Source organism: Hermetia illucens, chromosome 5, assembly GCF_905115235.1.
Source record: "Hermetia illucens chromosome 5, iHerIll2.2.curated.20191125, whole genome shotgun sequence".
NCBI lineage: Eukaryota > Metazoa > Arthropoda > Insecta > Diptera > Stratiomyidae > Hermetia > Hermetia illucens.
In genome coordinates this window covers 10,952,579-11,096,757 of record NC_051853.1, presented here as the reverse complement: position 1 = coordinate 11,096,757, position 144,179 = coordinate 10,952,579, and the positions used below count along the sequence as shown (strand labels likewise).

The 144,179-nt window shown below is 46.4% G+C and overlaps 5 protein-coding genes across 6 annotated transcripts; 4 read left to right on the top strand and 1 right to left on the bottom strand.

Moving 5' to 3' along the window:
* The first annotated feature begins 23,072 nt into the window (after positions 1-23,072).
* Positions 23,073-27,667, top strand: LOC119657597 (calphotin-like). 2 transcript variants are annotated; one of them, XM_038064581.1, is made up of 3 exons: positions 23,073-23,196; positions 24,139-25,528; positions 25,604-27,667. In XM_038064581.1, the coding sequence occupies exons 1-3, from the start codon at positions 23,152-23,154 to the stop codon at positions 27,535-27,537; spliced, it is 3,369 nt and encodes a 1,122-aa protein (XP_037920509.1). In that variant the 5' UTR covers positions 23,073-23,151; the 3' UTR covers positions 27,538-27,667. The 2 variants fall into 2 exon arrangements, with proteins under 2 accessions (XP_037920509.1, XP_037920508.1); XM_038064580.1 differs by having other exon boundaries at positions 24,139-27,667.
* Positions 27,668-27,780: 113 nt separating this feature from the next.
* Positions 27,781-28,445, bottom strand: LOC119656943 (calphotin-like). Its single transcript, XM_038063655.1, has one exon. It carries the CDS (start codon positions 28,312-28,314, stop codon positions 27,781-27,783), a length of 534 nt encoding a protein of 177 aa, XP_037919583.1. The 5' UTR covers positions 28,315-28,445.
* Positions 28,446-28,526: 81 nt separating this feature from the next.
* LOC119656940 (uncharacterized PE-PGRS family protein PE_PGRS54-like) lies at positions 28,527-29,922 on the top strand. The gene is made up of 3 exons (XM_038063651.1): positions 28,527-28,538; positions 28,589-29,108; positions 29,192-29,922. The coding sequence occupies exons 1-3, from the start codon at positions 28,527-28,529 to the stop codon at positions 29,920-29,922; spliced, it is 1,263 nt and encodes a 420-aa protein (XP_037919579.1).
* Positions 29,923-30,255: 333 nt separating this feature from the next.
* Positions 30,256-32,525, top strand: LOC119656939 (histone-lysine N-methyltransferase, H3 lysine-79 specific-like). The gene is made up of 3 exons (XM_038063650.1): positions 30,256-30,802; positions 30,882-31,893; positions 31,955-32,525. The coding sequence occupies exons 1-3, from the start codon at positions 30,256-30,258 to the stop codon at positions 32,523-32,525; spliced, it is 2,130 nt and encodes a 709-aa protein (XP_037919578.1).
* Positions 32,526-59,159: 26,634 nt separating this feature from the next.
* LOC119656936 (mucin-2-like) lies at positions 59,160-140,296 on the top strand. Its single transcript, XM_038063635.1, has 7 exons — positions 59,160-59,826; positions 72,476-74,038; positions 74,093-77,710; positions 97,313-102,055; positions 106,662-107,177; positions 121,104-121,597; positions 135,835-140,296. Exons 1-7 carry the CDS (start codon positions 59,232-59,234, stop codon positions 140,101-140,103), a joined length of 15,798 nt encoding a protein of 5,265 aa, XP_037919563.1. The 5' UTR covers positions 59,160-59,231; the 3' UTR covers positions 140,104-140,296.
* Positions 140,297-144,179: the final 3,883 nt, after the last annotated feature.

Below are 144,179 nucleotides of genomic sequence, written 5' to 3'. Positions count from 1 at the left end.
TTCATTTTTCTTTTCTAGGTAATTCGTGTTTGTTTTTACGAATGTCAATTAATAACAGCGCGGCAAAATCCACTCGCGCCTCCGCACTCCCTGTGGCCGCAGTGGAGGTATGAGGGCCACCCTTTTGGCGACGTTATCCGGAGGCCAGGTTCTGGCAATTGGGGGCGCACTTCGCACTCACGGCATCACTGTTGATGCCACAAAATTTAATCACGTACTCGTTGGCCTGGTCGAAGAGCCGATGGGCTCGTCGCCGACTTTCTAGAGGAGTGACCCTACTTGAAGTTAAAGGGCGCCCTCATCAAGTGAATGTCGGTAAGTGAGGTGCTCAGAGGTGGCGGGGATATCCCCTGAATTCACCTACTTCAGGTGAACTCCTGTTGTATGTGCGCTCAGCTCGGTTGTTTGCGGTTGGCCCCCTAGTGGGAGGTTCAGCGGGATTGTGGTTTCGTTCAAGCGAACAGAGACCTTCGGCCCAGCGTGGTGTTGCGTTTCAACACGGGTAGTGTAATCCTTAGTTTGGCATAGATTTTGGTAGGTCTTGCATCTACCAGTATGAATGCTGAGCCATGCACTCGGTATAGACTGGTACCGTCGTGGCTTGCTGTGACGTGGTCACAAAATCTACCCGCGTCTTAGGAAGACCGCGGGATTAAGTCCACGAGACAGGTACTCACGTTAAGCGCGGTGACGTAACTGTCGGTAAGTGAGTCGACAAAGCTTAATCACTTGTTGACGGAGCTCACCCTTAGGCCACCATTCCCCGAGCCAACTGCTATATGAGATGAAACAGTTGGGCAGGGATAAGGTTGGTGGCAAGATTCTGAAGCCGTTGTGGTTGCAGCGACTTCCGCAAAGCACTCAGGCCATCTTGGCCTATGCGGACTCCGGATCGTTGGAGCTGCTAGCAAACTCTACTGACAAAATCCATGAGGCGCACGCGTGCCTCGTGGTCAAGGAAGTGTGGCGGGAAGCCATGGCCTAAATTGTTGAACTGGAGCAGATGTTGGCAACCCTCGCCATCCTTTGAGTAAGCACTATTACTTGATCGACACAGGCGCAGACATCTCAGTTCTCCCGGTATTGCGGAATCACAAACTGATCCCGCTTCAACTCAAACTAGCGGCGTCAAATTCTTCAACCATATTTACTTATTGCTACAGGCAAGTGGACGTAAGTCTGGGACTTCGACGACCGTTCTCATAGCATTTCGTAGTAGCATCAGTAGCCCCATATTAGGCGCAGACTGCAGTCTCTTATAAATCCGTAACTTCGTTCAGGTCTTCAGGAAAACTTGCCACCTGCTCTACTAACGATCATTTTTCAAGAGGTAGCCCACTCTCGCATTCATGCGCTTCTTCAAAAATGCAGCAACATAACTACCGAAAGTAGTCCCTCGCAACCAACTAAGCATGACGTACAGCACCACATCCGCACTACTAGCTCTCATATTTTCCAGGTACGTCCATTACCACCCCAGAAACTCGCTGTTGCTAAGAAAGAATTTGATACACTTTTAAAGCAGGTTATTTGCAGCCCATCAAATAGCTGCTGCTCTTCTGCACTACACATAGTTCCAAAGTCCCATGGCGATTGGAGACCATGTGGCAACTACAGACGTCTGAATGCTCATACCATTCCAGACCGCTATCCAGTACCACTCATTCTCGACTTTGCACATAATCTCGCTAACTTCCATGTTTTCACGACCTCGGACTTAGCCAAGGCGTGCCATCAAAATCCTTGTAGCTCCAGAAGATATTCCGAAAACGACGATATGCACACCCTTCGGACTATTCGAGTTCACACGGATGCCTTTATTCTGTGTAACGCGGCGCAATTTTTCAGAGGTTGATCCACTCTGTCCTGAGAAACCTTAACTTTTGTTTCGTGTACTTGGATGATGTTTTGGTCGTCTCTTCTTGTGGCGCTGACCATTTGAAACATCTTGAATGCATTTTTCAATGTCTCCTAGAGGCCGGTCTAGTACTTAACATTGAAAAGTGCAAATTCCTTCAACTGAACGCGAAGTTTTTAGGCCACATGATTTCCCTTGAGGGAATTCAACGGGATCCACTCAAGATTCAGGCCATCATAGACTCCTCACAACGTAAGATGGTCAAGGATCTGTGAAGGTTTTTAGGCATGTTAAATTTCTATTGTCGTTTCTTGCCCAAAGCCGAACAACATCAAGCGATCCTCAAGCGTGATTGCGTGGTCTACAGAGGCCGTCCAGGTTTTCCAGCTGGCGGACGCTACACTCCTGTCATTTCCTGAAACAGATGTACCCTAGAAAAATAGTTATCGTTCCGATGCCCTAGCCTTATTCGACGATGGCTCAGACATCGTGGTATGTGCTGCCCGTTCGCCAAAAGGTGAACCAAATCTGGCAGCCGTTGAGCATCGTTTCCAAGAAATCAAATACAGCTCAACAGAACTATAGCACATATGATTGTGAGGTATTAGCCGCGTACATGGCAATAAAGTACTTCCGATACTCCCTGGAAGGTAGGCCGTTCATAGTGTTCACGAACACAAGCCTCTTACCTTCGCGTTTAAGCAGAAGCCCGACAGAGCGTCCCCTCGCCAATTCCGGGGCCTGAGTTTCATAAGCCAGTTTACTTTGGACATCCAACATATGTCCGCCAAAGATAATGCAGTCGCAGATGCTTTATCACGCGTTTCAGAGGCTAAAATCCCAGCTATGGTCGATTTTTCGTCCGCTGAGGCATAAACGGATGCTTCAGAGCCTCAGGGACAACTGCTGAAACCAATTTCGAGCGTTTCCCTTTTCGGCTCAACCTCCGAAATAGTCTGCAAGACCGCTGAAAAAGGACCTAGACCATATATTTCGGCCGTTTTTTGCAAGGAAGTATTCCAACGAATCAGCTTCTGCTCATCAATGAATAAGGATGTTAACTCCTGGGCCAGATAGTGCCAGAAGTGCACAGTCACCAAGTACGTACAGAAACAGGTAGGGTCATTTTCTCGGTCTACAAAGCATTTTCGCACGGTCTATATCGACATTATTGGACCCTTTGCGAGATTTGCATGGCTTCAAGTATTTCCTTACACTTATCGATAGGTTCCCGGTGACCTGAAGCAATACCCTCTGGCCGACATTTCTGCCAAATCGTGCGCCAAGGCACTTTATCGTGAATGGATGCTACGGTTTGGAATTCCGGTCGAAGTCATTACTGATCAGGAAATGCAATTCGAGTGTACCCTGTTCCCGGAGTTGGAGACTGGATGTCTGCACATACGTCTTGGTTCACGTGGATGTTTCCTGAAAGCCCTTGCAGCCACCATATCAAGGCCCATATGAAGTGCTGAACAGAGGGGAGCACTCATTTAAGCCCAAGAACGTATCCGTGTCCAGGTTAAAGCCTTTTGTCTCCGGAGCTGAGGTTTTGGGGAGAAGAGGTGCACAGCGCGTGAGATCTGATCTGCGCCCTTAAAGTTGGCGGACAAGGAGTCGGGTTTGCCGCTGAAGCACGGTATCAGCTGGGGTGGGGTAATGTGGATTAGTCCGGGCTCCGCATGGGAATAATGCAATTCACCACAAAGTGATACTCATCTGCCTGGGTGGCTCGCATACGGTAGCGGAATGAGAGTCACGAGACTAGCGGAACAACCGGGAATTAAAAAGTCAGTGAGAAGTGATGTAGAAAATAAAAAGAAAGCTCAGTCAGGTTTTTCTCTTGTGCACTAAGGTCAGTCAAAATGTGATAATTATGTTTTATGAATAATAAGTGATTTCAATTACTGGACAAAAGAAGCCAAAAATTATTTGTGCATTCCACACTGCAAACCCTCTTTTTTAGAACACGGACGATTACTTGGTAGCATGGGAAAATTTTTTGGTTCCAGGATAAACCTAAGGGGGTTCCCAGGAAATTTCAAAAAACTGTAGTTATTTTTTTTTGGGTAGTAGGGTAGGTGAACACGTTTACGCAAAGAGTGTTGGACTCCCGCAACAGTACGCTGTCGGACTACCAACTAAACACCTCCCTGTCATCAGAGAACTAGCCTGGAACCGTTTGACACATTACTTCGGGCTAGCACTCTCGCTTTCCCGGCTTTGGGAGCCTTCAAGCCAAGGAATCCCTTTCATCAACGGGAGGGGAGGGAAGGAAGGGAGTTGTTAGTTCAGAAAACCGCTTACCATCCGGTCCCTCAAGCCTTCGCGACAAGAAGAGCCTGAACATAATGCGCAACACGATTTCAGCTGCCAGCGCTCTCAGACAATGTTATATGGACAGAGCTCCCCTGTATTTGCATAACGCTGCTGACGAAAGCCGTCCCACCTTTCACAAGTAAAAAAGGTGTGTTCAGCTCCGTCCGCCATTCCATGGCATAACACACAATCAAGAGATCGCGCCTTCCCAATCCTGTGCAGGTAAGACTGAAAACCTCTATGCCGGCTTAGAAGTTGGGTAAGGAAGTGATCAATCTCATCGTGCGATCGGTTCAGCCATGGATCTAAATTGTCGATGAGCCACGCAGTCCATCTGCCCCTTGGCTCGTTTTGCCAAGAGAACTGCCACTCTGTAAGGGTGCGTTGACGTTCTTCATGGGCAACCACCTCTCACAAGTTTTTGCCCTTACGGCGGTAGACAGCTTTACGCTGGTAACGGGGGAGGGTAATGGAAATCACTCACGCGATCATCATCACGGTCAGTTCGGAGACATTGCGATAAGCAGACGCAACTCGCGAAGTCCTCGTCTCTGCCCTTGAACATGGGGCAGACGATGCACCTCCTTTTCAAGGGCATCGGCCCATACCTTCGCGCTATAGAACAGAACTGACCGGGTTTCTCTCATAAGAGGACGTCTCCTAGTAGATATAAGGTCACCAATATTAGCCATTAATCGACTCAAGGATGAAATTACACCTGCAGACCTGTCCGGTGTTGCTTTGATTTGCTCGAAGAAGCTCATCTTCGAATCGAGCATTAAACTAAGGTATATAGATGATAGTCAAAATGACTACTTCGGTTTTTTTCCAGCGCAAAGCTGAGACCATGACCATCCGTTTACCCGTCACATTAATATGTCAAGTCTGATTTGCGTCTGTTCAACAGTGCGTCCGGAAACAAATACCGCAAAGTCGAACTCTTCGGGCATATCGAGTCTCAGCAGGTTATCATTGGAAGCGTTCCAGAGGTCCAGCCCAAGGATGGATCCCTATGCTACTCCCGACGTGATTTCCATCCTACTCTAGCCCTCTAGCGTCCCATAGAGCAACGAGCGGTCTTTCCAATAATCCCTCAATATCAGAAAGAGATAGCTTGGCACGTGGAATGAGTTTTCTAATGTGCTTAGAATATTTGCCCATCTTACGGAATGAAAGGCATTTCTCACATTAAGCGCTATGAGGAGCACTGTGCGTCGAGATTGGCGGCTTTGTGCCTCGGCTCGATGAACCCCATCCACAACCTCTATAGCAGCATCCACTGTGAATCTCCCGGTTCTGAACCCGAATTGCCTTGGGGATAAGTCCCTGTTAGTGCGGATCGCTTCAGCTAGTCTACTCCTGATGAGCTTCTCGAGCATTTTCCCGGCCTGCTGCTTGACACATACACAGCGGTGTGTATGCAAACGGCAGCCCCGGATCAACTTTTCCCTTGGTGATCAGCGCGAGTCTGGCTACCTTCCAACGACAAGGAAATATGCCATCCTTCAAGCAAGCATTGAATGCTCCAAGCAACAAGTTTGCCCGTTGGCGGAACACCAGTTTGTAAACTTCGAAAAGGATACCATCAGGACCTGGAACCTCCTTGTTTTTCATGGTGAGAACCGCTTTTTCGAGTTCTCTCATTGTGAAAAGAGGGCGATCCTCGACGCTTTTGGTATCACGCCCTAAAGGATGTCTGAGGAATAATGCCCGTAGAATGCGGTCCATCTGGTTGGTACATAGTATACAGGGCTTCCGCAGAGCCCCGATTTTCCGGGTGACAAGATTATAATCAAGTCCCCACGGGTCGTCATTCACCTCGTTGAGCAGGTTCTTTGTCGCGCTGTGGGTCTTCTTTTTGCTGATCTGTTCTGTGTTTCTATGGCACATGCCTCCCCGTGGACGTGTAAACGTTGTGTCAAACAGCGGAGCTTATGGCACTCCCTCTGTAAGTCGACAATTTCTGCCGTCCACCAGTATATAGAAGGCTTTTCACGGCTAGGGTCCCTCCGGGGTATGGAAGCCTCACACGCTGTCGTTATAAGGTTAATCACTGAGTTTACGACGGTGTAAGCTGTAACGCTACCACCCCCGAAACGCCCTTCAGCGCGACTTTGCCTGTTCCAAGAGCGTCGATGAACTTCCCGATGTTCACCCTCGGGACATTCCACAGGCAAGGGAAGCGCCACGTTGGTGCTCGCCGGCAAGTAGCGTCAATCACTTCGAACATGATGTACTGGTCATCACTTGCCGAGAAGTTTTCCAAGACTCGCCACCCATCCACCGATGGTGCCAGAATTTTTGATGCAAAAGTTATGTCAGGGGTGATTCCTTCACAGCCTGGGCGCCGACACGTTGGCGTGGATCCGGTGTTTAAAACTACGAGCCCGGTTCTCGTCGCCATTTCCAGAATCCGATTCCCTTTGGAGTCTGGCTGAGCCATACCCTATTCAAGGGCCTTACCATTAAAATCTCCGCCTAGCAGGATTCACCCCTTCGTGCCCGAAATGACACGTTTCAGAGCATCAATCTGGCGTCGAAAGTCCGGTATTATCTCATTCGGCGTCAGGTAAACACTAAAAAACTTTGTCCCTAAACACTGAATTCAGACAAAGCCATTCCCTTCGCATTGGGTAAGAAGATGAAGTGGAACGTCATCCCGAAATCAGATGGCAGAGATACCCGATAAGTCGTGATGCCATGACGCCGGATCTCTGTTTCGGTATTGCACGCTGATTAGCACTAGATCAGCCTTTACCTCCGCAGGGAACTGCGCTAGCAACTGGTGAGCGGTTGAACTCCGGTGCATGTTCATTTGTAAGAGGCGGATCATGCCATTCGAGACCAAGCCCTTTCCAGTTCCGCCCTAAAGATTGGACACCGTCCCGAGCCCGCAGTGTGTGGGGTGCTCTCACCAAACGCGCCACGATCCCTGCGCAGAACGCAACCTTCGCTTTCATTGCAGATCTACCTGGCCACATCTCCGGCATGCTGTTTTCCTGTCCGGTCCCTCGCAAGTTGCTGGCGTGTGACCATAGTCCAGGTACCTGTAGCACTTGATGTCGACTATCCGCATTCGAACCCTGCATACTACCCATCTAATTTTGATTTTCTCGCTACTGAGGAGTTTCCTCGTATATTACTCGGGGGACTTCTACCACGGTGAGTTTTTGGCCTCGAGCATTTGTAGAGGTGATTCGGGCATTGGTTACATCTGGACATTCACGCTTGATGGCCTCCTCCACTTCGACCTTTCCTGTGATGCAGTCAAGATCTCGGATATCTAGAGAGCCCATGCGCTCTAGACTAGAAACAAGGGACTTCTCCCCCAATAACTCGTTGACCGCCTCGCAGAACGTACTCCTGCTAGTCGTTTTCGAGGCGAGTTCGACGAGGACTCCGCGACCTTTCATTTTCCGTATGGAAGACACCTCTGCTACGCTGTCTTCGGGTTTCATCCTGTAACGGATTTCACCAAGGACATCTGCAAATGTCTTGCCGACGTCGACGTAATGAGCAGAGCCGACGGCGTAGTCCTTCTTCGTTTCCTCGTCTTTTCTGTTGCTGGTTTTTGATTTGTAGCCTCTTTGTCTTTGGATAGACGGATCTCTGGCCGCGTAGTCAGTTATTTGCCTTTATCCTTCTTCGGCTTCTTTTTTGGGCCTGGAAACTACTTTTATAAAGTCTCCTTCAGGCACGTCGTCTTCTTTTTTGTCAATTCATTGTGCAGTGCAGTGGGCTATCTGCGGTTTGTTTGGGGCTAGCAGCGTTCTTAGCGGGGAGGGGGCTTTTTTTCGGAATAGAGGCACTGCAGGGTATTGGAGTTTTCGTCCCCGCACCGTCGCGCCACTTTGTAAGTCTCCCTCTTTATTTGGGTGTCCATGTATCACTTCGGGTATTTCAGCCCTCGCTGTCTCTTTCCCTAATCGCTACGGTGGAGGGTGCATTTTTCTGTTGCGACTAAACGCAGCCAGCTCTTCCTCCTTACCCGTCACGACTTTGTACAAGCTTCGTCAGTTGATGCTGCCACAAGGAAATTTAGAAGCTCGCCTCGCTAATCGATCACAGGCAGGCATCATATCGGCTAGATGGAGGGTCCAGCAAAATGGATCCCTATCCCAGCTGTGGGCGAGACCAGTGGGAGTTACCGGAGTTTCTGGTGGGGGCAGTTGATTTGCGAGGTTGCTAGAGTCGTGGAGAAGAGGGACATAGATTTAACGAATGCTGAGAATCGGTTATGTTACGGATGTGGAAAACTCCCAATAATGAGGCTCCAATGTGGGCATTGGCAACTAGGGACCTATAGGACTCGCCAGCCGTCACTCAGTCGACTGCTCTTTACCCGTCGTATTCAAAATTCATAATCTGACTCTCCTCTAAAGGATCTCAGTCAACACCTTTTAAATATCATTACTTCCTCATTGGTCTTCAGCCATCTTTCGGGCGGGGTCTCGGAAACCTAACTGCTACCTTTGTTACACGTCCAGCTTTTCATTCGTCTTTTCCAAAGACAATCTTAAAAGGCAATCGCTGCCCATTGGCAGCGTGGATTTTTTTTGTTAGTTCAGATTTATTTTCCGTGGACAATTCGCCAGCACATCGTGTGCAGGGGAGAGGGTCGCAATAGTTAGGAACGGATGTACCCTTGGGACACGGCCCCTACCCCAGTTGCTGAGGCCTGACCTACGATTAGTTGATCCCGGATTTCAAGCCGGATCGACGCTGCTCGCTCGGGGCAACGCGATCTACTAACACCGGTCCAATACACACTATCTAATCAGGGGCGGTTGGCTCCTGATACACGTTACAACTACCATCTTGGGAAAGCTAGGACAGAGAGCTGTCGACAGCTCCGGGGACTCCCAGTGTGTCCCGACGTGTACCGGTCATTCGCGGTTCGCTCTTCACCGTGAGGCTTTCTCGAGGCTCCTACCTAGGACGCAGGTGTACTGCCAGCTAAAGGGTTAGAGGTACTTACTCGGGTACCTTGGAGGCGTTACATCGTAAGCGGCCCGTTGAAAAGATCGCTGATGACCTGAGGGGTCGTGGTGATAGTGTGGTGTGGTTCTCTAACGAGTTCCTCGTCATCTTAATTCGGTTAACCCCTGAATGTCTAGTTGATGACACAGGAATTCTAGGTTAGTTTGGAGAAAGCAACCATTCTGGATGAATGACATTTTGTGATTTTATCTTGACTAGGGTCCTCCCCGTCTCCATAAGAGCGGATTAAAATTTCACCAATTTCAATGACCCGTTATTTTTCTGAAATATTCTGAAAAGTGATTGGATATTCTGTAATTAAAATTAAAAGCCGAAAATTTTGTCAGGCATTAATGGAAGCGTAATCAATGTGTGTGTGGCGTATTCTGCTATCTCTGGCAGAAGGAGGGCTTACATGGGTATTTGAAGTATCATAGATTAGCAAATTGTAACGTAGACGAAACATACCAGGAATTCCTTATCATATAACAACGAGTTTAGGCTAGTGTACGGTGCCATATTGTTTGCTTACCAGTTAGGAAGGGTTGCCTTTTTTGCGTCATTCAAGTCTTCCATTATGTAAAGTAGCCTCCTTGACATTGCAAAAAAAGTTTCCCTCTGGATGATTCATACATAGATTTCGTAGGAGTGAGTTTGTAGATACACAGGAGTGATATGTACAAATAGATAAATTCAAAAGATGTTTACCTTACCTACTTTTTGTACATGAAGATACATGCAGGTATCCCAGTAAACAGCCTGATAAATTGGAATTTTCTTAAAGGGGTCAATATTCTTTTAAGTATGAAATATCATTGATGGGCGTACGTGTGTGATGCTCATGCGGATCACATGCTATATTTTATATTATATCTAAGTATTTCTGCGAACGGCAATATATGGGAATTAAATTATTAGATTTTTTTATTACGCCAACGAAAATTGCTTTTATCAAACGTAGAATTTCAGGATTTTTTTCACATTCAAAATTCAACTTGTTTTGATATTTTTTTCAAATAATTTCAATCCAAGCAACAACAATTGTGTAATATATTTACATTTGGTTATTACAACGATTTAATTTGTTGACTCACATGTATGTAGGTCATGCTAACTATGTGGTGTGTTATCAGTGATGAGAAATCTAATGTTATCATACAAGAGATAATGCTAGCCGAGCAGCATTAAGATTTATATACATAGGTATATGTGTAATGAACTTCACCTTACCGGTCTCCTATATTAAATGATTGAACTCACCTTAAGTAACTAATCCAATATTTTATTTTACCACCCATATCTATATATACACATGCGATATACTGAAATTGAAGCTTAAGATACCGAGAAAACAAAAAGAAAACGCATGTAGTGTCGGCAGCCGTATTTTTTTTTTTTTGTGCGTACACGCCGCAGTTCCGCCGCCCGAACGGTGGAACTACAGCGGGAGCGTGTGGGATTCACACCCACTAAAAACCACTCCCGGTCTCTCCAGCCCCAGCCCCGCGGGACCACCATTGAGGTATTACTTCGCGGCGTAGGTTTGCTCTTAGGCTCTCATCCTTTTCCTATTTGCGGCTTTCCTCCTTCTTTGCTCCTTCAGCAACTCCTCCTGCATTTAGATGATTGCGGAGCCAACCGCAAGCCACTTCTCCTCGGACTCCAGCATCTCAGTAACCAAGCTCTCCGGGGTCCTGCTCCTGCTCAGCACCTGGTTTAAGCTCCTTCTCTCCATCGCAAATCGTGGGCAGTGAAACATCACATGCTCTGGATCCTCCGGTATGCCATGGCATCTGGAACAGTTCGGAAAATCATCCAACCCAAAGCGGTGCAGATACTGCCTGTAGCAACCACCGTGTCCCGTGAGGAACTGGGTAATGTGGTAGTTGGTATCCCCATGTTTTCGCTCAAGCCACACCCTAATGTTGGGAATAAGCCTGTGCGTCCACCGACCTTTCGCAGACTCGTCCCATCTGCGTTGCCAGAGATCAAGCGACTCTGACCTTGCCGCATTTCTACGCTGTGCATGCCCCTCCATATGTCTTGCATTGTACAGGACACTCATTTCTTTGGCCAGAATGTCAACCGGGATCATGCCTGCCACCACCAATACTGCCTCATCTGATGTGGTTCTAAAAGCACTGCAAACCCTCAAAGCCATCCGCCGGTAAACCGAGTTCACCTGCTTCCGTCTCTGAGAGTTCGCAAGCCCCTCTGCCCACACAGGCGACGAGTAGAGCAGGACGGAGCGTACCACTCCGGCTAGCACCAACCTCCGGCAATATTTCGGCCCACCAATATTTGGCAACATTTTTGCAAGTGTCGTGGTGGCACTGGCTGCCTTTTGGCATGCATACTCTAGGTGTTCCCTAAAACTCTTAAAACTGTTAATTATTACCCCCAGGTATTTGATAGCCGGCTTTGATACGACCGTATGTCCACCGACCTCCACTTTTACAGTGTTATTTTTCCTGCGTTTCGTTATTAAGACCGCTTCCGTTTTCGCGTCCGCCAAGGTCAGCCCGGCCTTTTCTAGCCAGGACTTTACCGCTCTCACTGTTTCCGTTGCGTAAACCTCCACATCTTCTGGGTGTTTTGCTGCAACAACCACAGCTAGGTCATCAGCAAAGCCGGCAATCGTAGTCCCCTCTGGGACGGGAAGAGCAAGCACCCCATTATACATGATATTCCACAACAGGGGACCAAGTACCGATCCCTGTGGTACCCCGGCTGTGACAATGTACTCTTTGGGGCCCTCATCCGTCCCGTACCAGAGAGTCCACTCTGAGAGGTAGTTTTCCACCAATATCCGGGGACACCTATGTCAGCCAACGCCCCTTTAATTCTATTCTAGTTGGCCGAGTTGAATGCGTTTTTGACATCCAACGCCACCACGGCACAACAGCCGCCAGAAATCAGTGCACCTTTTGCAAGGTTTACCACCATGCCAATTGCGTCCACCGTAGAGTGGGCGCGTCGGAAACCAAACTGGCGTTCCGACAAACCATTGCTGGCTTCGACGATGGGCAGAAGTCTGTTGTAGATGACTCTCTCCATCATCTTCCCCATTGTATCCAACAGGCAGATAGGACGATACGACGCTGGGTTTCCAGGTGGCTTGCCAGACTTCGGAAGCAACACCAACTTTTGCTTTTCCACTGGGCAGGGAATATTCCTTCTTTTAGGCACGCCTCGAAGGTGTTGGCGAAAAGGTCGGGCCTCGTCTTCACTGCCAGTTTCAAAGCTCGGTTGGGGATGCCATCCAAACCTGGGGCCTTGTTATCACTGAACCTACCACATATTTCCCGCAGCTCCTCCACAGTTACAGGCGGTATTATGCCGTCATTTAGCTGGACAAAAATTTGCCTTCCCTTATTTTCGTGGTGAGGGAACAGAGTGGTAAAAATTTGTTTCAGGAGGCGCGGACAGGTCACCTGGGGTGATTTCCGCAGCCTTTCCATCACCACTCTGTAAGCCTCGCCTCAAGGGTTTATGTCGGCATGGTCGCACAGCTGTTTGAAGCAGTTCTTTTTGCTCCTCCGAATGGCTTCCTTTAGGCGGCCACGCAATTGCTTGTGTGCCTCCTCTCGACCGTCGCCACCGGGTTTTCCCCTAAGCCTCTGACAAAGCCTCCTTGCCCGAAAACATGCGGCTCGCAAACTTGCGATTTCGTTGTTCCACCAGTAGCTGGGTTGCCTACTGGGGAGCAATCGCCTTCTGAGCATAGTAGCATCGCATGCTTCCGTCACCCATCGAGTGATCTGGGTGGCTTTCTCTCCAGCCGTACCATTCAGGGATATGTCGGATTTGAGCACCGCGAAAGCTTTCACTGTCCAGCCAAGCATACCACCCGGCACTCTGCGAAAACTCTTTTTCGAGCTCGATCCGCCCTTGATCTCTATGCAGATTGCCTGGTGGTCGCGGTGAGTATAGTCCTCACTGACATGCCAAGCGATTCTACTGGCTAAAGTGGCACTCATGTATGTCAGGTCCACTATAGACCCCAAGCCCCTTCCCCGGAAAGTATACGAAGACCCAATTCGCCAGTACCACGTCCAGCTCCGCGAATGCTTCGAGGAGAACACGTCCCCTGACATTAGTTATCTGGCTGCCCCATTCAAGAGCCCACGCATTGAAATCGCCTTCTATTATGATTGGCCAACGTCCTCTTGCATCCAAAACAAGAGCAGCAAGCATCCGCTCATACTCGACGAGTGTAGCGCTGGGTGGAGCATAGCAGCTGTAGATGTGGATGCCCTTCACCTTTGCTCTGATGAAGCCCTCCTCCGGGTGCTCCATTATTTCCTGGAAGGCTTGTTCTCCACAAGTCCACAGCGCTGCTTGGCCCGTTTGGTCTTTGACCCAAACGCTACCACCGCGGTGTCGGTATGGTTCACTTAGTACCGCCACATCGATGTTTTTCTCGCGGATGGTTTGCGCGAGTAGATCCTGCGCCGCCTCGCAGCCGTATGTGCAACATTCCGTTCGCCTTATTTGCTGACAATGTATATATATACATATATGGTTGCCATTTACCCCTTGGTGGAATACAGTGCATCAACTACAACTACGCGCCATTTTTCACACTTACCTGAAATGCGCTCCAGCTGTCCCCACGACTTCCCAAGACGCACGCCCTCCTCCTCTACTGTTCTGCACCAAGTGCACTAGGAGCGACCTACTCATCGGCCATCTTGGCAGAGTGAGTTCAACTGCATGGCGTAGCCCGCGATACAATTGTTGCCCCTCCTTTTAATTTAGTTTACTGGGGGGAGCCGCAGCTCCGAGCGTTCAGGCCATTCTGAGGCCCATTGTACTCTCCCCGTAAATTGCCTATTTAATGGCTTCCGGCATACGGTGTACGCAGGCTTTAGCGAATCTGAGAACATTCTCCAGAGGTAAAGAGTGTGCAGATTCTTCATTGAAGAAAACCTTGCCAAGGTGTCTTCGTCTGAAATCTGAGGATGCCGGGCAGCTGCATAAAAAGTGCAGGGCCGTCTCTTCCTCCTCCTCACATTGGCTGCACATAGCCGAAACCACTACCCCAATCTTTTCCATATGGTAGTTTAAGGAACAGTGTCCCGTCAAAAGCCTTACTAGGGTTTTCATTCTCCCCCTCGGACACCACCTTGTCATGGTGGGGGAGCCTGTAGTAGTTTACTACTACACTAAGGGTGTCCAAAACTATGAATATGGAAAGGATGGATTTAATCTCTCCAAGTGGTAAGAAGTCACAGACTTCGAATCCACCCGCGACCATGAGCAATCATGTCGCGGCCGAGGCGCGGATTTTGGAGGCCTAACCACATTCATGTTCGCCTACAGATCAATCTGTAGAAGGCATGCTTTCCGACTCAGTGGAAAGTTTGCACTTGGTGCCTACGGCGAAGTTAGCCAGAAAGGAAAGTACGGAAACTCTCAAATTGGGAGAAACTGTAAATCCGACTACGGCCGGCTCGTCCGCGGTACTACAGCCCAAATCTACCCGCAAGCGGAAGAGGAAGGCCCGGCGGAAGGGAACTTCGGCCACTAAGGAGGGGGGACTACAGGCTGAATCCTGCCTGTCAGAACCTTCTCCTTCATCCTTACCGGGAAGAGCGGAAGAACGGGAAGCTGGTGACGTGGACGCTACTGGTTTAACGCCGGTGTGTGGAAATGGATCCAAGCGGTCCGGACACCGTGAACCTGGAAAGGCCCTAAGCCGACGGCAGAAGAGAGCACTGCGAAGGAGGATGAAGCACCTTGGGAATGAGGACATGGACGTGGCTGTACCACTAGGCGCAGTAACGCCCAGAGAAATCGGACGCAAGGAAGCGGAATCTCCGGCGGAAGGTGGGCATAAACTGGAAACCCCGGTAAGATCCACACTGGACGCACCAGACTCTTCTGTCAGCGGTAATGCACGCAAGAAGCGTAAGACCAACACATCTGCTGTGGCCAACGCTTTATTGTGCTCCGCACCAGGGCTTATATCCACGCGTCTCGCGGGGATTAGGACCGGGGTGCCCCCCGTATGGGGGCTCGCACTGAGGAAGGGACTACAGAGTGACTCCTACCTGCTAGTAACTTCTCCTACACCTTCCAAGGAACAGGCGGAAGGAAAGGAAGCCACAGACGTGAACGGAACTGACTTGATGCCAGTTCGAGTGATCGAATCTATGCAACCCGGACACCGCAAACCAATTAAGGTGCTAAGTGGAAAACAGACGAATGCTCTGCGGGATGAGATGAGATCTTTCGTGGATGAGAACATGGGAATTGCGGTACTTCCAAGTACGGCTTTTCTCAGAGAAATCAATCACGAGGGGATCGAGTCTCCGGCGGTACGGTGTGGGGGAAACCCCGCCATACGCGGACTGCCGCATACGCTTCTAACTGTTTTCCATAAGACAATAGACTAAGTTTATGTCGAAAAACATAAAGATTGGTCAAATCAACCTGCAGGATGCCAAAGCTCCCTCCTACCTGTTGGCAGCGAGAGTGACAAAGCTACAGGATTTCCCCTATATCTTTCTGGTGCAAGAACCGTGGGTTCGATTTAACGGAATCTGTGGCATTGGATCAATAAAGGGGGCTAGGATCTTCTACGACGAAAGATCCATAAGACCGAGAGCTTGCGTCCTGATGTCAAGACGGTTAGAGGCAACTATGCTGAGACAATATTGCTCCCAGGACTTAGCTACGGTCATCATACAATACCAGATAAATGGCGAGAGGAAAAACATCATAGTTGCCTCCGCTTATTTACCCTATGATTCTTTGTATCCTCCACCGACGCAAGAACTTAGGGATCTGGTGGCGTATGCATAATCAAGTGGTCTCGAACTCTTAATAGATTGCGATGCGAATGCTCAACATATTTGTTGGGGCAGTAGCAAATGCAATCCAAGAGGAGAGAAGCTATTTGATTTCATCACTTCAGCTGGTCTTATGACTGCAAACGTAGGGTGCGCCCCTACGTTCGTGGGACCGAGAAGAAGCGAAGTAATTGACCTAACAATCTGTACCCCAAAATTGTTAGAGTTGATTACACACTGGCAAGTGCTAGACGAGGTCTCACTGTCAGATCACCGATATCTTGAATTCAATCTGACTATTGCGGGCGAACAGTCTGCAGTACAAAGACGGAACCCTAGGAAAACGGATTGGGCAAAGTTCAATGAACTTCTTGGCAATAAAGTACAGTTCCCTAGGCGACTAAGGACTTCTTTGGTGCTGGAAGATGAATTGAAAACTCTGAATTGCACACTTTTAGAGTGCTATGAAGAGGCTTGTCCTATTTCCCGAGGCCAAAGCGGTAAAACGGTTCCTTGGTGGAACCGAAAACTGCAAAAACTCAGGAAATCAACCACGCGACTTCAAAATCGTGCTTGCAAAAGTAACAAGACGAAGACTGGTTAAATTTCAGGAACTCACAACGTGAATATAAGAGACTCGTGAGGTGCTCGAAACGAGACTCCTTTAGAGCGTACTGTGAGGAACTGGAAGGCGATAGGGAGACTTCAAAGCTGTGCAGAGTCCTCAAAAGGGATGAGTCGGCCAAGTTGGATTCTCTTAGAAAACCCGACGGTACTTTCACGAGCTCCAGAGTCGACTCAGTACAGACCCTCCTGGAAGTACACCACCCGGGAGAACGGGTGAGAGAAGCGCTAGGAGGAAAGTTGACGGTTCTTGCAACCCCTTCAACACGCAAGTGTTGCAAGGGGAACTGGAACACTGCGAAAGCGGTTGTTACCCATGAAAAGGTGAGAGCTGCCATACTGTCCTTTGAACATTTCAAAGCACCTGGCATGGATGGCATCTATCCGGCAATGCTAAACGAGGGTATGGAGCATTTAGAGTGACCTCTAAGAAATATTTTTCAAGGATGTCTTGCTCTGGGCTACGTGCCTTCTTCTTGGCAACAGGTTAAGGTAGTTTTCATACCGAAACCTGGGAAAGATGACTATTCTAATCCAAAGAACTTCAGACAGATCAGCTTGACTTCATTCTTACTGAAAGGTTTGGAGAGACTGGTGGAGCGTCACATTCGTGGAAACGCACTTAGGTCACACCCACTTAGTGAAAACCAACATGCTTACCAACGTGGAAAGTCCTGTGAGTCTGCTCTTCATTCTTTGGTCACAAAGATAGAGGATGCAACTTTGAATGGTGAGTACGCGATGGGGGTGTTCGTGGACATTGAAGGGGCTTTTGACTGTGCGCCTTTTCAAAAACTTTGTGATGCCGCCAAAGCGCATGGTGTTGATGATGCTTTAATTAAGTGGATCCATGCTATGCTAACGCAAAGATTGCTGGGCGCTGAGGTAGGGGTCGATCGTTACCTGACTACGGAAGCAACGAAGGGCTGCCCCCAAGGAGGTGTGCTTTCGCCGCTTCTGTGGAGTATGCTGATCGACTCACTGCTATGCGAACTGCAAAATTTTCCAATACACGCTCAAGCTTATACTGATGACGTGGCTGTACTTGCTGTTGATCGGGATCTTGGAACGGTGTGTAGGAATATACAGCGTGCCGTTGATTTGATAGACAGCTGGTGCCTTAGACATGGTTTGTCAGTTAATCCAAATAAAACCACAATGGTTTTATTCACAAAAAGGAGAAAACTGGATGGACTTTGTCTCCCTGAGATGAGGGGTACTACCCTTAAACTCTCCGAAAAAGTGAAATATCTGGGGGTCACTCTAGATAAAAAACTTTTTTGGAACAAACATGTAGAGGTAAAGATGAAACGAGCTCTCACAGCTTATCGGCTGTGCAGACGGACCTTTGCCTCGACATGGGGACTCAGGCCTCATGTGGTAATGTGGATATACGCTGCCATCATTAGGCCGATGCTCGTATATGCATCCGTAGTGTGGTGGGTTAAGGTGAGACAAAAAGGGTTTCACCGTAAACTAGCCGCACTGCAAAGAACTGTTTGTCTGGGTATCACTGGTGCCATGAGCACGACATCCGGCGCAGCTCTGAATGCACTACTCAATTTGCAGCCCCTGGATATATTTATTCAAAGCACTGCAATGAGAGCAGCTCATAGGCTAATTCAATTAGATCTGTGGGAAAACAACGGATGTGGGGGGCACAGAGCATTGGAAGAGTTACTGGGAGGACTAAATCCAGTTCTTACAATGCCTTCCGATTCTCGTGTCCCCATACATCTGTTTGGTAGAAGACATGTAGTTACCCTGAAGCGTAGAGAGGACTGGGAAGACTCAGAGGAGTCTTCTACACCGATGGCTCAAAAACAGAAGAGGGTTCTGGAGCCGGAGTCTACCTCTCGAATAAAAACGGGAAGTGGCCTTTTCCTTTGGGACAATATGCAACGGTTTTTCAAGCCGAAATTTATGCGGTCCTAAGGGTGGCAAACTGGTTGAAGGGCAGGCGCATCGCAATCTGCAGTGACAGCCAAGCTGCACTGAGGGCATTAAGCAGTCCTTTGTTCACCTCGAAAATCGTTCAGGAACGCAGAAACCGTTTCAACTCTATGTCTGATTCAATACGGTGGAACTACTCTGGGTACCTGGGCACTGTGGCATTGAGGGAAATGAAATCTCGGACGCTTTAGCGAAAGAGGGGTCAATCTCCCCTATGCCGGGACCGCAGCCAGCAATTGGGGTATCAGTAGCATTGGCTAAATCTGTTTTCAAAAACTGGGAACAAGTTTCCCATAATGACAGGTGGCAGAGCTTAAATGCTGCTCGACACACCAAACTTTTCCTGCCAGAACCCAACATACGTACCGCAAAGTTTATCCTGTCGAAAAGCAGGAGGACTTGCAGGTGTATTGTGGGCATTCTGACAGGCCATAATTCACTAGCTGGTCATATGTTCAGAATAGGAATTACCGAAGATGATACGTGTCCCTCCTGTAATGAGGAAGCGGAATCCACGGAGCATTTCCTATGTGAGTGCCCCGCCTATGGACGCATCAGGTATCAGATCTTTGGTGCCGATGTTCCATTTTTGTCGCAGACATTCTTCTACTGCCAATGAAATGGCATATATCTCCGCCTGGAATATGGTCGTCATTTTTTCCGAGGGGTCGGGCCTCCTGCTGTTAGCAAAGTTCAGTCTTGGCCACCAGCCGATGCATGCATACATTAAAATGATGTCTAAGCAAGCGACCAGCCTTCAAAGTTGTGGACACAACCTCTCGGTGTGCGCCACCCCAGCGCGGTTTCTGTGCATGGAGCTTTGCGAAAGTGAACACCAGGAGGTTTGTCAAAACTCTTGGAACAGCTGGGGCCGCGCCGCAACGTACTCCTGGGGCGGGGGCGCTGCAGCCAACACTACCGTAAATTCAGTATGAACCTGATAACGGCGGCCTGCAGAGACTCCATGTCCAGGAGGGCATCAAGATGTGGCAAACCTTCCATGTATTGGTGGACGGTGGAAATGTCACAGACGGTGGAATGTCACAGGGTCCGCCGCTTAACACAACGTCTAAGTAACTGGAAGGAGGTATGTACCATAATGATGATCATCCAGAAGGGGATTACAGAGAGCAATAAACAAGAGCAAAGCTTGCTGCTGGCAGGATTTGGCCGATGAGATGAATGAGGACCCGTGAGACTCGGTTACAAACTGGTAACCCGAAAAATCGGGGCTCTGCGCAAACCGTGTTCACTTAAGACCACGCAGATGGACCGCATTGCTTGGGCGCTATTCCCTGGGATGATGACATCGGCGCGGAGAGCGCCAAGAACTGTTCACTTTTCTCTATAAAAGAGTTGGAACCGGCAGTTCTCACTATGAAAAGCAAGAAGGCGCCAAAACCCGATGGTATTCCAGCAGAGGTATACAAACCGGCCAGGCCTACTGCTCGACGCATTCAACGCTTGCCTGAAACAGGGCATTTACCCTGCTCGTTGGAAGGTGGCGAGGCTTTCACTGATCAGCACAGGAAAAGGCGACCCTGAGTTGTCGTCTTCCACTATGTATGCTTGACACTACTGGAAAAGTGCTCGAAAGGCTCATCAGAGGTAGACTTGCTAAAGCAATACGCGCTGCCGGAGATCAGTTGGGTTTTAGAGTAGAGAGATCCACAGTTGATGCTGTCATGCAAGTCGTGGTTGCGAAGGCACATAGCCGCCAAACTCGACGGGTGGTGCTGCTCGTAACGCTTGACGCCAGAAACGCCTTTGATTCGGTAAGATGGAAAGACATTCTAGGCACGCTAGACAAACATTTCAACTTGTCGAACTATTTGAGGAACCGTTTCTTGCTCTATGAAACGCTAGAGAGTCGGAGGAGGATGGAGGTCAGGGTAGCACCGGGATCCATCCTAGGGCCGGCTCTCAGGAACGCTACCTATGATAGTCTACTTAAACTCGACATGCCAGAAGAATGGCGCCTGGTCGGTTATGCAGATGATGCGCGGCGTTTGTTGCTGGACACGCTGTCGAACAGGCGCAAAGCAGACGCGACATATTGATGCGACGGAGAAGTGGATGGATGACTACTCATGGCTTCAAGCTTGCACTGGAAAAAACGCGTCCCATATGGTTCGGCGAGTCGATAATCGAGTCAAAACCAGCGTACCTCGGGCCTACTGGGGTGATTCAAAGATGAGCTTTCTTGACCAAATCAAAGCAGCAGCGAACAAGGCTGTAGCTGGAGTTTCGGCGTTAAGTAGGCTAATTGCAAATATTGGGGGTCCTACGTCTAGTAGGCGACGTCTCCTGATGAATTCAACGCAGTCTGTGCTGCTCTACGGTGCGATGGTGATCCCCGTTGATCTTCTTGCTAAGGAACGTTAAGCCATATACAAGTGCAAGAGAGACAAGCCAAGGGTGGTGGTTGCTCGTGAAGAATGGCAACGAGTAGCAACTCTCTTGGCAAAATGAAACTAGAGGCAGATGGACTGCGCGGCTCATCGGCAACTTAGGTGCGTGGCTGAATCGGAAGCATGGTGAGACTGACTATTTCCTTACCCAGTTCTTAAGTGGAACTGGAGGTTTTCAGTCTTACCTGCACAAGATTGGGAAGGCATGATTTCCGGACTGTGTGTTTCACAATGAAGTTGTGGACGATGCCCATCACACTTTTTTTCTCGTGAAAGGTGGGATTGGATTTGTCAGCAGCTCTATTTAAATACAGAGGATCTCTCTCCAGACAACATTGTCGAGGAGATGCCGACGAGTGCTGACAGGTGGAGACGCCCACTACGTTCGAGTCCTTCTTGTTGCTAAGAAGATAGAGCTCGACCAGTGGACGAGCCAGCCAGCAGGGGGTTCCTTGAACTGACAATTCCCTTTCTCCTCTCCCCTCTTGTTAGTGAAGGGAATTCCCTGATTTGAAGGCTCCGCGAGGCGGGAGAGTTTGAGGACCAGCCCGAAGTAATGTGACAAGTGGTTCCAGGCCAGCTCTCTGACGATGAGGAGATATTTAGTTGGTAGTCAGACGACGTATCGAACCGAGAGTGCAACAATCTTTGCGTAAATGCATTCACCTACCCTAAAAAACAAAAAATAGTAGTCCAACGGCATTTTCGTCTTTATTACTGCGAGTCGTCCTTCATGGTGTTTTATATTTGCCCAACACTCCGAACCATAAAGGGCGACAAGGCGGACGAGATTGCTGTAAATTTTAGATTTGAAACGTTCGTTAATACGTCGATCACAGAGAACACCAGTTGTGGCGTTCCACTTCATCTAAGTTGCACTAATGCGTGAAGCAGTTTCATAACGCCGTTCTCCATTGGCTGAAAGCATTGGCTCGAGATACTGAAATCGCTTAGTTCTGGGCAAGTCACTACCACTGACAGTGATGGTTGAAACAATGGTTGGCCTTCCCTTTCTTTCATAAATGAGATAATCAATTCATGTATATGCCCATGTTAGCGTGCCATTGAGTGCATTTTTGCTAAACGGGTCGTTGTAGGTAATACAAAATTTTTTGTATAAAGTTTGAAATTGTCTAATGTATGGCAAAATGGTTGTCCCAAATTGCCCCGTGGTTTGGCTTGACAAACTTTTGTTTCATTGTTGGAGACATTGATTAGAGGTTTTGATTTTTTGTGTCGGATGACGAGTAGTGGATTCCGCTGGAGTAACTATTTGGCAATTTGATTCTTCTTTCTGTATTTCAAACTAAAACTATAAACACCTAACTTGTCAGAGTATTTTTGCTTGCTTTAATCTATTCAGTGAGCAAATGTGTTTACGCATTGATAATGGGAATGCGGTTCTACATTCATTCATGAAAAACAGAAGACCTTCCAGACGAACTTCCTCTCTTCTTTTCTTGGCTGAATATCCAGCGGAAGTTTACTGAGCATATCAGAAAAGCCCTAGATGAATTTACGAGATGCTTCTGAAGCGCTTGACTTTGCTTCTTTTGACGTCATCAAAAAATATTTGCGCTTGCAAATTAATCAAAATATTTGTAGGTGAGGGAATCAGCGTTGACATGGCTTGAATGCCAAAAGTCAAGAAACAGCAAATGACGTACGTCACATGTCTCCAATGCAGCTTCTAAGGCCTTCTTTGCCGAATGAAGAAGGTGAAAGTGAAGGAGGAGCCTTAAGAGATTTGTATCTAAATTTCGCCTTGAATCCACATGCCATCTTGGAATGTCGCTTGTAGACGATAATTTCTTTTGCAGCAGGACGTGACGTCATTTTGTTTACTGCTCCCGGAAAATAACAAATTGTTTCAGATTCAAGATACACAAACGCCTGGATGATAGTTAGGTTGGTTAATTTTAGATTAGGAGGGGATACCGCTCCCGTGATTCTGAGTCATGAAGCTTTTAATATACTGCTCACCAGATGGGCTAACGTCTGTACCTTGTGCCGCAATAAGAGATCCGCATAGATCATAAATTGCGACGTGTTGAGTCTTTGATATCTTTTTTGCTTCATGTTATCTAAAAACGGTAACAATCTTCTTGTTGACCCAAGAGATCTAATGCGCTGATAAGGACCGCAGACGGGTTTGCTTTAAATGCGAATTCCAGCCCAACTTAGAAACAGTAACGAATAATTTTTCGAAATGGAAGTGTTCAGTAGAAGTGTAGTGCTTGTATTTTTACTAGTGGTAAATATATTTATTAACGCTCATATGTAGATATAATCCTGGCCTTACTATGGAGAAGAGCTCCCTCCGGTTGCCGAAAGGACTCGTGTAATTTGCGTGTGTTTGCGAACTGCGGGTTTGTCAATGCAGACAGGAGCTCGGATTTCGATTTGTGGTGACCAAGTGCTCGATTCCCGTGTCCTCCAGATCACCTGTTTATCAGGAGCTTCCCCCAATTGTCACTTTGGATTAAGAAGTTAATGTGTAGTGATAACTATATGTCAACCATATAAGGGATTGGACCCATCCTTTATATGATTGTCATTGGCTCCTACGTGGGGCATAGCGAGTCGAAAATAGGTGACTGACGATTTCGTCCAGCGCAGAGGCAACTCATCAGATGCTGCCTCACCTCTGCCCTGGGACGCTTGACCGAAAGCGGTGGCAGGTGGCAATCGCTCCATTTATATATAATCGCAAAGACGACATGAGTGCGAATTATATTGAAGTGAAATCCGTCGTAAGTTCAGACCTAAATCAGGCCGAAGTGAATTTTTTGTTGCGGATGCTGGGAATCCTGAGCCCGCACCCACTTGATGACGGACCAGACCACTTGGGAAGCAACTCACTTCCTCTCTTGTGGTCCATGGATCCCTCCTTTTTGGGTTAAACACCCAAGTTTTTTAAAAAAAAGGTGACTGACGGTTTCGTCCAAGGCAGAGGCAACTCATCAGATGCTGCCTCACCTCTGCCTTTAATTTAGGTTTTACCATTTGGTGTTAAATTTGACCCGTCGAACCACATGGTCGAGAACTAATCAGACCCTTATTTTTCACAAAATAAAGGAAAAAACCTTTTGCTAAAACCACCACCAATCGAAACCCTGAAGGATTATCAAACACACAATTTTAGTGCAAATACTCCCAGCTCTTACTGGCGCTTTTTGTCTGTTTATATTTTCAGTTATCAACACTGGTTAAAGGTCAGAATGTAATACTTGATTGTAATGGGAAGCACACAATCTGTGTGGGACCCTTGCATTATTTACCATGCGTGCAAAATAGTAATGGAAGAATGGAATCAGTTGACGGTCTTGCGCAGATTTGTCCCGTGGGTACAGAATGTTCCACTACGGGTCCAGAAAGCTGTGTTCCAACCAGCCAACAGCCAGTTTCCGAGACTGTTATAGTGACCTCAGTTCAAACAGCAGACACTTCATTGACAGATACGAATGCAATTCAAACGACAAGTACTATACAACCAGCAGACGCAGCTTCACCACCAGCTCCTGACAATAAAGAAGTCCAGACCCCAGAAGCTCCAGCGATTACCCCAGATGCACAACTCCAGGAAATTGTTCCGGAAGCAGTTGAGGTACCAGCAAGCATCGCTGCTCCAGTTGAAATTCAAACAGAAGTGCCATTGACCGTTGAACTATTGACCACTACGGAACTACCTATTGACGTTCCTGTTGCACCTACAGAGGTGCCGAGCATCATTGAAACAATGACCGATCCGCCAATTGATGCTGCTCCCGCTGCAATAGTAGCGGATGTTGCTGTAGAACCTAATATCATAGGTTTCAGTGAGCAAACTGTAGATGTTGGCGTAGAGATTCTTGATCCCCAACAGGTTACAACTGAAATCCCTATCGACAGTCCTATCGAAACAACTGATTTGGCTACAGACATACCCGCTGAAACTACTGCAGAAATTAAGATCGAATTAACTACGGTTCCTCCAGAGAAGATTTCAGGTCCAGAGACAACGGCTCAGGTACAAGTAGCACTTGAAGTCGGAATCGCTGACCAACAATTAATTGGCGATGCCACAGTCGCGGAAGTTATGACCGAAATACCTGCTCAAGCGGTGATATCCGATATTCCGGCATCTGAAGTAATTGTTGAAGCTCCTGTACAGGAAATAGTCGTGGGAAGTCCAACTCAAGATGTTGTTGCCGAAATTCCAGCTCAAGAACCAGCCATTATCGTTTCAGTTCCTGAAGCGATCGTTGACGCCCCCGCTGAAGCAGTTATCGTTCAGGAAATTATTACTGAAATTCCAACTGAAATCGCGGTTGCTGATGCCCCTGCTGTACCAGTAGTTGCCAGATTTTCACCACAAGATATTATAGCTGATATTGTTCAAACCGATGCAGTTGTAGTTGAGACTGCAACACCTGCCCAAGATGCACCAATTGAGGCTGTAACAGAAGCTGCAATCAGTGAGGTTCCAGTTCAAGAGCTGGTTATTCCGGCACAAGAGATCGGTGTGGAAGTTCCAGTACAAGAGTCGGTTGTTCCAGCACAAGAGATCGGTGTGGAAGTTCCAGCCCCAGAGACTTTGGTCGAAGCTCCTGCACAAGAGCCGGTTGTTCCGGCTCAAGAGATCGGTGTGGAAGTTCCAGCCCCAGAGACTTTGGTCGAAATTCCTGCACAAGAACCAGCTGTTGTTGTTTCAGCTCCAGAAGTGATTGTTGATACCCCGACCGAAGCAGTTATCGCTGAAGAAATCATTACTGAAGTTCCAACTCAATCCACAGTTGCGGAAGTCCCTGCAGAATCAGGGGTTGCTAGATTTTCTCTTCAAGATATTGTTGCTGAGGTAACCCCAAGTGAAGCAGTGGTGGTTGATGCTGCTGCTCCAGTCCAAAGTGTTACCGTTGAAGCGCCAGTCCAAGTGGTTATCAGTGAAGTTCCAACTCAAGAGGCGATTATTCCGGCAGAAGAGATTGTTGTGGAAGCTCCAGCCCAAGAGGCGATTGTTCCAGCAAAGGAGATCATAGTGGAAATTCCAGCTCAAGAAACTTTAACCGAAGTTCCAGCACAAGAAGCAGCGGTTGCTACTGGAGCTTCAGAAGCGATTGTTGATTCTCCCACCGAGGCAGTTATAGTCGAAGAAATCATTACTGAGGTTCCAACTCAATCCATAGTTGCCGAAGTTGCTGCTGAATCAGGAGTGGCTAAACTTTCTCCTCAGGATGTAACCCCAAGTGAAGCTGTTGTGGTTGATCTCGCTGCTCCGGTCCAAAGTGTTACCATTGAAGCTCCAGCGCAAGTGACAATCAGTGAAGTCCCAGCTCAAGAGGTGGTTGTTCCAGCACAAGAGATCGTAGTTGAAGTTTCAGCTCAAGAACCGATTGTTTCGGCGCAAGAAATCGTTGTGGAGGCTCAAGCTCCAGAAACTTTAACCGAAGTTCCAGCACAAGAACCGGCAGTTATTGTTTCAGCCCCAGAGGTTATCGTTGATATCCCCACTGAAACAGTTATTACCGGAGAAGTTCCCGCTGAATCAGGAGTTGCTAGATTTTCTCCTGAAATTGTCGCTGAAATAACTCCAAGTGAAACAGTTGTGGTTGAAGCTGCAGCTCCAGATCAAAGTGTTATCGTTGATGCGCCAACCCAAGTGGTCAGTGAAGTATCGGCACCTGAAGTGATTGTTCCGGCACAAGAGATCGTTGTGGAAATTCCAGCTCAAGAAACTTTAAGCGAAGTTCCTGCAAAAGAACCAGTGGTAGTTGCTGCAACCCCAGAAGCGATCGTTGATGCTGGCACTGAAGCAGTTATCGTCGAACAAATCATTACTGAAGTTCCAACTGAATCTGTAGTTGCAGAACTTCCTACTGAATCAGGGGTTGCTAAGCTTTCTCCTCAAGATATTGCTGCTGAGGTTACTCCAACTGAAACAGTTGTGGTAGAAGCTGCTGCTCCAGTCCAAAGTGTTGCTGTTGAAGTGCCCGTCCAAGTTGGTATCAGTGAAGTTCCAGCACCAGAGGAGATTGTTCCAGCTCAAGAGATTGTTGTGGAAATTCCTGCACAAGAACCAGTGGTTGTTGTTGGAGCCGCAGAAGCGATCGTTGATACTCCCACTGAAGCGGTTATAGTCAAAGAAATTATTACCGAGGTTCCAATTCAATCTACAGTTACCGAAGTAGCATCCCAATCAGAAGTCGCTATACTTGTTCCTCAAGATATTACCGCTGAGGTAACTCCAAGTGAAGCAGTTGTGGTTGATGCTGCTGCTCCAGTCCAAAGTGTTACCATTGAAGCTCCAGCGCAAGTGGTAATAAGTGAAGTACAAGCTCCAGAGGTAATCATTCCAGCACAAGAGATCACTGTTGAAGTTCCAGCTCAAGAATCGATTGTTCCGGCAGAAGAGGTCGTTGTGCAAGTTCCAGCTCAAGAAACTAAAATCGAAGTTCCTGCTTCAGAACCAGTGGTTGTGGTTGCAGCCCCAGGAGCGATCGCTGAAACAGTTAGCGTGAAAGAAATCACTACCGAAGTCCCAACTCAGTCAACGGTTGTTGCAGTTCCTGCGGCAGTCAGTGGTTGCAAGACTTTTCCCTCAAGATTTTATCGATAAAGTGACAACAACAGGAACAGTTGTGGTTGATGTTGCTACTCCAGCAGTTGAAGTTCAGCCGAAGGAAGTTAGTGCTGATGCGCCCGATCAAACTGTTCCGGATACAGGAGTGATTACTGATAGCTCTGTTAAAGTCATAATTCCGGAAACTCCTACCCAAGTAGTAATTGCTGAAACTCCCGTTCAAGAAGTTATTGTCAGCGCCCCTGCCGCCAGCGATGATGTAGTTCCAGAAGCCCCAATTCAAAGTTCATCTACAGCACCTATTCCAGAAACAACTTCCATTGGATCAGGAAGAGCATTAATAATTGGAGGGGAAATTGTAACTGAAGCCCCACCAGTACTTGTTGCAGAAACAGCGGCTGGAGAAATTGTTTCTCTAACAGAACCTTCAACTTCTGCAGGAAGAGTGTACACTTCTGGGGGCCCCCCAATTGAATCCGGTTTAGAAGCGACTTTAACCTTACCAGAATCGGCAATAGTAACAGCGCAAGAGGCAGCAGCGGGAGGCGCTGCACCTGCCCCAGGAATTGTCGATGGAGTCGATATTGCCGTTCTAGGTGAACCATACGTTGATACACCTGCTACGGGGGCAACCGGCACTGGTTTTGAAGCAGCACCTCCTACAGAGGTAACCATTCTTGACGCTCCAACAACTGGAACGAGCGCAGTCGCAAGTTTACCACCAATAGGATTTGGAGGTTTTTCAGATCCAGCTGGCGTTGCCCAACCAGAAGCAGGTTTTGGATATTCACCATCAGCAGGTGATCCTACCATATACGAAGGATCGACAATTTCAGGCACTTTCCCTGGACAATCAGGGTCTGTGGGTGTTTTTGATCCATCTATTGCTCTTCCACCTGGATCAATTATTACCGCCTCTGGTCCTGAAATTTCCGGAGCCCCTAGTGGTATCGATTTAGGTGCTGGTGTTGGACCAAGTGGCACTCCATCTGGTGGAGCAAGTGTACCTGGATCACCAGGTTCATATGGATTCGAAGGTGCGTCCCCATCAGGTGGACTACCTGCATCAGCGTCAGATATTCCTCAGATTGGTATCCCAGTAGATACTTCAATCGTCCAAGTACCTAGTATCAGTGGATCAGCTCCTGGAGCTAGTGGAACCGTCGGTGGTTACGATATAGGAGCTTTGGGTGACCCGGCACAAAGTGAAGTTGGTGCCGGACCCGCAGGTGGACCAGCTGCTGAATTTGGTGGACCAGGCGTGAGTGGAGTCAGTGGGGGAGCAGCAGGTGCAGTCAGTCCAGGTGTAGTTGGAGAACAAGGATTGTCAGGAATAGGGCCAGAAGCCAGTGGTTCATCTCAACTAGAAGGTGGAGTTGGAGTTTCTTCCCCAGGGTATGCTACACTAGAATACGGGCAGCCATCAGGAGGGGTTGGTATTTCTTCCCCCGGATTCGCACCTGTAGATGGAGCGCAACAGGCAGGAGGTATTCCATCAGTTGGTGAAGCAGCGGCTCCATCAACGGTTGACATAAGCGGTGTCACCAGTTTGGGTGGATTGGATGCAGCGGGAACTGTTGGTGGTGTTTCAACCGGAAGTGTTGCAGGTAATTATAACCACATTATTCAGCAATTGCGTTTTTTCTGTAAATTAAGGTAATGGACATTATTTGGGTTATTGTTCTGATAGGATCTGGCCCTGGAGTAACGATTGATGGATTAACTGGAGTTGTCGGGGTTGATCAAGCAGGTGGTGGAGGGTATTCCATTTCTGGAGGAGCTGCAGCCCCTGGAGTTGGCGTTGGTGACCTAAGTGGTGGAAGTATAGTCGGAGGTGTTGTTACAGCAGGAGGAGTAGATGCGGTTGGAGTTCCTAGCGGAGTTTCCACAAGTTCTGTTACCGGTCAAGATGCAGGAGCTGCAGTGACTTCGACTGGCGCAGGAATCACTATAACCGCTCAAGGAATCGAAGCTGCCTTGGCCCAGTCATCTGGTGGAACATTTGGTGGATATGGGCTAACTGGTGGACAAGTAAGCCCCAGTGCGGGTGGTGTTAGTGGAATCGAAGCAATTGAAGCTGGCATTCCTCCCATTGTTGGAGGTGATATTGGTGTTAGTGTAATTCCTGGTGATGCTGGAACAACTCTTACAGGCGGCGTTGCTGGGTCAGGGGACTTATATACAGGTATAACTCAAGGCGGCGCGAATGGTGCGGTGGGAGCTGTAGGTGCAGTGGGAATTGAAGCCGCAGGAGGAGTTGGAGGTGCAGCTGACCCAAGCACTGGATCTGTTCAAATAGGACTTGATTTGCCAGCTGGAGACGTTGGATTAATAAGCGGTTCTGTGGACAGTCACCTGATGGCGCTTATCGTGAGTGGTGCTGATCCTGGAACTGCTGATACTGCTACCTGGAATATCTGAAAGTACCTCCCCAGCCACTGGCGAGAAAGTATCTCCAGCAAATGACAATAATTCTGATGAAACTATATCAGAAGAATTGCAAGAATTTTACTATGATTACGATTATAGCGCCGATTCTCTCTCATCACCATTCTTCAGAACTCAAGCGAAACCTCTGCCTACACTTTTGACAAGGGCATACGACGATAGCAGATCATCTTCAGAAGAACATCCAACAGGTGGCGGAAATCTTATAATTTCCTTAACTGCTGAACGTGATTTAAATGTCGATCTCAATTCACCAGAAGCGGGAGTGCCAATAGTCCAAAGCGGGTCCTCCTCAAACACAAGGTGATGATAAAAATTCTGGAGAGGTTCAGAAGCCAGATTGCTGTTGCTCCCTCAGTTAATTCTGGTGAAGATAAAACTGGTTCAATAGAAGTTCCTGCCAAACCTGACGCTGCACTTGTTCCTGCTCCTGACGACTCAATTGAGGAAGCAGGATCAGCTATTCCAGCTCAACAGGCAGTCGTAGTCGACGTTTCAGGTGGGGATCCTACAGCTAAAATACCTGACCAGTCTATCGAGAAAACTGATGGAGGTTCGATTGAAGCTGTTAGCACTCAACAGGCAACCCAAATCGATGTGTCAAAAGAAGCCGGTACAATAACTATATCAGACAATTCCCCGGAGGTAGCTGGAGGAAGCTCATTGGAGGCGATTGGAACTCAACCTCAAAAACAATCTGATAGTTCAGCTGAGACTGTTACAGTAACGCTATCTGACGACTCTGGTGAAAAGACAGTGGAAACTAGCGGAACACCGCAAGTAGTAGGTTATAAAAGAGACATCGATAGAGCAGCAGGGCGGAAGTTCTTCAGAAACGACGGTAGTTCAGCAAGTAACGCAGACAGCAGATTGTGGAGGCACAGTGACGGTTGTTGTAGCAGGAGATTCTGCTGAAAAATCTGGAACGTCAGGTGAAAACGACGCTATACAAGGACCATCACAAAATTCAAAAGAAGACACAAATGACCACAGTCAGGAAAAAATAACAGTTATAGTGCAGACGGTAGATGAAGATTCTAAAGAAACTACATTAAGTCAAGCAGCTTCATCTGGAGTTTCTCAAGATTCAGTAGCGCCACGTGCCCCCAGCACCATAAATGCAGTGGTTGATGCACCTAAACCTGTAGCAGAGGAAAACAAAGCCGATGCCAGTCCTGTCGTAGATGTTACGCCATTATTAAAAAGTACTCTTCTACCCCTGAATGAGGACCTCGATACCGATATCGATCCGCAACTCATTCAAATTACTCAATCCCTTAAACCTGCTACTAAGCCCAGTAAAAAGGATCCTCCAAGTTCGCCTCCAGCTGCAGTGCCTGCAGCACCAGCGGAAGTCCAAGCTGCACCAACTACACCGGCTGCAGTGCCAGCTGCACCAACTGCAGAAAAACCAGCTGAGGTGGCCATATCTGGAGCACCAGTTCCAGAAAAACCAGCTGAAGTGATCGTATCTGGGGCACCAGAAGTTGCAGTAAGTGCTGCAGCTGAAGCTACCCCAGTAGCTGCCATTAGCCCAGCAGCTGGAATTAAGCCGACAATTGCCGATGTACCAGCAGGACCTCAAGATGATGCACGTTCACCTGAAAAGACTGACGAAGCAGCTCAAATTACCAGTGAAGGTGTTGATGAGCCGCAAGATCCAGTTGATAAAGATCGAGTTTCTCAAGATTCTGAAGAGGAAGATGCCGATAAGCAGGGGGCCGAATCAGAAGAAGAGAATGAGGAGGCTGAGGGAACCAAGGACGAAGAAAAGGGTAGTGAAGAAGAGCAAAAACCAGAAGAAGAGGAAGAAAAGGATGGATCGGAAGAAGAGCAAAAACCAGAAGAAGAAAAGGATGGATCAGAAGAGGAACAAGAAGAGGAAGACGCTCCAAAGGAAGATGATTCTGAAGAAGAAGACAAAGAGAAGGAAAGAAAGAAACGGTTAGAAGAAATGAAAAAACGCTTGGAGGAAGAGAGGAAGAAACGCTTAGAAGAGGAAAAGAAACGACGAGGAAAAAGAAGAAAAAGCAGAACAGAAGCGCAGAGAGAGGGTGCGGAAAGAAAGAGAAGAGCGAGAGAAAAGGCGACGCAAGGAGCGAGAAGAACAGCAGAAGCGTGAAGAAGAAGAACGTAAAATACGCGAGAAAGCGGAAAAGGCTGCTCGTAAGCTACATGAGAAACAAGAAAAGGCTGAGCGAAAGGCCAGGGCGAAAATCGAAAAAGAACGCATAGAGCTGGAGAGGAAACAGCAAGCCCAGGAAGCCGATATTGCCAGAGCTTACATCGAAAACCGTGAAAAATTAGTTAAGCTTGCTCGCAAAGTGTACAAAGCTTTCCGAATTCCAACCTCTGAAACTCCATTCGCTTGTTCGACACCAGGTCACGTAGCTGATCCCGAGAATTGCCGAAAATACTACATCTGCCCTCAAGTCTCGTCGAATCTTCAACGTGCTCATCTCAACTGTCCAGTAGGAGAACTCTACGATACGGTGACGAACACTTGCCGCCCTTATACGGAAGCAAAGTGTGCCGATGAAAAATTCTTCCACCTATTTCAACGACCTAATTTTTAATGTATGAGTTTTCGCACGAAAATGGAACTAACTTTGTTATATAACTATTTAATTATGTATATTAGTAGGTACTTGGCAGCAGCAGGAGTGTGTGTTTGTATAGTATAGTAAAATTAGCAACGCATTGGTAAATAAAACCGATTTAAAAAGCGATATGTAAAAAAAAACACCCAAAATTATCAAAATAAATGAATTGCTCGAACAGTGGATTGTTGACGCATCTTTAGTGTCGCAGGAAGGCTGCCACTAGTTGTCATGGCTAAGAAACACCCTGAAGACTTCAAGAATTACAACTTCATTTCACCAAACAGCCCCCTCAAATGATGTCTGTTCCTTGGGTGGGCGCCGAAAATTTAGACGCTTACGGAAAGTTACTTTATACTTTGGAAAGTCTAGTGGCAGAAGACGCGGATCCGGAACCGGGCTAGTGCTTTTTTTGGAGTAGGGGGGACTCCCGCAACAGTACGCTGCCGGAATACCAACTAAACACCTCCCTGTCATCAGAGAACTAGCCTTGAACCGTTTGACACATTACTTCGGGCTAGCCCTCCCGCTCTCCTGCCTTTGGCAGCCTTCAAGTCAGAGAGTCCCTTTCACCAACGGGAGGGAAGGGGAGAAAGGGAGTTGTTAGTTTAGGGAACCCGTTGCCATCCGGTCCTTTTGCCGGTCGAGTTCAACCTTCTTCGCAATAAGAAGAGCCCGAACATAATGCGCAACACGACTCCAACTGCCAGCTCTCTTCAGCATTTCTCTCACAATGTTGTTCGGGTGGAGAGCTGACGATGACCCGCGCAGTCCATCTACCCCTTGGCTCCCGCGATCACAATCACGGCCGGTTCTGAGACAGTGCGATAAGCAGACACCACTCGCACAGTTCCCTGTCTCTGCCCTTGAGCAAGGCACTTACTATGCACCTCTTTGTCATGGGCATCAGCCCATACCTACCAGACCCAGATGCGCCACGATCCTTGCAAAGAATGCAACTTTCGTTTTCAATGCAGGTCTTCGCTTGGTGACCTCCTAGCCGCATCTCCAGCATGCTGTTCCCCTGTTCGGTCCCTTGCAAGTTCAGACACCTATAGCACTTGGGGACTATCCGCATTCGTACCCTGCATACTAACTACCCAATTTTGATTTTCCCGCCGCTAAATAGTTGCTTCGCATATTGCTCAGGGACTTCCACCCCGGCAAGTTTTTGGCCTTGAGCTTTGACAGAGGTGATGCCTATCCGGGCATTTTTTACCTCTGGACATTCACGCTTTATGCCTTCCTGCACTTTGACTTTTTCTGTGAGGTAGTCAAAATCCCGGATTTCTAAGGAGTACTTAGGCTCTAGACTAGACACAAGAGCCTTTTCCCCCAATAACTCTTTGACTGCTTACGTTCTGCGGAACGTACTCTTGCTAGTCGCTTTCAGGTCCAGTTCGACGAGGACTCCACCACTTCTCGTTTTCCGTATGGAAGATACCTCTGCTCCGTTGTCTTCGGTTTTCATCCTGTAGCGTATTTCACTAAGGACTTCTGCAAATGTTTTGCTTTCCCTCGGCTTAATGAGCAAAGTCGACTGTCTAGTCCTTCTTCGTTTTCTCGTCTTTTCTGCTCTTGGCTTTTGGTTTGTAGCCTCATTGTCTTTGGACAGACGGGTCTCTGACGGCGTAGTCAGTTGTTTCCGTTTATGGTTTTTCGCCTTCTTTTTTTGGGCCCTGGAAACTAGTTTGATAAAGTCTACTTCAGACACGTCGTCCCCTTTCCGCTTTTTCCCCAATTCGCATTGAAGTGGGCTATCTGTGGTCCGGTTGGCGCAAGCAGCGTTCTCAACGGGGAGTGCGGCTCTTTCTGATTTTCAATTGTCTTCCGCTGCTCTCCACGTTCACCTGTAGAAGAATAGTTGTGGTAGTTGTATAGTTCCTTCAGTTCCATCAGCCCGTTTTTGATGCCTTTGCTAACGTTCCTCGGTTCACCACTGCTGCACTTTTCCTGATGAGCCTTTTCTCTTCGGCTCTAGCTAGGACGGTCGACTGCACTTCCACTCGGTTTTTGTCCGAATCCAGCTCCCCAGGACTAGCGATTTTGATTGGGCCTTTCTTCGGAACAGGGGCACTACATGGTATTGGAGTTGCCTTCCCCGTACCGTCAGTCGCGCCACTTGGTAAGGCTTTCCCTTTTTTACGGCGTGCCGGTGTCACATCGGGTATGTCAGCCCTCGCTGCCTCTTTCGCTGATCGCCTCGGTGAACGACGCATTTTTGTGCTGCGCCCAAACACATTCAGCTCTTCTTCCTCCTTCCTTGACATTTTGTCGGACCAGTGCTGACGACTAACACAGGGTGCGTTGTTTGACAGAATCTCGACTGCAGGATTACGGTCCATGGGATATCTGATATAGAAAAGAAAGATGCTTTCTCTAAGCGGTTGCGCGCAGTTTAGGGGAGGGATCCTAAAAATAATGCAATCGTGAAGAGTAATCTGCCAATACCTCGATCGGGCATTGGATTAGCAGACATGACTTTGCCAACCATATTAACCACGGAGAGAATGGTCAGATGCCTTCAACTTTCCTGGCTTCATTATCGGCGGCACACTGAACTATTATGTGATGGTTGCTTCCTTCGTTACGTTTCGCGGGAAAAGAAAGTTCCGGCCCAAATTCAATGCAGTCCGTCTTCAAGATCAGGCTGTTGCCAAACAGTGGAAACATTTTCTGGTTGCGCTAAAAACAAACGTTCTATACGACGGCAATAGGTATTCTCTACGCAGGAGTATATTCCGGAAAAATTGACAGATTTCATCAGAGCGACATGTGATGATGTAAAATATCTCGTGCTGCATCGAGATAAAATCTCAGAGAAATTCGAAATAGAAGGCGGATTACGCTAGAGTTGTATCTTGTCACTGATACATTCTTTATAGGAGACGTTCCCCATGCTGCTTTGCCCGGAGGATGTGGAGATGTTCATCGACTATGCCATCTTTTTTCGAACACCTAGGCTACGCTGATGACATCTGTTTATTCTTCAACCGAGTCATGGACCTTGGTCAATGGGCTTTGAACTTGAAAAAGAAGGTAGGTAGAGTTAGACTGTAGATAAACGCTAAAGCCAAAAGCTTTCAAGAATTCATATCTGCTTTTATGGCTTGAGACAATCACGAATGAAGAACTTGGTCGGACTAGAATTTGCGGTAAGCATACGAAGAATAGTGACCACTCTATTCCCATAGCAAAGCAAATGCACGGTTGGGGTCAAAACAGAGTATCCCGCAAAGGATATCCCAAATTTAACAAAGGATGAGCTTACCATTTCCTGCGAAAAGTTAGGGGCGAAAAAAGCAACCAGGCTAGATGGAATACCAAACGCGGCTTTGAAGGCGGCGATAAAAGCAAGACCGGAGTGGTTCATTTCCAGTTCTAATACCTGCTTGGAAAAGGATACCTTCCCAACTCAGTGGAAAAGGCAAATGCTAGTGTTGTGACCAAAGAGTGGAATGGAGAGCCATCGTTGTATCGTCCCATTTGTTTGTTGGACAGTATGGGAAAGTTTTTGACCCCGACCCCGGTGGTGATCGGGACAAAGGCTAAAGAAAAAGAATTAGAAAGCTCCTCTATGACACCGACGTAGGCCCAGTTGAATATATGATAACCAGCGGAGTACTTCAAGGATCAGTGCTGGGCCTACTGCTCTGGAACCTAATCTATGACCATGTGCTGCGCATCAAACTTCCGCGACAAACTACTACAAGACAATTGGTGCGGTGGGCAAACACCTGAAGGGTGCTACCTGGTCAAGTGAGACATCGGTTAGGCTGAAAGAAATTCTACCGTTTTGTTCGCGACAGCATGTGATTGAGTGTAAGCCTTTCATCAAGTACCTTGGCGTTATGCTGGATCATCGATTGGCCTTCAAGGAATATTTGAGCTACGCGTGCGAGAAAGGATCGAAAGTTGTAGCTGCGTTAACTGGCATATATTAGAAGACCCAAACCACTGAGGAGGCTGTTGCTAGGCAGAGTGTGTTCATCCATTTTACTGTACGCAGTACTCGTTTGGACAAAAGCCCTTAATTTTCAGGCGTGTTGGAAAAAATTATGTTCAGTATGTCGTCTGAGTGATGACTAGAAAATGGCACCATCTTATGAAAATATAGTTAGGAGAACTGATGCAGAACTGCAAAAAACAACTATGTTATAAAAACATTTGGTAGACTTACCTTTACAGTAACAGCATGGCAGCCTTAACTGGTGAAGGACAAAGTGGCAACAAGTTCTAATGCCACCAACCAATAGTTGCCAGTATCAGCTAAAAAGCGCGAAACACTATACCTTCACGTAGAAAAAAGGCTCAGTCCGCGGAGAATTTTAGGGTCTCACAAATTATATATGGTTGCCATTTACCCTAGGGGTTCTTGCACTGCTCTTTTACTGCTCTGTGCCAAGTGCTCTTGAGGTGACCTTGCTGCACCCTCGTTGGCTATCTTGCGAAAGTGGGTTCCATTGCATGGCCTAGCCAACAATACAATTGCTGTCCCTTCTTCATGTCCTACTGCCACTTCCCATAGAGTTTTTTATTTGAAATAGTCTCAGACCAGGGTACTCCGATGATGATGACGCGGACAGGAGTTCACAAAAGGTTGGAGCCTTCGAGTGACAGTGAGGACAACTCAAAAAGAATACTGGCACAGAACAGTTTCAACGCGTTCTCAGTAAATTTCGTTTATTGTTTGAGGTTGTTTTAAGTCCGCCACTCACTTGATAGCGGACTGGACTAGTTGTGAAGCAACTTACTTTCACGGTTGTGCCTCAAGTAGCCCTGAGTCTTGAGTAAGCACCCAAAATGCAAAAATTCGACTTACGGTTTCGTGCAGGGCAGAGGCAACTCATCAGACGCTGCCCCACATCTGCCCTAGGAGCAGCATGACCAAATTTTCCTAAACAAAATTTAGCTTAGCTTCGGCAGGCCTTACGTCTGAATTTTTATTTGACAGTTTTATTCTGAATATAATTCATACACACGTCGTGTTTTTGAATTTATGAGCAAATACTACCTTCTAGCCACTTCGGTCATGCTGTTCCTAGGTCAGTGGTGGGGCAGTGTCTGGTTAGTTGCCTCTGCCCTGGACGAAACCGCTAGTCAAATTTTTGCTCTCAGTTTTGACATCTGCATTTGCAGATTTTAGGCGCGGCGACAAAAGGGTATTTAGCGCTGTTATTGCGTTGACCGATATCCAGTTCCAAGATATATAAATTGACTTGCGATGCTGTACGGAGGATACGCTGAGACGTCCAGCAGAGAACCTTGGTTTTGTAGCTGTCTAACTTCGGTCCAACTCTACTTGGCTCTATTTTGAAATCCAGGACCCGATCCATGGACAGGGCAACATGAACTGCTTCACCGATAAAAAATGAAATAATATCGGTGACAACTTGCAACCTTGATGGCCAATCAGCAGTCGATTTAGGAGCTGTGATCTGGATGTGCATGACATGAGAGGCGCTGACATCGGCCTCGAAATGGATCCCCATCTGATAGTCCCTGACGTTCGCTTTCGTCTTGCACCCGTTACTTTCACAGGGCTTGAGAGCCTCGACCCCCAAGTTCAATAACAACTGCTTATATGATCAACTTGGATTTCGACAACGGGGGAACTGTCTTGCTGATCGGACGGCAGATACACTAAGTAATCCCTCTGAGAATAAGAGATGAGTATTGGAGCGCCATTAAAAGCGCTTTTTTTTTGTAGGACGCTAGGCAGTCGACCACATTCCGAATGGGAGGCATAAAATATGACTGCCTGCCGAATGGTGGAAGCAGATCGATTAACGTGTGTGATGATGAGCGAATCGCGCTTAAACTCCGTTACCGCGTAATGTGCGGCGTGACAAAAGAGAGTTTGTTATTGCGCCGGTTAGCGAAGCGGAAGATGCCAGAGAACGCAATAACTCCAGAAGTGCATACCGCATCACGAGAGAACTTTTATGTGGTCACAAATCTTTCGATGTTCCTGTGAAGGTTGTCAACAGTCGATTTCTCATCCATGATGAAGGAATACTTCACCACGGTTGTTAATCGTATCACATCCGGTGAAGTTTTGCTTCTTGAGGATAAAATTACTGGTCACCATTATATGCGGACATTAACTGTTTCTTCAAACAGAAGAGAAATCAGCCGCAGGTGTAAAGCCGATGGAATCGACGGTCTCCCGCAAAGTTATTTATCGTTGCACCGGTAGTTTCTGCTGACCTGCTACTTCCACTCGAACCTAAATCCTGGGATTCCACCTTTCTCAGATAGTGGAAGAAGGGGATGATTGTTAAAATTCCAAAGGAGGGCAGCCGTTTTGCGTGTGACACTTAGAGGAGTATCTGCGAGATCCGTGCCGTTGCAAAGATAATAGCTAACATATAATAATTTTGGAACGCATTAAAGAATATCATGAAAACTTGATCGACAGAGACCAGGCTAGTTTCCGCTCCGGATTCTCCTGCATTCCGGATAGCTTGGTGGTTAGAGCACAAGGCTGTCATACGGAAGGTCGTCATGACTTTGGATGCATGGATGGAAGTGATGCAAGTAGACGGCTTATGTAATAGCGACTTTACAACGACTAAACTGACCATAAAGATCAACAGGTAGATAAGGAGATTCTTTGGTACTCTTCATATTTCTCCTATGACGCAGACGAAGTTTCTGGGGGAATAATTATCAGAGCTACATACACAATATTCCAAAAATAAAGGTTGATGTTAACGCTCAGTATATACCTATGGTGGGGAAGTTTAACGCAGAAAGATAGAGACTATTGGAGTGTCTGATAGGAACCCAAATGCAAATTCTGAATTCGGGAATGGATCCGCTTTCTTCAACGTGGTCAGGCGGTGGAATCCCTTTAGATTGCGAGTCTTGTCGGAGAGTGGATAGTACGATTCTCCTTCAACCACTCCATTTCAGAATCCGCGGAAAATAGTTCGAGCACTGAACAAAATAGAGCTGATCGTCAGAGTTATGATCTCTGGGAGCATGCTGAAAACACCTTTGCCGAAGTTGAATGTGGCAAAACAGGGGAGAATGATATAGCTGATCCTCAACCTACAATGACATGCCCACCAGAAAGGAAAATCTAGGGAGACTGGACTTCTACAGATTGCGGCGCAAATTAAGAAGGCGGTGTCCGAAAGAGGGTACGCCCTGGGTGCATTTGTGGACGTCGAAGGTGCCTTTAATTATGGCTCCTTCGCGGCGATTTGTGATTCGGCAAGACAGAATGAAATGGATTTGCTGTTAATCGTCTGGATCCTTCACATGCTCAAGTGTAGAAAGTTCTACATACTTGACGGACAGAAGTCTACTGAGGCAGGATATCTTACGGGCTACACACAGGGAGCAGTTATCTCTCCCCTGTTATGGTTCCTGGTAATGGACACCTTGGTTCCTGTTGGACACAAAGGCCTTCGTATAAGCATTTGTGGACCATCTAGCCGTAATAATTACCGGCAAGTTTGCGGACGCAGTTGCTGCGAATAATTGGTCCATACCAAAGAGGCTTCACTCCAGGCAAATCAGCAAGAGATCAGATTTTCTCTGTGCGGCAAGCGAAGGAAAAACTGTTGGAATATAGACAACAGTTGCACCATCTATTCATCGACTTTAAAGCCGCCTATGACAGCGTAGCCAGGGTAAAACTCTACACGGCCATGAGAGAATTCGGTATCCCGACGAAATTAATAAGACTGACTAGGTTGACCCTGTCCAATGTGCGAGGCCAGATAAAAGCAGCAGGATCAACAACGGTCTACGACAAGGGGATGCCCTATCATGCGTCCTCTTTAACCTGGCCCTCGAGAAAGTGATCCGTGATGCTGAGGTAATTGCAAGAGGTACGATCCTCTTTAAGTCCACCCAACTATTGGCCTATGCTGATGATATCGACATCATGGGAAGAAACACCCGAGACGAACAAACTGCCTTCATCCAGATCGAGCACATCAATGAAGGCAAGACAAAATATATGGTGGCAACGTCAACACCGAAGACGAACCAACCAACAACATCAAACCGCACTGGTCAAACAGGATGAATAAGCATAGGAGAATACAACTTTGAGGCCGTTGATAATTTCTTCTATCTAGGGTCGAAAATCACAACCGATAACAGCTACGATAATGAAATCCGCGCACGGTTTGTTGTCACCCAACAGAGCCTATTTCAGTTTACAGAACCTGTTCCGCTCGAAATGTTTCACCATAGGGTCAAAGCTCTTACTGTACAAGACTATGATCATGATCTTGCCAGTCCTCATGCATTCCTCGGAAACGGACCTTGACCAGTGTGCGAGGCCTGATAAAAGCGGCAGGATCACTCTTAAGACCATTCGACATCAACAACGGTCTAAGACAAGGGAATGCCCTATCATGCGTCCTCTGCAGACGTAAATGCCACTACTGCCCTACGCTGACGATTTTGATATTATGGGAGGAACAATCAGATGTACAGTCTACCTTCATCCAGATCTCAAAGTCCTCACTGTACAATGCTATTATCTTGCCAGTCCTTATAAATTCCATGGAAATCTGGGTTCTTACCAAAAAAAAAAAACTCTTGGCCGCGTTCGAGAGAAGAATCCTCCGAAGAATTTTTGGCCCCCTACAGGAGGATGAACGATTCCGTAGCCTACAAAACAACGAAATCTATGAGGGATATCACGACCGTCTGGTTGTCCGGCTCAACACGTTGCTTCGCATGGATGAGGATGATCCAGTCCGGATAGTCTATAAGGGCAATGTCTATGGTAGAAAAAGAAAACGTGGTAGACTCTGCCTGAGATGGAGCAATAGCATAGGTCAGGACGCCAGACAGCTTTTAGGGATATCGAATTGGTAGACTTCGCCAGGGAGGAAAGCTAAGAAAGATACTTTCTACACTCCTGAAGAAAGTATGATCTAAATTAAAGTTACCACTGAGGAAGCTCTTGGCTGAACAGGTTCGGAACACGATAAAAATGTTTGGCCTAAAAGAGTTCATATTAAACCGCAACACACCTCTGTTATTATCAAATATGAGTATACATATCTACTGTTTTTGTAAACACGATACTTGATACATGGATCTGATTATTGTCCCAGATAAAGAAAAAAACATCTTTTCTTGTGTCAAAAAATCACAGCTCTTCTGTGCTATTCTTACTAAAGGTTAATCAATACATGCATCAGTTTGAAACTATTTTAATTTCCGATACTATTTTCAGGTTGAAACTTTAGTTTTCAGAAAGGGTTGACTTTATCTAGTTCAGATAATTGTTCTATGTGGAAGATAAAACATCGGAAAGTGCGCGGTTGGTGGTATGTATCTTGCTACAACATTTTTGTAGCGCTTGACAAATAATCGTATTTTTCAATGAGCAAAGTAACTTGGAATGTTTATGAACCTTTCATTTTTGAGGTTGATAATGGGTAATAAATGGTTCTAGGAATAATTATCTTATTCTACTGAAGAAGACGTAAGGATCTGGTACATTGTTTCCTAAGGCCCTCCCTTCAAAGTTTAATTTAGTTCCCTCGGTTTGTTCTTAGGTTTCCGATCTTCTTGTTTTTTTTGGTAGCCTTAAGACCTCTTAGACACTCAAAATCCGGACCTGAAAAACAATACCTTCCTGAGTACCCCTGGGAATTGATAGGTAGTTGCAACATTAAGTTTGCCTTCTTCTTGAGGTAATCTGTTTGGAGGCCCTTGACATTTTTAAGGTTCCAGAAATCCGGAAGAGAGAGAATTTTTAACTTCCTTAGAGAGAGGATAAATTGAGTGGTCAATATTGCCTTCGTAAGTAGTGCGTTGCCAACCGAAGTGATCTGGTGAGCATTACACAGAGGGAGAGTTCTGTATCTGACTGTTAGAGACTCATGTCAGATGAAGGAGCGTAGGCCGCAGGTGTTTGACGCAGAGGGGAGGGGTTCTGAGCGTATTGTCAGAAATGTGGTCGCACCTTGTTATATCTCGATGTTAAGACGCAGAAATAATATCTATAGACCATGGAAAACTTAGCGGATTCAAAAAATCAGGAAAGCAATGTGCAAGAGATGAACAGGATACTAAAAAGCAAAATCTATAAATAAGGCTGAAATGTGAAAAACAATGCATGTGAGCAAACTGAATTTGATTGAGCAATGCTATATAAAAGGGTGATGCAAGAAGGCCCCTTCCCGGTTTCGGTAACCAGGATAGTGTGCGGATAACTCAGTGGTCGTGGTTCAAGTCTCACTGGTGGCAGTTGGATTTGTATCGTGCTTTGACGTCGGATACCAGTCAAGTCTCGAACGAGGGCAATGCTGACCACATTGCCTCCTATAGGGTACTGCAATCCTGTAGTGTCCTGTTACGAATGGAGTACTTTAACAGACTTCAAGGCCGTGATCTAATTGGATTATTGCGTCAACGATAATTTCATATCTTGTGCTCAAGCTCCTCGTGATTATCCTTTAATTGGGCTCACGAATTATGTCCAGTTCCTTGTCGTTCTCACATATGGCCTGTAAGAGAATCCTCCACTACTTCGAAATAGTTGAGGTTAGCTGGTACTGGATTTGTTTATTGCGACCAATACTTTCCAAACTTCTGGGCATCTTTGGCTTTCTACCTTATATCCCTTTGAACTTAGGGTCAGGTTTACGATCCTTGAATATGTGCCCTTCTGTTCCATATTTTTTGCACCTTTTTGATCTGTCACCTTTACCGGTATATATGGCCGTTCTGTACCTAAATCCAAGGCTTCTGGAAAAATTCCATGAGCTAACAAATGAGTCAATTTGCCTGCTATCAGCAGTTCGAGCCTTGGAATCGGGGTTTGCGATCCTGAGGTCATTGTACTTAAGGCTGAAACAAGGCCACATCATAATTAGCGCTTAAAGTGGTACTATTACTTTGGTTAGCGTATCTCCAGTCGTTGAGGTCTGTCACTATGTAAGACATATAAAGTGCTCAAACCATCAAAACATCATTTAAAGCGTTCCAGTGATCCGGACCACACACATATCGCGGAGCTACCCCCGAAGTAGTCTTTATTCTCGATTGTCCTTCCCAGACCCACTAGAATATGGCGCAATGATTTTGGTGGTCTCTCAGTAGCTTCAAAAGGTAGGTAGAATGTGCATTTTCCAGCATGTCAGTCCAGATCCCAGAATTGAAAACGGCTTTTACCCGCTTACCAGTAATACGAAAAGCGGCACTAGTTGATGATCACAGCTGTGTTAAGTCCTATCAACCTCAGGAATGTTAATCAATCCCGGAAACGACGCTTCGAATTGTTTGAGAGTGGAACTAGAAGTCTTGAGTTCCGGCACAGTATAGTCGCAAATTCTTCGAACGCTGGAATTATTTTCGCTTCGTCGAGTACGCACTTCAGGTGTTCTTTAGCTGACTTCATTACTGCCTCCCATAGCTTACAGAAGTTTGGCGTAGTTCAAGGAATAAATTTCAAGGTATCAGCGTCTTTCGCGAATATGGTTGCAACCCTCTTCGTTGCCACCTCTATCGCCTGCTGCATCTTCTTGTCTAATTGATTGCTTGCTCCTTCGAAATTAGTGCCGTGATCGCTATAGATCTCGGAGTAAAGAGCTCTTCTCACAGTGAATGCTGCCAGGAAAGCTTCGGTAGGCAAGTCGCTCACTAGTTCCAAACGCACAGTCTTGTTCATGCATATGAATGTGCAAACATATCCTTTCAAAACAATAGTAAAAGGGGGGTTGGGGATGACGCAAACGGCAGGGATGTTCCCCATCAGTTGCTGAGTACGACTGCTCTTGTACCTAACACAGGTCAGACAACACCTTCTGATCATTCAGAATCCAATATCCCACGCTAAAATAATTGCGGATAATAGTCACCTCCCACGCAGACTATTCTTATGCGCCTCCCGTATTATCAGGTATGTGACGTGATGACCTCGAAGCAGCAGAATCGGGTGTTTGTGATCGTTTGGAATATCAGCATTACGCAGTTTACTTCCTACCCTTAGTAGGCCTTCACTATTTATGAATGGATGCATGTTTCGTAGCTTCCTCTGTAAGGATTTGGAGTTCCCTTTATATATTATATCTTCGGTCCCCTTGGCAAACTAATTGGAGAACCATAAGTCGATTCTGCTCATATTCCCCTGGAGAGATTCGACCTGTTAAACGAGTAGCGAATCGAAAGGTGTAAGCCACGACACTTACCAACTTCGAAGAGCTTGAAAATCGTTCCAATAAATCAAAGAGGTGACAACTTCCTTACTGACTTCCCTGTCTACCAGCCACTGCGGACCCTTCCACCATAACGGATGGTTTACCGAACTGCGAGGACTTATGCCCCTGGAAGTCCAATGTCCACCGAATCCCACCAATTTTTCGCCTCTTTGTGAAGTTATCTAAAAAATACGAGATGTTTACAAAATATAATAGAAACAAAAAAAAATGCACCTCCAAATAGCAACCTCTCAAAAATATCTCGCGATTTCCTTCCACTTCCTTCACTTGCAAGTGTGATTTCTCGTGGTCAAAATCCTCCTCCTTGTTTTTCGGCACAAAGAACAGCACAACTATCAAATCACACTCACTTCTAGCAGGTCCGAAAACTGAAACTTCTTCACCCGGTGCTAAAAATGATCTCTGCCCATCAACTGTCTCTCGATCAACTGGTCCCGCGAAATCTGGCCTTGAACTTATAGAGGTCATGTTGCCAGCAACATACGCAGTAGCGTTGACGGATGTGGCAGATCATTTCCTTCTGTCACGGTCAATTTGCCTGAATGTATTCAATAATGTGTAATATGCGGCAAAATTTAAGGTAATGGCACACCATAAAGTGCATTATTAGATCAAATTAATACAGAAAAAGGGCGAATGAAATTCCGCTCGTGTCGAGAAGCCGCAGTGATTACGAATTTTTTTTTTTTTTCAAAAATAGGGAACAGGTAAATTTATCTTGCACTTTTTCTCTGGAGGGTAACCAGATTACGGAGCAGTATTGGAGGGTTGAAAAGAGTGAAGGTGGGTTAGGAGGAGTTAAAACCATAGTATAATGCCTGACAATTTACCAAATTGTCAGGCATTATACTGCTCGATTGCCAGAGCTTATTGTCGAAAGTGACGCACAGACCGATAACCACTATATTTCCATACCAACCCCAAGCGTAGTGCCCCTGTTCTGAAAACAGTCTAGTTAGAGTCGCTAGTCCTGAACAAGTGGATTCGGCCACGAACCGAGTGGAACTGCCGTCGACCATCCTAGCTAGAGTCTAAGAGCAAAGGCTCATCAGGAAATGCGCGGCAGTGGTGAAGCGTTCAGACGTTAGCAAAGCCGTCAAAAACGGGCTAATGGAAATGGAGGAACTATTGGCCCGCATATCATTCTATGGGCGAGCGTAGAGAGAAGCGGAGGACGATTTTAGACCAGAAACAGCCTCACTCCCCGCTTAGAACGCTCCTTGCACCAAACTGACTGCAGATAGCCAACTGCAAAGTGAACTGGGGAAAAGCGGAAAGAGGGCGACGTGCCTGAAGGAGACTTTATCAATGTAGTTTCCAGGGCTCAAAAAAAGAAGGCGAAGAAGGATAAAATGAAACAACTACCCCGCCAGAGATCCGTCTGGCGACGGAGGCTGCAAATTGATTTGTAGCCAGTAGCAAAAAAGATATGGAAACGAAGAAGGACTAGATCGTCCCTCTGTTCATCAAGCCGATGGAAAGCAAGACATTGGCGAAAGTCCTTAGTGAAATCCGCTACAGGATGAAACCCGAAGACAACGGAGCATAGGTGTCTTCCATATAGAAAACCAGAAGTAGTGAAGTTCTCGTCGAACTGGGCCTGAAGACGACTAGCTAGGGCCCATTCTGCGCACCGGTCAAGGGGTTATTGGAGTAGAAGGCTCTTGTTTCCAGTCTAGAGTCCATGTTTTCTCTAGAAATCCGGGATCTTGACTGCTTCACAGAAAAGGTCGAAGTGGAGGAGGCCATAAAAATTGAATGTCCAGAGGTAACCGATTCCCGGATAGGTATCACCTCTGTAAATGCTCGAGGCCAGAAACTCGCTGAGGTGGAAGTCCCCGAGCAGTATGCGAGGAAACTCCTCAGTAGCGGAGAATCAAAATTGGATGGGTAGTATACAGGGTACGAATGGACATACACTGGCAACTTGCAAGGGACTGGACAGGAGGACAGCATGGCGGAAATGGGCCCGAGTAGCTCACTAAGCGAAGACCTGCAATGAAATCGAAAGTTGCGTTCTCTTCAGGGATCGTGGCGCATCTGGTGGGAGCGTCGCAAACACTGCAGGCTTGAGATAGTGTCGAATCTTCAGGGTGGAATTGGAAAGGGCTAGTACACAAATGGTATGATCCGCATTTTATAAATTAACATGCACCGGAGTGCTCTCTGCTCACCAGTTGCTAGCACAGTTCGCTGCGACAGTAAACGCTGATCTAGTGCTAGTCAGCGAGCAATACCGAAACAGGGATCCGGCTTCATGGCATCTCGACATATCGAGCACCGTTGCCATCTGGGTTTGGAACCACGTTCGACTTCGTGTTCTTGCCGAAGGCGGAGGGAATGGGATTGTCTGGATTGGGTGTTAAAGGATAACGTTTTTTAGCATTTACCTGACGCTGAATGAGACGATGCCGGACTTTCGGGGCCGGCTTGATGCTCTGGAGGACGCGTTTCGATCACGGAGGGACGAATCCTGGTAGGCGGTGATTTTAATGTTAGGACCCTTGAATGGGGCATGCCTCATTCAGACGCAGTCAGAAGGAAACGGATTCTGGAAATGGCGACGAGAATCGGGTTCGTAGTTTTAAACACCGGATACACGATAACTTTTCAGCGCCCAGGTTGTGAAGGAAGCATTCCTGACATCACTTTTGCTTCGGAACCTTTGGCATCATCGGTGGACAGTTGGTGCGTCCATGAAGACTTCTCGACAAGTGATCACCAGTACATCACGTTCGAAGTCGTTGACGCTACTTGCCGGCGGGCACCAACGCGAAGCTTCCCCTGCCTGTGGAATGTCGCGAGGGTGAAGATGGTATCGGTCCAGCTAACACCGTCGTGTTAGATGTCGTGATGAACCTGATTTCGACGACGTGTGAGGTTTCTGTGCCCCAGAGGACCGCAGAAGTGACAAGCCTGCTATGTACTGGCGGACGGCAGAAATTATCGACTTACAGAGGGAGTGTCATGCCGTTTGGCGCAACGTTTATAAACCAACGGCGAGGCATGCGCCATAAAGGCAGAGTGTGGATCAACAAAAAGTAGATAAATAAAAGCAAAGCTCGCGACTGGCTGAACCTGGTCAAAGAGGTGAATGAATCCCCGTGGAGTCTTGGCTATAAGCTTATCATCCAGAAAATCGGGGTTCTGCGGAAGCCTGAAAACTAAGTACCCACCAGATGGACAACATTGTACGGGCATTATTCCGCAGACATCCTGTACGGGTTGACGTCAATAGCGTGGAAAGCGGAAAGGATTGCCCCCCTTTTCACAATAAGCGAGCTTGAAGAAGCAGTTCTAACTATGAAAAACAAGAAGGCGCCAGGTCCTGATGGTATCTCGGCGGAAGTTTACAAACTAGTGTTCCGCCAACGAACAGACTTGCTGCTTGTGGCGTTCAGCGCTTGCTTGAAGGAGGGCATTTTCGTTGTCGCTGCAAGGGGCCCAGACTTGCGCTGATCAGCAATGGACAAGGAGACCCGGTGCTGCCGTTTGAATACCGACTGCTGTGTATGTTTAACACGGCTGGGGAAGGGCTCGAAAAGCTCATCAGGAGTAGACTCGCTGAAGCGATTCGCACTGCCGGGGACTTATCCCCAAGGCAATTTGCGTTCAGAACAGGGAGATGCACGGTGGATGCTGTTATGGAGCTCGTGGATGCGGTTCATCGAGCCGAGGCACACAGTCGCCGATCTCGACGGATAGTGCTCCTCATAACGCCTTCAATTCCGTAAGATGGACAGACATGCTAGGCACATTAGAAAACTCATTCCACGTGCCAAGCCCTCTTTTGCTGATATTGAGGACTTGCTCCATGAGACGCTGGAGAGCCAGAGGAGGATGGGAAACACGTTGGAAGTAACACAGGGATCCATTCTGGGGCCGGACCTCTGCAATACTTACTAAGATAGTCTACTAAGACACGATATGCCCGGAGAGTCGCGCCTGGTTGGTTAAGCAGACGACGGTGCGGCAGTTGTTGCCGAACGCACTGTTAAACTGGTGCAAAGCAAACTTGGCATATTGATGGAACCGAGTAAGTAGATCGATGACTGGTCGTGGTTTCAGCCTTGTGCTGGGAAAAAAACCGAAGTAGTCGTCTTGACCTGAAAGGGAATCCCGACCCTGCGTCCTATATCGATTGGTTAGTTGACTATAGAGTGAAAACCAGCGGTTAAATACTTTGGTTTAATGCTCGACTCGAAGATGAGCTTCTTCAAGCAAATCAAGCAATATGGGACACCGCTGCTGCTGGAGTCTCAGCCTTGAGTCAGCTAATGGCGAATGTTGATGGCCTTTATCTATTAGGAGACGTCTCCTCTCTGTGGTGCGGATGTATGGACTGAAGTCATTGACAAAGAGAGATAGGGAGCTTTGCGAGTGGCGTCTGCTTATCGCACTGTCTTAGAACCGGCTGTGATGATGATCGCGGGAGTGATCCCCGCTGCCCTCCGTGCCAAGGGGCGTAAAGTTATTTACCGCCATAAGGGCGAAAACTTAAGAGAGGTGTTTGCCCGTGAAGAACGTCAACGCACCCTTACCGAGTGGCAATTCTCTTGGCAAAATGAGCCAAGAGGTAGATGGTCTACGCGGCTCATCGACAATCTAAACCCATAGCTAAACCGAACGCCTGGGTGAAATTGATTACTTTCTCATGCAACTTCTAAGCTGGCATGGAGGGTTTCAGTCTTACCTGCACAGGATTGGGAAGGCGCGATCTCCTGATTGTGTGTTCTGCAATGGAGATGACGCTAAACACATCTTTTTCGCCTGTGAAAGGTGGGATGGCTTTCGTCAACAGCTTTATGCATACACAGGAGAGCTCTCTCCAGACAACATCGTGAGAGAGATGCTGAAAAGCGCTGACAGCTCTAATCGTATTGGGCATTATGTTCGGGCTCTTCTTATTGCGACCGACGGAGGGACCGGATGACAAGGGTTCCCTGATCTAACAACTGCCTTCCTGACCTCCCCTACCGTTGGTGAAAGGGGTTTCCTGATTCCCTGACTTGAAGGGACCCAAAGCCGGGAGAGCGGGAGGGCTAGCTCGAAGTAGTGTGTCAAATGGTTCCAGGATAGTTCACTGCTGACAGTGTAGCTTGGTAGTTCCTTTCCATTTTTTGTGTGTTCTTTTTCACATCAAGGATGATAATTGTTAATAAAAACCAAGCATTCATCGTCTCCTCCTAAAAAGACCATGCGCTGATATGGAAAGTTAATTTGCTTTTTTTGTGAAAGTGACCATAATACGCACGAGAGTATTTAATCTGCGGACAAAGTTTACATCAATCAAATCGATAGATTACTTCCATAATCTCACTTACCTAAGATTAAGAAATTGGTTTGTAAACAAGCATCACCATGACGTAGCATATCATTTCTTCAAAGGAACCCAAAATTCCCCTGAAAGAATTACAAATTAAATTTTATGGTGAATCACATGATATGAAAAACCATTTTGTCACGCCAATGGAAGCCTTCACTGAAAGTCGAAAATATAAGACAGAGAGGAATCATACATAATATCCAATTAATATTAATTGAGCTGCTGCATACCTCCCTTATCAACCTGATAACATTCGCAGATACAATATTGAGACGTTTAAAAAAAATTCTGGATGACAGTTAATTATCATAACACCTAATTACATTGGAGCCAATTTTTTCGGGGTTGAAATTTTGATATCAATTCACAGGAAATGATGCTAATGGAATATTGCATTTCATAATCAAAAAAGTTTCACCTTTCGCTAGATTCAGATGATTGAACTTTTTTTTTATTTTTCGCAGATTTCTTGCTGTTTCTAGCCCTGGTTTTCACACAACATTGTCCTCAAGAGTCTTGCTTAAATAACATAGTCCTGTAGTTCGACAGCAATGATGTTCTTCTAGTTCCTCTCCCTCCTGAACAGCTGGATACCTTGGATCTCGGATATGGACCAAAAGTTGTATTGAACATGTGCGACCTTCACTTCTTTGCTGCACTCCAAATTATATGTTGTTGTAGGTAAGGGAAAATAGGGGAGGGTGGTAAGATAGCCCACACGGAGAGTTCCGAATTAGAGCCGAGGTCTTGGGTGAAACTTATATATAATGGATAGTATCCAGCAAAAAAGTATTAAAAAGGAGTGGGCAAAGGTTCAAACGAGTAATTGATCGACTGGCTTTTGCTGACACTTAGTCCCAACTCATTAACAGAATACTACTACCCCCGTGGCAAGGTCATAGGAAACCTCCCTTGACGATTACCTACCTTGTCGGAATTCAATAACGAGGATCCTTCGGGAAACCAGAGACGACACTTGAAGTTAAAGGGTAATCAAAACACCAAGACTACCGTGCCGAGGGCTGAATTGTCACAGGGGCCATGAGCGGTGAACTCTGGATACCAGGCGACCCCCACTTTCAACTAGCCTTTTCTCGGAAAAAAGGGGCTCTGCCGTAATTGATTTATTTACCCCGGTAAAACAAAGGAAATGGTTGCCAACTATCAAAAAATTAAAAATCTAAAGCTAAGTCCTTAAAGGACTAAGCAGCCTAAGCAGTTCCCTTTTATCAGCATTCGAGCAAACCGCCTCCGTATAAAACAAGCGTTGAAAGGAAAAGATCGTCCGTGGCATCTGCGGTTAAGGGCAAACCAAAGCGGTAGCGGTCTTCTGATGATCCCAACTCTTCCGCGCAAATTGTTGTAAAGAGGGCTCGGCTAGCTACGGCCAAGTCTTCATCTGCAGCCAAGGCTATCGAAGCCGATGGATGGGTCTTGTTTGATGACTCCAATCCATCCGATTACGATACCGATCAGTGCTCTCAACTTAGGAGAAAATCCCTCCTTGCTGTGAGGACTGCATCCTCATAAGGGATTATACTACGCTTTGAGTCGGTAGATGTATAGTGTAAAATATTACGGATAAAATTTGCCGATGAAAGCACGAACAAGTGGCTCAGACGGTACTGCTTCTCCTTCAACGATGTGTGGGCGGGTGCGTGACTGATTCAGAAAAGGGTTTCCGAGCTTCCAGAGGAGGTGCTGAGGTCCTGGAACAACTTGGGAGTCCAGAATAACCTCAACACCTTCACTTGGATGTTGTTCGGCAGCAAAGCAGGAAGAAAAGCCGATAGGCTGCGGATGTTAAGAAGGTTCGGGAACAAACGGGCTGCCGGGTCTACTATGGACTTGGGACTGTCACATTACAAGTGCCGGCTCCTGAAACCTTCGAAGGAGCGTGCAGCCCACGGTATCCTCATCTGAATCGTTGATGAGGCGGCATATCTGTTAGATTGTAGCATTATAAAGCAGCGACTGTACTTATCAGTCGTCTGATCAACAGCTGCGAAACAAATATATCTCATACAAGAACAATAGGTTGTTGCTGGGGAAATTAGGGGCTTCAACTTCCGATATGGTAACTTGTTGTATGCCAATGGAACTAATAGACCCCGCTCCTGCATGGTGGTTTCAAAAGACCTCCAAGCTATCTTGTTTCACGACCTATGTGATGGCGACAGCACAACGATCAAATTGACCATAAGAAGCCAAGCTTCCAAAGAGAGCTATCCACCACCATCTACCATGATGGCAAAAAAAGCTAAAACAACATCGGATTTGGCGAAATAGAAGAGAACGACAAAGGTGCTCCTCAACGGAGTTCTAACGTCTGGTTCAGCCGCTAGCTGGAATCGGTACAAAGAGGCTGAAAAAGCTCTAAATAAGAATGTAAGGTCGGATCCACGATGGTGGGACCAGATCCAGCTTTTGGCAGCCGGCCATTCACTGTTAAGTCTACTCTGAAGGGGGAAATTGCAAGGATTCACGCAGCCGGTTGGAGAAATTTGACCTTCGGCCGGCAAGTTATAAATTTTTGTGAAGGAACCCGGAGCCGCTAGAGCGGCATTTTTGTTGTCCCTTTAAAAGTGGGACAGGAAAACCTCCTCGACACAGACGGCTCTGTACTTCGTACGCAGCTGCCCGCCTCCCCAGATTTTAGACGAAAATACCTTGGTATGGTTTGCTTCAACGACGAGTTTGTGCATTCTCTGTCTCTGGAGAATGGTCTCAGATTGGCGAAAGGCGGCGAACGCCCCTGCCGACAGGCCGTTGAATAGGCGACCTCTGGGAATAGTACAATGGTTGTAACAAAGTGAATGCTCGGAGTTGCGGGTCCCCCTACTAGACCAAACTAACTAGGTATCATAGGAAACGTTCCAGGACTTGTCCAAAAAGTTGGAGGCGGGCCTTGTAACAAATGACAGGGCGAGTTGGTAGAGAAGTTGCGTGTGTTGGAGCCCTTGGGGACATTTATATTGATAACGTGCACTTTTTCGGAAATTTTGATATTTAACCATGAAGTTAGTGAGGTTTAATCGGTTGACAACAATGGATCAATGTTTTACAAAGCTCTTTTGTTCTTTATCCATAAAGTCGCTAAAGTAGATGTACAATCAGTTCTTCATATATCCTTCACAAAACCGAAACGAAAGGAGAAAAAAGCGAGTGGTGCAGTATAGTGCGAAAATTTTTAATAAGAGTATGGTCGTCGATTTAGAGTTTGGGGATGTACAGGGTGCGGCAGCATAACTTCCTTTTTTAAAATGCGCGCCACTCAGTTAGTTCATGTCATAGCGGAGCGCTAGTGGTCTCGTTCAAGAGGGGATACTGTAAAGCTTTGTCCCGACACGGTTCAGTCGCCATCATGCGTTGGAATAGTGAGGAGCGTGCCTTTGCCGTTGAGGTTTACTTTTCAAGCGGATGTTCGGTTATTGCAACACAGCGTGCATTTCGGAATCGCTTTAATTAAGCCCCATTGGCTCCCGTCCCAGACCGCAAATCAATTGTTACATGGGTCACTACATTCAGACAAGCTGCAAGTGCGACAAAAGGAAGAACTGGAGTCCCTCGGCCCGTTAGATCACCTGAGAACATTGAAACAGCGAGAGCAACATCCAAGAAGAAATTGCCAACATAACACCTGCGATGCTAACAAGAGTCATGACAAACGCCCGAAACCGGTTTACACAATGTATGGAGAATGGAGGACGTCACCTAACAGATTTGATCTTCAAAACAATGTAAATAAAAACTTTAGACATGTATCTACATTATAAAAAATAAATAAATATTTTCCGATGCATACAATAGTTTTTATTGAGTTTTGAAAAAAGGAAGTTATGCTGCCGCACCCTGTAGTATGGGATTTACACCCACTAAAAAAGCACCCCCATGTCTCTCCTGCCGTTTCCCCACGGGGTCACTATTTAGACATTACTTCGGCGGGTTTGCCTTCCGTAGGCCTTCATATTTCCAACTCTGCAGTCATCTGCTTCTTTGCTTCCTTCAGCAGCTCCATACTGTCTTTAGGGTACAGCCTCTCCATTTCTTTCCGCTCTTCTTGGGCGTGTTTCTCTCAGCGGGTGGGTTTGTATCCGCACAATTGTGTGGATGACCGAAGTCCAGTTTGCCACCGACCTGAGCACCTGTTCCTGGTCTTCTGGGATCCTACGACATCTGAAATAGTTCGGGGAATCATCCACACCGATACGATTCAGACACGTTCGGTAGCAACCACCGTGTCCAGTGAGAAACTGCGTGAGGTGTTAGTTCTCCTCGACGTGTCGTCGGTCAAGCCATTCCCTAATATCACGAATAAGCTTGTATGTCCACCGATCCTTCGACGACTCGTCCCACCGTTATTGCCAGAGTCTATGCGACTCCTCTCTTATCGCTCGCTGGTGATCCGCTTCCGTTTCTGATGCACCCGCCTGCCTCCGTCCATACAGGCACTGTATCTCTCTCGCTAACAGGATAATAGGGACCATCCCTGCGATTACGAACACCGCATCATCCGAACTATTTCGATATGCGCTACATACCCTTAGTGCAATCAGACGATAGGCCGAATTTATCTTTCTCCAGTTCTGTACGTTGTCCAAAGCCTTTGCCCACACAGGCGATGCGTATAACAATCTGGACCGCACGACCCCAGCTATCAGCAGCCGGCTACACTGTTTTTTGGCCCACCTACGTTCGGCATCATCCTGGGAAGGGCCGTGGTGACCTTTGCAGTTTTTCACAGGCGTACGATATATGCCCTTTGAAACTCAGCCTGGCATCGAGAGTCACTCCAAGGTATTGATGGTTGGCTTTGAGACGATCATATGGTTTCCAACTTGCAGACTGATCGTATTTTTTTTCCGGTGATTTGTAATGAGGACTACCTCTGTCTTTTCCTCCACCAGGCTCAGTCCGGCCCCCTCAAGCCAGGACCTAACAGCCATGACCAACTCGGTGGCGTAAACCTGCTATGGGAAGCAAGAACACCCCGTTATACATCACGTTCCAGAACAGAGGGCTCAACACCAAGCCTTATGGTACCCCCCCCTATAATGATGTATTCATTGGGCCCGTCGTCCGTCCCGTACTAGAGAGCTCTGTCAGACAGCTAACTCTCGATTAGCTTAGCTAAGTAACCAGGTGCATTAATTTTGGTCAATGACTCCTTAATGCGGCCTCAGTTGGCGGAATTGAATGCATTTTTTACAATCACCGTCACCACGGCACAGCACTTGCCAGAAAGGATTGCCTCTCGAGCCAAGTCCACCACTCTTCCCACCGCGCCAGCAGTAGAGTGAGCTTTCCGGAATCCATATTGTTTATCAGCAAGACCATTCCCGTCTTCCACAATTGGGAGCAATCTATTGTAGATGATGCGCTCGAAAATCTTCCCCATAGTGTCCAATAAACAGATAGGCCGATAGGATGCTGGGTCCACCGGTGGCTTGCCAGGGTTGAGCAACGACACCAGTTTTTGCTTTTTCCATTGTGGAGGAAATACCCCTTCCGCCATGCGCGCCTCGAAGGTATTTATGAACCAATCTGGTCTGGTCCCCACTGCCAGCTTCAGCGCTTTATTAGGGATGCTATCCCAACCCGGAGTCTTACCATTGCCGATCCTTCCGCAGATCTCCCGAAGTTTCTCCTCGGTGACGCGAGGTATTACATCCACCTCCAATTGAGCCTCCGTTTGATACCTGCTCCCCGTATGGTGAGTAAAGAGCGTGGTTACAATTTTTTCTAGAAGCCGTGGGCAGGTCACCTGAGGCGACCTTTGCCCCTGCAACTTCTTCATAACTAGCCCGTAGGCCATGCTCCAGGGGTTTATGTTGCCATCCACACGCAATCGCCTAAATCAATCTCTTTTGCTCCTACGAATCGCCTCCTTTATTCTGTCACCCAACGACCTATAATCCCGTTTGTGCTTCTCGTGATTGGGTCTTTCCCTGGATTGTTGGACTGCCTTCTTGCTCGATGCCATGCCGATCTTAGCTCCGCGATTTCGCTATTCCACCAATAGTATGGCTGTTTGCTTGCAAACTCTCGCCTCCGGGGCATAGCGGCGTCGCATGCTTCGGTTACCTATCGCATGATTCTCGATGCCATTTCGGTCGCCATGCCATTCAGGTCGTAATGACCCGCCAGAGCTTCAGAGAATGTATCGTGCTCGAACGCCCTCGTCGTCCAGCCCGGCATCCCAATGTGGTTGCCACTGTGACTTCAATGACTTTACCCAGGTTTTACTACCGAGTAGGGACCCCACGCTTTCGCCATTCAGTTTGGCAACCTCGTTATACATAGCCGCATTGCATACCGCTTGCGACGCATCACAGAGTCAGTGTAGTTCACATGTAGTTTCTTCGATAAACCAATCAACAGAGTATGGGGAAGCCTTTAACTCTAATGGCTGCACTTCAACCTGTTTCTAAGCAGCCAAAATTTTTTTCCCAGAGAAGGTCATTCCATCCAATCTTTTATTTCCACTTAAGATGGATGAGCTACGTTTCACAATATGTAGTTGGCGTTTTGTTAACCTCTGTCGTGTCTCACCACTCTCAGGCTGAAGGCGTCCAAATTAATCCAAGGTTGGTTATTGCAAGCTCCTACATGATCTCGAGTGATACTTATTCGCTAGTACCCTCGGAATTTTGGAAGACCATTTCCGTAGATTGAGGAGACGATTTCTGACAGGCTTCTGACCGTACAATTCCGGTTAAGGTGCATCACAATTGTGCAGTGCTATACATCAACGATAAGAGGATGCTTTATACGAGCAATTAAACGCAGGTCAGTGAGGGCGCCCTGAAGATTCCTCGGACATGTGATGGGGAAATACGGCCTTGGCGACCGTAACGATAATGGTGAGAGGTTCGTGGAATTCTGCAACTTCGACCGTATTGTAATTGGTGACACACTGTTCGGGCACAGAGCCTGCCATCAGGTAAGTTGGATTTCAACTCGATGACACTGTGCGACCAATCAGATCGACCGCTTTGCGACCAGCGGTAGATTTATAAATCGTCTCCTGGATGGGCATAGCAAGACAGGTACTGACATCGGAGAAGGGATCATCATCTGATGGTCGCTTACGTTCGCTTACGGTTTGCCTCCATCACTTCTCGCAGAGTTGGAGAGCTGGGATCCCCAAAGTTCAACAACGACTGATGATCCGGATGGCACTCGACAGTGGGAGAGATAGCCTGTTGTTCGGACGGACATATGTTCACTGAGTACCCTGACTAAGAATATCCAAGAATAGTGATGAGCATTGGGCCTCAATCAAACCTGCTCTTTCTCTGGTGCTATTCAGGTCATCAGCCACGTTCTGAAGGGGTGTCGTAAGATCTGGCTGACTGCAGAATCGTGGAAGCGGAACGATGAGGGTTGAAGACTCTATTGTCAGGTCATGGAAGCCGGAGATACTGCGGAATGCTGCAATGGTTTCAAAAGTGTATACAGCATCACTGAGGAGCTTTCTTTCGATGGTTCTGTGAAGGAAGTTAAGGGTCATATCCTTATCCACGATAACGAGCTGCTGAAAATGTGAAAAGAACATTCACGCGGTTCTTCATCGTACACATCTAGTGACGTTGAGATTCTTGTAGGGGAAATGGCGGCGAAGTAAAATCTCGGGGAATTTTGAGGTCGAAAGCGGAGTCCGAAAAGGTACTGCCTTGTCTGGAAGACGTGCAGGAATTCAATGGACTATGTCATCTTTCCTTAAGCACCTCGACTACAATGATGTTTGCTCTCTGACCGGTTGAAGGGTCATAGACCTTGGCCAAATGGCTTTGGATTTCGAAAGAGATGCAAGTAGAGTTGAACTGAAGATAATCACTAACAAAACCAGGGTTCTCAATCTGACGGGTCATCGTAATCTCACTATTTGCATTAATGGGTAGAACAGACAAGGCGTTGAACAATTTGTATTCTCTGGAAGTGTGGTTATTGCCAGCAATGACCCCGAACTGGATGTTATCTGATATATTAACAGTGCTAGATTCCTTTTCTCGAGCCACTCCGCGATAGCAGAGATCAATCTGTATGTCAAACAACCCTTTTTAAGTGGTCCCATCGATATTGCCAGTTACCTATAGATCTCCCACTTTTGGCTTCGTTCCCCTGCCATTAAAGAGAGATGGGCTTGACACTGTACATGATCGCGATCTCATCTGCCAAGATGTCAGCCAGCATCATCCCCAAGATGATGAATGCCGAATCATCTGAGACGGTCTTGAAAGCAGGACATACAGTTAGGGATATTGTTCTGTAGGTCGGAATGACTGTATCTTGGCGCTGGCCTGACACTATTGTAAACGAAGAATTTGGTCGGCGTATTGGCCTGTCACCGATACCCGATGTGATCAGAGGGCGGAAATGGCAGTGGATAGATCACATACTGAGGAGGGGTCAGAGCTGCATTGCTGGTTACGAAATGCAGTGGAATCCACTCTCCCAAGATGGCCGATGAGTGGATCACTCCAAGAGCACTAGGCTCATAACAATAAGGCAGGAGTCCGGTCATCTAGAGAAGTCCTGAGGCAGCTGAAGCTCATTTCGCATTTCGATTACAAGAAGGGAACAGTTAGTTCCCGAAGCATGGTTTCTAGAGAATGGGAAGCAGTTTATCCAGAAGTTTGGTTGCAAAAATTGGTCATCTTTATATTTTTATCTTCGTTTATAGATACAGCCCAATAAAAAGATTTGAATAATTGATGACAGATTAATGCAAATTTCCATCTTTGATACCTTTCTGGAGCGCTTCACCTTCATATTGCTGAACCGGTGAAACTGTTAGTCATTTTCCACTGGTGATAAAATATTTTCCAGCAGAAAAGAACTTTTGGCGAAACATATCAGGTAGTTAAGTAAAAGGTTCATTATTCGTAGCACAACATGTCGTTGTCAAAGATGTACCCAGATGCAATGATAATTACTTGTTACGAGCCTGATCGCACAACTGTTATCAAATTCACTTCGAAAAATTGATTTTTCCATCTAAGATTGAAGATAATGATGGGAAGTCATGTTCTCTATATATAAAGGGGGATCAGATTTTGTTTAGAGAACAGTTGGCACAAGAGGTTCGTTAGTTATCGGTAGTAATTAAAAGTGACTGTTTCATGTAGACCGCCCTTAATTTGGTACATAATGCGAAGGTTGATAATAGTTTTAGGTGTTTTCATTGCACTAGCAAGTGGACGATATATTAAAAATGCTAACTCAGTTAAATGTCCTGCCCAGGGGAATTTTCCGCATCCCACATCTACGAATCCGCGAAGATACATAGAATGTAGACAAACGGAAAGTGGCACGTATGTGGCAAAAGTGAAAAGTTGCACGGAAACAGAAGTGTTTGATCCTAGTAGTCAAAAATGTGAACCTCGAGCGAATTTTGGTCGAATTTTGTTAGCAGAAAGTGCTGAAGATGACTCGTTTACATGTGAAGCGACGGGACTATATGAGGATGATGATTCACCCAATTGCGAAGGATATTATCAGTGCGTTGAACAGGATGGTGTTCTGAAGGCGGTATCGAGAACATGTCCTAATGGTGAAATATTCATGCCGGAATTGTCGACATGTGTGACTCCACAATTTTATAATTGTCCCCGAGGTGGCCTTGATCCTGATCCTGTAATAACAACAACTACTACTGAGAAACCAACAACCACTACTAAGAAGCTGACAACCACTGAGTCTACCGTTCATACGCCTCCTCATACGGATGATTCGCAAGTGACAGGTAGGTGGTGAGAGTAATCGAATTGAGTTTTGAACCTTTGATAAACTTGAAGGGAGTCCTTCCAGTGTTAGGACTATAAAACCTATAAAAGCGGAGTTAGCTCACTTCATGCCCTTCGTTTGTTACTGAACCTCTCTGACCTCATCCGTTCTTCGCAGTTTACCCTGGTTCACTGTGATTATGGACCTGGTCGCATTCCAATCCTCCTGGCTTGCTGGTATCCTCCGCACAAAATTTTCTCTAGGTTTCTCCTTTCTTCCAAGACATTGGACGAATTCTTGCGCCTGGTCCACCTGGATCCAATCGCAATTTGGACAATCACAGGAGGTGTCCAATTTAAATCTGAAGAGAGACTGACGGTATCCTCCAAGGCCATTGAGAAATTTGTTGAGATTATATTTGAAGTCCTCATGCTTTCTCTCTAGTCACTCCCCAATGGCAGAGCTCAATCATAACATCCAAAGACCCGTTTTCTGTGTGGTCCCTTTGCTGTTACCAGCTGTCTATAGATTTCTTCCTCGGTTTTTTTATCTGCCTTGAAAGAGAGATGGACCTGACGTTATATATATTCGCCATGTTGTCTGCCAAGATATCAACCGATATCAATCCTAAGATGACGAATGCAGCATCATCTGATACGATTTTGAAGGCTGGACACACCCTCAGGGTTGGTTTTCTGTAGGCCGCACTCAGTTTATGTGCGTTACATAAAACATGCTAGGCTGTTCCCCAAACTGGGATTGCTTGCAACAAGATGGGGTATACCACAAATGGTAGATGCCTTTTCGCAAGTATGTGACCACTGCCGTGTTGTCCTCTGCAAGTGCCAGCCCAGCGCGTTTTATTTATTTAATTAACGGACAACAAACAGAGAAAATTCCAATTAATTATTGTCCTCAGGAGGAGGAGAAAGCAAAACAATTATCTTACGTTTAAAACTACTTAAAGCAGGGAAGTTAGGACCAGAAAGGACCAAGCTGTTCTGCATTATAATTTCGGCCAAGCCTAGGAATTGGGGAATGAAAGTTGACTTCGAGCTCTGCGGAGGGCACGTTGAAAATGTCTGCACTACGTGTGTTATAAGACGCAGGACGGCAGGTGATCTCGTCAGCGGCGGAGCAGTTCATCAGACCCGGGGAAAGTTTAAAGAATGTGCATAGATCCAGATAGGATCTACGCTGTTGTAGGAAGGGAAGGTTTAGAAAGCGGAGGCGGGAGGGGTAATCCACACGAGGGGAGCTTTTCTTAAAGAAGAGCGAACGGGTGAATTCACGTTGCACATTTTCAAGGGCAAGACAATCACAGTTACGGGAGGGTGACCAGATCATGGAATAATATTCGAGGGTATTCGTCACGAGGGAATTGAAGAGAGCTAAGGAGGGTTGGATGGAGTCAAAATCAGAGGAGGAGCGAAGAATAAAGCCTGACAATTTTGCTGCCCGATTGATGACATCGAGGCAATGGGTGTCAAAGCGGAGCTTATTGTCGAAAGTGACTCCGTGATCTTGAGTGGAATTTAAGCAGGATAAGGAATGTCCGTTAAGCGAGTAGGAAAAAGAAGTGTGTGAGGATTTTAGGGAGTAGCACATAGAGTGACACTTTCTGACGTTTAGCGCTAAATCATTAGTCGAGCACCATCGAACCAGAGTGTCCAGGTTAGACTGAAGGGAAACACAGTCGATAGGCGACGATATAGCGGAAAACAGCTTAAGGTCGTCTGCATAGACCAAACAGGGACAAGTAAGGAGGGGAGGAAGGTCGTTAATAAAAAATAAAAATAGCAAAGGACCCAGAATAGACCCCTGTGGGATGCCAGAAGAGGAGGAGAAGGAGCGGAAAGTACAGCCGCCAAAAGAGACGCGGCAGGATCGGTTGGAAAGGTAAGAGGCAAGCCATTAAACAAGTGGTATAGGAACGTTTAGGGACGAGAGTTTCGATAGAAGTATCTTGTGATTTAAAGTGTCGAAGGCTTTCTCGAAGTCAGTGTAAATGGTATGCACTTCTTGCCGTGAATTTAGACATTTGGCGACAAAGTTGGTAAAGTCAAACAGGTTGGAGGCAGTGGACCTACGTTTAACGAATCCGTGTTGCTCTTTCACTATGTGTTGGCCAAAGTGGGCGGACAACCGCTCGCTGACATATATTTCCAAGATTTTGGAACAGGAGCAAAGGAGGGAAATGCGACGGGTAATTCTCGGCAAGCGAATGATTGCGACTTTTGTGAAAGGAGATAATGAGAGCCTCTTTCCACAAGCAGCGAAAATGATTCTCTTCGAGGTTTTAATCAAACCATAATAACACGTCGGCGTAACTTACCACCGTGGCTTCTTTCGGAGTGGAAGAATAGATACATCATTGTAGATGATACACCACAGCAATAGTTCAGTACGGGACCCTGTGGGATACCCACAGAGATTGGGTATTCATTGGGTTCATCATTAGAGTCGAAACAGAGCCTCCACTCTTGCAAGTAGCTACTAAGAACACCAATAGTCACCATGGACTTCAGTTTAAGGTTTCAATTGGCCAAATTGAATCTATTTCATACGTCTAGAATCACTACCACATGCAATATTTGCTGTGAAACCCATCCTGCTGACCTAAAAAGACTCCTTGGCTCTCAAAAACTGCGAGTAATCTATTGTAAATTATCTGCTCTTACGTTTTCCCTATAGTGTACAGAACAAATATTGGTTTATGGGAGGATGGTTCCCCTGGAGGTTTACCAGTTTTAGGCAGCAGTACCAGTTGCAGTTTCAGCCACTTACATATATGGTTACCTGTTTGAAAGGTATCTAAAAAGTCTGAAATAACATTTACCACTAGTGTACTTAGGAAGTGTTCGCTGGACTCTGACGCTGCACTTGGAAAATCTATTTACACCGAATTCAGTGGAAGGTAAAATTCAACTTTCGAAATGCTCACTCCCATCTTCTCAAACTGATATTTGGAAATATAATCCCCGACCATCAATTTGGCCTCCGAGAAAAGCATGGCACAGCCGAACAAGATCATCGTATCGTTTGGGGGAGGCTTCACCGTCAAAGACTATTCTATTAAAGCAAGTGTCCCCCAAGGAAGTACACTAGTGCATCTACAATATATCTTTCTCACATGCCAGCCTATGTTTGCGGACGACACGCGGATTTTTAGTTCTCCCAAAAACTCTGAGGATGCTTCCACATCCTTGGAATTCTATCTCAAAAAGTTTGGCAATGGCTAGCAACATTAGTTTTGTGACGGCAGAAACCACGCAGATACGCGTCCGACTGTTGCACTCAAAATGAAAGTTCTTCTTAACGATCAACCCCTTCTTCCACTCTTTGGGAAAGGTCTCGGATTTCTTAAGATCTTCAGAAAGTGCAGATGCAGCGATAAATGACTCTACGGCGATACTGTCAACCCCAGTGGCTGCACTGCATTTCAGGACTTCAACGGATACAATATTGCTAAGAACCGAGATGAAGTGTACCTTTCGCTCTTCATCATCGGGGTTGAGGAGTCGACCGTTAGCGTCCCTCACAAGACCATTGGAAGGTTTGCCCCTACATGAAAGTTCTTTCGTGGGGCGATGTACGCTTCTGAGATCATTATCTTTAGCGGCATCTTCCGCTTCCATGACCAGCGCAATAGAAAATAATCTTTTCTCCCTTCGGGACTTGACTGAGGACCTACGTGGTATCCAAGAAAGGATCATTTTTGATTGCGGTCCAATGCCCGTCGGTATTTGGAGGCGGGTTATTTAGGGTAGTTGCCACATGATCAGTGATTTCTCCCACTGTGGATCAACTCCAGAGTATACAAGTCGGAAAAGGGAGGGTCCCATAATCTTACTTCGCTTAGGTTCAGAATGTGCAGCTTATCTCGTTGGAATTCTCCCTCGTGCTGTAAAAAACGAGCATGCTGAGAACCCTCGCTACCATTGTCGAAGAGCTTACGCACATTCTAGAGTCCCATCATAGTTCGTTACCAATAGCTAAGAGCGTTGTTAGCGTTTCGGTAGCAATAAAATGAAACTACAAATGTTTATCCCTTTTAGGGGCCTATTTTGACAAGCAGGGAAGACTTTGCGTGTATTGTTAAGCCCCAACTCACAGGGCTTGTTTTGGTAGGAAAGATGATCGTGGGAAGAGATTGGAAATGGGCTCATTGACTTCATTTTCAAAACGCCGTTCGTGGAGATAGATAGTGCCTCGGTGAGCTTGGACGAACTGGTTTTCTAGTGACGCCGGCAAGGTTTTCTGAGCTCCTTTTATGTGGTAGGATTCTATTTAATATTGACGTGGTGGTTGGTGTAAAGGGTCTGAACGGATTGACCAGATTGACCTATGTAGAGATCGGGTTGAATTTAGGAGGTGTAAGGATTACGGAGAATATCTGTTTCTAAATAATCTCCGCCGGAGGGTCTTCTTATATTTGATACTTTCCAGGATACCATTGGGAAGGGAGAAGGGAGAAATGAGGTAATAATGGGAATTGGTTAAGATTAGTTATTCGCCTTGGACGGTTTCAAGAAAACGAAAAGTGTTGGAGTTAGAGATGGTGGTAACCTTTCAACTGACGGGGAAGTGGTCGAAGTATAAGTGGGCGCAACTTTTCTTGAAAGTGGAGGGAGTTCGGCTGAAGTGGGAGAGATTGATGCTGGTGGTGCTTAAAGTTGAAGAATTGATGAAAGCGAGGATTGAATTTGTGCAGGTCGTTGGTGCCGAGGGGTTGACCAGGGCAGTCAATAAGTGTTACGAAGACCGTGGGAGACGGGGTTTGGGAGGAGATATCGATGATTTCAATAAAATCGAAAGTGTTGAGAGGGGGGGGGAGGCTTGTAATGGTAGGAATTCATCATAAATTACCGTGGCCGTGCCGTTGCCGGTGTTACGACCTTGTTGGGTTGGGTTGAGGTCGATCCATCCGGAACAGGTTGAAATTAGGAAAACAAGGGCTGTATCTATAAGTTCAGCCTGATTTCACACAGGAAAACTAAGCTGGGTCCATGTTCGTCGAGGAATAGCTCGGACTTGTTTGTAAGAGTTCGGTGGATGATTGCTGAAAGTCAGGGAACCGACCATCACGTTAAGCATGAACAGGAATTCCTGGGATTTTAAGGCAAATTCAAGGAAGTTAGGATTGGAGGTGATGGTAGGAGTTACCGGGCGGATGAGAGGTATGAGTGTGGAGCTGGTTCGTACGACACCTGCCAAGGCACATAGATGTGAACGCCGGACCGGTGCTTCGGGCGTTTAAGGGGAAGTGGCTACAAGGTGATATTTGCTCCCTTATATAAATTACAAAATACAACATGTGTATGACCCTGACAAAACTGCCTTATAAAATTCAGGGATAATCCGGACGAAGCCAAACTAGATTTTCTTTAGGAAAATTGGGGGAGTCCTGAGTTTACTCTCCACTTAATGGTGAACCGGATCAGTTGGGAAGCAACCTACTTCTGCGATTGCTGTTTTCTCAGTCTAGGGCAAGCAACGAAGTTGCAAAATTATGTTATCTGCGACGTTGCTTCACTTCTGAAGCACAAAAAACAAAATGACTGTGAAGTATTCTCAACGTAAATCTACCATAGTTCCCTTTTAGTGTTCGCCAGTGGGGGCAGCGTTCGTTCAATGGGATGCCTCTACTTTGGATTTTCAAGATGCAATCACAGCCAGCAGCGTGCCGTTGGCACAACCGACCACTGTTCTCTCTTCGAGAACCGGAAGATTAGGCACATCAGTGTATATGATGATCGACAATATTGGACCTAATACGGTACTTTTTGGGAAGCCGCCGAGACGACATTTTCTTGGATTTGTCATTGGAGCTATATCAGGTTCTTTTTCCTATTGAATAATTAAGAGCAAGTAGAGGTAATTGGGAATATCAATCGTCCTCAGGGACTAGTGAACGCGACAATTATGTCCTGGTGGTATAACTTGAGTATCTGTCGTGCCGGTTTACCCCACAGTCGGATTGATTTTATTACTACAATGAAAGGCTCCTTTATAGGGGATGCAGGCTCAGCTAAACAAAATTTATACCGAAGTAAGGAGTTGGACACCCGAGTTGTACAGCACAGCGCCCAGAAATTCTCCTGACTCGGAAGGCTACGCCGGTTACCATGTTACCAGATAACCTCTGGGGAGGCTTCGTGGCCGAAACCACTTCAGATGCGAATTCGAGTATGATTGCCCAAAACGTCACAGCCATTAAGTCAATGTCAATACAACGTTTCCCGAGATTACCTCATGGAGGTTCTTCTTGGCCGCTTAGTATTGATTCGGTCGACAGGGTTGCTGCCCCATCTGCCTCTTCACCATCTCAGTGCACTTGGTGACAGAACAATTGGAGGTGCTTCCCTTCCCTCTCAACTTGTCCACCATGGAGGCCATACCATATTAGTCGAATGTAATGATTTCAAGTTATGCCACTGATGGGGGACAATGTTTTTGTCTCCATAGCCATGAGCTTCATTGTTTTTGGTGGCTGTTCAGTACTTCCGTCCGAAGATAGATCTTGGATTTAAGGCAGTCACAAAGGAAGCTAGTTAGTGTAGTGCCAATTCACCTCGATAGCGCTGATACTTGAAGAAATTTTATGCAGAGGTTATCATTAGGCTAGAGCACCGGAAGACTGAAGTATTTAAGTCGCTCAGTTTTAGGTAGGTCACTAGCACTGAGAGGGATCAGATCGGCCAACCACTAGAAACACCAGTATTTCTATTGTGTCCATGGCAAGCGCGAATGACTATACAATGGCATGTTTTTCCTTGGATGAATAAAAAAATCGCCTATAAATTCCATAATGAGATAGGTAACCTGATTTTTTTTAGGTCTCAATTTTTCCTAGTAGTTTAGCTAGCTGGCTCGATTTTCCGTTTCGCATGGCGCAACTTACTCATAGCCGAGTAAGCATACACCATAAGATAGTGGATGATTCCCACACACTACTTAACGGCAGCCAGAAGAATAGCAGAATACAGAAGAAAATGTCTTCCTCGCATACATGATAATATCAACTAAGGAAGCTTATAAGGCTTATGGGCAAGTAGATAAAGCAATTCTGTGAAAGAAAAGGCGAGAGAATTTTCAATAAGATATGGTGGTAGACAGCTGTTTCAGAACGGAACAAAAATAGGGCAACAGCTCCGCAATAAAGCACAGGAAGGCCTTTTAAGCCGGAGTGGCATTGCGTGTTATTTATGATACCCCATTCTAAACCATATACCATGGGCAGACTTGGCCTTTGTTTTCCACCAAAACCTTGATTCACAAGATGACCCTGACTCCTTCTTGATAATCATCTTTTAAGTGATCCTTAAAGTTTAGCTTGGCTGAAAAGGTAGGACTGACCTTGACTGATTGGGTGTCAAATGTCAACCAGGGTCAGTCTAACCATTTCAGTCAAGCCTTCATCACATTCCTAATGTAAATATTCACATATTCTGGGGGTTTGACTGCGACAACTATAGCCAAACTATCAGGATGATAACCGTAGCTATTTTTGGGCCTGGGGGATCGCAAGCATTCCATTGCACTTCGCACTTCGCAGTAGAGGGCTCACTACGGAGTCTTATGGTATCCCCGATGCGACGATGTTTTCTCCGGGACCTTCATACGTCCCTTATCGCTTATCGTCCCTTATTAACGCCTGGAATATATTAGTGTGATTGGCCATTATCATTATCAAGTATCAAGTAATCAGTTGCTAGTTTAAGCCGTATGTTATAGTCACGCTCTCCGGGTTTACCCCATTCCTCCAAGCTGCTTCAAACTTCGTATCGAAATGAAAGCTCGTTATCCTGTTATCCCTTGTTATCAGTAATTCGGGATGTCGCCTAGAAAGAATATCCACCTTCCTTCAATTTAATTAGCTCCCCTCCCTCCCTCGCTGATAATCCCGAACATTGGGAAGTTCACCTTCCTTGCCTACATCTATGTATACTGATGGAGGAGTCAATCCCAAAGGACCTCTAGGCATGCCGTTAGGCCTGTCCTCATTGCCCCACTGATACACATGAAAGCCAGTCTTTGAATTTTGTGGTACTCCCTGGCTGTTGGGTTGAAATTAGTTCTTCCTGCCAAGAGGTAATTGTTGGCGTTATTATTACAGTGTATATTCAGAGAAGTATCTTCGAGATATATCCCATTTTTTCCTACTATGGACCTACAAGTCAACAGAACGGCCGTAGCATTCGGACATATTTGTTGCCCCTTACCATCTTCAGGAGAGATCTTAAGGGAAAATGCCATCAACTCCGGGTGATTTCAGTAGTTTAAAGGTTCCCACTGCCCATATTACTCTATCCTCAGAGAGGATGCCAGGCATGACCACTTAATAACATTTCAATGGATCGTGTTGACACAATTATAACGTATTTGATGGCATATTTATACTTTTGTCCATTAACCAGTTCCTTTTCTGGGTGGTGACTTTAACCCACTCAACGTTGCATGGGTATTTCGGTCTTATGTGCATATCCTTTTCAGAAGGAGAACAGCAGACTACTATTGGGATTACCAGGAGCCTGTCATAAGAATCACTTGGAATTCTTTTCACGAGGCTCTTTGCAGGGGGCTGGGATATCCGTGAACTGATGCTCGGCCCAGGACTTGCAGAGTCAACTTCTCTACTTTTCGGCTAGTACGATCTGCTAGCTGTGAAAATGAGTGCAGCAGAGCGAAGACCTAGAGAAGCATCTTTCAGGTTTTCTGAGAAATTTCACAGTTATTCTGCTTTCCAGAGCCAAATCGATGAGAAGGCTCTGATGACACAGAAAATGCTTAGACCCCCACATTGATTGGTCTACCTTTGACGGAGCCCTCAAAATTCAGTGGCGCTGACAATAGTGTCTAAGTCATTACCTACTGAACCCACTTTAAGGCAGCCCTATGAGTGCACTCCAACTGGAGAAGGCCATCACATAATTCTTCATTGTTAAATCTCAGCTCCGTTCCAGACTTCAAAATTCTTTCTCGTTCTATGGCACAGGATAGAAATGCGCATACGCCTTCTCCTCTCCATCCTTCGTGTTCGTATTCCTCTGGGAGTAACAAGCTTCGTTGAAATGCCTCTCGGAGATTTGATCACCTCTCGGCGTACCCGCTCTTGCCTCCGGGAGAAGCGTGGATGTAGGCCTTAGTGCGGAGCACACAAATGAGTTAGTCTTGTGCTTCTTGCACGCATTACCGCTGACCGAAGAGTCCGCTGCGTTTAGCGTGGGTCTCATCGGGGTTACCAATTTGTTCCCACTTTTCGCCCAAGATGCCGCTTCCTTGCGTCCGATTTCTCTCGGCATCAACATACCTTCATAGCCAAGGTGTTTCACCTTCTTCGGCAGGGCCTTCCTTTGCCATGGGCCGAGAGCCTTTCTAGGTTCATGGTGTCCACCACTTGGCTCCATTTCCACATACCGGCGATAAACCACTAGCACTCAAGTCATCAGAATCCTTTTTTTATCTTTCTTGCAAGGTGAAGGAGAAGCTTCTGACAGGCAGGATTCAGCATGTACTGCTTGTGCTGGCGCGACGATTTAGGCAGTAGTACCGCGGACGAGCCGGCCATATTCGAATTTCTAGTTTCTTCTTCTTGGAAATTCCCTACTTACCTTTCTGGTTGGCTACGCCATAGGCACCAATTGCACTTTTGACTTTTAGCATTCGTTCCAGAGTTTTCTCCACAGGGCGACCTAATTAGGTGAGCCTTTCACAATCAGTGCCTTGGTCGCAACTTCATTGCTCGAAATCACAGCAAGATGGTTTCTGAAGGGAAGATAGAGTGAGGTATTGTCATTTCTACTGTGGAGGTGAGGCAGGGGAGGATGGAACTTCTGGAATAGATAAAAAAATACTGGAAGAAAGGATCAAGAATATGTTGATGGCTTAGTATTTATCTGTAGATCAAAACATAATTGAATCCAAATGGAACTATGGACTATTAATCACTAGTACAGGAGACTGGAGCTGAACATCCCTCCAGCAAGGAACGCCGTAGTGGCTTGAGCCTTTTATTAGGAAACCAACTAAAATACTTTGGGGCAACTAACTAGGCTACAAGAATGACCATACGACCCTTTTTGGGCCACGATCACCAAGCAATGCGAGTTATATAAAGGAGCGTTTCATGCCTGTGATCCGCTTTGTCGTGCTGCTCTCGAGGGAGAGGAGGAGCTTCTGCTCTGGCACTAAATTGTAGGCCTGACTTGTGATGCACTATTGAAGCCTTGAGAACATGCCCACGGGACCGTTGAAAATAGAACTGGATCAGCTTGCATATGCCTGAAGGCATCATGGTTAAACTGACGGAAGCTCGAAAGTTTTTCCAAGCAATGCCCTCAAACGTTAACGATGAGAAACTGGCCTTTTTGTGGAAGAGGAAGCAAGTAAAAGAATACTTGGACCACGGGGGAAATACTTCGAGCCCATTGGGGGATTGAAATAACTTGAAAGGTCTGCGAATAAATTGCGGGAAAACCATCTACGTCAGGGCTGAGTTGGCTCACACTGAAGTTAATTTCACTCTGGATTTAATGAGATCAAAGTCCGCATCCACTTGATGATGAGCCAGATAAGTTAGATAGAAAATACTTTTCAGTTTCTTGGTCTTTTGCCCAACAGAGACTGGTTATGCCAATGGAGGAGTAAACTCTAATTCTTAATCACAAAGCCGTAAACAGGGGTGAAAGATTCCGAATAGATCCCAATCCGATCCTAAGTGAGACTTGCGAGGTTCTATCCCATCTGGGCGTGGATTAACGGAGCAAATTTGAAGAAGGAGCACGAGATAATCTCCTTTCTTGAGCCTGGAATCAGACGTACGGCGAAACGGATATACATAATTGGGGACGATGCAGCAGCTAACTGCGCTCCTCCATTATTTAGCCAATGGTTACAGACTGACCCGTTCAGTCTCCCTTACAAAAAAAAGAAAAGATGGACTCAGAACCGCAGTGAAATTCGCGCTAGTCTTGCCTTCCCTATTTGAAATCAGAAGGTGGGCGGGGGAACTCTACGCTACCTACCTTTGTTTTCAACTGAATATTCGTCACTAACCAACTTCCTCTTCTTGATAGCGAAGCAAAGACGTTTTTAACCGATCTTGTTGAACGGAATGAAAAGATTTATTTTTCCATGTTTAATCTTCGAAACTTGAGGAGGGCCAGGTACAACACCTCGCTACCAAGCTAACCCATGCTTTTTCCGATTCTTCAACCAGACTAGACTGCACTTCTCGTTTAGATTTAGGATACTGACGACAAGTGAAAAATCAGGGACGGTCAGACATAGTATCTCGTTATAGTCCTGGCTTCAAAATCAGCCCTTACTTCAACACAAGGAGGAACGTAACACTAACGACAGTAAGGACAGGGCAATTTCTAGAGCACGAACGCATCGCCAACATTTTCTGGGAGGTTTATCTTATGCAGTCTTCATTTCAACTCCAAAACAGATGGCGAACACACTCCCAGAATCTTCAATACTTTTTTGGTATGCTATGCAGGCGAGGATAGAAGTACATGATGAAACCAGCTTAGGTGCCTGGGGAACTATAAAGTCCAACTTTTATGAAGTTTCTAGGAAAGAACTGCCATTGTGTTTCTCTCTGGTTTTGGATAGCTCTATTTTCGTGGTTGTCCCTATCCAGCTTGAATAGTCCTTTTGGCCTTCATTAATTCTTTCGTCTCATTACACATGCTATCAAGGATACTATGCGGCGATCGCTAGGTAGCAGATGATGCTAAACGTAATCAACCGGCTAGGGGTCTTTACTTACTGGTCAGATCAACTGGCAAGTCCCCAGAAAGAAGATTGTAATTTATGCAAGGATGATTTCAATTGGAAGTCCCGCCTAATGAATGGATAGATAGTTCACACAATGCCTGGTCGGCCGTTTCAGGTTAAAATCAAACATAACCATTCACGCTGTTCCTGCGAGAGTGCGCATCCAGTTCAATTTTATTACACCTAATGCTATGCCAATGACAGGCCTACTTCAGTAGGACAGTTACCTTCTGGTAGTTTGACGTGCTTACCCGCCATGTCAGCTAATCCGAAGGTTCCCGCAGTGGCAACCCCAACGGCACCAGTGTATACTGACTGCAGACTCAGCATTCATGTTGGTGGATACAAGACCAAGCTGAAACCTCTACTGAATTAAGGAGTATGGTACCCGAGTTGTACAGCGTCACTCAACGCTGCAGCCCCAATTGCTCTGTCCGCGATTTTTAAGTAATCATATAATTCCATTAGGGGGTCATATAATCGCATCGAGATCAGATGCCCCCCGGAATTCTCTTGAGACATATGAACTCGGTGAGTTATCCCAATTCTGTTGGTACCATATAACCTCTGGCTCAGTAAGTCAATGTGAATACCGCGGTTTCCGATTCCACCACGTGGAGATTCTCCTTGGCCATTTGGTGTTGATTTGGTCTATGTGGTGCTGTCCATTTGTCTCTTGGTCACCCTGAGCACTACAGCAGCCGAACAGCACAAAGCACCCATGACCGAGCAGGATTCAACCCTGGAGCAAGATCTCAATAGCTGATGCTTACCAGACTGGAGTTTTTTCAACAACAAAGAAATTTTTCAGATTTCTCATCAGATCAAATCAGAAAATATAACAGTGTATACACCAATTTATTTATTTCTTCAACTTATAGATCATTCTTCAACGGAGGATCCAAACGGGAGCACAGCTACAGAGGAACCCACGACAAATTCCGGCTCAGAAACTTCTTCCGATGAGTCTACTACAAAAGAATCTAGTACGGAGGAATCTACAACAAAGGAACCAAGCACGGAAGAATCGACAACACAGGAATCTACTACAGAAGAATCTAATACAGAAAAATCTACTACAAAGGACCCCCCTACTGAAGAATCTTCAACACAGGAATCCAGCACAGAGGAATCCACTACAAAGGAACCCAGTACAGAAGAGTCTACGACACAGGAATCTACCACAGAGGAATCTACTACAAAGGAACCCAGTACGGAAGAGTCTACGACAGAGGAACCCACCACAGAGGAACCAACTACAAAGGAGTCTAGTACTGAAGGATCTTCAACACAAGAATCTAGCACAGAGGAATCCACTACAAAGGAACCCAGTACCGAGGAGTCAACGACTCAGGAATCCAGCACAGAGGAGTCAACTACAAAGGAACCCAGTACTGAGGAATCTACAACACAGGAGTCTAGTACGGAAGAATCTACTACAAAAGAACCAAGTACAGAAGAATCTACGACACAGGAGTCCACCACAGAGGAATCTACCACAAAGGAACCTAGTACAGAGGAATCTACAACACAGGAATCCAGCACAGAGGAGTCTACTACAAAGGAGTCAAGTACAGAAGAAACTACAACGCAAGAATCTAGTACTGAGGAATCTACTACGAAAGAACCCAGTACGGAAGAACCCACAACAGAGGAATCTACCACAGAGGAACCCGGTACTGAGGAATCTACAACACAAGAATCTAGCACGGAGGAGTCTACTACAGAAGAATCAAGTACAGAAGAAACTACAACGCAAAAATCTAGTACTGAGGAATCTACTACGAAAGAACCCAGTACGGAAGAATCTACAACAAAGGAATCTACCACAGAGGAACCCAGTACTGAGGAATCTACAACACAAGAATCTAGCACAGAGGAATCCACCACAAAGGAACCTAGTACAGAAGAATCTACTACGCAGGAGTCCACCACAGAGGAATCGACTACAAAGGAACCCACTACGGAAGAATCGACAACTCAGGAGTCTACCACAGAGGAATCTACCACAAAGGAATCTAGTACGGAAGAATCTACAACACAGGAAACTACAACGGAGGAATCTACTACAAAGGAACCTACTACCGAGGAATCAACCACACAAGAATCCAGCACAGAGGAATCCACCACAGAGGAACCCACTACAGAAGAATCTACAACACTGGAGTCTACAACACAGGAGGCTACCACCGAGGAATCTACCACAAAGGAGTCAAGCACTGAAGAATCTACAACAAAAGAGTCTAGTACAGAGGAATCTACTACAAATGAACCTAGCACGGAGGAATCTACCACAGACAGCACAACTACCACAGAAGAAACTACAGAAAACCCAGCTACCTCAAGCTCAACGGAATCTAGTACAGAGATTTCTACAGAGAAGCCTACTACTGAAGTACCCACGGAATCGACCCCTGAAGTAACAACGGAGACAGAGACCACAGGTAACAAAGAATCCTTTATCCAATAGGCTATTTACAAATTCAATTCAATTTTAGAAGAAACCACTACAACTACTAAAGAACCAGGAACAACCACACCAGAGCCTACGACCGAAACTACCGAAGAGCCAACAGAAAGTAGTTCAACAGAGAAAACCACTCCTGAAATCTCCTCTTCCACGGAAGAATCAACGAGTGAGTCTACATCTGTTGAAACGTCTACTGGAACCACAGGTCCAACTGTAGGCCCGACAACAACCGAGCGTCCCATTGAACCATTCTATTGCAAAACGGGCGGCATTTTCTCGAATCCAGAGAATGACACAACATTCTATCTTTGCCTTCCAGAAAACGGTTATTTTTATTCTCAACTAATGCCATGCAGACCCGGTATGATTTTCGATCCTGAATTGAAAGTATGTCTAAACCGCGACATACTGTCCACCACTCAGTCACCAACAGAAACAACTTCACAAGCAACTAGCACTGAAACTTCTTCTACAAGCCCTGAAACTTCGTCGACAACTTCACAAGCAACTAGCACTGAACCTCCATCAACTACCGAACCTACAACCGAGCATCCTGGTCCGTTCACCTGCAAAAAGCCCGGGATTTTCCCTAATCCAGACAACGACACAACGTTTTATATTTGCTTTGCTGAAGATAACGGATTATACTATGGCCTTGTGTTCCCCTGTAAGAGTGGATTTAAATTTAGTACTTCTCTCAATTTGTGCGTTGCGGAAGAGGGGGTAGGATCATCGACAACTGCCTCAACATCAAGTTCGGAAGTAACAACTTCCAGTGGTACAGAAGAAACAACTCCTCAAGAGACACCAAGTACCACCGAGTTAAGTTCGACTGAAACAGAAAAGACCACAACAACCGAATCAACCACTTCAATACCTACAAAACCATCTCAGTTTGTATGTACTGGTCCGGGCTTTTTTGAAAATCCTGATTCCAAAGTAAGTTTTTACTTCTGTACGCCGATTGAGGAAGGATCAAATATATATTATCCCATTTTGATGAAATGCAAATCGGGTTTGGTCTATTATCCTGAGTACAGATTCTGCGCAAAACCAACTACTGAAGTCACCACAGAATCAACTGCAGGTCCGGAGACCGAATCAACTGAAGGGCCTACAGCACCGGCTAGTTCTGAGTCCACCGAGAAACCAGAAATCACTGAAAGTCCAAGTAGCACAGAGTCTACAAACGCACCAGAAACAGAACCTACAGAGCAGACTACCAGCTCTGCCTCTACTGAAAAGCCCGAAACGCAACCTACTGAAGAGACAAGTAGTTCGGTGTCTACTGAGGAGCCTGTGACTGAATCAACAGAGTCTACAGAAAAGCCTGAAACAGAGTCTACAGCAGGATCCACTGAAAGCCCAGAAACTGAATCAACAGGTAGTTCGTCCAGTTCCGAGACAACAGAGAAGCCCGAAACAGAACCTACGTCCGAGACCACTGAAGAACCTGGAACAGAATCAACTGTTGGCTCAACCAGTTCTGAGTCTACTGAAAAGCCTGAAACGGAACCTACCTCAGAGTCCACTGAAAAACCTGAAACTGAATCAACTGTTGGCTCAACTAGCTCCGAATCAACAGAGAAGCCAGAAACGGGACCTACATTAGAATCCACTGAAAGTCCTGAAACTGAATCAACCGGTAGTTCAAGCCCCGAGACAACTGAGAAACCCGAAACCGAACCCACTTCAGAAACCACTGAAAAACCCGAAACTGAATCAACTGAGAATCCTGAAACTGAACCCACATCGGAATCCACTGAAGGTCCTGAAACTGAATCAACTGGCAGTTCCCCTAGCTCAGAGTCTACTGAAAAGCCCGAAACTGAACCCACCTCAGAAACCACTGAAGGCCCTGAAACTGAATCAACCAGCGGTCCACCGAGTTCTGAGTCTACTGAAAAGCCCGAAACTGAACCCACCTCAGAGACTACTGAAGGCCCTGAAACTGAATCAACTGGCAGTCCATCAAGCTCTGAGTCTACTGAAAAGCCCGAAACTGAACCCACCTCAGAGACCACTGAAGGCCCTGAAACTGAATCAACTGGCGGTCCATCGAGCTCTGAGTCTACTGAAAAACCCGAAACTGAACCCACCTCAGAGACCACTGAAGGCCCTGAAACTGAATCAACTGGCGGTTCATCGAGCTCTGAGTCTACTGAAAAGCCCGAAACTGAACCCACCTCAGAGACCACTGAAGGCCCTGAAACTGAATCAACTGGCGCTCCATCGAGTTCTGAGTCTACTGAAAAACCCGAAACTGAACCCACATCAGAGTCCACTGAAGGCCCTGAAACTGAATCAACTGGCGGTCCATCGAGTTCTGAGTCTACTGAAAAGCCCGAAACTGAACCCACCTCAGAGTCCACCGAGAACCCAGAAACTGAATCAACTCCATCCAGCTCTGAGTCTACTGAAAAGCCTGGAACGCAGCCTACCGAATCTACGAACAAACCAGAAACTGAGCCCACTGAGCCATCAAGTACTCCCGAGTCTACTGGAACACCTGAAACTGAATCTACCGAGAAGCCAGAAACTGAACCTACAGAAAAGACCGAATCTACCGAGGAAACGGCAACTGGACCTCCAGCCACATCTGAAAAACCAGAATCAACTGAAAGTGGGAGTTCATCAGCATCTACTGAAGAAATAACTGGTACTAGCGAAAGTAGTGTGGAACCTGAAAACACATCTTCTGAAAAACCAGGCACTACTGAAGGTACAACTGAGGAAATTCTTGGAACGACAGAAAAAGTGGATACCACTGATGCAAGAGAAGCCTCGACACCGTTCATTCAAGAAAAGCAACCAGTTGAATCCTTCGCCCTCAAAGAATTCAGTTGTTCAACAGGAGGAAGCTTTGCCCATCCTAGAAATCAAAGTCTTTTCTATCTATGCGTACCTGATGGCTCTAAAGGATTTGTACCTCTAATAATCGAGTGTGGAAGCAACCAAGTCTATGACGCAGACAGACAGCTCTGCCATCATCAAGAAATTCCCGAACCTGGAAAACCGACCTCTTCCCCGACAACATCAAACGCTGACGTACCTACACCCTATGTGTGCGAGTCGGCAGGCACATTTGTTGACCCAGAAGATTGCCAGAAGTACTACTATTGTGTTAACGATGGATACGGAGGATTCATAGCCGTTCACTTGCAGTGTCCATACGACCTCAACTATTATCCTGCCTTGAAGATTTGTACGAAGAAATCGGTTTACTCCTGCAATAACGTTGCCCCGCAAACGCTAAGCTTGAACGCAAAGTTCCAATGCGTTTCACCAGGACAATTTTCCGATCCTCAGAGCTGTCGCAGTTTCTACACTTGCGTCTACAACGGTTTAGGACAAATGGTTACGCAGCATAATAGCTGCCCGCAAGGATATGTTTTCGCAACTAAGTATGGAATTTGCGTGGATGAGGCATTCCATCCCTGTAAGATTGAGACGGAGACACGAACTGAAACTGGGGGGTCGTTCAAGTGCACAACGAAAGGGACCTTCCCTGACCCGACGAACAGGAGGAGTTATTACTTCTGCATGCCCACGAGAACGGGAGGATTCAGAACAGTACATAAGTCATGCCGTTCTGGCCTGATTTACTCAAAGGAAATGGAAATCTGTGTCCACGAATGGTTTAATTGAGGTCTTTTAACGCAGAGATAGATGTAAGGAGACACCAGGCTTGACTCAGCAATCCAAATCTTGTTTACAGCTAAATCTCCGAATAAGGATTGGCCTTTGATTTCAATTGTATCGCCCAATGAGACATTAATTATTATATTCGTAAACTAATATCATATATTTAACCAGGACACTTATAAAATAATAAATATTATAGGATCAGTGCTTTGCTTCGTGAATAAAGGACGATTGAAGAAGGAACCCGCAACTTAAAAATGTTTTTTTCTTACAGTCAGCGGAACATGATCCTTTAGTTTTCCTATTGATCCCGTATCGAATATCTGTAGGATAACTTCTTTTCCATAATATGTCAAAACAATCCAGCCAAAAAGGACTATGGTTTTAAGAATCTTTTCAGAGGACCTCTTCAGAGGAAAGAAGAGGATTAGACACTGTGACATGCGCTAGTAAACCCAGTAGGAGGACCGTAAAGTAATACCTGTATTCAAGGCTCCGGGGTGACAGAGAAGGAACTACAAGAGACCTGTGGACGAATTGGAAATAATAAGGCTCCGGAATTGGACAGGATTCCGAACAAAGCCCTGAAGTTGGCAAGTAAAATTAGGCCCAGGTGGTTCATAACCATATTTAAATCGTGCATGGTGCAATGAGCGTTTCCCGCCCTATCTCCCTTTAAGAGACTATGAAGAATGGTCCTGGGGGTGCTGGGGGTGGTAATACTAGTCAGTGACAAATGACTCCAATTTGGCCAACTGTTGGGTTAAAGAGACTGTTTAAACTGGGTGTCCCTAATTACTCAGCTCAGATAATCGAGAGTTATCTCTCAGAGAGACTTCTTTGGTACGAGACGGATGACGTGCCAAAAGAGTATCTTATGACAGTAGGTGTTCCCCAAGGCCCCGTATTTGGCCTTCTTCAGTGAAACATAAAATATAATGGAATGCTTGGCATGCCAATGGAGGCAACGTTGATTTGTTTTTCAGACGACCTGGCGGTGGCGGCAGTTTTGAAACACCCCCAGGACGTGGAAGTTTGTGGAAGTAAAACCACCATTCATGCCATCAAATCATGGTTACGAATGGAGGCAGTCTTTATCACCGATTGCAGGAAAGACCACCCAGGTTGGTAATCACAAGGTCGTTTCAAAATCGATCATTACCAATCATCGATGGCAAGTTGAGCTTCAAGGGGCCCTTGGACTATGCGCGAGAAGGGGCTGCAAAAGCTAGTTCATCTCTAGTAAGGATGATTCCTGATATTGGATTAAAATATGGCTGCCATCTGCTTATCGTAGGGGTGGGAAAATCTGTCATGCTATACACGGCTCCTTTTTGGGAGGGTGCACTGGACAACGCGATGAATCGCTTTGAGGGTGTCAAGTGCATATGGGAAAATACCGGGTGAAGTAGTATGCATCACCACGTGTATGATTCCCTTGGATCTTCTAACGAATGAAATACACTGTCTCTACCAGAAAAGGACAAATCCAGCCGATGTTTCTGTTTATATGCAACAACCTACTAGCTACTAGCTACTGCTTCGGAGTGCAACTGCCCCCCATTGTCATACTGGTATGGATTAAATTCTTCCCCGCGAAGTAGTACCTTAGGATTATCCCGCGGGGAGATGGGTGGAAAAATTAGGTTTTTCAATCGATTGTGCAGCGATTAGTGTCATGTAAGATCACCTGCATATCTGGTGCAATTCGTTGAGTACCTTGAGTCGCAGTAGACCTTCATATGAGACATTGCAGAGGTCCCAACAAAAGAATCCCGAGCCACCCCCATCTGACCCTTATTTAGTTATTCTTTCCAGAACCCATAAAAAAGGGCGAGGTTCATTAGGGATTCCCTCAATATCCACAAGTGGATATAGCCTTATGTCTAAAATCAAGTTTCAGTATTTCGATAGGGATACCTTTAAACGATTCCCCCCATCTTAGCTTCTTGGTGATCGATGAGCTCCAAGCTTCTTGGTCTGTCGTATCCTGTGCAATCCTGCGAAGCTTGATGCAATTCTCTCGTTAACTAGCAGTTTCCGTTGCCCATCAGTACATCAGCCTCTTCCCGTGACGGAGTGCATTTTTGGGTGTTGCATCGTCAAACACTGCCGGTGAAAACCTGCCGGTGAGTCCGGGAGTGATCCAGTGATGCTTTATTTAATGGCGTTCTGATATTCGTATCAAGTTTCTAGTCTCCTTCATTGCTGCACTTTTGGCACAGGTCGTCGATATATCGGAATACTACCGATATTTACGACAATATGTGAGGATCTGATGATTTCCTCTAAGATTTTTGAGAGTCTGCGTTGAGCCGAGGGCTCTGTATTGGTATCTCTCTATAAACTATAATTCTCCCTTCCATACCTTGAATTCCATCATCACGATGTTTGTTCATGATGGTGAATTGGTGCTGATGTTTGTTCACGATGGCGGTGGATAAATAAGTCAGTTCTTCTTTCACTCGCTGGTTTGATCGGTTCCTCTACCTCTTCATTCTGCACAAAACAGCCCAACTCCCTTATTCTAATGTTGGAAGTGGATGCCATCACCATCAATGGTGCAACAATCGGTATCCAGTCTTGGCCTGCCTCAGTAAAACAGTCCGGACACCCCGATTTTGCGCTGAAGTTCACCAATTCGATATCCCTAAAAGCTGTCCAACGTCCTGCGCCATCGCTCCATCTCAGACAGGTTCTGCCTCGTCTTTTTTTTCTACCATATATATTGCCCTTATAGACTTTTCGGGCTGGATCATCCTCATCTATACGGATTAAGTGACCTGACATTGCACAGGTCCGAACCAAAAATAGAATCCTGAGCCGCCCTTTACATGACCTTTATTTTAGATGTTTTTTTTACAGAACTCGTATAGTAGGACGAAGTTCCTTAGGGAGTTCCTAAATATCTGCTGGAGATAGCCAGGAACGCGAAGGAGATTTTTCACCATCTTAAGCCTTCACATCCAACATTATGAGAGGGATCAAGTCTCGATAGTAACAACTGTATGTCGCAGGTCGTCTGACCACATTGACAATTAGGGCTAAGGATCGCGTCCTTACACCCAGAACCGGGTCAGAACGACCCTGTCCCGAAAAGACATCTTCATAGTTTTCTCGGATATGCTGGCTATGGCCAGTTCTTGTTCTCTGAAGTTGGCAGACCTGTTTCCTACCTTGGGGTTGGTCGTATTTTACTAATTCCCGTCCATCTCCTTCTCCGCCTCTTTCTTGTCTTCATAGTAGTCCAACTCCCTTCTTTCAAGGTTGAAAGTAGGTTTAAGGTAGATAATAAATGCTTTTGATCCCAGGATACTTTGCATTGCTCCACACGTGTTCTTCTTGTAAATCCTCGGACGAAATTTTACTAGTATACTACCGATTTTATTCCCCTGGATAGATTCGATATCTACACCAGAGTAAAGGCGTTGTTGGGGATTTCTTTTAACAAACTTTCATGAAAGACCTTCTATTGTTCGGCTTGATAAGTGGTTTGCTTAATTCCTTTTTCTTTGATGCTAACGGTACCATCACAGTTGGAATCAACTTTGGTATCGTGGAACTATTACAACCGTTCAACTCGCGCTGCCATTGTTACCTTTTTGTCTTTTTTGTACACTGTCTGATCTGTTTGGTTACTACCTTGAAAAATTCTTACTACTGGGTTATTGGCATCCTCGTCAATTTTGCTTAACCTCCTTTCATTGATCAGAAGTGACTCCATTTTCATTGTGTCATTTTCAATATTCTTGGAAGTAAGACGTTGGACAATGGTGGCAAACTTTACTTTCTTTATGACCCTTCCAAACTTGGTGAATAACCTTCCTCCGAGCTCATCTTCTAAATGACGTCCATCCTCTCTTGTTGTCTTACCTTAGTAAGGAGCTTCAGACATCCAGATTTTACGCTGAGTTCCATCCATTTGATATTCCTAGTAGTTTTTGGCGTCCTAGTGTACGCAGACTCTTCGTCATCTTCTTTTCCTACCATAGATATTGCCCTTTCTCATGGAATAAGCGCAAATTGTTAGTCTGTTTTCATTGCCAGGTTCGTCGTTCTAGAATCCATCCAGTTTGAGGCTCCTTTCCTGGCTTCGAAACTTCGGTTTTCCACGTATAACTAATAACATAACTGTTGGTATTTCCCCATGTGTTAACCGCTTGACTTGATCTTCAGGCCAAGGGTGAGTGCCTGATGATCTCTGGGGGCGCTGTGTGCACTGACGTTCGAGGGCATATCTTGAGCTGGTGAAAGACTTGGTCCCCGCATGTTCACAAAGCCGCTTCAACTGGAAGATATATTAGGCTACACACATAAATATATATATTATTGTTAGGGTTTCAATGGTTGTGTGCGTGGTGGGGTTGAATTGAATAATCTTCATTTTTTCACCGCAATTAGCGCCTTTTTTAGGTCAGGATACTATCGCCGCCGGCAGTAAGCCAATTCTCCAGAATCTCCTTTCCATTGCACGCCATGCAAATTGAAACCTTCAAGGGTAGTATGACTCTTTCCCAACCGTCTACATGCGCAAGGCCGCTCAACCAAACTTGTGTATGCCCAGATGTCCGTACAAGAAGAACTAGAAGTACCTCTTCAAAGTGATCTACCCTCTAAGGCGACAAACCACTCATGTGATAGCTTCCAGACGTCCAACGCTGTCTCTGCTGGTAGTCGAATGGCCGTCATCTGTGTGCCTCTACAGGTCTTCCTGAGGTTTCCAGTGAATTCCTCCTGTAAGTCGTGCAGCTTGAACTACTCTACTGCTTCACCCCCCCATTTTGGGCGCTGTTTTCCCTCTTTCTGAGGTTTTAGACCCTTTCCTTAAAGTAGAGACTCGCTTGAATATTTCTGAACATCCTTCAACTTCAGGATCCTTACTAACCTGAAGAATTAAACTCTGTTAAATTCAATGATTAGAGGGATGAACCTTCGCGTAAAAGTCGGAGGAAGAATAGTAAAAATAAGATCTTTATCTGTGGGTCACGTGGATCACAGCAGTTGGAAAGGCTAAACCCACTCAATCTTTTCTGTTACGATGTGAAGTGCAACAGTATCTTACAACCTCTTTCGAAATGCTTATTGATGAATTAATCTAAGATTTTTATCTTAATATTCCTTTCAAGGAAAGATCATTTTCATCAAATCATAATGGACGGAAATCTATTAGTGCTTATCACTTACTTTCATTGAATTACCAACATCTTATCTTTGATTCCACCGAACTTTATATAAAATCGATTTCCGTCCCATCAAATTGCAAAATAGGCGACACCGTGATTAGGTCCAGTTTTTGCTAGGAACAGTTGTAAACAATAAATTATTGGTGAATATCTGTAACTAATCAATTTGGAATTAAGATACAGATTACCGACCGAACAACAAACAATGGGAAAGTGATAATTATTTTTGAAAAGAGGCTTTCGCAACTTTGCAAAAAGGATAACTGAGTTAAGTATTTTTCCGTGGATTTTCCGATTTCAATTGTGATAATTTAATCCACATACAATGCATCCAATTGATTGACGTCTTTCTAAAAGAAGCTCTTGTCATGTTTTTTGGTATGTACACATGTTCACTATCAGATTTAGTTTAAGGTCTCGCAATGAAAATTAAATCTGAATTAATTAATATGAGTCAATCGAGACTACTGGAAGTCTCTATTAGTGCAAGTAAGTATGCTAAGTGTTTTTGATAAGTACTGGAAGTGATAGCAGGATTGAGTGCATACAGAGTGGGACAGAAGGAAAATAAAAAGGGTAAAAGACCGGCAATGAGAACACCTAGATCTGGCAGTCAGTTGTTTGCCTAAGATTTTGAGATAAAATCAAGTTTGGATGCAATTAGGTTAGATTAAAAAGGAGCCACTGTTCTAAGCAGTTAGGCCTTTCATATTAGGGTTATCGTGTTGTCCCCTTAAACGGCTGATCATACGATTTCCTGACTGCGGCCTAGTAGGGTGTTACGAATCTGAAAATATCTCGCACAGGAGGAGAGCGTCTTTCTATGAAATGCAGGGACGACTCCACTCCTCCCTCACATTGATTGCAAGCAATCAAGACCAGATGTGAGTGAAAATTAAAATATCACGACCTCGCGAAGTTGAGCTTCCAAGGGCTTAAAACTTGACCCCTACCATATTTGCTTGCGTCAACCACACCTATGACATCGTTCGCGGTTACTTGAAATGCCCTTCAACTCCCCCCACGATTTCCCGAGACGCTCGCACTCCTTCTTTGCTGTTCTGCCCCAAGTGGCCTTGGGGCGACCCATTCGTCGACCATTTTGGGAGAGTAGATTCCACTGCATGGCGTAGCTCGCAATGCAGTTGTCGCCCCTCCTTAAAGTGTGACCTATCCACTGCCACTTCCGTCTTCCGATAACAGTGCACTTCGTTTGAAATAGTGTCAGACCAGCGCACTCCGATGATACGACGCAGACAGATATTGAGGAAAGCTTGGAGCTTTTAACTAACAGTGCACTTCTTTTCCCATGTGCTACTCCGTATAGCAACACAGAAAGAACACTAGAGAAAAATCTCAACTTGATCTCGGTGTTAAGATAACTGCATTTCCAGATTTTAGATAGGGCATCGAAAACGGATCTAGTACTGTTAATGCGCCGGATAACATCCAGTTCGGTGCCACGGTTCGCAAAAACCACACTGCCAATTAATGCAGATAGGGAGAGTGTGGTAACTCCGCTCCCCTCACTCCAACTCTATTTGCCTTTCCTTCCAAATCCATTTGGCCAAAGTCTATCACCCTGTCAATCGGTGAGAGAGTGAACAGATGGCATCAGTATAGTCGAGGTGTTTGAGGAAAGATGTCGTCGTCCATTAAATTCCTTCACGGCCTCCGGACAAGGCAGCGTAAAGAAAGTCAACGATAAGAAGAAGAAATAATATCGGTAAGAGAATACGACCCTGGTGGACTTCGTTTTGGACCTCAAAATCCTCCACTATTTTACCTCGGTATAGAACATGACATTTGCCCATATGTCGCTCCGATTATAGCTATCCCGAATGCCTCTCCTACGTAGAGGACCGGAAACCAGCCTGTTCTCTGTCAATCAAGTTTTCAAGATGTTCTTTGATGCGTTCCAGTATTATTTTAGCTTCTGACTTTGCAACGGCTGGGGGCACAGGTATACCCCACCAATTGTCATACTCAAAACGAGTGAATTTCTTTGGAATCTTGACAATTATTCACTTCTTCACGTTTCCGGGAAAAATTTCGGATTGCCAAGATTTCCATAAGAATAGAAGCATCAGATTTGCCGTAGCTGCTATCAATCTCAGCGGCTTTGTTCATTTTGAGCCCATTGATGGTGGTTTCTTTTTTGCTTGGAGGAGCAGTCCGTATCCGCATACTAACCATTTCGTCCACAAGAAGGTGAACTTCACAGGATGTGATATGGTTAAGTACTGTGGTGAAGGGTTCTTTCCACCTTTTCAGTTGGTCGTCATGGTGGATGAGAAGTTGATCGTTGATGTCCTTCAGAGGACCTTCGAAAAATTTACGAGCACAAGCAAGCCCTTTTGTGGTGCGGTATACAGCACAATAGCAACTCTCTTGTCATGGCGTCCACCACGCTGAACTTTTCGGGGTTTCGCTCTGTATCGTAGTTCGAGTACGTCTCGCCATCACTCGCAGTGGTCAGTAAAGCCTCCAACCCCTCCTGTTCATCGAACCGCCTCCACGATTTCGTACAACATTTTTGATGGCGGCTCAATGCTCACCGGTATTCTCAGGCGGGTTAGTCAGTATATCTATCGTTCGATCAGCAAGATAGCTTTCCCATTGTTAAGTGACAGCTGGATCATACAAGCGGTCGATGTTGAACTTGGGGGGTCGCAGCTTTCCAATCTTGCGAGAAGTGGGGGCGCAAAACGCAAGCGATCGTAAGCGATCGATCATCAGATGGTGACCCCTTTCGAAGCCGATTTCAGCGTCTCTTTTGTTACGGACATCCAGGAAACAGCTCCTAAATCAATTGCTGATCCTAAAGTGGTTTATCTGATTGCTCGTACGGTGTCGGTTAGTTGAATGGCAGGCTCTGTGCTCAAACAATGTGCCACCAATAACGAGGTGGTGGATGTTGCAGAAATCTACGAGCCATGGTGATCACCAAGACCGTGATGACATGTTCGAAAAAGTGTTGTCAGATCTCACCTTGACATTCAGATCACACATCATGATCACAATGGCACCTTTAGGAAGCCTCTCCTCAGCTACCGCTAATTACCCGTGGAAAACATCCACTGCATCAAACAACTCCGTTCGTGTATAGAATTGTATATTTGTGATGCTCTGTAACCTGAACCGGAATTTTGCAGTTAGATGGTTGTCAGGAACCGGCTCCCAGGTCAAGAGAACGGTAGAATTCGGAAGCAACCTGACATCAGGTTCGTGTTTGCTACTACTTGACTTTCCAAAGTACAAAATCACATTGCCAGTGATGTCAAGATGGAGATAAGTACTCTCCAGAGTCCCACCATCTTATTTCGATTAGGCCCAAAATATCCAGTTTATATCGTTGGAATTCCTTCTCAACTTGGAGAAAGCGAGCATTCTAAGGACCCTAGCTACCGTTATTGGGGAACCTGTGCCCATTCCAGAAGCCAATCACTGTCCGTTTTCAATAGCCGAAGTCTGTCCCTATCCGAGGCGTTTTTGACGTTTCGGTCGCAGTAAAGTCTCAAAATTTCCAGGTTACTAGTCCACAAATTTCTATCCCTCTTAGTCGCCTCCTACGGAAGGTAGTTTATAAAGTATAAAACAAATAAAGACCTCAGAATAAAGCCCTATGGAACAGGAATGGGATGTGAAGTCGTAAATAGAGACAAATGGGAACGTTTCAAGAGGTGAGTTTAGACAAAGGTCCTGACGTGAATTTAGACATTTGAACAAGAAGTCTGTAAAGTAGTGCAGGTTTGACACAGTGAATCTATGAATAATAAAGTCGTGCTGCTCTTTCACCATTAGATAGCCAAATTGGGACAATCAGTCATTTAGATACTTTTAAAAGATTTGGGAACAGCAAGAGAAGTGTTAAATAGGACGGTAATTCTCGGCAAGAGTGCAATCACCCTTGCAAGCTGGAGATGCGTGTCCATAGTCCATACTCCTTTGGCACTTGGTGAGGGTTACTCGCATTCATACCCTGCATACGGGTCTTTAGTGGCGTAGCCAGGTGTTTCCATTTATCGTTCCTTACCTCCTTTTTTTGGGCCCTGGAAACTACTTGGATAATGTCTCCTTCAGGCACGTCTTCCTCTTTCCGCTTTTCCATAGTTCGTTTTGCAGTATCTGTCATCCATTTGGTGCTTGCAGTATCATCAGCGGGAAGTGAGGTTGTTCCACCCCTTTTCTGCTGCTCACCATGCTTCCCTATAGAGGGAGATGCGTTCCTCCAGTTCCATTATCCCATTTTGACACCTTTGCTGACGTTCTTCTAGAGGAACTTAGCGGACCGCATACGCTTCACCACTGTCGCGCATTTCCTGATGAGCCTTTCCTCTTCGTCTTTAACTACGACTGATCGATCGACAATCGACTGCATTCGATTCGTGTCCGAATCTACCTGCTTAGATTTAGCGATTCCGACTGGGCTTTTTTCCAGAACACCATCAGGCGCGCCACTTGGTAAAGCATCCTCGTTAATTGAGCGCCTCGGTGACACATCGGGTATTTTAGCCCTCGCTGCCTCTTTCGGTGGTCGCTGTCGTGAACGACGCATTTTTGTGTTGCGCTCCAACCCAGTCAGCTCTTCCTCCTTTCCTACTATTTCGTCGATTTTTTTTTGTATTATGATTATTCTCCATGAAAATTTCATCAGCTCATCGAGTGCAAGGGAGCTGGTCACTCTAGTCAGGCACAGGTGTACCTTCGGTGACATAGCTCCTACCCTAGTTCCATAAGTCTGATCTACGCTTAGCTTATCCCGGAACTCACGGATGGATCAGCGCTCGCTCGGGACAACGCGGTCCACTAAGACCGGTTCAGGGTCCCGAAGGGGTTGGTTCTTGATTCTCGTCACAACTACTACCTTGCTAGATCTTGGCTCATATCGTCCCATCGACGCCGACGCCGGGGAGTCCAAATGTGTCACTGACGACCCCAGTTGATAGTTCAGGAAATGAATCTAGCCTGAATCCTCTCTGGCCAAGTGTCGGCGATATAATCGCGGACGCGCTCTCAATACACAAATACGGTTTCAGTTACCCGAGGTCAGTACTCCGCGAGACAGATGATGTAATGTTCGCTTTCGGAAATTCGGAAATTCTAGAAACAATGAGTTCGGGTACTTTAAGCAGTTGAAAAGGCGCATTGATCGGGATCCTCAACGTTCTCACCGCGGACATTGTAGGAATACATCGATCTGGGTCACATGGGAAAAGTGCTTCCGTTTTCTGGAGAAGATCAGAAGGTAAGCTATTTTCCCCATTACCTGTTTATCAAGATGTTCCTCCAAGAGTTCCAAGAGTTCCTCCTAAAAATTGCTTTATACAAGATCTAAACCACAGACTGACTTGGCGCAAATCCTACTAAGGTGGAGAAAACATGAATTTTTGCTCTCGTCTCTTGAACGGTTACAAAGCAACCCTGCCTCCAAAATGTCCAACGTGTGCGAGGAAGACCCTGCCCGCTAGACCAAAACCAAGTGGCCGAGGAGAACCTCCATGTGGTGGCACGGGGAAACTCTGTAATCATTATGACTTGTTGATCGTGATACACTACGCGAATGCTCTAAGGGTTATATAAGCGAATAGATGCGAGCATCCACGGAGGTTCATCTGAAGTGGCTCTACGAAACCTAACCAGGGGTATATTGGTACCATGCGAATCGGGATAGCCCTCTGACGTCTACTCTCCAGAAATCCAAATGACATCCAAGCTCTGACTTCTAGCCACTTCTTAGGTTAATGACCGACCAATGTTCTCTCGAAGGCCGGTCGAACCCATTGATGGCATCAATTTAGGCTATTCACCACTTACAACCGCTGACTAAATTGGGCAAGGAATTTCTGAATATGAAGTCCCGCCCGTTGGTGCTGATCAGGGAAAGGGAAACATCCGCGATCCATTGTCGTTTTTAGGATAGCGTAGACCGAATAGAAACAAATCAGAACAGTCAATTTGAGCCCGCTACCAATTTGCCAGAGAAACGGTTAAGAAATAGGATCATCTGGGACAAGCCCTCCTAGTGGAAACGTATGGTGCCACCGTCGACCCGCAGAAAGAGAGTTTCACAGCAATTTGGCAGCAGTCAATTCTGAGCCCCGGAAAAATCTAGCGATTTTCAATCGTTGTACCACGAAGCGCTCAAAAAAATCAAGGATTGTCTCGGTTGCCGGGCTGCGTACACTGCTCAACCTGTCGATAATATTGCTACCCTTTGGGATAATGTTTGCTCAAAGCATAACGACTACTCACTACAAACTATACAGCAGGTCGGACTCTATTTGGAAGAGTTAGGAGAATCAATGGTGGTGCTTGGAAACCTCATGATTGAAATGGACTTTCCAATTCAGGGGATAATCAAGGATCGTCCAGAGATGATGGAGCAGCTAAACCAAATGAAAAGGACCACACCATGGGATGTCCTGCTTAGGTATCTATTATTCAGATCTAAAGACATCGCTCGGAAGATCAAGAAACTGCCCAATACTCCAGCAGCAAGGAGACAAAAGAAGGGATTACTGGACAAGGTTGTAGCCACCCCAGGTTCTAGCATACCGCCACAGCGATGAACTCCAGAGCAACTAACTCCTGTGGCTTTAGACAATCACCTGACAGAATGTTCTAGGGAATGATTGGGACTAGAAGAGTTTACCGGCAAACTAAACTCTTCTATCAGAGCAGTCATGAGTGGTTGGTTTAGACGAGTCACTTCGACGAGTCTGCGTGTCGAGGTGGTCTCCGCATATTTTAAGGAGTGGACTATTACGACGAGCTGACATTGACAAAATTATTGACAAAAGCATGGAACTCTTGGGTAGCAGTGGAATACACTTTCCTCGTGCTACTCCCATATATCAACACAGAAAGGACACTACCACAGAAAAGTCTCAACTTTATTTTGGTGTTGAGATAATTGCATTTTCAGATTTTTGACAAGTCAGTGAAAGCAGATCTGGCGTTGCTAATGCGTCGGACAACATCCCCTTCGGTACTACCGTCCACAGGAACCAGGTTTCTCGGTATACAAGTTGATCAACGCTTTCGATTCTCTGCCTATTAATGCAGATAGGGAGAGTAGAATGACCCCCTCTGCTCCCCGCTTCTTTCCAACTCCACTTGCCTCTCTTTCCAAATCCAAAGTCATTTGGAAAAGGTCTATTACCCGCGAGGGAGAGGGAGAAAAAAAGCCATCAGCGTCATTGAATTCCTTCAAGTACTGCGGAGAAGGCAGCATGAAGAACGTCACTGATAGCAAGAACAAATAATATCGCCGACAGGATGTAACCCTAGCAAACTTCGACGTCGACCTCAAAATCCTCCGAGATTTTACCTCGGTGTAGTACGTGACATTTGCCATCGGTCTGATAATAGCTATTATTTTTTTGGGAATGACCCTTCTACGTAGGGCACCCCAGATACACTCCTTGTTTACGCTTTCGAAAGATTTCTCCAAATCGATGAAGAGCAGGTGCTGCGAAGGTTAGGACTCCTCGCACTATTTCTAAATGATACGTAGGATGTCGATATTGACCACATGCAGGAGCATTTGAAGCGGAAACCAGCCTGCTCTCTGACGATCAAGTTTTCGAGATGTTCTTTCATGCGTTCCAGGATTATTTTAGCTACTTACTTTGCAACGACTGGGAAGCTTCCAGAATCCCGCAGTCAACCACATCTTAAAGGGCTCGCTCGGGACGTGGCCGACCACCAGTGTAGTAATCGAGAAAAGAGCATTTTTGATGGCGGTCCAACGCTCATTACTTACTTAGTATACCTGGCGTTCGATTAGGAAGATAAGCTCTCCCAGTATTGAGCGACCGCTGGGTCGTACAAAGAGATTCTAATAGACAGCTAGGGTGTCATACTGTGTGACAGCAGAGTTGACTGAAGCCAATATATGCAAACTTCCCTAAGCCTTCCGCCTCCCATTTACCATATCCAGCTTCAGTAGAACGCTTGATGGGGGAGTCGGGAAAAATTCCCGCAAATGAGGGTGTCTTTTTGTTCAGTTGAGAAGTTTTTGAGAATGGGTCCGTGAAAGAAATGTCTACTTTTCAACCCTGCCCTCCCTCTGTGTACATTAAATATCAGAAGTGAGCTTTCATAAGTACTAATCGAGGCCTTTCATTTAGTCCCCCACATGTCTATATTACGTGAAAAAAAATTGCACACCCCCTTTTGCATGTATGGAGACCCTCCCTCAAATTGCAGAAAGAACAATATTACTCACAATATGCCTGGGCAGTTCCCACCAAGTCTAGTGTCAATCGGTATAACCATTTCTGAAGGCAGTTTCCTGTCCGTGGACGTGTGCTTACCAGGGGGGCAGGACTTTAGCTTTAGCAGGTGACGCCGATTAGACCCTGGGGTCAGGAGTGCTGACAGAAGGGACTGTTTCGGCTCATTCCAATTAAATTGGTTCCACTTGAGTAAGTGGAAAATATGAGACTAGACTCAGGTTCTCCATCGATAAGCTTAGGGTGGCCTCTTCACTCGGGATCAGATCGTCGAGATTTAATTTTAGTTTTTTAATAGATTTTTGTTTTCTTGGTTTCTCATAATTGGTTGCCAGTTTTATCGAGGAAAGTAAGTCGATCTTGGCAGAGCCGCTTTTTGCCGAGACAAGGCTAGTTGAAACTGGGGTTCGCGTGGTACCCAGAGTTCACCGTTCACGTCCACATCTTAACCCCTGTGACCATTCAGCCCTCGGCACGGTAGTCACGCTTTGGCTTGGGGTTTTGATTACCGCTTGGCTTCAGGTGTCATCTCTCGTTTCCTAGACGATCTTCCTCATTGAGCTCCCTCACCACGACAAGGTAGGTAATCGTCCAGGGACCGTTTCTTAACTAGCTGCGTAGGTACCTTACATGTGTGCAATATTCGAGCCAGCGGAATCAGCAGTTGATTGGTGACTTACTTGCGGTCCGAAGGAGGACCATTCAGAATTGGTGAGCGATCTTTCGACCAAGGCATTGCTCGCTACATTTAAGCGGTTTGGTGTCAGGAAAGAATTGTGCTCCGAGATGCAGAAAGACCACGGAACTAAACTAACAAGGAAATACAGGAAGCAATATTAGCAGCATCAGAAAAGATCGTAGCTGTAATGGCCACATGGAAATTTATACCAGTTGCTACGCGCTGCTGCTTAGGGGCCTCGGCATGAACAAAATGCCACACTATGAACAAAAACTGTTCCAACTTTCGAACTCCAACTCCAGATTGCTTGTTCTGCTCTCCAACAATCCAAAAGACATCGAGACTCTGACTTCTGGCCACTTCTTTGTTTAATCCATTGGCTTTTCACCACTTACAACCGCATATCAAATCGGACAACGAATTTCTGGATATGAAGCGTCGCTCGTTGGTGCTGATCAGGGAAAGGGAAACATCCCCGTTGAAGTGACCACTATCATGTCTTTGCCCTATCCATTGTCGTTTCTAGAATCGCGTAGTCCGACTAGCTATGGCCAACCTGTGCTTGCTGGCAGTTTGCCAGAGAAACGGTCAAAAAGCGGGGTTATCTGGGATAAGCCCTTCTAAGTGGAAACGTATGGCACCACCGTCGGTTCGTAAAACGAGAGTTACATAGCAATTTGACAGCAATCAATCCTGAGCCCCGGAAAAATTTAGCGACTGTAAATCGTCGTACGACGAATCGCCCGAAAACGCCAAGGATAGTTTCGGTTGCCTTTTGGAGCAATGCTTGCGCAAAGCATAACGGCCCATGTGGGATCCTATGTGGAGGAGTTAGGAGAATTAAGGTAGTGCTTGAAAATCTCATGATTGAAATGCACTTTCTAATTCGAGAGATAATGAAGGATCGTCCAGAGCTGATGGAGGGGCTAAACCAAATGAAAATTACCACACCATGGTATCCCCCTTTTTTTTTTGTTTTTTATGGATGAAGGTGGAAATCTTAGAAAGATGCTGCTGCGCCGGGTTGCAGCAGTGTGTGGGATTCACACCTACTAAAACCACCCCCACTCTTCCGCCCCTCCCCGCGGGACCACCGTGAAGTATTACTTCGCGGGGCAGGCTCTGGTTCGCTATACCAGCTCGTCCATGTCACGTCTCCGTCGCGCTGCCTTCCGAGCTCGATCCAACTCCAGGAGTTTTGTCTGCACCACGGCTACTGCCTCATTTACCGCCATCCAGTTTTCCTCCGACTCCAGCAGGAAGGCTCGATGTCCGCTCCTAAGATGCTGTTCAAACTCCTTTTCTGCTGCAGAAATTTGGGACAATGGAACATAACGTGCTCCGGGTCCTCGAGTGTAGCACCGCATTCAGGACAGTTGGGAGACTCGTCCAACTCGAAGCGATGCAAGTACTTCCTATAGCCACCGTGTCCCGTAAGGAACTGTGTCAGGTGGTAATTCAATTCTCCGTGCTTTCGGTTGACCCATTTCTCGATACACGGGATCAATGTATGGGTCCACCTGCCCTTGTCGGAGTTATCCCACCGTTGTTGCCACTTGCCACACAACTCTCTCCTGATGGCTTTTCGGAAATCCGCATTCACCTCGGCTCGATTTCCCTTCCGTTTTTCGTAGAGCCAGTGTGCCTCGCTCGCTAGAAGATCTATAGGGATCATTCCTGCGGTAACACACACTGCCTCCGTCGACGCCGTCCTAAATGCGCTACACACCCTTAGCGCAATTGGCCGATATGCCGAACATATCTTCCTCCGGTTGACAGCGTGGTTCAACGCTCCCGCCCAGACAGGGGCCGCGTATAGCAGGATTGACCTCACCACTCCCGCGATGAGTAGCCTGCGACTATACTTCCGCCCTCCCACGTTAGGTATCATCCTAGCAAGGGATGAGCTGGCATTTACTGCCTTCTCTCGCGCATAATCCAAGTGTCCCTTGAAACTCAGCTTGGCATCGATCATCACCCCCAGGTATTTGACAACCGATTTTGAGACGACCTCACGATTACCAACCTGGATGGTAACCGTGTTATTCTTCCTACGGTTGGTAATGAGGACCGCCTCCGTCTTTTCGTCCGCCAGGTCCAGCTTGGCCATTCGTAACCATGACTTGATGGTATGAATGGCTTCATTTGCATAAAGCTCCACGTCCTCGGGATGCTTTGCAATTGCAACTACCGCCAAGTCGTCCGCAAAACCAATCAGCGTTGTCTCCTCCGCCACGCGAAAGCCAAGCACTACGTCGTACATTATGTTCCACAGCAGCAGTCCCAATACAGAACTTTGAGGCACACCTACTGTCACAATGTACTCCTTCGGCCCGTCATCCGTCTCGTACCAGAGAAGTCTGTCCGAAAAGTAAAACTCGGTGAGCCGGGCCAAGTAACTAGGAACACCCAGTTTGTCCAAAGCGCCTTTAATCTAGCCCCAGTTGGCTGAGTTAAAAGCATTTTTGACGTCCAGCGTCATCAGAGCACAGCATTTGCCCATAGCCATTGGATTTCGAGCCAATTCCACGACCTTTGCTACTGCATCGACCGTAGAACGGACTCGCCGAAACCCATATTGTCGCTCCGAAAGACCACCCGCAAGCTCGATGAACGGGAGCATCCGGTTGTATATCACCCTCTCCAACATCTTCCCCATGGTGTCTAAGAGACAAATAGGGTGATATGAAGAGGGCACGCCGGGTGGTTTTCGGGGCTTCGTTAGCAACACCAGCTTCTGCCTCTTCCACTGGGCGGGAAACACCCCTTCCGCCATGCACGATTCGAATGTGCTTGCGAACCACCTTGGTATGGCCTTGACCGCCACCTTCAGAGCCCTGTTCGGAATTCCGTCCAATTCCGGAGCCTTGCTGTCTCCAATACGTCTGCAGATTTCCCAAAGTTCCTCTTCGGTAACATCAGGGATCGAGAAGACGTCCTGCTGAGCTGCCAGTTGGGGTTCTCTTTCGTCCTGCTCCTGCTGTGGGAAAAGAGTTGTAATTATTTGCAAGAAGAGCCGTGGGCATGTCACCTGAGGTGATTTTCGTCCGCGGATCTTATTCATTACAACTTGGTAGGCTGTACCCCACTTATTCGTATTAGCCTCCATGCAGAACTTCTGGTAGCATTCCCGCTTGCTTCTCCGAAGGGCCTTCTTAAGGTTGCTTCGCAGATCCCTGTATTCCTCCTCACGCTCCTGGTGCTCCGGCCTTCCCCTTGTCCTGTGGGAAAGTCTCCTCGCTCGGAGACAAGAGGATCTCAAGGCGGCGATCTCCGTGTTCCACCAGTAGTTTGGGCTCTTGCCGTGGTGCAAACGTCGTCGTGGCTTCGTAGCGTCGCATGCTTCGGTTACACGCTGAGACAGCTGTGTGACCCTTTCCACCGCTGTTCCAACCGGATCATGGGCTCCCTCCAATGCGGCCAGGAATGTCTCCTCGTCGAAAGCTCCGATAGACCAGCCAACCGCCTTAGCCTTTCCTTCTCCAGAGCGTCGTTACCTGCTTCCCCGGTTCCCAATGCGGAGGAAGATGGCCTGGTGGTCACTGTGGGTGTAGTGCTCACTCACTTGCCAAGCCATCTCCCTCACCAGTGAAGTGCTAACAAATGTCAGGTCAACAATCGAACCCGACCCTCTTCCTCGAAAGGTGGGCACGCATCCAACGTTGGCCAGCACTATGTTCAGCTCCGCAAATGACTCCAACAGAATTTGACCTCTGGTGTTCGTCGATCGGTTTCCCCACTCCAGGGCCCACGCATTGAAATCGTCTACAATGATTTTAGGGCTGCGGTCTCTAGCGTCCAACACCAGACTGTCTAACATCTCCTCATATTGTGCTAAGGTTGCACTAGGAGGAGCGTAGCAGCTGTAAATATGGACGCCGTTGACCTTCGTCCTTATAAAACCGGCTGCCGGGGGGCCCATGACTTCCTGAATGGTCTGTCTTCCGCACGCCCAGATTGCGGCGTTGCCAGACGCCTCCACCGCCCAAGTCGCACCGCCGTGGTTTCTGTACGGCTCGCAAATAACCGCGACATCCACATTCGACTCTCGAATGGTTTGCGAGAGCAGGTCCTGAGCTGCCTCCGTGATTGAGATTGATTTGTATCAATCTCATTTGCCTGTGCGGTTCCGGACATCTGCTGCTTCCCGCAACATGCCAGTCGTCCACGCCCTCTTTCCCACTACATAGCATACACCGTGGATCTCCGGTGCAATCTTTGATGAGGTGGCCCTCTTCCCCACACTTCCTGCAACTCCTCGACCTATCATGCTGGCTAGTGCATGCCGCCGCGAAATGGCCGAAATCGAGCCATCTGAAGCATCTCTTTAGAGATATTTGCTCCCTGAGCCTGCACACGACCCAACCTACTCTTACCTTGCCCGCGGTAATTAACTTAATAGCTGATTCCGCCGGCAAACTAATAATAGCGGTCTGTGTGTCACAATATGCCTTCTTCATCTTCATGGTATACCCTGTTTAGATATCTATTATTCAGATATAAAGACATCGCTCGGAAGATCGGGGAATTGCCCGATGCTCCAACAGCAAGGAGACGAAAGAAGGGATTACTGGGCAAGGTTGTAGCCACCCCAGGTTCTAGCATACCCCAACATCGATGAACTCCAGAGCGTCTAACTCCTGTGGCTTCAGACAATCACCCGGCAGAATGTCCTAGGCAATGCTCGGGTGAAGGCCTATTATTCAGCGGAATACAATCGACCGGAAGAGTTTACCAGCAAACTAAACTCTTCTATCGGATCAGACAAGAGTGGTTGCTTTAGACAGGTCGCTTCTACAAGTCTACGTGTCCGGGTGGTCTCCGCATATTTTAAGGAGTGGACTATTACGGCTAGCTGGATGCGAACGCGGAGATCTGTTAGGACTGATAACTAAGAATTCCAAGTTTATTTAGCCTTCCTCCACATATCTATCAAAAGAGATACCTTCTAAAACCGTGGAAGATATTACTTTCCCTGAACCTAGTAGACCAGATGGATCACTACTGTCACTACTCCACAGTGAAGTCAATTAAAAAAATATAGAACCAATTGTGGGCCAGAAATATTTCCATATCTCGAAATTGAGTTCTCCCATCTTTCATCTTTGATAAGAATAGCAAAAGCATGTGGTCATTTCTTCTTTGAGGGGTTGATTTTTTCAAAAGAACTCTCCCGAAAAACGTGAATGAAGTTGATAATCAAATTTTAAAGATTCTGGAATTACAGCACAAAGTATTATTAGCTCATTTATTGGGACTGCAATTATGTAGATCATAAAGAAATAAAGATAAAAATTAACCAACCGTCATTTTTCTATTTATATTGATATCTATTTTGATCAGAAATAACGAAATCTTGGACATTTATGAAAATTTTTCTCGAAATAACAAAACCATATCAGGATTTAGCATAAAATCGTTGATACCAACACTTCAAGCTATGATTGGTGTGAAAATGATTGATTTATTTTCACTTATTTGTTTTTAATTCCACGCTTTAGATAAATTTGATTTAAGCTTATATATAAAAGGCGGATCGAAAAGATTTCAAGGCGCAGTCCTCGAAGAGTATCATAAAAAGACGGCGTGGTGTCGGCTTGTTCAAACTATGCTTGTCGTTTTCGTTATAACTTCACTCATTGTGAACTGTGCAGCTTGGCATGGGGAGCATCTACGATGCCAGGATACAGGAAACTTCCCAGATCTAGCATCACCTGATAACCGACGATATGTAGCTTGTGTAAAAGAACCCGACGGATCAATTCGGGCAACGGTGAAACAGTGCGGTTTAAACGAAAAGTTCGACCCAACGGAGAAAACGTGTGTAGACAATGCTGTTATCTTTCAATGTACCAAAACTGGACTTTTCCCTGCTTCTGATATAACCGGTTGCAAACGTTACTTTAAGTGCCAAGAAAACAATGCAGAGTTGTTTGCAGAAGAACAAATATGTCCTGAAAATGAAGTTTTCCAACCGTTTTTACATATGTGTGTTCCGGAAAATCATTATGAGTGCTCCTTTGCCAGACAATTAGACCCCCAAACGGAATGTATAAAAGACAACTGGTTAGTAGACGATCCCGAATCTTACGATTGTACCCGCTACTATAAATGCATAAAAGATCCAGATACCGGATCTTATTCTCTCGTGCATCTAACATGTGATCCCGGTTCGGTGTTCATGCCTTTGGCTGGATGTGTGGACCCTAAACATTATGTATGCCGCAAGACGCCACCACCACCAACAACTACAACGGAGGGGACAACAACTACAGAATCGACGACAGAAACTCAAGAAATTACAACAACCACAGAGGATACTACCACCTCTACTACAACTACAACAACTGAGCCTTCTACAACCACCAAGGAACCGGATCCCACAACTACAGAAAGTACAACGGTTACACCTGATACTACAACAACAGATACTGCAGTCTCATCCACCGACGAAACTAAGGCAACTGAGAGTTCAACTGAACCAAATTTTACCGAATCCACCACACCTGAATATGAGACCACAGTTGATTCCAGCACAAACTCAGACACAACTGAAGATGATACAGCTTCTCCCAGTCTGGGCACCCAGCCTACAACTTCCGAAACAAGTGTGGAATCAACGACAGATATTACTACTTCAGATGGAGGGGAAAGTGGAACAACTAAACCAACAGAAGAGCTTACCAGTGAAACAACAGAAGGTTCTGTGACTGAATCCAGCACAACTGAAAATGTCGGAACCGAATCCACTGATGATGGAGAAGACACAACAACCGATAGTCAAACCTCAACTACAGAAAACACTGAAACAGAATCCACTCTTGTAGAAACAACCGATATTGCGACAACAGAATCTTCAGTCGAAACTACTGAAGAGTCAGAATCGACCACCTCAGGAATCGAAGAAACATCACCTGAAATCGAGTCTACAACCGAGAAAGATTACTCAACTACAACTGATGGAACTACAGTTGATACAGCGAGCACAGATGACGGTGAAAGTACTACGTCTGAGGGAAGCGGAAATGGATCTACAACTGAGGAATCTACAACTGAGAAATCGGAATCCACTCCAGCTGGAACAGAATCTCCAGAAACATCCGAGTCAACTATAACAGACCCAACAGAATATACTGAATCAACGGATACTTCAGATACAGAACCAACCTCTACTGACAGCACAGGAACTACAACGGAGCCGAATCAATCCACAGATACGACTGACTTTACTTCAACCGACGGAACAACTTCTGTTCCAGAATCTAGTATCACTCCTGAGGGAAGTACAATCAACCCAACCACTGACGACATTGCATCTACCGAAAGTGAATCTACGACTCCCGACTCAACAATAGCTTGGGAGTCTACTACAACGGAAGGCTCCGAAACAACCTCAACTGATTTAAGTTCTACCGTTGAAAGTAGTACTGAAGGACCAATTACCGAAACAACCAACACCGATGAGACCACCGAAGAAATTTCTTCCACTACAGAATCTACAACGACTGAAATTAACTCAACTACAGAGTCTACGACGGAAGAAGTAACGTCAACTGTAGAGTCTTCAACGAGTGAGGCTCCATCAACCACAGAACCTACAACGGAAGAAGTGGCATCAACTACAGAGTCTTCAACGAGTGAGGCTCCATCAACCACAGAACCTACAACGGAAGAAGTTATTTCAACTACAGAATCTGCAACAAGTGAGGGTTCTTCAACCACTGAACCTACAACGGAGGTGGTTACTTCGACTACAGAGCCTACAACGAGTGAGGCACCTTCAACAACGGAAACCACAACGGAGGAAGTCACCTCAACTACAGAGCCAACAACGAACGAGGCACCTTCGACCACGGAACCCACAACGGAGGAAGTCACTTCGACTACAGAGGCTACAACGAGTGAGGCTCCTTCAACCACGGAACCCACAACAGAGGAAGTCACTTCAACTACAGAACCAACAACGAGTGAGGCTCCTTCAACCACGGAACCCACAACGGAGGAAGTCACTTCGACTACAGAGCCAACAACGAGTGAGGCTCCTTCAACCACGGAACCCACAACAGAGGAAGTCACCTCAACTACAGAACCAACAACGAGTGAGGCACCTTCAACAGCGGAACCCACAACAGAGGAAGTCACTTCAACTACAGAACCAACAACGAGTGAGGCTCCTTCAACCACTGAACCCACAACAGAGGAAGTTACTTCGACTACAGAGGCTACAACGAGTGAGGCACCTTCGACCACGGAACCCACAACAGAGGAAGCCATTTCAACTACAGAACCAACAACGAGTGAGGCTCCTTCAACCACGGAACCCACAACGGAGGAAGTCACTTCGACTACAGAGCCAACAACGAGTAAGGCTCCTTCAACCACGGAACCCACAACAGAGGAAGTCACCTCAACTACAGAACCAACAACGAGTGAGGCTCCTTCAACCACGGAACCCACAACAGAGGAAGTCACCTCAACTACAGAACCAACAACGAGTGAGGCTCCTTCAACCACGGAACCCACAACAGAGGAAGTCACTTCAACTACAGAACCAACAACGAGTGAGGCTCCTTCAACCACGGAACCCACAACAGAGGAAGTGACTTCAACTACAGAACCAACAACGAGTGAGGCTTCATCAACCACGGAGCCTACAACGGAGGAAGTCACTTCAACTGCAGAGCCAACAACAAGTGAGGCTCCTTCAACCACGGAACCTACGACAGAAGAAGTCACTTCAACTACAGAGCCTACAACGAGTGAGGCACCTTCAACGACGGAGCCCACAACAGAGGAAGTCACTTCTACTACAGAGTCAACAACGAGTGAGGCTTCATCAACCACGGAGCCTACAACGGAGGAAGTCACTTCAACTGCAGAGCCAACAACAAGTGAGGCTCCTTCAACCACGGAACCTACGACAGAAGAAGTCACTTCAACTACAGAGCCTACAACGAGTGAGGCACCTTCAACGACGGAGCCCACAACAGAGGAAGTCACTTCAACTACAGAACCAACAACGAGTGAGGCTCCTTTAACCACGGAACCCACAACAGAGGAAGTCACTTCAACTACAGAGCCAGCAACGAGTGAGGCTCCTTCAACCACGGAACCCACAACGGAGGAAGTCACTTCTACTACAGAGTCAACAACGAGTGAGGCTTCATCAACCACGGAGCCTACAACGGAGGAAGTCACTTCAACTACAGAGCCAACAACGAGTGAGGCACCTTCGACCACGGAACCCACAACAGAGGAAGTCACTTCAACTATAGAACCAACAACGAGTGAGGCTCCTTCAACCACAGAACCCACAACAGAGGAAGTCACTTCTACTACAGAGTCAACAACGAGTGAGGCTTCATCAACCACGGAGCCTACAACGGAGGAAGTCACTTCAACTACAGAGCCTACAACGAGTGAGGCACCTTCAACGACGGAACCCACAACAGAGGAAGTCACTTCAACTACAGAACCAACAACGAGTGAGGCTCCTTTAACCACGGAACCCACAACGGAGGAAGTCACTTCAACTACAGAACCAACAACGAGTGAGATTCCTTCAACCACGGAACCCACAACGGAGGAAGTCACTTCGACTACAGAGCCTACAACGAGTGTAGCTCCTTCAACCACAGAATCTACAACGGAAGAAGTCTCTACGACTACAGAATCTACAACGGAAGAAGTCTCTACGACTACAGAATCTACAACGAGTGTAGCTCCAACAACCACGGAACCCACAACGGAGGAAGTCACTTCAACTACAGAGCCAACAACTACTACAACGGATGGTGGTAACGTATCTCCACCTGTCTTCACTTGTACAACGGTAGGAAATTTCCTAGATCCGTTGGATGCAACCAAGTTCTACTCATGTCAGTGGACCGGAAATAGTTACACAGCAATCCATATGACATGCCGTGAGGGATACATGTTTGATCCCCATGTCAAGGTTTGTTTAAAGTCCGAGACTATAACGACCCCTACTTCGACAATTGTGACAACACAAAGCACCACAACGAGTACAACGACGAAAACTACAACCACAACACCAACCGCACCTCCGGTTATCACCCCATCACCGATGAATTGCACTACCTATCAAAGATTCCCTGACCCAGTGGATAAAACGAAGTACTATCAATGCGTGTCCGATGGGGATGGAAAATTTTTCTTAAGGAGGGAGTCTTGTCTTCCTGGGCTAATTTTCTCGGCAGAGTATATGTTATGTATAGCACCCTGAGCTTGATCTGATTTTGACGATGTCAATAGCAGTGGAGTTATTTATAAGAAGTTACTCAAGTAGAGATCCCCCATATGTATAATTAGAGATATAAGTTACATTATTTATTGTGCACCCCATCTTCGATTTGAATATTTAAGTATTCATCAGAGGCAGTAAATTAGCCTCGAAATTGATTAAGTCTAGTTTAAGGGTTGTTTTAAGGCGTCATATCCAAATATAGTTTTTCTTAACAACGAATTTTATTCTTACCGAGGGACTTCTTTCACCAACGAGAGGGGAGAGGAGGAAGGGAACTACCAGCTCAAGGAACCCCCTGCCATCCGGCTCTTCCATCGGTCGAGCTCCATCTTCTTTGCAACAAGAAGGACCCGAACGTAAGGGACCATACGGCTCCATCTGTCAGCGATTCGCTGCATCTCCTCGACAAAGTTGTCTGGAGAGAAATCCTCTTTGTTTAAATAGAGCTGCTAACAAACTCCATTTCACGTTCCACAAGAAAAACGGTGTGATAAGCGTCGTCCACAACTCCATTGTAAAACACACAATCCAGAGATCGTGCCTTTCCAACTGGGTAAGGGATAGTCAGTCTCACTATGCTTTCAATTCAGCCGCGCATCTACGTTGCCAACGACCCGCGAACTCCATTTGCCTCTAGTTTCATTTTGCAAGAGAGTTGTCACTCATGCAGGGTGTGTTGTCGTTCTCCACGAGCAACACCTTCCTTGACTCCTCTCCCTTGGGCTTGTAGATCGCTTTACGCTTCCTAACAAGAAGGCCACCGGGGATCACTCCCGCAATCTCCATCACGGCCAGTTCAGAGACAGTGTGGTATCCGGTCGCCACCCGCGAAGCTCCTCGTCTCTGCACTTGCGCGAGATGCCTTCGACACGCCTCCTTGCCGATTATCTAATCTATCTACTTTGTACTAGTGACGGACACTATTCCAGAACTTATCTGGCGGTTTCATCCCTCTCCTCAAAAAAATCTGAAGACGGCTCCCGCAGATATCCCTAGTTTCCACAGATGATAGGTTAACCTTCAGTGATGAATGAGTATCCCCAGTATGATCCGGAGACTCTTCTTAATTGGGTTTAAACAATCTTTTGAGCGGTTGGGTTCGTGTCCCCATATGAGTACCCTAAACTGTTCCTTTCCTGGTAAGTTCGTCCAGTAAAGCTTTTCATTCGTTCCTGTTCATTTTTCAACGTCAACGTCCTAAACCCATTTCCAATTCTGCAGAAGAATTCTGGCCCCTATAGAGGTGCCCTTGCTCCCTTCCTGGCTAGTGCGTCTGCCGCTCCATTGCCTTCCAACGCAACATGGCCGGCAACCCAGAGTATCCAGTGTAGAGTTCATCTGGTTGGACCCAAGCTTTTCACCGCCGCTTGGCTGTCGATCAGAATAACAATGTTCTGCCCCTATACTTCCTTTGGAGGTTGAAGGAGGCACATCTTCGTATGGCTTATATTTCTGCTAGGAATATGCTAGTGCGCTTACCCATTGGTTCCAAGTATATTTCTCTTGGACACATCATCCCGCCACTGCTCTTTCTGCTGTGAGGGATCGATCAGCGTAGGTAAGTAGGCCACTCCAAGGAGCCCAATACAGCGCTAATTGCCACAAACTATTGGTGCTGCTGTTATGGGAGCAGGGAAACAGAGCCCAGACGGTTCATATCTTCAGAGTCAGCCCGTAGCATTCACGAAGGAAAGAAGCTCTACCCACCTGCAGCGCTCTGAGTTCCCTAAAGAATGGTTTACTCAGTGTGTCCTAATGGTTTCTTCCTTTCTCCCCAGCTTTGTCGACGTAAATTGTAGGGTATGTCGAGCCTGGCGACATGGTCCCCTCTAAGGTTGCTGTAATCTTGTATGCATTTGCACGCGTGCGGCGCAGGAACTCTGGTAATCGGACTATGTTATAAGCGGGCCAAATCTTCCTTGATTTGACACAAGTGGTAAGCCTTCGCCAAGTAGATCCCGCCTTTGACAGTTTCCGCAAGACACCGAATGTACCCACCCTATGGACTGGACAGCCCGCTCATTCCTCCCGGGGGCTCTGAAGGGTTTGGAGACCTCTGTGGCGAAATCTAGGCTGAAAAGTATCCAACTGTGATTGAGAAGGGTCTCTGGACAGACACTCTCCACTTCTCCACCCTAAGAATCCCATTGTCGGTTATTAGGGTGATACCAAGGACCGCCTCCCAACCGTCACGGTTCCCCGAGCTGGGGGAATATAGGGCTGGTGCACTGCCCCTGTTATACACCGATAGGTTTGAAGCAATAAAACCAAAGAATGCTCCAACTTGACCACGAGTATGTCGCTGGAACTCAGGTCCGGACACAGAAAAGCGTGCAGATTCTTCTTCGAGAGGATGCATGCTTTGGGTCTGTCCTGATCGGGGTTTCCTGTGCTGTGGAATATCGTCTAGGAGGAAGTCCAGTAGGTTAACTGAGGCGCACTTTGAGCGCTGCAGATTTATCTGCGTTGCCCTCAGCATAATCTGCTTGCGTCGGTGGTTCGTCAGTTCCGTCGGATTGTCGATCCTCATCTTCTCCACAGCTCGCTGGCGGCGTCGATTGGATCCAGGTCATGGTCTGGTTTTTCAGAGCAGAACACTTTCACCTTTGCGCTCTTGACTACGAGTCTCACTTTATAGTCGACCTTTTCTAGTGCCTCCAGGCATTACACGATTATATGGAACGGAAAACGCTGATCTTAACGAAGTACGAACCGAGAAAGCCTCTGGAGAATTGGTCCTCGCAAGCTATAACGTGGAATCCGCGGACCAAATGAGAGGGGTCAAAGCAGGGGATGGAGCTCGTGTGTTTGCCTTTAGCATTCAAAAGGTGCTCAATGACCATCTCCGACAGCCTGGCCTCAACACTAGTCTACACCTCTGCGCTAGTTTGCCTCTAGCTGAATTACCATCCGCCATCGCCACATGTGACTGGCTCCTGGCTACGTTGCTGAAAGGTTTCGCAGTTCGTGGCTCGTCGGCTGGCTGTTGCTGTACACTTTTCTCCAGATGTTGGTTAGGGTCCGAGCTCTTGCTTACTCTGCTCCGCTTGTGATCTTGTCCGACCTCGTCTTGAGATCGATTGTATTTGAGAGCACTGTGCTTCGCCTTCTGCTCACATGCCTGGCGTTTGCTGTTGTATTCTTCAACAATTGCGTGATATTTACCGAGGTCTTTAGCATTCCGCTCGTCGACAGTTCCGGCTTCCTCCTTCTTAGCAATTTTGTTTAGAATATGCATGGCCTTCTAATACTTGTCCTTGAGCCAGTGCACCTTCGCTTTTTAGCCGGTGACCGACGTTCTTGTCGGTCTTTACTTTTAAGGGATCCCCCGACGTCCAGGGTTGCGGGTTAGGAGTACTATGTCTGGTACTCGCTACAGCAAGCTTGACGACAGTGGATTGCAAGCTGGAAACCACTAGTCCGTCTGCCGCCGCGCTCTGGGACGTCAATGCGGTTGATTTCAGCACATCGGTGCTACGGCTGGTACCGAGTGTGTTTCTCTCGACAGCTACTGTCTCCTGACTGAATACCAGCAGCTCATCCTCCGTTTATTGATTTTTATAATAATAGTGTCCTCATTTTGGCCCCACCAGTAGTCCGGGAAGAATGTCCCCACCCTGGCTAGCCCAGCCACCAGGGTAAGGGTCTTATTTAAATCGGAAGGGGCCCAAGGTATTCAGAGTTCGCAAGCTAAAGACCAAGCTCCACATAGGCCACGCAGCCGTCGGCGTATACTGTCCCACCTTAGCTTGGGGTCCTATTAACACTTTCTCCTGTACAGGGAGAACAATCCCCGGCCTGTTGCTTCGGCGCATCCCCCCGTCAGATCCGTGTGGCTCTAACTCATGACCATGATAAGCAGATCCTCGTCAGCCGATTTCCAGTGGGCACCGCGAGGAGGTCGTGTGAGGCTTGCCGAATTATGCCACTTTAACCTCAAGCATAATCAGACCGGGTCACCAGATATATTTTTTTTTTAATCACATTAAATGCATTTTCTTGATCGGCCTTTCGAGTGATCTGCCACCAAAAAAGAGCAGGCGGGATTAAGCGTAATGACGTATCTCCAACTGCACTTTATTTATCTTTTTCCCTGATATCAGCATTTTATTTTTATGTTACTTTGCAGAGTACAAAGTACGTTGCCTTAAATACTCCTCCTTTATTTGGGCTTGGGAACAGCATGCTATGTAAATAACATGACCTGTTTATTGCGACTGAAATTCTGTAGATCATAAAGAAAGAAAAATAAAAATTAACAGGTGATCACTTTTTTTTCAGATTGATATCTATTTTCAACAGAAATAGCGAAAAATTGGACATTAAAGGATTTTTTTTTTTAAATAAAAAACCATATCAGGATTCAGCTTGAAATTAAATGGAAATGATTAATTTCTTTTCGATTATTCAAAATTAATTCTGTGCTTTAGATAAATTGGATTTAAGTTTAAATATAAAAAGCGGATGAAAAACATGGTAAAGCGTAGTTCTCGAAGAATTTTATAAGAAGACAGAGGAGTGTCGGCTTGTTGAAACTATGCTTCCCGCTTTCATCATAACATTGCTCATTGGATCCTGTGCAGCTTGGGATGGAGAACATCTACGATGCCAGGATATAGGAAACTTCCCAGATCCATCATCATCTGATAACGGAAGCTATATCGCTTGTGAAAAGGAAGTCGACGGATCAATTCGGGCAACGGTGAAACAGTGCAGTTTGAATGAAAAGTTCGATCCAACGGAGAAGACTTGTATAGACAATGGTGTTATCTTTCAATGTACCAAAACTGGACTTTTCCCTGCTTCTGATATAACCGGTTGCAAAGGTTACTTTAAGTGCCAAGAAAACAATGGAGAGTTGTTTGCAGAAAAACTGATATGTCCTGAAAATGAAGTTTTCCAACCGTTTTTACATATGTGTGTTCCGGAAAATCATTATAAGTGTTCCTCTGTCAGACAATTAGACCCCCAAAAGGAATGTACAAAAGACAACTGGTTAGTAGACGATCCCGAATCTTACGATTGTTCCAGTTATTATAAATGCATACAAGATCCAGATACTGGATCTTATTCTCTCGTGCATCTAACATGTGATGACGGTCTGATCTTCATGCCTTTCGCCGGGTGTGTGCACCCTAAATATTTTGTATGCAGAAAAACCCCAGGGAAAACAAATTAAAATACTGATCGGGGCATCACTATTGAGCAGTTCTTGTGCTTCTTGCAAAGAAAGTATAAAATTCGAGATACACTCGGTTTCATCCTAGTATTTGAGAGAAAACTAGTCCACCTCCTTAACATTAGGTGTCCTTAATTTCCTCACATCGTAGTAGTGTAACGCTATAAAAAGTATGAAAACCACTTGCAATTTATTTTGAATCTTTTTCTTTGGTTTACTGTAAAAGATACTTGACAAGAGTAAGGTATTCAATGGCATAAAGGGTAGTATAGGTATAGTATAGGTCCCAGGGCGAAACGTGGATTGGTACCCACGATGGAGCATAAAACCTGGGAAATGCCTGCTGAACCAACACCAACGGCTCTACTACCAAACCCTATCTCCACCTCCACGTGGTGACCGCTGGGAGCTCTTTCTTAACGAAAAGCTGCAGACGGAGAAGGATGAAGGCGAGTCTCCCGCGCCTAAAAAGGGGACAAATTGTACCAACTGGTCCTCCAGGTTGGGGGTTGGGTAGGGCTGACAACCCTACACGGAAAACAACTTGTTACGAAGTCACAACAGGAGCCTCGGACAGGACGGATTTTAAAACGACGGACCCGGGAACGAACACGGAATAACGATTTGCGCAATTTGCTCATGGAACGTGCGCTCCCTGTACAGAGATGAAGCTGATGAGCAGCTGGCCGATACCCTGTCCCAATATAGGACTGATATAACAGCGTTGCAAGAGATGCGATGGACAGGGACCGGTTTCCTGGAGAAGAGCCACTACATCATATATTATAGCGGTCATCCAGTAAACCATGTGCTCGGAGTAGGTTTCTTAGTCAGCCAAAAATGAAACCTGCTGTTATCGGCTTTGAAAACATAAGCGAACGGCTATGCACTCTGCGCTTGCGAGGCAAGTTTAGAAATATAAGCCTCATCAACGTTCACGCCCCTACAGAGGAGACTGCAGAGTCGGAGAAGGATACCTTTTACGAGGCAGTAGAACGAACCCTCGAAGCCTGTCCCAGATATGATATCAAAATCATACTTGGGGATTTTAACAGCCAAGTAGGGAAGGAGCCCGTATTCAGGCGATACGTTGGCTCCCATAGCTTACACGAAAAAACAAATGATAACGGACTGCGGACTATTCAATTAGCAGGGTCACACGAAATGGTTGTTGGAAGTATCTGGTTTGCGCGGAAAGTGGTCCACAAACATACGTGGGCCTCTCCAGACGGGATCACTTTCAACCAAATCGACCATGTGTTGATCGAACGCCGCCACCTCTCAGCCTTGATCAATGTCAGAACATATAGGGGGGCCAATATAGATTCGGATCACTATCTCGTTGGCATGGTGCTCCGAGCTCGAATAACAATACCACCTAGAATCCCCTCTGACAGGCAGGTGAGAGTGAACACTAAAGCCATCCACAACACAACCCTCCGCGACACCTATAAGAGGGAAATGGATGCCGCAATAACCGCAGTCAACAGAGGACCTAGAGATGAAGCATCAACAAATGATCTTCACAATCACCTGAAGAACGTCATCATGGATACGGCCACAAACATACTTGGCCCCACCCGCAAAAGGAGTCGGAACGGCTGGTTTGACGATGAATGTAAGCTATCAACGGAACGGAAGAATGCCGCATACCGAGTAATGTTGCATTCTCAAAGAACGCGGGCACGCGCAGAGGCTTATCACGAACTCCGTCGAGCGGAGAAGCGACTTCACAGACGGAAAAAGGAAGCCTGGGAGAACCAACAAGTCTGTGAACTAGAAAAGTACAGGGAGCAACCGCACCAGGCGCGGAAGTTTTACCAACAAGTCAGCAGGATGAAACCTTATACACCTCGATGCTCATCCTGCCGAGACAAAGAGGGAAATCTGATTTCCGACAGAATGGGCATATTAGAGCGATGGGTTGAGTACTTTGATGAACTACTGAACAACCAGAACATCGGCGAGTTGGAGGTCTCGCCAACTGAAGACGACGGACAAATACTGCTACCACCAAGTTTAGGAGAAACAGTCCGTGCAATTCATCGGCTAAAAAATGGATGGAATTACACCCGAATTGGTTAAATATGGAGGCGACCAGTTACATCAAGTGGTTCATCAACTTGTGCTCAAGGTATGGGACAGCGAATCAATGCCTTACGATTGGCAACGAGGCATTATTTGTCTCATACATAAAAAGGGAGATATCACACAGTGCAGCAATTATCGAGGTATCACGTTGCTGAGCACCATCTACAAGATATTCTCCGCTATCTTGCTAGGCCAGATAGCCCCATACGCCCAAAACATCATTGGCCCATACCAAAGAGGCTTCACTCCAGGCAAATCAGCAACAGATCAGATTTTCTCTGTGCGGCAAGCGATGGAAAAACTGTTGGAATATGGACAACAGTTGCACCATCTGTTCATCAACTTTAAAGCCGCCTATGATAGCATAGCCAGGGTAAAACTGTAAACGGCCATGAGAGAATTCGGTATTCGGTATCCCGACGAAATTAATAAGACTGACTAGGCTGACCCTGACCAATGTGCGAGGCCAGATAAAATCAGCAGGATCACTCTCAAGACCATTCGACATCAACAACGGTCTACGACAAGGGGATGCGCTATCATGCGTCCTCTTTGACCTAGCCCTCGAGAAAGTGATCCGTGATGCTCAGGTAAATACAAGAGGTACCATCCTCTTCAAATCCACCCAACTACTGGCCTATGCTGACGATATCGACAACATGGGAAAAACCACCCGAGACGTACAAACTGCCTTCATCCAGATCGAGCAGGCGGCAATCGGGGCGAGATCTTGGGCTGCACATCAATGAAGGCAAGACAAAATATATGGTCGCAACGTCAGCACCGAAGACGAACCAACCAACAACATCAAACCGCACTGGTCAAACAGGAAGAATAAGGATAGGAGAATACAACTGTGAGACCGTTGACAATTTCTCCTATCTAGGGTCAAAAATCACAACCGATAACAGCTACGATGATGAAATCCACGCACGGTTATTGTCAGCCAACAAAGCCTATTTCACCTTACAAAGACTGTTCCGCTCGAAACGTCTCACCATAGGGTCAAAGCTCTTACTGTACAAGACTATGATCCTGCCAGTCCTCATGTATTCCTCGGAAACTTGGGTTCTTAGCAAGAAAAATTGCGAACTCTTGGCCGCGTTCGAGAGAAGAATCCTCCGAAGAATTTTTGGCCCCCTACATGAGGATGGATGATTCCGTAGCCTACACACTGACGAAATCTATGAGCGATACCATGACCGTCCGATTGTGGATAAAATCCGGCTCAATAGGTTACGGTGGGCGGGTCACTTAATCCGTATGGATGAGGATGATCCCACCCGGAAAGTCTATAAGGGCAATATCTATGGTAGGAAAAGAAGACGAGGCAGACCCTGTCTAAGATGGAGCGATGAAATAGGTCAGGACGCCAGACAGCTTTTAGGGATATCGAATTGGTGGACCTCGGCGCAAAACCGGAATGTCTGGAGTTCCTTATTAAGGCAGGCCTAGACCGGATACCGGTTGTTGCGCCGTTGATGATGATGATGAACAACAAGGCCAACGGGGATCACTCCCGCGATCTCCATCACGGCCAGTTCAGAGACAGTGTGGTATCCGGTCGCCACCCGCGAAGCTTCTCGTCTCTGCACTTGCGCGAGATGCCTTCGATGCGCCTCCTTGCCAAGAGCGTCAGCCTATACCAGTACGCTGTAGAGCAGGACAGAGTGCGTTGAACTCATCAGGAGACGTCGCCTGCTATCGTCGGTGTTTCTGACGTCAAACGTTACGAGGAGCACCACCTGTCGAGTTCGGCGGCTATGTGCCTCCGCCCAACGAACAACATCTACGACTTGCATAATAGCATCAACTGTGTTCTTGCTCTAAAGCGAAACTGGCGTGGAGATAAGTCTCTTCCAATAAGAAGAGGAAATACCTTCTTTCAGGGAAGCGTTGAATACGCCGGGCAGTAGATCTAGCCGATGTTGGAATATCAATTTGTATACCTCTGTTGGAATACCATCGGTCCTGGCACCTTCTTACCTTTCATAGAGAGGGCTGCCTGTTCCAACTAATTTATAAAGAAATGTGAACAGTCATCATCCCGTACGGGGTGAGCAGGAAATAGTGCCCTTACAGTGCCAATCTGCTGGGCCTTAAGTGAACAGGGTTTCTGCAGAGCCTCGATTTTGCAGGCTCCCAGTTTGCTACCGAGTCCCAGGGGTCCTCATTCACCTCGTCGACCAAATCCTGACAACAACGAGCTTTGCTCTTGTTCATTGTGCTGCGGAGCCTCCTTTTGACTGTACTTTGTCATTATGATAGATGCCTCCTTCGGTTCTTTAAACATTGTGTTAAGCGGCGGAATCCGTGACAATCCTTCCGGAGCTCTGCAATTTCCTTCGTCCACTAATACATAAAGGTCATCGTTATCAGGTTCATAATTGAATTTATGACAGTGTCAGCTGCAGCACTACCACCCCCAGGAGTACCATCCCGCTCGGCCCCACCTGTTCCAAGAATTTCGACTAATTTCCCGATGTTCACCTTCGCAACGTTCCATGCACAGGAAGAGCGCCGGGATGGCGCACACCGAGAGTTTGCGTTAACTACTTCGAAAGCAACGAATTGATGGTCGCTTGCCGAGAAGTCTTTCAGAACTCGCCACCCGTCCGTCAACGACACCAGTGATTCCGACGCGAAGGCTGCGCCCGGATTCGTATTCTACACACTACTCAACCAATTCTGACTTTCCCGCTGTTTAGAAGCTTCCTCGCGTTTTGCTCGGCAACTTCCACCACAGCGAATTTTTGGCCTCTGAAGTTCGTAGAGGTGGGATCTTGTAACGGATTTCCCTGGGAACTTCCGCAAAAGCCTTGCCTTCCATCGACTTAATAAACAGGGTTGTCAGTCTAGTCTTTCTTCGTCTCCACACCTTTTCTTTTGGTGCTCCGTCCTTCGTGTTCGCCTTAATTTTGGACAGAGGTTTTTCTGATGACATGGCGCGTTGTTGTCTCTTGTCCCTCTTTGCCTTTTTCTTTTAAGCCCTGGAGAGTACTTGAGTGAAGTCTCCTTCAGATGCCCTTTCCTCCTTTCTTTTTTTCCCCAGTTCACTCTGTAATGGGCTATCTGCGATCCGTTTGGCACACAACGTCTCCGATCGCATGTGCTTCACAACTGTTGCGCATTTAATAAGCTTTTCTTCTTCAGCTTGCGCCAGGGTAGTCGACAGCCCTCCCACTGGGTTCATATTGGAAACCATTTGGTTAGTTTTGGCAGTTCCCACTGTGACTCTTTCCACAACTATAGCACTGCGTGGTACTGTCTTAGTTCCGGTCTCCGTTGAAGGTGTCGCATCACTTTGCGAATCCTCCTCTCCGTCTGCGCATCCCGATATCTCGTCGGGTATTTCAACCCTTCCTACGTCCTTCGCTGGGCGGTAGGGCGGGCGATGCATTTTTGCGCTGCGTATAAAATCAGCCAGCTCAGTCTCCATTTCCACTATCTCCTCGTTTGTTTTGTTTTTGTTCGCCATTTAAGTTTTTTTACCAGCGTATCGTGTGCAAGGGAGCACAATAGTCAGGAACGGGTACACCCTTGGAATGAAAGTCCCTACCTCAGTTCCCGGAGGCCTGACCTACGATTAACTGATCCCGCAACTCATGGACGGATCCGCGCTCGCTCGGGACAATGCGGTCTCCTAATACCGGCTCAATTCACACTACCCGACGAGGGCCCCGAAGGGACTGGCTCCTTATACATGCCACAACTACCACCGCGGCAGAGCTAGGCTCACATCACACCATCAGCATCGACAAGGAGTTGTTGACGGCTCCGGGGACTTCCAGTGTTTCCCAGTGTGTATCATTCATTACCAGTTCGCTTTTCACCGAGAAACTTTCTCGAGGCTACTACCTACGACGTAGGTGTTATGCCAGCTAAGTGGTCAGACCTACTTGCTCGGGTACCTCGGGGACTCCAAACATGGCGACCATCATGCCATAAATTTTTCAATCAGGCAATGCACGAAAAAAAATGGCCCCAGAAAATAGCAAGGCTGACCTCAAGGCCTGAAGACGCAGTCGGTGGAACATAAAACGACCTGGGTGCGAGCAGTTACATAAGCAATACAAGAAGGGGTGGACAAAATTGTGCGGGCTACCATAAAAGGCAAAAACGCACAGCGACTGTGTGGGGAAATTGAGTATGACCCCTGTGTGGCGCCTACAAAATAGTAATGTCGAGAATTGAAGACAATAAGATCTCTACCGATTATCTAATCTATCTACTTTGTACTAGTGGCGGACACTATTCCTGAACTTATCTGGCGGTTTCATCCCTCTCCTCAAAAAAATCTACAGAGGGCTCCCGTAGATATCCCTAGTTTCCACAGATGATAGGTTAACCTGCAGTGATGAGTGAGTATCCTCAGTATGATCCGGAGACTCTTCTTAATGGGGTTTAAACAATCTTTTGAGCGGTTGGGTTCGTGTCCCCATATGAGTACCCTAAACTGTTCCTTTCCTGGTAAGTTCGTCCAGTAAAGCTTTTCATTCGTTCCTGTTCATTTTTCAACGTCAACGTCCTAAACCCATTTCCAATTCTGCAGAAGAGTTCTGGCCCCTATGGAGGTGCCCTTGCTCCCTTCCTGGCTAGTGCGTCTGCCGCTCCATTGCCTTTCAACGCAACTTGGCCGGCAACCTAGAGTATCCAGACGTTATTGTGCCAGCCGCGCGTATTCAGTCTCTCGAAATATTCCCACCCCAGTTTAGAGTTCACCTGGTTGGACCCAAGCTTTTCACCGCCTCTTGGCTGTCGATCAGAATAACAATGTTGCGCCCCTATAGTTCCTTTGGAGGTTGAAGGAGGCACATCTTGCTATGGCTTATATTTCTGCTAGGAATATGCTAGTGCGCTTACCCATTGGTTCCAAGTATATTTCCCTTGGACACATCATCCCGCGACCGCTCTTTCTACTGTGAGGGATCGATCAGCGTAGGTAAGTAAGCCGCTCTCTGAGGTCCCCCAAGAATGGTTTACTCAGTGTGCCTAATGGTTTCTTCTCTTCTCCGCAGCTTTGTCGACGTAAATTGTAGGGTATGTCAAGCCTGGCGACATGGTCCCCTCTGAGGTTGTTCCCATGCAGGCCGCTGTAATCTTGCATGCATTTGCGCGCGTGCGACGCAGGAACTCTGGCAATCGGACTATGTTATAAGCGGGCCAAATCCTCCTTGACTTGACACAAGTGGTAAGCCTTCGCCATCTAAGCTCCAAGTAGATCCCGCCCTTGACAGTTTCCGCAAGACACCGAATGTACGCACCCTATAGACTGGACAGCCCGCTCATTCCCCTGTATATTCCTATGCCCAAGAGCCTAGACGAAGGTGACCTTGAGCATGCCGCCCAAACTGTTCAGGGGATGCAGAAGTACATTAAAAGCATCTGTCGGGCAGGACTCCAGAACCCCAGTTGTACCTGCATACGCGGTTCTTTGAATCCTATTAACCTTCGTTCTATTGTACCTTTTGCTGAAAGCCTGCCACCATACAATAGAGGAGGTTAGGATTGGACGCACCACAGCGGTAAACATGCAGAGAACCGAGGATAGCCTTGACCGGACCCCATTTCTTTGCAAAGGTCCTTTTCCAATCATAGAAGGCTATACAGGCCTTCTTAACACTCAGTCCTATGTTCAATCTCCAATTTAGTGTTGGATCCAGGATTACACCCAGATATTTTACCTTGGAGCAAAGAACCAATCTTTGTTCCGCCTCTTCGCGATCTCGATGGGCCACTTGTATGGGTGTCAATATTTATGCCTGTAGCAGATGTTGAAGATTGCCCTGGTCAGTTTCTTGAGGCTGAAGAGATTTTCCTTCCATGACGTTGGCAGTGTCTTCTTGGTGTACTTAGTGGGCATGAGACTTTAAAGGCGGTATAGAATGCCTTTTCCAGAGCGCCGATCTTTGACTGCAGTTCGTCTGTCGTGCCAATCTTGCCAAATTGCGTACCGGAGAGTTTGATTTGAAGTAATAATAAAATCAGAGAATGACTCATCTCTCTCGTTGATTTCCGAGCTGCGCCAAAGCGTATGCCTTTCGTTGGCATCGCTGATCGGTCTAGGGCCATGTAAGCTGAGGAAATATGCATGTTCTCTACCTCCGCCTGCTCCAGCTTCACCACGCGTATGTCGCTGGAACTCGGGTCCGGACACCAAAAAGCGTGCAGATTCTTCTTCGAGAGGAAGCATGCTCTAGGTCTGTCCTAATCAGCGTCTCCTGTGCTGCGAAATAGATTGAAATATTTGCTTTGGAGCCCTTTGATGGTTCAGTCGTCTCCGACCTAAGGTTCCTGTAATAGTGCAATATCAATGCCTTCGTCTAGGAGGAAGTCCACCAGATTAACTGAGGCGCACTTTGAACGCTGCAGATTTATCTGTGTTGCCCTCAGCATAATCTGCTTGCATCGGTGGTTCGTCAGTTCCGTCGGATTGTCGATCCTCATCTTCTCCAACAGCTCGTTGGCGGCGTCGATTGGATCCAGGTCATGGTCTGGTTTTGCAGAGCAGAACACTTTCACCTTTGCGCTCCTGTCTACGAGTCTCACTTTATAGTCGACCTTTTCCAGTGCCTCCAGGCACTCTTCGTTTATACGGAATAGAAAAGGTTGCTTGTTTGTCTGTGGTTCCTCCTGCTTGATAGCAACCCAGCCGTCCATGAGAATCCTGGGGTTTTGGAGACGCAGGGATTAGGCAACAAAATGCAATGCAAACCGGTCTCCTGGGAATCTCGTCGTAGGGAATGACTTTGAAGTTTACGTCCTCCCATGTGTCGCTGATCTCAACGAAGTCAAAACCGAGAAAGTCCCTGGTGAGTTGGTCCTCGCAGGCTATAACGTGGAACCCGCGGACCACCTGAGAGGAATCAAAGGTGGGGATGGAGCTCGTGTGTTCGCCTTTAGCATTCAAAAGATGCTCAATGACCATCTACGACAGCCTGGCCTCAACACTAGTCCACACCTCTGCGCTAGTTTGCCTCTAATTCAATTACCATCCGCCAGCACCACACGTGACTGGCTTCTGGCTACGTTGCTGAAGGGCTTCGCAGTTCGTGGGTCGTCGGCTGGCTGTTGCTGCACACTTTTCTCCAAATGTTGGTTAGGGTCCGAGCTCTTGCTTACACTGCTCCGCTTGCGATCTTGTTCTACCTCGTCATTAGATCGATTGCATTTGAGAGCACTGGGCTTCGCCTTCTGCTCACATGCCAGGCGTTTGCTGTTGTATTCTTCAACAATTGCGTGGTATTTACCGAGGTCTTTTGCATCCCGCTCGTCGACAGTTTCGGTTTCCTCCTTCTTACCAATTTTGTTTAGCAGATGCATGGCCTTCTAATAGTTGCCCTTGAGGAGGACACCACAACTTCGCTTTTTAGCCGGTTTCCGGTGACCGACGTTCTTGTCGGTCTTTACCTTTAAGGGATCCCCCGACGTCGAGGGTTGCGGGTTAGGAGTACTATGGTTGGTACTCGCTACAGCAAGCTTGACGGCAGTGGAATCCAAGCTGGAAACCACTGGTCCGTCTGCCGCCTCACTCTGGGAGGTCAATGCGGTTCATTTCAGCACATCAGTGCTACGGCTGGTACCGAGTGTGTTTCTCTCGACAGCTACTGTCTCCTGGCTGGATACCAGCAGCTCATCCTCCGTTTATTTATTTTTATAATAATAGAGTCCACGTTTTGGCCCCACGAGTAGTCTGGGAAGAAGAATTGAAGAAGAATTGAATTGATACAAATCAATCTCAATCACTGTGAGGCAGTTCAAGACCTGCTCTCGGAAACCATTCAAGAGTCGAATGTCGATGTCGCGGTTATTTGCAAGCCGTACAGAAACCACGGCGGTGCGACTTGGGCGGTGGATGCGTCTGGCAACGCCGCAATCTGGGCGTGCGTAATACAGGCCATTCAGGAAGTCATGGGCCCCCCGGTAGTCGGTTTTATAAGGGCGAAGGTCAACGGTATCCATATTTACAGCTGTTACGCTCCTCCTAGTGCAACCTTAGCACAATATGAGGAGATGTTAGACAGTCTGGTGTTGGACGCTAGAGACCGCAGCCCTCAAAATCATTGCAGGCGATTTCAACGCGTGGGCCCTGGAGTGGGGAAGCCGATCGACGAACACCAGAGGTCAAATTCTGTTGGAGTCATTTGCGGAGCTGGACATAGTGCTGGCCAACGTTGGATGCGTGCCCACCTTTCGAGGAAGAGGGTCGGGTTCGATAGTTGACCTGACATTTGTTAACAATTCACTGGGGAGGGAAATGGCTTGGCAAGTGAGTGAGCACTACACCCACAGTGACCATCAGGCCATCTTCCTCCGCATTGGGAACCGGCGAAGCAGTGAACTACGCTCTAGAGGTAGAAAGGCTAAAGCGATTGGCTGGTCTATCGGAGCTTTCGACGAGGAAACATTCCTGGCCGCATTGGAGGGAGCCCATGATCCGGATGGAACAGCAGTGGAAAGGGTCACACAGCTGTCTCAGCGTGTCACCGAAGCATGCGACGCTACGATGCCACGACGCCGTTTGCACTGCGGCAAGAGGTCAAACTACTAGTGGAACACGGAGATCCCTGCCTTGAGATCGTTTTGTCTCCGAGCGAGGAGACTTTCCCACAGGACAAGGGGAAGGCCGGAGCACCAGGAGCGTGAGGAGAAATATAGGGATCTGCGAAGGAACCTTAAGAAGGCCATTCGGAGAAGCAAGCGGGAATGCTACTAGAAGCTCTGCATGGAGGCTAATACGAATCCATGGGGTACAGCCTACCAAGTTATAATGAAGAAGATCCGCGGGCGAAAATCACCTCAAGTGACATGCCCACGGCTCTTGTTGCAAATAATTTCAACTCTTTTCCCGCAGCAGGAGCAGGACGAAAGAGAACCCCAACTGGCAGCTCAGCAGGACGTCTTCTCGATCCCTGATGTTACCGAAGAGGAACTTTGGGAAATCTGCAGACGTATTGGGGACAGCAAGGCTCCGGGATTGGACGGAATTCCGAACAGGGCTCTGAAGGTGGCGGTCAAGGCCAGGCCAAGGTGGTTCGCAAGCACATTCGAATCGTGCATGGCGGAGGGAGTGTTTCCCGCCCAGTGGAATAGGCAGAAGCTAGTGTTGCTACCGAAGCCCCGAAAACCACCCGGCGTGCCTTCTTCATATCGCCTTATTTGTCTCTTAGACACCCTGGGGAAGATGTTGGAGAGGGTGATATACATCAGGCTGCTCCCGTTCATCGAGCTTGCGGGTGGTCTTTCGGAGCGGCAATATGGGTTTCGCCGAGCCCGTTCTACGGTCGATGCAGTAGCAAAGGTCTTGGAATTGGCTCGAAATGCAATGGCCGTGAGCAAATGCTGTGCTCTGGTGACGCTGGACGTCAAAAATGCTTTTAACTCAGCCAACTGGGGCTGGATTAAGGGCGCTTTGGCCAAACTGGGTGTTCCTAGCTACTTGGCTCGGCTCATCGAGAGTTACCTTTCGGACAGACTTCTCTGGTACGAGACGGACGACGGGCCGAAGGAGTACATTGTGACAGCAGGTGTGCCTCAAGGTTCTGTATTGGGACCGCTGCTGTGAAACATAATGTACGACGGAGTGCTTGGCCTTCGCGTGCCGGAGGAGACAACGCTGATTGGTTTTGCGGACGACCTGGCGGTAGTTGCAATTGCAAAGCATCCCGAGGACGTGGAGCTTTATGCAAATGAAGCCATTCATACCATCAAGTCATGGTTACGAATGGCCAAGCTGGACCTAGCGGACGAAAAGACGGAGCGGTCCTCATTACCAACCGTAGGAAGAACAACACGGTTACCATCCAGGTTGGTAATCATGAGGTCGTCTCAAAATCGGTTGTCAAATACCTGGGGGTGATGATCGATGCCAAGCTGAGTTTCAAGGGACACTTGGATTATGCGCGAGAGAAGGCAGCAAATGCCAGCTCATCCCTTTCAAGGATGATGCCTAACGTGGGAGGGTCGAAGTATAGTCGCAGGCTACTCATCGCGGGAGTGGTGAGGTCGATCCTGCTATACGCGGCCCCTGTCTGGGCGGGAGCGTTGAATCACGTTGTCAACCGGAGGAAGATAAGTTCGGCATACCGGCCAATTGCGCTAAGGGTGTGCAGCGCATTTAGAACGGCGTCGACGGAGGCAGTGTGTGTCATCGCAGGAATGATCCCAATAGATCTTCTAGCGAACGAGGCACACTGGCTCTACGAAAAACGGAAAGCAAATCCAGCCGAGGTGAATGCGGCAAGTGTGTGGCAAGTGGCAACAACGATGAGATAACTCCGACAAGGGCCGATGGACCCATACATTGATCCCGTGTATCGAGAAATGGATCAACCGAAAGCACAGAGAATTGAATTACCACCTGACACAGTTCCTTACGGGACACGGTGGCTATAGGAAGTACTTGCATCGCTTCGAGTTGGACGAGTCTCCCAACTGTCCTGAATGCGGTGCTACTCCCGAGGACCCGGAGCACGTTATGTTCCATTGTCCCAGATTTCTGCAGCAGAAAAGGAGGTTGAATAGCATCTTAGGAGCGGACATCGAGCCCTCGAACCTGGTGGAAGAGATGCTGAAGTCTGGATGGATGGCGGTAAATGAGGCAGTAGCCGTGGTGCAGACAAAACTCCTGGAGTTGGATCGAGCTCGGAAGGCGGCGCGACGGAGACGTGACATGGACGAGCTGGTATAGCGAACCAGAGCCTCCCCCGTGAAGTAATACTTCACGGTGGTCCCGGGGGGAGGGGCGGAAGAGTGGGGGTGGTTTTAGTGGGTGCGAATCCCACACACTGCTGCAACCTGGCGAATATAAATAAAAAAACAAAAAAAAAAAAGGTGCCCAAGGTATTCAGAGTTCGCAAACTAAAGACAAAGCTCCACATAGGCCACGCAGCCGTCGGCGTATACTGTCCCACCTTAGCTTGGGGTCCTATTAACACTTTCTCCTGTGCACGGAGAACAATCCCCGGCCTGTTGTTTCGGCGCATCCCCCCGTCAGGTCCACTTGGCCCTAACTCATGATCATGACAAGCAGATCCTCGTCAGCCGATTTCCAGTGGCCACAGCGAGGAGGTCGTGTGAGGCTTGCCGAATTATGCCACTTTAACCTCAAGCATAATCAGACCGGGTCACCAGATATATTTTTTTTTTCTAATCACATTAAATGCATTTTCTTGATCGGCCTGTCGAGTGATCTGCCACCAAAAAAGACCAGGTGGGATTTAACATAATGGCGTATCTCCAACTGCACTTTATTTATCTTTTCCCCTGATATCAGCATTTTATTTTTATGTTACTTTACAGAGTACAAAGTACGTTGCCTTAAATACTCCTCTTTTATTTGGGCTTGGGAACAGCATGCTATGTAAATAACATGACCTGTTTATTGCGACTGAAATTCTGAAGATCATAAAGAAAGAAAGATAAAAATTAACAGGTGATCACTTTTTTTTCAGATTGATATCTATTTTCAACAGAAATAGCGAAAAATTGGACATTAAAGGATTTTTTTCTTAAATAAAAAAACCATATCAGGATTCAGCTTGAAATTAAATGGAAATGATTAATTTGTTATCGATTATTCAAAATTAATTCTGTGCTTTAGATAAATTGGATTTAAATTTAAATATAAAAAGCGGATGAAAAACATGGTAAAGCGTAGTTCTCGAAGAATTTTATAAGAAGACAGAGGAGTGTTGGCTTGGTGAAACTATGCTTCCCGCTTTCATCATAACATTGCTCATTGGATCCTGTGCAGCTTGGGATGGAGAACATCTACGATGCCAGGATATAGGAAACTTTCCAGATACATCATCATCTGATAACGGACGATACGTAGCTTGTGTAAAAGATGCCGACGGATTAATTCGGGCAACGATGAAACAGTGTGGTTTGAATGAAAAGTTCGACCCAACGGAGAAGACGTGTGTAGACAATGGTGTCATCTTTCAATGTACCAAAAGTGGACTTTTCCCTGCTTCTGATATAACCGGTTGCAAAGGTTACTTTAAGTGCCAAGAAAACAATGGAGAGTTGTTTGCAGAAGAACAAATATGTCCCGAAAATGAAGTTTTCCAACCGTTTTTACATATGTGTGTTCCGGAAAATCATTATGAGTGCTCCTTTGTCAGACAATTAGACCCCCAAAAGGAATGTACAAAAGACAACTGGTTAGTAGACGATCCTGAATCTTACGATTGTACCCGCTACTGTAAATGCATAAAAGATCCAGATACTGGATCTTATTCTCTCGTGCATCTAACATGTAATGACGGTCTGGTCTTCATGCCTTTCTTCGGGTGTTTGGACCCTAAGCATTTTAAATGTACAAAAACCCCAAGGAAAACAAATTAAAATACTATATCAGGGCACCACTAATGGGTAGTTTTGTTGCTTCTAGCAAAGATTTTGGCTTTGAGTTACTATAAAAGATACAAGATGACAAAAGTAAAGATATTCAATGGTATAAATAATTTAGCAAACATTTCGGAAAAACGAACGCTTTTCGGTGCTTTATAATAGGTTTGAAATATCAGTAAATGGAATATTGTCAAAATATTATAAAAAAGATAGAAATATTTGGATAAACTATTATTTTATTTCCGAGTTGTCAGAATCTTGGCAGATGCTGGATTTTACCTAATACTAGAACTAAGTGCCAAGCATTAAGGTTCGGACGATCCTACTTACTTAAAAACTAAAGGAGCGCTAGTGGTGGTGGTGGCCGGTGGCAGGTTAATGGGAGAATCCGTCGAGAACCCCCCCAACGTCGAGCATGTCTACAGAATGGTGTACTTCTGCATGGTTTGAACCAGACTGTGCAAAAGTCCCAGGACATCAAGGGAAGCCGTGAGGGATTTAGGTACAATACCTGTAGATGACAATATTATGGAAACTACAAAAACCCGCTCGAGACGCCAATGGCTCATAGTTCACCTTCTTCTCCACATATTTCCGTTCAATCTTGCTATCATGGGGGATAGCAGCATCAATAATATACGCGGAACGACCCGTCTTGTCAACAAACAGTACGTCAGGCGTGTTATATGCAGTATGGCGATCAGTCAGAACTTGCCGGTCCCAATTCATGCTGAAAGCACAACTATCAAGTATTGCTTGTGGCTAATATCGGTAAACCGGACATATCCCCTTGATCAACCCATGAATGTTTACAGCTTCATGCCTGGTGATGTATTGTTCCGGTGCCATGACAGTACAGCCAGAAACGAGATGGTCCAACGTCTCTAACGTCGAACCACACATTCTGCACTGGTCGTTCTTCACCTGTTCTTTCCTGATGAGCTTTTTTTATAAGCTCGGGTGGCGATCACGCCGTCCTGAATGGCACGCATGAACCTCACCGTCTTACCAAAGACCTCCCCAGCACACAGAGATCTGTTCGAAAAATGCAAAGCAACAAATGACAGCTAAAGACAATTCACGTGTTTACCGTGCGTTGCCTTCGATTTCCATTCATCGATCCGCTCTTGGTTCGACTTCACCCCACTCAGAGGATTGAAAGATCGATCCTTCAAGTTAGCTGGAGTCTGTCCACAGTCTGCCTTACAGACAGTTGCATGCAAGGGACTCGCCTGCTCTTTGCTGTAAAAATAAGCGCGCTGCGAGTCGACTTGGCGATGATGTTGTGCCGCCACATCAACTACGCCCCTACCTTCGATGTCACGAGGCAGGTTCATCCGCTCCACCGCAGACTTTGTTGTATCCGCCGCTGGACGTTTTCCAGATCGGCCATCGTCCACGGCAACATTCAAAAATGCATAAGTGAGTGAAGGGATAGCGAATACATTCAACGCGCTCATTTTATTCTTCCCCAAGAGATGCGATTCCAGCACCAGCTTTACACATCGCAGTAATTCGGACGGCAGAGGATCCCTGAGATCACCAACTCGAACTTGGGTTCCTTCCAGAATTATTTGGTACTTGTAGAAGTCTGTCTCGGTCATAGCTTGGATGTGGAGATCCCCAATGCTATGTCCGAAATGCTGCTCGTGATGACCTTTGCAGATGGCTGGACTTCGACACTTGTCTAATCCAAACTTCATCCGAATATCACGGATGAACATGTCTATTATTCGCAACAGACTTATAAGATGGGCGTCAGTCCCAGCATACAGCTTGATGTCATCAAATGTGTCAGTTCACAATTAGCACGTAGGCCATACTTTATTGCAAAACCATGCCCTCTAGCTTCATTCAGTAGCCATGAAAGGGGATTCAGTGCCATACAAAACCAAAGGGGACTGAACGAATCCCCCTGAAGAATGTCCCTCCGTATACGGATGCGCTCTGAGGTATTAGCCTCAGATGTACGCACTGATAAGGTGGTATGCCACCCTTCCATGACTGTTGCCAAAAATTTTATTAGTTTCGGATCAACGCGATACAGATGTACGACATCGATTAGCCAGGTATGTGGGACGCTATCGAAAGCCTTGACATAATCGATATATGATAGCAACTAAAGAGGTTTCTTTGGCCTTTCGTTGCTTGTCCCACAACTACCGAGTCGATAATGAGTTGTTCTTTGCAACCTTTTGACCCAATTCGGCAGCTCTTCTGCTCCTCGGACAGAATGTTGTTGGTCTTGAGCTGCACATTGACCCTTCACTGACCCCTTCCACTAATAATGCATGTTATGAATTTTTAGAGGGTTGGTAAGCAAGTTATCGGTCTTGTGTCTGCGGGGTCCTGCACCGTGTCCTTCTTAGGGATAATGTAGGTAATCCCCGCAGTGAGGAAAGGTGAAAAGTCCTCCGACCGACTCATGACCTCATTTATACTGCGTGCCAACCGACTGTGTACGCTGGTAAATTTCTTATATCTGAAATTCTGCACCCGATTCAGATCTGGGCCCCTCCAGTTCTTCGAGCTGTTTTTAGGTCCGTCGAACTTCCTCTTCGGTAACATCCGCAAAATTCATGCCAGGCGTATTGACATGGCGGGTGCCTTCCGCGGTGATCCCTTCTGGGCGGGTAGCTCCAAAATTCCCCCAATATTCTTTCTCTGTGTCCGGGTAGCTGAGTGGTTAGAGCACTAGGCTACCGTACGGAAGGTCGCGGTTCAAATCTCACTGGTGACAGTGGAATTTGTATTGTGATTTGACGTCGGATGCCAGTCGACTCAGCTGTGAATGAGTACCTGAGTCAAATCAGGGTAATAATCTCGGGCGAGCGCAATGCTGACCACATTGCCTCCTACAGTCTACTGTAGTGTACCGTTACGGTCTTGAATGAAGTGCTCTAACACACTTCAAGGCCTAGATCCAATATGGATTGTTGCGCCAACGATTATTATTATTATTATTATTATTCTTTCTCTTCCGTCACTGGAAACTGAATTCTCTGGACGCTCTGCTGGGATTCGTTGAGAGATCTGAAAAAGCTCCGCTGGTTCCTCGCGTATGTTGGATTCTGGACACGTTTGGAATGACTTTCGGCATACCGTCGTAACCGACTGCATGCAACAGAAAGTTTCTGTTTTAGTGTGTCCAGAATTTCAACAACGGGTGTCTCACAGAACTTGGGGATGGCATAGTTCCGGTAAACCCTCTGCACTTTATTTCTCACCCGTCGGCTGGCACTGCCAGTGCTGATCTGAATCAGTCTAGCAATGTCCTGTCTTAGTGAGTCCCGCCGACGTTCCAGACAAATTTTCCATGGTGGATCTCTTTTGTCACTCAAACCAATAACGCGAAAGCGAATCTTCTGACCGTGCAATCTAATAGCCGCAACTGCACCACAATACATAAGTGACTGTAGTTGCAGCAGCGACATATCAGCACACAGTCGAGATGCAATCTCATCATTGATTTGAGATAGAATTCCCGGAGTTGCTGGAGATGCATAGAGCCTGGAAATACCTGGTCTATGCAAAGGATCCATATCCGAGAATTCCATACACGCTCTTTGGAATTCGTCCCGAACCTCAGCGGAAACCTCAGCTGGACGGTGGAGAAGAGTGCTTCGGCGAGTACTGAACCTGTTGCCTGAAGTGCGGCGTGGTGTTGTTGATGCCACCGCCTCTGCCCCCATCAACTCTCGGTCACCAGTTTCCCCGATGACTTCAAGTCGAACACGCTCCCTGATGGTGGCCGGGATTGTCTCGCTGTGAGTAATAAAGCGGTACTGGTCTGCGACTCGCTGCACAGTCGCTTGCGCGAATTGTGGGAAACGTTCGACGAATCTCCGGTGCAACAAGGGGCGGTAAGATGTTGTACCCGCCCCTGCCGTTATTTCGTAGTAGGAGCGGATGATGAAGAGGTTCATTTCTTCAGTCGATTTCATCCGCTTCCTACGCGAACCTGCTGAAGTGGTCACCACAGATTGTGGCGAAACAGCTGCAGCAGGCGGAGCTGTGCTCCTGGTCGTCGTGGCGCCTAGACGTCGAACCGCCCCACGACTAGCGGCTTCGACGCCGTGCTGTCCATTACGAGAGGCCGACCCAGTCACCAAGTCAGTCCCGCCGGTTATCCGTACCGGACCTCAAATTTCTCCTTCTTCTCATTGTTGGTGGTGCATTTTATCCCTAGCTGCCAGGTATTGAGATAGCTTCCTTAGTGAGTAATCTGCAAGACTGCAAAGTTCCTGCACTTTCCTCACCTACCCCCTGAGACGCTGCGGTGGCGTACAGCCATTCAGACTGAAGCTATCTATCCCTCGTCCTTTCACAACCGGGCTTGGGACCGGCTTCGGCGGAGTTAATAAACTATTATTTTATCGTTTTATAATTATTATCTATTATTTTTTGGGCGTCAAGTAGTACACTCCAGGATAGACAGACGAGGACCAAGCTATCTCTCTTTGAGAGTGAGCTGTCTCTCTTCTGGGGCGATGTGTCGTTTTTCAGGGCCCAAGCCTCCCGTCTACCAAGACCGTTAGTTAATGGTGATAGCCACAACCTGTACGAGGTGACCCTACTATTAACAAAACCCTACGGATCTAGACTAGTGAGTCGAAGAACACCTTCCCCAAGCCAGGGTGTCATGCGAACCGCCCCTATTGGATAGTTTCCAGTCGGAGGTAACTGACTGTATTCGAAAGGAGCCTCACTGGTACATGGTTGTCTCAGTGAGTAAGTTTGACCTTACGGTGCTACGGGGGGCTATGGCACGGTGGACCTCCTAGCCCCCATACTCGTGGGAATCAAATGAGAAATGTTACAAAAATAAAGGATAACGAAAACTACAACCAAACTAGCAGGATCGCGTAAGGCACATAAATTAGCTAACCGGATGGAAGTACATCTCCGACATACTAAGAGCTAGATGATTACACTCAAGGTGGGAGAATTTGGACGTCAGTCAGTAGATCCTAGGTCAATATTGGTATACTGCAAGGACACCAACCAACAAAGACCACTGCTCAAAAAGCGGGGACAATCATCTTCACGTCTGAGATCAATATATCAGACGTCAGGAAGGAGACAAGTATCAGTGGCGCAGGTGATAAATAGTACCAGCGTTATCTGAAAGAAGACCCAAAAACCAGAAGAGGCCCTTAAGAAGGCTCAAGACAGACCTAAGCCATCTTTATCGAGCCAAGAATGCGCAGAGCAGCGAAGATTAGCCCGGGTGAGGGGAATGCTCCGAAAAAAATCCAAACCTGAACCCAAGAGGAGAGAAAATCCGGGTTGGTCAGAGGTGAAGGCAGGAATCAGGAAGCCCTCCTTTAGCTATGCTAGTGCGGTCGAGGGCATTCAACTGGCCATATTGCAAAAACGGTTTCCCGAGCATTTTTGTGACCGTATCATTGATGACGTTGATGCTTCATCTCCAGGATCTCTGTTGACTGCGGTTATTGCGGCATCCATTTCCCTCTTATAGGTGTTGCGGAGAGCTGTGTTTTGAATGGCTTCGGTATTTACTCTCACCTGATTGTCAGAGGGGATTGTAGGTGGTGTTGTAATTCGAGCTTGGAGCACTATGCCAACGAGATAGTGGTCCGAGTCTATATTGACCCCCCTATATGTTCTGACATTCATCGTCGATAGCAATAGGTTTAATTTTTTGGCTGACTAAGAAACCTACTCCGAGCATATGGTTTACTGGATTATGGTGTAGCTACCCTTCTCCAGGAAACTGGTCCCTGTCCATTGCATCTCTTGCAACGCTGTTACATCAGCCTTATATTGGGGCAGGGTATCGGCTAGCTGCTCAGCAGCATTCGGTATGTACAGGGACCGCACGTGCCATGAGAAAATGTGCAAATCGTTAATCCGTTGTCGTTGCGGGGTTCCTGCCCCAAAATGATGCCACATATAAATTGATTCAGATACCACACCCGACAATCGGTTCAGCCATTTCCGAGTAAATCGGCTGTGACAGACAGACAGACCACACCCCCTAAACGAGATATCGCCGTTTAAAATTCGAAATTTCAGTATTCCCCCATTATATATCAACCTCAAGCTCTTGTCATCGTCAATACTAGTGATTACGAATAAAGCTCCTTTTTCTGGAAATTTTGACCCCAATTTTCTCCAGTCTTTTACCCTCTAAGCTTTATACCGACCCCAGCTTTTCTCGCCTCTACACTACTCTGATCATGAGTTAAGCTGCTGATTAATGCTTTCCAAACTAGGTCTATATTTTTACATTGGCAGTAGGAGGGACTGGGGGCGGTGGTTTAAAAGAGAGACTCATTCTCAGCAATTAACCAGCCCCAAAATCTGGAGAAACCCATGTTGGTGCCTTTATATGACATCTAGGTCTCAAAATACGTTCCCGATTTATAGAGCCCCTTCTTGACAGGCAATGGCTTTTTTCCTTTCCTTTATAACATTTTGCTGATGTGAGCTTGAGAAAGCTACATTTCTTAATTAGCATTCACATAAAATTATCTAAATTAAAATTTTGTAAAGCTTCTGTTTTTGCTACCCACTTTTATCAACTGATTGGGTGAAAACGTATGGAAGAATCTCAGCAATTCATGTTATGTTTTCACCCAATCTCCGTATGGGATAAGAGGGGCGTTGACACAGAAATAATTTAAGCCAGTTGTATTACCGTTGGTCTTCGTGATAAGTAATTTTTGATAACTTCAAAAATCAAAATCAGATATCCAACTAAGCAATTTTTTCGCGCAATCTTCAATTAACTAAGTAATTTCACCGACGTTTGGTTATAAGTACCGCTAGATTATATAGATTATGGTACAGATTAGCACACATAAACGGTTAAATCTCATGCATATAACGGATGACAGGGTTTGTCCGGGATTTTGGAGGAGGGGTCCCATCTAAGTGAGGAGGGGACATACTTTATTTTCTCCTCTAATCATACGTGCGAGCTTCTTTTTGTAACGCCTTCTGATCCTCGGATCCCTGTTTATTAGAAGATACAAACCTCCCCTCAGTGTAGGGGCAACTGCGACAGACCAAATGAATGCATGACACCGATGGTTCAAAGACAACAAGTTCTTATCTGATAAAAACGAGAGGTGGGCTTTAGTCTTGATATTATATAAATCCATCTATTAGGCTGAAGTACCGCGATGGATGGCTGACGAACAATTGAGAAAAATTCCCCGAAGAGTTATTGGGCCCCTACAAGAGAATGGACAATTCTGTAGCCTATATACCAACAGAAGATGAGGCAGACCCTGCCTGAGATGGAACGATGACACAAGCCAGGACACCAGGCATCTTTTAGGGGTATCGAATCGGTGGACCTCGGCGTAAAACCGGGATATCTGAAGTTCTTTATTAAGGCAGGCCTAGACGGGATACTGGTCGTTGCGCCGTTGATAATGATGATGAAACGACTAATACTCAGATCTGTGAAATCTAGTATGTCTAGATTTCACGGAAACTTTTTTCACCCCCTTTCAGCTTTTTCTTTGGTACCAAAGGTACCAAAATAAACGGGGAATTATATGAGCTATCACTCGGATCTTATGTGTCGTCCTTTAGGAGCTTATTAAGCGGCTTCCAGTATCAGAATGAACATGTGGTATTCGATACTGGAGCTTGTTCGTCGGTGTCGCTCCGAGCAGGAACGGTATGACAAAAGTCTTTTCAGGGGTAAACGTCAAATGGTCCCCTGGGAGCATAAATATGTCAAACTCAAAGAAGAGTTGAGTTACACTATCTCTTTCCTCCTTAACCGTTAGCGGTCTGAATTCAGGCTGAAATTGATGAATTCTTCTGTCATTCTCATTTACGTTTATTAGTCCCACAAAGATTTTACCGTCCCACGATTTCACCACAGCGTTACGTAAAAGTACACCTGGCATCACCTCCTGTCGCTGACAAACTTTACCACCTTTGGACGACACGGGCAATTCCACTATTCTTGCTTCCCTCGGGCTCAACACTATGACTCCAAGATGATTTCCAACACTTTTTGCACTGAAACCATCTTTTAGTACGCTCTTTATATCAGCCTCTTCAATATATGTATCGCTTTTTCCCATACTCCATTCATTAATATCTTCTATTGATACAACTTCACCAGTTCCTTATCATCTTCACAAACTTCCCCTTGAGCAACATTTTCAATGTAGTTAAAAAAAATGAACCATCCGCCTTGTCTGCTAGGGTGACCCCAAATTACGTTGCTGACTACAAGGCGCCACCGTGTGCCCATACTTTTTAGATTTGGTGCAAAAAGTATCAACATTCCACGTCTGACATTCCGTACTCCGAATGGGAGTAAACCTATCAAACAATGGTTCAGCCAATCCCCTGCTGCCGGGGTAGTACCTATCTACCCGGACCGTTCCATGACTGATACTGCCTTTGCGAAGCAAACTGCACCCCAGACTGATCATGTTGCCCCACCGGATGCCTGCCGTTTAAAAATGACAGATGGGCACCAATGTTTGTATTTTGATCAGGTGTCATCGTATTTCAAAAATAGCTTCCCTTAGCCTCCTGTAGTCCTCTTCGAAAAATGTCGCAACTCCACCGCACTCAATGTCAATAAATGTCTACCAATTAGGTACGACCTCGTGCTATTACCCAGTACTCCCAATTTAAAAGCAGCTATGCAGTTTTTTCCAAACTCTTTCTTTAAACCCTCATCCCCTCCAGGATATTTTACGCTTATCACGTCCTGCGTTCGCGTCAAAAGAAGGAGTTGATTCTCTGAGAATATGCCATCAAACCCTCCCGAGCACGCTGTCTACACCTTCGTAACTCATTTCGAAAGTCGCTGGGACAAATACGTGTTTTTCAAGCTCTCCTCCAAATCTTTAACACTACTGCATTGAGTAGAAGATATGAGGTAGTATGCATCTCTAACTAACCTTTTTTTCACACAACGGAGGAATATGTCCTTTTTATCCTCCGGAACCTGACTACTCAATTCGGATACACAGTCGAAAATTTTTAGCAGGCTCGGTCACGAGAGAGACAGATCTTTCACCCGAGAAAAACCCGACAAACTTTAGTATCATGTCCACCACTCTGTCGTATACTTTATTCCCTATATTAGCCTCCAGAATTCTTTAGAAGGTTCTTTTGAAGTCGTCACCGGCGGGTTTAAATCTCCATTACCCGACCTTTCCTCTAATTCACTCTTGAGTATCTCTCACTCAAGCAATGGGGTCAAGCAGTGCACTGCAGGATAGACTGGCGCGAAATACAGCTCCCTTGGACCAACCTATCTCTCTCTGAGAGTAAGTTATCTCTCCTCTAGGATGTGCCGCTTTCCAAGGACCAAGCCTCTCGTCTACCAAGACCGGTAGTGAATGGTGATAACCAAACTCAATACGAGCTGACCCTACTATTAGTAAAACGCTACGAATCTAGACTGCCGAATAGAAAAACACCTTCCCCAATCCAAGGTGTCATGCGAACCGTGCCCATTGGATAGTTTGTAATCGGGGTTAACTGACTATATTCGAACGGAGACTCACTGCTACCTGGTCATCTCAATCAGTAAGTTTAGCCTGACCGTGCTAAGGAGGCTCCGTCACGGCGGACCGCCTAACCCCCGTGACTGTGTTATCTGCAGGAGGGCCTGCGTTATCTGAACGAGGCCTGAAACAAGAAAAGTCCCTTACGAAGGTTCAAGACAGACCTGAGCCATCTTTATCGGAGGCAAGAAACAGAGAACAGCGGAAATTAGCGCGGACGAGGGGAATGCTTCAAAAAAATCTAAACCTGAACCCAAGAGGGGAGAAATCCGGGTAGGTTAGGGGTGAAGGAAGGAATCAGGAAGCCGCCATTAGCTATATTAGTGCAGTCAAGGGCATTCGACTGGTTATATTGCCAAAAATGCTTCCGGGCAAATACCCACTCGTAAAGGACAGGAAGCTATCGAAGATCTTGTCGTCAGGACGATGTACAAAGGATGGACTAGGAAACTTTTGTTCACCGGGAGACGCTTTGGACCAGGTCACATATTGGTGGACTGCGTTACGGAAGACACTCCAGAGTGACTTAGGCCTGGGGTTCCTAAATTGTCAGGCTGGGAAGGAGGAGAACTGTTAACATGTACTGGGGATGATATACCAGGAGCACACATGGTGATAGTGTTTCTCCCAAAAGCCGCAACAATGATACGGAAGATGTCATCCTAATCGCTCAGAATGAGAATCCCCATATGGGATTATGGAGAGTCTTCAGAAGGAAGGTGAAGGGAAAGGGTTGACTCATCATGCTCGGGGTAGATGACCGATCCCTGGAGACAATTAAACGTCGAAATTGCCAGGAAGTCATAGAAGCCGAAAGGACTGGACCAGTCAATAAAGTACTGCCCAGTGAAGGCCTAGATGGATAGCGACTCGCAGGAAACTCCGATAGTGGAAAAGGACTCCAAGCAACAATGAAGCCAATGGTCAGCACTAACATAGCGATTCACGGTTTGAAGGGAGGAAGCATGCATGTAATTTGGGACTCCTCTTCTGAAAAACCAAGAGCTTGCATAATTCTTAAATGTAATTGCAACCGTACTCGTCTTTCAGAGAACTTGACCGGAGACCATGTAGCTATCCAAGCCTCAGTTGAAGCCGAGTTTAGCACTCGAGAGACACCCGCGTCATCGGGCAACTTCGCAACTGTGAGAAGAGGGTATTATCACTTCTCGTGTGCGATGCCAACGCCCATCACGAAATACATTCCTGAATTTGAAGTAATAAAAACTTGTTTTCTCCCATTCGCTGGTGTTGATTTATATTTTGCAAATACCGATATTTTAGGAACCACTTGTTCCCTTCATCAGTGGTAACAAGTCTTGTGCTCGTGAAGCTTGTTCCCAGTTTTCAGAGACAGCCTTAGCTAAAACTATTAATACTCCAATTGCTGGGTCCGGTCCTGGCATTGGAAAGATTTAAACCTCTGTTGCTAAAGCATCCGAGATTTAATTTCCCTCTACGCCACACTGACCAGATACCCAGAGGAGTTCCACCAGATTCAATCCGGATATATAATGCAAATGGTTTCCGCATTCCCTAACGATTTTCGAGGTGATCAAAGGGCTACTTAACGCCCTCAATGCAGCTTGGCTATCACTGCAGATTGCGATGCGCGTGCCCTTCAACCGCTTTTCGTCTCGCCATTAATTTGGTATTGTACAATGGCCGTAACTAAGTCCTGGGAGCAAAACTGTCTAAGCATAGTGGCCTCCAGCCATCTTAACATCAGTACACAAGCTCTCGGTCTTATGGATCTTTCATCGTAGAAGGCGCTAGCCCCCTTTACTGACCCAATGCCATAGTTTCTATTAAATCGAACCCATGGCCCCTGCACCAGAAAAATATAAAGAAAGTCCTGAAGCTTTGTCAGCCTCGCTGTCGGCAGATAGATGGAGGCTTTGGCATGCTGCAGGTTAATTTGACCAATCTTTATGTTTTTCTAATGTGTAATGGAAAACAGTTCGGAGCGAATGCTGCCGTCGGGGTGTGGCGGGGTTTCCCCCACGCTGCACCGCCAGAGACTCGATCTTCTCGTTTTTGATTTCTCTGAGAATAGCCGCACTTGGAGGTACACCAGTTCCCATGTCTTCATGAATGATAGGCCTCATCTCATCCTGGAGTGCATTCGTCTGTTTTCTACTTAACACCTTTACCCCATACGGGGGTTCGGCTACTATATCCACTGTCCTCCGCGCGCAGCTCCATTGTGGAAAAGTGCATCGAAGATGTTGAACTTTGCTCGATATTGTGTGAGTCAAACACCATCATTGTTCTTCGCTCGCAAAATGGAGATGATGATCTACAGTTTTCTGATATGATTCAATTTCAATCTATTTAAGAAAAAGTAGAGACTCTTTCGATTCAGTTCGAATACCAAGCTGGAACCCTCTGCGTTTGTAGATTTATTCTTCCTGGCATTCATGAACTTTACTCTCCAGCGTTGGAAATCCAAGCCTGGGTTCTGTTCACCCAACTTGCGGATGATGTCTCTTGCCTGTTTACGGGATTACCTACTGGAGCCACTTTAAGGCAGCCTCATCAGTGCACTCCAAATGGCAAAGCCCATCGTGAAAATCTTGATTGTTAAATCTGGGCTTCTTTCCGGATTCCACCATTTTTTTCGACAGGCATGCCCGGAGGATGATGAATTGTCCCTCTGCCATTTTGCCATCCTTGGAGGAAACTCCCAGCAGCAGTAAAAAATGAAGTTGCAGCTCGTGCATACGTCCTCTTCCTTCCTTCGTGTCCGTATTCCTAAGAAAAGGACCAGCTTCTTTGAGATCTCTCTCGCTGATTTGATCACCGCCCAGCACACCGGTCCTAATCCCCGCGGGACGCATGGATGAAGGCTCGATCCGGAGCACAATAAAGCTTTGCTCACGACAGATATGTTGGTCTTACAGTTCTTGGGCGAAATACCGCTGACAGAAGAGTCTGGTGGGTCCAGTGTGGGTCTCACTGGGGTTACCAGTTTATCCGCCGAGGATTCCGCTTCCTTGCGTCAAATTTTTCACGACATTACCGCAGCTAGTAGTGCAGCCACGTCATGTCCTCACTCCCAAGGTGCTTCATCTCCTTCGCGGTGCCTTCTTCTGCTGCGGGCCTGGAGTCTTCCCAGGTTCACGGTGTCCGGGTCGCTCGGGTCCATTTCCACATACTGACGTTAGATCAGTAGTTTCCAAGTCACCAGGTTCGCTTTCCTCAGCTTCTTCCGGTAAGGGTGAAGGAACAGTAAGTGAACACTTACCTAATAGCGCTAATTGCTGATACCTTACAATTTCACATATCCCACCAATTGCTAGTTAGCACTTTTTACATGCAAAGTGGAGCTTCGTATGGTATCAACGACCTGCCTATAGGTAAGTAGCCAGGTCACCAAACCCAGTTGACCTATAGTTTCCGCGGCATTGCGACATGTGCAACATTGTATTAGCCTTGGCCAGTGACAATCTGATAATAAAATGCATTCGCTACTATGCAGCATTTCTTTATTTTTTCTGTTTTCCAGCCATTTCCATAGTAAAGCCAACTAAAACGGTGCTGTTGACTACAGAGTCTTTCTCCTACCCTGCGGAAGTCTTTTGAGGATTTTCAACCATTGAAGAAAGATGCCAAACCGGATGCCTTATTTTAGTAATAACAATTATGTAACATTACTAATTTCGACGAATATGCGTCATGATGAAGGAAATCTAAATAAATCTAACTAAAAGACTAAAATCTCTAGAAAAACTAAATACCGTAGTGATATCATGAGGAAAGAGCCAACGTCACAAGAACATAAATATAGAAATCCCTGTCCAAACACCGCCAGTTTGATCCTCTAACGTGAGATAAAATCTTATATAATGACAGCTCATTATCTGCGAAGTGGCTTTCCAGTACCCCAGACATGAGGTTTGACCCGATCTCCGGAGTGCTCACCTATTAAAGTAAAACTCGATGCCAAGTTTCACGGAGACCTTTGGCAAGTCACCAAGCCCGAAATCAGTTATATCCGAGGGTAGTTATCAGACGTGATAAGATTGTCTCTAGATTGATTAGAATATTTACAAGATTTATAACAACTTGAAGTTTCCGGTCGCTTTTCCAAGTAAATGACTCAATTAAATCAGTAAACAAAATATTTTCAATTCTCACAAAAAAAAAAAGATTGTTTTTGGATTGAGCCCATTCTTAACAGTTTTGCATGTGCCAATCAAAAATTTTGATTAATTTTGAAAATATCTGCCTAACGTATGTAGGGTTCTGGCCAATATAACCTAAATTACAGTCTCAGATAAACCTCAGATAAACGCGGTTGGCAACGTAATCATATCATTTGCTCTCTTTATGGAAACTGCGCACCATAATCTCTGAGACTCTGAAATGATAAAATCATGCCAAATTGTAATTGGCGCTGTACCTTTGTACAGCAAAAATGTAGATTAATCGATTACATTTTATCTTTGTTTTCTACTAATTCAGGGCTTAAGATAACTTAAAAATTTATTTTGATATAAAAAGGGGGATCAACAGCGTGAGTAACACAGTGCCGTAGGATGATTTAAACCCGTCAGAATTTCTCGGACCGCTGTCGCCCCCACATTTACGAATCATTTGAAATATTAGTGTCCCCTTTTCCTAGACGAATTTCCAACGAGATTAATAGATTTTATCGGAAAAGTTAGTTTAGTAAAAGTGCATGAAAACACGATGTATCTGACACTATTACTCGCGGGTGTTCTATTATTTTCGAATAGTGCAGCACGCTCCTTCGAAGAAGCCCAGTGCATAACGGAAGGGGATTTCCCCGATATTACATCATATCATGGCCGTGGTTACATAAGGTGTTACATAGATGATCATGACCATATGAGGAAAAAGCATCTCATGTGTGCAAGTGGTGAAGTCTTTGAGCGGACAGTCAAAAGGTGCGTGAAAGAGTTTCAGTGCCCAACAAATGGTTCCTTTGTAGACAGCTATGCCTACGACTGTAAAACTTATTACCGATGTAAAGAAAAAAGTGGAAAATTGAGTGCCGAACGTTTACATTGTCCACCAAACGAGGTGTTCACGCCTTTCCAGCAAAAATGTGTTTCGGATGAGACTTATCAGTGTCCAACGATATCCGCTAAGACTTTGAGTTTATTGAAGGCTGCGCCTATTTGCGAAAAGCAAGGAAGTGTAGAAGATCCTGATTCACCGGATTGCAGAACATATTATGAATGTGTCTCTAATGGTGATGGAACATATTCACCTGTCAAGAAGACATGCCCTGGGAATGAAGTTTTCCTCCCTGGTTACATGTGTGTTGGCCCTGACCACTATAAATGCCAAAGAGATTCAACGGTAGCGCCACCGACAACAACAGAACCACCAACAACTGAACCTTCCACAACTACGGAAACATCAACAACTACTGAACCATCAACAACAGAACCCTCAACCACCACTGAACCATCAACAACTGAAGAACCTTCAACAACTACAGAACCCTCAACCACAACTGAACCATCAACAACTGAAGAACCTTCAACAACTACAGAACCTTCAACAACTACAGAACCTTCAACGACTACAGAAGCGTCAACAACGACGGAAATATCGACGACTACAGAGCCTTCACCAACTACAGAACCATCAACAACAGAACCATCAACAACAGAACCATCGACTACCTCAGAACCCTCAACAACTGCAGAACCTCCAACAACCACAGAACCATCAACAACCGAACCACCAACTACTTCAGAACCGTCAACAACTACCGAACCATCAATACCTACAGAACCTTCAACAACCACAGAACCATCAACAACAGAACCATCAACTACCGAACCATCAACAACTACAGAACCTTCAACAACCACAGAACCATCAACCACAGAACCATCAACCACAGAACCATCAACTACTTCAGAACCATCAACCACCTCAGAACCCTCAACCACCACTGAACCATCAACAACTGAAGAACCTTCAACAACAACAGAAGTTTCAACAACTACAGAATCTTCAACAACTACAGAACCTTCAACAACTACAGAACCTTCAACGACTACAGAACCGTCAACAACGACGGAAATATCGACAACTACAGAGCCTTCAACAACTACAGAACCATCAACAACAGAACCATCAACTACTTCAGAACCATCGACTACCTCAGAACCGTCAACAACTACCCAACCATCAACCACTTCAGAACCATCAACAACAGCAGAACCTTCCACAACAGAGCCATCAACAATAGAACCACCAACTACTTCAGAACCTCCAACAACTACTGAACCGCCAACAACAGAACCACCAACAACCTCAGAATCATCAACAACTGCAGAACCTTCAACAACCACAGAACCATCAACAACAGAACCATCAACAACTGAACCGTCAACCACCTCAGAACCATCAACCACTTCAGAACCATCAACAACAGAACCACCAACTACTTCAGAACCTCCAACAACTACTGAACCGCCAACAACAGAACCACCAGCAACCTCAGAACCATCAACAACTACAGAACCTTCAACAACCACAGAACCACCAACTACTTCAGAACCATCGACCACCTCAGAACCCCCAACAACTACAGAACACAGTTCAACTACTACAGAAATTTCAACTACATCGGAGGATCCATCAACTGAAATTTCACCTACTACGGAAGATTCCACAACCCTGGAGTCATCAACTTCTTCAGATCCATCAACTAGTATAGAACTGCCAACAACAACAGAGCCAACAACCTCCGATGCATCGACAACCACAGAAGAGCAAAGTACATCTGAAGAACCTTCATCGACTTCTCCAACAATACCCGATTCGTCTACTACAGATACTTCGCTTCCATCAACAACTACATCCGAAATATCATCGACAACAGATTCTTCGACAACACCAGATTCAACTTACTCCACTACAGATACCTCAGTAACCGATGATTCTACCACTGACTTGCCAATTTCAAGTACCAGCACTCCAGAAGATAAAACAACTGATTCAGGAACATCTACAACTGACGATGGTGAGTCAACCACCGTCACTGACGATATTTCTACTCCTGATGTTTCAACAACAGAGCCAACAACAACTGACTCAACTACTGAAGAGAGTACTGAACCGGGTTCCACTACGTTAAGTTCGACAACCGAGGAAGTTGGTACAACTACATCTGAAGAAACTAGTTCAGATTCGACAACCGTCACAATTGAAACAACCCCTGAAACTCCTGAAACCGAGTCAACTACAACTGAAATCTTTTCAACGGATTCAACAACAACAGAGGAAAGTGAACCAACAACAATTGATAGCTCCACTTCCCCTACTAGTACCGATGAAACCAGTACTTCAGAATCTACTAGTGAAAGTTCAGCTTCTACCACCACTGAAATTTCTACTGATGAACCCTTGTCAACTAGCCCAACCGATGAACCGTCAACAACAGCGCAGACTACGACGACTGATGGCGAAGTAACGACCGATATCCCCACCGAAACGACGGAAAATACTGAGACAGAATCAACTTCCTCCACCCCGATAGAAACAACAACATCTGATGCAGGATCTGAAAGTACCTCAGATGCAACCACATCGGGCGAAATTTCATCAACCACTAGTCCTGACACTTCCACTGCCCAGTCTACAACGGATGCTACTTCAACAACTTCAGATGGAGGCGAAACAGATTCCACTACCACTGACGAAACCGGTCCTTCCTCCTCATCTACAGAAGCTAGTTCACCGTCTACTTCCGATGGAAGTACCACTTCTGTAACAGATACAACCACTAGTGAAACTGATCCAACAACAGTCGACACATCGTCAACAGAAACAGAAACTACATCTGGAACTGATGTAACCACGACCACAGAACTCAGCACAACTACTGATGATGGACAAGGTTCAACGACAACTGAAATCAGCAGCACCATCCCCACCGAAACGGAACCTTCGTCTACCACAGAAATCACCAGTTCCACCGAAAGTGAAACCACAACAACGGTGACTCCTAGTACATCGGTAGAACCCAGCACCGATAGTAGCAGTACTACCAGTGAAACTTCACCAGGAACTAGTACCGAAGAAGGGTCAGGAAGCAGTGAAACAAGCGAACCAACTACAGTCTCAAGCACTCCAGGTGAATTTGTCTGCAGATCACCTGGAAGCTTCGAAGATCCACTGGATGAAACCAAGTTTTACCTGTGTCTATGGACGGGATCTGAATATATAACGGAGCATAAATCGTGTCGCGAAGGCTTAGTATTCAACCCAGAATATAAAGTATGTGTGCGTCCTGAGAACACGAGTACATCTACCAGCGTTCCTCTAACCACATCTACATCCCCAGTGGTTACCTCACCCTCCCCTGAATCCTGCACGAACTACGAACGCTTCCCTGATCCTGAAGATGAAACGAAATTCTACCAATGCCTAATTGACGACGACGGAAAATATATCCTGGAGAAAAAATCGTGCAAAGAAGGATTAGTTTTTGATCCTGAGTACAAGTTCTGTCTTAAGCCGACCTCTGCCAAAGTTCCCCCACCTGCTCCCAGATCCTGCAATAACTATGAACGCTTGTATTATCCTGGGGATGAAACAAAATACTATCAATGCGTAACTGACGAAGATGGAAGACGTTTCATGATGGAAAAATCATGCAAACCAGGATTGGTTTACAAAAGCTACTTACAGGTCTGCATTAAACCGGAGTCATCTGGAGACAGGGACTTTGTTTGTGAGGAAAATGGATACTTCCCTGACAAGGACGATGAACGGATGTTCTACCGCTGCGAACGGACATCATCAGGCTTTGTGATGCATCACTTATATTGCAGAGAGGACCTTTACTACTCACCGGAATATAAGATTTGCTCCTATAGAAGTGATTAATAGGATTTAGGGAATAGATTCAGTACGACTAGATATTTATTTTAGTAAAATTAGTTTGAACTTAGGTTACTTTATCTGTTCTCTGCAGTAATCAAACTTACAAAAGATAGGAAGTATGTTTTATATTGTATATAAGAAACGTGAGTTATGTGCGTACATATATCCGCTAAATTTTTACAAAAAAAGGACATTTTTACATAAACATTAGCCTTTCAATTTGAACATCTCTAATCTGACAAAGACCCCTGAACAGTATCTGAAGGAAGCCTCAAAAAACGATCACTCATTATGCGAAAGTAATTTGAGATAGTACGATGGAGCGGGTGGAAAAAATGAGAGGGGGTGACCAAGGACTTTCTTCATTCTGCAAGCTGGGTGAAACGGTTTACGCACTGAGTATTGACCTCCCATGACGGCAAGCCAACGGACTATCAACTAAATATCTCCCTGTCATCAAAGAACTGGCCTATTTTGGGCCAGCCTTCCAGTTCTTTCACCGTAAGCCTTCAAATCAGAGAGTTCCTTTCACTAATGGGAGGGGAAAGGAAGAAAGGAATTTGTTAGTTCAACGAATCCCCTTCCATCCAGCCTTATCATCTCCAGATTAGGATGACTTAACCAAGCTCAGCGATTCAACACAATCACTGAATTGTGCAGTGCCAAAAACCCAACGATCGACTAAGTCGTCACTATCTACGTGGTCCCGGCGGCTTAGGAATTCGTTCGACGAAACTATGACTTCTGAAAGGGCGCTGCCTACTGTGGTTAACAGTGTAGCCTCAGCATCTTATCAGGAGTCTGTGAACCAGGCCTCTCAATCTGAGTTGATTTTATCTGCAATGCCTTCCTACATCAGGGTTGCTTCAACTGGCTCTACATCCCTGATTCAGCGTCCCCTATGCGGCGAGCTACGGCCCACCGAGCCTCCGATCCTTTCTCGCTCCATCGCGCCTTCAACCGGACAATATCCGCAGCCTCCTCAGCAGTAACGAATCGGAACATAGCCACTCTACTTCTCGCCACTGCCACAGCTCCTGGCACTTTATCCACCCACACCACCAGCCAGGGACTAAAGGTGGCGTCCCCACCTAAACAAATCTTTACCTCCAGGCTAGCATTACCAGATTTTTTTTCGTGAGTAGGGTTGGTGAATGCGTTTACGCAGAGTGTTGGACTCCCGCAACAGAGGCCACCTTTGCCCGCCTCCATGCCTTTGGTATATATCCCAGGGCTACCCTCCCTTACCAATCTCAGAAGAAACTCTAAGATGATTTCTAGGTCTCTCTAGATTAGTGCAGGGAAGATGCCATCTTCTCTGGGTTATTTCAGTGGCTTAAACGTTCGCACTGCCCACCTTACCCTAGCTTCTGAACATACCACTTTTCCAAGTTTTCAGTACTTCTTCCTGTGTAAAGCAGAATATTGTCGCCTACCACCATGAGGTAGGATCCCGGGAAATGAGTTCTGAGAAGCAGGTATGCTGTGTTCTCCTCATTCTCGGTAAATGTTCCATCTTCCTTCTTCAAACAGATAGAGGATATTGCCTAATCTTTGGCTATAGTCTTGTAAAGTCTGGTTGCCTCTGTGGTTTGTTCGACCCTTTCAGCGAATTCCCTGAAGCTGTTCCGTTTTGCTCCCCTAATCTCGTTACTCTACGCAGTCAGTGAATTTTTGTGGCTCTGCCAGTCCCCGATTTATTTTGCCCAGTTGAAGAGTTATCTTACCTCTGTTCTCATTTTGGCTGGGTTCCTATTTCACCAGAGCACATTCCTTGATGACTTCAATGTCGTAGCCAGACAGTTGTTGAAGTTTTCCACCACTGTTTCTAGTTCCAGTTCGGCGCCGATGTCGCCGCTCCCTGGTGAGCCATGTTGTTGCTCAGGTATGTTGCAAAGGAATCCCAATCCGTTCTCCTGAGATTCCTTATTATCCGTTTTATTTCGGAGTTGTCATCAATGTCGAATCTGATAATTCTGTGATGAGACATAAGGGGTTCATCGGACACCCTGCAATTTCTGACCAACCCGTTCATTAGAGTATTTTCTAGAGTTGTGTCTTGTATCTCTTGTATAGTGCTGGTCACGGACGTTGGAGTGTTTCCTAAGTTATATATTTTTGACTTATTGCTAAGAATAAATTCAAGAAGGTACTCTCCTCTTCGATTGGTGTCGCTGCTTCGCCAGCCTTCGCGATGGGCGTTGACATTGCAACCGAGGAGAAGTAGTAACGCCTTCTTCTCACAGTACTTCATCAGTTTAGCGACTAGCTCCGGTGGGACCCGGATGTCGTCTCCTGACACGACTGCTTCTCGAGTGCTCCCCCAGCTTCCAGTGAGACCTAGATAGTTTCAAGGTCCCCAGTCAGGAACTCTGAAAGGCATATATATTTTAAATTACGTTTAAGAATGATGCAAGCTCTTGGTTTTTCACAAGGGGAGTCCCAAATTACTCGCATACTTCGTCCTTGTAGATGGCGAATCTCCCCGGGATGTACCGGGCTCCTGATCCTTGAAACTTGTCCTTCCCCTTGGAATTTGCTCTTGCAATTATTGCAGATACAGCTTTCGCATGGTGGAGGTTTATCTGGGCTATCTTAGTGCTAGCCATTGGCTCCATTATTATTTAGAACTCTTCTCCACTGTCAGAGTATCACCCTCCTTCTCCGACTTGGCGCGTCGCTGTCCACCCTAAGAACTAGAAGATCGAGGATTAGGTCATCCAGCTCTGCTCTTCACTGGGCAGCAGGTCTACTTCCCTGACTGATCCAGTCCTTCCGCCTCCGTGACCTCCTAGATTTTTTTGGAGGAGCACGATATGCTTTCCACCCGGTATCTCCTCCGAGGTGTCTTTCCTCGGTCTTTTCCTGTGCATGTGCACAAGTATGTTGCCAAATCGATAGTTGATATGGCAACTCCAACGTTTGATTGCCTCCAGGGATCGGTCATCTACCCCGATTGTGAGAAGTCTACCCTTGCCCAACACCTTGCTTCTGAAGAGTTTCCATAATTGTGTGTGAGATCTTCCATATCTATTGTTGCGGCTTTCGGGAGAAACACTGTCACCATGTGTGCCCCAGGTATATCATCCCCAGCACATGTTGAGAGTTTTGCTCCTTCCCTGCCTATCAATTTAGGAACTATGATCCTAAGCCACTTTGCAGTATGTTCTGTCGCACAGTCCACCGGTATGTGACCTGATCAAAAGCGTATTCCGGTGAACACAACTTTCGCAACCCATCTCTTGCACAATTGCCTAACGACAAGGTCTTCGATAGTTTCCTACTGCTCACGAGAGTATTTGCTCGAGAAACATTTTTGGCAGTGCGGCCAGTCGAATGCCCTTCATCGAACTAGCATAGCTAATGGCGGGCTTCCTGATTTCGGCCTTCACCCCTGACCTACCCGGGTTTTCTCCCCTCTCGGGTTCAAGTTTGGATTTTTTGGGAGCATTCCCCTCATGTGGGCTAATCTCCGCTGCTCCCCGCTATCTTCATCATCAACCGCGTAACAATCAGTATCCGATCTAGGCCTGCCTTAATAAGGGACTCCAGATATCCCGGTCTTCCGCCGAGATCCACCAATTCGATATCCCCGCTTTCTTGGTCCTTCTAGTTTGAGACCTTTCCTCAGATAACGCAGGTATCATTTAGCACTTGCGTCGCCTGTGAGACCTGTCTTCTTCCTGACGTCTGAAATATTACTTGTCCCTACATTTGAGCAGTGATCCCTGCTTTTTGAGCAGTGGTCTTCGTTGGTTGTTGTCCTTGCAGTATACCAGTTGTAACCTTGGATCTATTGCTGGATGTAATCACCTGGCTCTCCGTATTTCGGAGATATGCCTCCACCTAGTTAACTAGGTTGTGTGCGGTACAGGGTCCCGCTTATTTTGTTGTAGTTTTCTTTATTTTTGTAATGTTTCTCATTTGAGTCCCACGAGTATGGGGGTTACGAGGTTTGCCGTGCCATAGTGCCCCCGTAACACGGTAAGGTTAAACTTACTCACTGAGGCCACCAGGTATCTGTGAGGCTCCTTTCGAATACAGTAAGTTACCCCCCGACTACAAAGTATCCAATAGGT

Coding starts and splice junctions, on each gene's coding strand:
- LOC119657597 (XM_038064580.1), top strand. CDS start 23,152: ATGGAAGTGTTCAGTAGAAGTGTAGTGCTTGTATTTTTACTAGTG. Junction 23,197..24,138: donor TGCTTGTATTTTTACTAGTG/GTAAATATATTT, acceptor TTATATTTTCAG/TTATCAACACTGGTTAAAGG.
- LOC119656943 (XM_038063655.1), bottom strand. CDS start 28,314: ATGGTAGGATCACCTGCTGATGGTGAATATCCAAAACCTGCTTCTGGT.
- LOC119656940 (XM_038063651.1), top strand. Junction 29,109..29,191: donor TTCAACCGGAAGTGTTGCAG/GTAATTATAACC, acceptor TTGTTCTGATAG/GATCTGGCCCTGGAGTAACG.
- LOC119656939 (XM_038063650.1), top strand. CDS start 30,256: ATGATAAAAATTCTGGAGAGGTTCAGAAGCCAGATTGCTGTTGCTCCC. Junction 30,803..30,881: donor AAACGACGGTAGTTCAGCAA/GTAACGCAGACA, acceptor CTGGAACGTCAG/GTGAAAACGACGCTATACAA. Junction 31,894..31,954: donor GAGAAGGAAAGAAAGAAACG/GTTAGAAGAAAT, acceptor GAAGAGGAAAAG/AAACGACGAGGAAAAAGAAG.
- LOC119656936 (XM_038063635.1), top strand. CDS start 59,232: ATGCGAAGGTTGATAATAGTTTTAGGTGTTTTCATTGCACTAGCAAGT. Junction 59,827..72,475: donor GGATGATTCGCAAGTGACAG/GTAGGTGGTGAG, acceptor TTCAACTTATAG/ATCATTCTTCAACGGAGGAT. Junction 121,598..135,834: donor ATACTGGATCTTATTCTCTC/GTGCATCTAACA, acceptor TTGAAATATTAG/TGTCCCCTTTTCCTAGACGA.